The 144,179-nt window shown below is 42.4% G+C and overlaps 1 protein-coding gene and 1 long non-coding RNA gene across 2 annotated transcripts; one reads left to right on the top strand and one right to left on the bottom strand.

The window, feature by feature from the left end:
- Positions 1-29,889: 29,889 nt before the first annotated feature.
- TTBK2 (tau tubulin kinase 2) lies at positions 29,890-136,938 on the bottom strand. Its single transcript, XM_066608346.1, has 16 exons — positions 136,769-136,938; positions 117,692-117,838; positions 93,388-93,535; positions 67,140-67,213; positions 63,012-63,152; positions 61,749-61,853; positions 52,344-52,409; positions 51,623-51,715; positions 50,591-50,716; positions 44,002-44,159; positions 38,764-38,980; positions 37,988-38,199; positions 37,317-37,893; positions 34,314-34,562; positions 30,745-31,943; positions 29,890-30,432 (listed from the first exon to the last, which is right to left on the bottom strand). The coding sequence occupies exons 2-16, from the start codon at positions 117,758-117,760 to the stop codon at positions 29,949-29,951; spliced, it is 3,918 nt and encodes a 1,305-aa protein (XP_066464443.1). The 5' UTR covers positions 117,761-117,838; positions 136,769-136,938; the 3' UTR covers positions 29,890-29,948.
- Positions 60,288-62,893, top strand: LOC136632992 (uncharacterized). The gene is made up of 3 exons (XR_010793213.1): positions 60,288-61,131; positions 61,743-61,865; positions 62,698-62,893. It is a non-coding gene; the product is annotated as an uncharacterized lncRNA (long non-coding RNA).
- Positions 136,939-144,179: the final 7,241 nt, after the last annotated feature.

Here is a 144,179-nt window from a genome sequence, read left to right as displayed (position 1 = left end):
ATAAGAGGAATAGACTTTTGACAACATTATCCAGAGTTTCTCGTCCCTTGATAAATCAACGATCTGAATGAATTATAGAGGGGAGACATGGAGCGAGCTGGTTTGCTAAGACTTTTCAATGCATCTTTATATCCACATTTATTAGCGATATAGACTTATAGTAAGTGGACAATGTGGAGTCCTTACCTGGCTTCAGCAAAACACTAATTACGTTTCTAATGATTGCCACATAAAATTGGGAGTCGGAAGATACCTGTGAAAAACCATTGGAGAGAAAGGGAACAGGTTGCTCCTAGAGTGGTTTGTAAAAGGCTGGGCCTAGACTATTCTGAGCTGCTCAAGACTTAATAACTGTCCCTATTTTAGCCATTGAAAAATCAGCCTTGAGCACCTCTCTCGGAAAGGTTGTCTCTGCTACATAGCTAGAACCGAGAACACAGAGGGAGGCATATCCGTGAACTGTCCCTTTATATTATAGAGTTGCAAATAGCAAGAACGAAAGACCTCAAGGATCGAGGATGGATTATGTTTGTCTGAGCCTGCTGAATTTTTAATTTGGGGGTTGTAGGTTTGTGCGACCCATGGGTGTAAAAAGCAGAAGAGGGGTCTGACAACCTTGTTAGAGTATTCATAATAAAAACATTTGCACTGATCCCTAAATTGTTATTTTTGGTCCAAAACAAATTTGAGCTCAGACCTGGCAATGGTCAGATCAGCAAGCAGTGAAGGAAAGGAAGTCCGTTTACGTGAGAGTTGTAGCATACGAATCTACTTCAGGATTTTCGATAGCCCGAACACCTGCTCACGTTTTAGTCGCGTCCCGTATCTAAGATGCTTTTTAGCATACATTTCAGCTCTTCCCATTGTACAGGCAAGGGGTTGGAATCAGAGGCATGAATCGCCAAAAAAAAAGGTAAGCGTGGTTCTTATGCACACTACATCCTTTAGGAGGTTGTCATTTAGTCTCAATGTCCATGGCCGGTTGACACGGTCTAGTAGAGACACAGCGAGAAAAAGGAGGGCATAATTCGACCATAAGATGTTGCCAATAGATACTGTGGGATGCCAGAATAAAATATGGTGACCAAGTAGGAAATATGGCTGTAGGAGTTATGTGGATGAGAGTAAAAAGGTATAAACCCTATACTGTGGATGAAGAATCTGCCAAACATCCACCAATTGGAGGGAGTATAGTAAGGTTTTCAATGCGCAAAGTTAGTGCGTAGGGACTGAGTCCCGTCTAGTCGAGGTGTCCATTTGTATATTTAATGGAAAGTTACAAATCACTGCTCACTATCACTACCTGCTCTGCAAATTTGGCCAACTGGCCAAGGAGGGAATGGCAAGCCGTAATCTGGTGCTGGTTCGGGAGATACCAATTCGTAATGGTACAAGTAAAGGAGGGTATTGTCAGCTTTAAGAAGAGAGATAGACCATGAGAATCTTTTTTAGCATCTATAAGAGAATGCGCTAATCTATGAATTGCAATAAATACTCTTCCGGATCTCTAAATAGGATTGGCACTGCGAAACCAACCAGAGTAATATCACCCTCTAACGTTCAGGAAATGTCCAACTTTAAAATAAGTCTCCTCGTTACGACAACAGATGGAATCAAACCATTGGAGGCACTACTGGGGGAGGGAAATCAGGTAGCCGGTGCGTGGTTTCAACACCTTCAGCTAAACCACTTCATACGAGCTCAGGGCCAGTTCTCGGAGGTGACCCGCCCGCCCACCCCCTTTGAAGAGATGTGCTCTACATCACCTGATCGAAGAGGGGAGATCTCCACGGTTTATGGCATTTTGGTGGCCGGGGATGCGCCAGACGGTGGGTTGGGCTACAGGGGGAAGTGGGAAAGGAAGCTGAGCCAGCATCTAGAAGACAGTGACTGGGCCAAGTCTTATATCATGACCCACAAGATGTCTGTTTCAGGCAGGCACCACGAACTAAACTACAAAATCTTGTCCAGATGGTACCGTACCCCGGCACGCCTGGCCAAGATGTAACCCAATGTCAGCAGCAACTGCTGGAGATGCCTCAATGACTTCGGGTCAATGATCCACATTTGGTGGTCCTGCCCTCTGGTGTCCCCTCTGTGGAGGGAGGTCAATGCCCTATACAATGCCCTCACTATGGCAGAGATCTCATTTTCTCCAGAGATGGCCCTCCTCTCCATCATCCCAGGACCAGTCACCTCGATCAAAAAAGGGGCCCTCAAATTCTTCCTTTTAGCTACGAGGCAGGTGATACCGCAACTGTGGAACACAATGGAGACCCCTTCACACTTAAGGTGGGTAAAAGCTATGGACGATATTAAATACACGGAGGAACTAAGGGCGAGGGACGAAGCTAAATTTTCCAAATATTACGCCACCTGGGCAACATGGATAAGCTTCCGTTCCTCGGACAAATTTAATCAATGGTTAACTAGTGGAGTGGCGCCGACCTGAATACATCAATCAGGGAACTTCACCCCCGATGACAGCCTTGAGTGGGCCACAGGTGCCGTGCAGACCTGACCACCCCATACCCTTCCCCTCCAGAGCCTTCAGCGGCTCCTCCCCCCCCATGAACCCCCCCCCCCTCTTTCTACCCTAAGACTCTCCTCGCCCCTCCCCCTTCTTTTTCTTTCTTTCTCAGTGAAAGACTGAGAATTAACAAGCAAATAGCATGTTATTGATAAAATTTAGTAAGAGTTACGCAAGATTGTTTATACAGTTAAAATAAGTTAATTCAAGAAAAGTGAAATGTAAACTGAAGAATTACGACAGATTCTGTACGCAAATACTGTTTATTTGATGTTTGGTTTTGAAAGGTGAAACCTCAATAAAACATATATTAAACATAAAATAAGTCTCCTGAAGGATCAAGTACCTAAACCCCGCAGGTGCATGTGGTAAAGGAGCGGAGATCTCTTCAGGGTTAAATTAAAGCCATGTATGTTGAGAACCAAATTTCAGAGGCAATATCTATAGCCAAGGAGGTAGAAGGGAGAAAAAGAAAAATGAGGAGGAGAAAGAGGGAGAACATAGGGAGAAAGAGGTAAGAGCAAAAACTAGAGAAAGCAAGCCAACTCCTGACGGGGAGGTGGAAGAAGCAACAAACAAGGAAAAACTACTATCTAAATAAGCCAGTAGCGGGCTTTCAATTGGAGAAGTCTTCCTCCGCTTCAAGATATGGCCTAATGCCTAGAGAAGTTGTAATAAGGCATTAACTGTAAATATAAGGTAACGTAAATTGGCAACAGAGTACAGAGTGTAAAGATGTGGAGCTAGTCATGACCCTGCAAAAAAGCATAAGCCATGTCTCATATCTTTCCACTGGGGACACTGGTGGCCAAAATGGGGTGCCATTTGGTAGTAAGGGAATCTGCCCCTATGTATCTTGGGTGTAAAGTAAATCGTAGTGAAGGAACTAGCACGGTTTACTATATATAAGAGGCACCAGCAAAAGCATATGACTGCAGGCATCCTAGAGGTAAAAGGAAAAAACAGGGCAATGAAATGTACAGGTCCAATGAACAGGTCACACTCTGTTAATAAATTGAAAAACACAGGCTCTGGGGACTTCTCCCAAAGAAAAAAAAGCTAGATGTCTCAGGTGATGGTGAACTAATCATCATTGTGCCAGGTTCACGCCCGATGCTCTCTCTCAGTTCTCGTTGTGGGCGAGGAGGCAGCCCTACTGAGAGAGTGGACCAGTCTGGAATTTCCACAGCGAGATGGTCAAGTCCAGAACCAAGAATGGGAATGTCCCCAGGACACCTCAGAAACTAGGTTTATGCCTCATCATAACAGATCTGCAGGCAGAAGGGGAAGCCCCAGGAATATGATTATGCTGGTGTAGGGCATCTCAGAGGGGTTGTAAAGCTTTTTGCTTCTTGAGAGTGAGACAGGAGAGAACCGACAGAGGAATCTCTTTAGCCTGATATTGCACGCGTCCCATTTGCCAAGCTTTCCTCATGATCCATTCTCTCAATTGGTATCTGTGCAATCTACCTATAATGTCTCAGGGATAATCAGGGTCTGTGGGCTTTGGGCCAAGAGACCTACGTGCATAATCGGGTTTCAGGGCAGAATCTAAAGGAATACCAAGCACCACGTTAAATATAAGTTGAAGAGTATCTTTGAGGCAGTGCTGCTCTACGATCTCTTGGATAACCTGCACTTTGATATTAACCCTTTCCAATCCACTGTCTGATGTCTACCATATTCTGATTGAAGCCTGTGCAGCTCCAATGTCGGAAGATGTCCAGCAGGGTATTACTATATATTGCTGGCCACTTTGTTGTCAGGGCCTCTCCAGCATGTCACACACGGCAGTACTGGCTCTAGCCCGCAGATGGCGCCATAGTATAATGGCAGAAAGATAAAACCACCTAGGAAACCCTGAATCCAAAATTGGATTGCAAAGGGTTAAGTCACTACCCCACATAATCCAGCAAATTTGTAAGATATTGCAATTCGGACCACGAAAAACTCTAATCTATAGAAGACCTCGAATCCGGAAATATATGCCTCCATATCCTCCCTGGGAGGTATCACTGGAACATGATAGCGGAGAGCTCTGAGCTCCTCTAATGATCCTGCCTGATGGAGAAAATAAGCAGGGAGAGGAGCCTCCAGATTAAGGCCTCATGTCCACTCGAAAAATACAATCCACGCAGAATCCACCATGGATTTTCATGGCGGATTCCGCACGGATTTGCTTTAAATGGTATTTTTTTTGCATGCAGATATCCGCACACATTGCTATCAATATGATAGCAATGTTGCCGATCCGCGGTAAAATGGAGCATGCTGCGTTTTTTCTCCTGCGCGTGAAAAACGCAATTCTTTTAAAATGGCATCTGCAGGTACAAAAATCTATTTAATGGACCGCGGATGGCCAATGATTCCCTATGGGCGAAATCCGCAATTCCATTTAGCTAGTGGACATGAGACCTAAAGGATTGAGCTATGGCTGGTATATGTGCAGGGGGGAAGCCCTCTGCACATGTGGGGGATCCTTAAAGGGGTTGTCCCGCGAAAGCAAGTGGGGTTCAGCACTTCTGTATGGCCATATTAATGCACTTTGTAATATACATCGTGCATTAATTATGAGCCATACAGAAGTTATTCACTTACCTGTTCCGTTGCTAGCGTCCCCGTCGCCATGGTGCCGTCTAATTTCAGCGTCTAATCGCCCGTTTAGACGCGCTTGCACAGTCCGGTCTTCTCCCTGGTGAATGGGGCCGCTCGTGCCGGAGAGCTGGTCCTCGTAGCTCCGCCCCGTCACGTGTGCCGATTCCAGCTAATCAGGAGGCTGGAATCGGCAATGGACCGCTCAGAGCCCATGGTGCACCATGGGAGAAGACCCGCGGTGCATCGTGGGTGAAGATCCCGGCGGCCATCTTAGTAAGGTTAGGAAGAAGTCGCCGCAGCGCGGGGATTCGGGTAAGTACTAAACGTTTGTTTTTTTTAACACATGCATTGGGTTTGTCTCGCGCCGAACGGGGGGCCTATTGAAAAAAAAAAACCCGTTTCGGCGCGGGACAACCCCTTTAAGATGGCAGAGACGACATGGAGGAGCTGCATGGGGAAGGACAACAAGGCAGGCAGAGAACAATATCTACATGCATTCCAGGAGACAAGTCCCTGATACTGGCGGTATCTGGAGTAAGGAGGCTGCTGAGGATCACCAGAGGCAGCTGAAGATAGGGAATCGACCAATTCATCCATGTATAATTTTGGCATAAAATTATACATGGATGAATTGGTCTGGGGTTTTTGTGTCAGAAAAGGATTCATAAATCTCCCCTTTTGTGTTAATTTTCAGGCCTCATCAGCATTTCATCAGTATTTGCCTCCATATATTGTATTTTCTACTAGGCAAATACTGATCCATATTTGCCCAATAGAATATAGTACCAATATGAAGGAAAATATGGAAAAATTAGATTTTATTTTAGACGGTTTTGTTAAAGGAGGCCCATAGATTTTTGTTTGCCCTATATAAGGTCCGCAAACCACGGACCAAATATGAAGATAAAATACGCTATTCTGAAAGCAGCCTAGGTGAACACTAGCTGTGAATACGAGTTGCGCTTGACCTGCTTAGACGCGACTTGCATTGGACAGCATAGAGACATCAGTCCATGTGCTGTTCAACTTACGCTGAGGCAGCACATTGATGTGCATTAGCATGTCCTATTTCCCATCCATAAAACGGTCAGGAAAAGGAAGTCCTGAGTTTTTCACATGGACCATTGAAATCTTTAGCATACAAAGCACATCTTGTGTGACTTTGTCCTGAGGGTATGTTCACATGATGGAATTGATTTTTTCTGCGGGAATTCCACCTTTAAAACCACAGCAGAAATCCAGGGCTAAGCCAAGAATGTCTGCTGAGGATTTTGCCTTGTGAATGGATAAAATCAGTTTTCTGAATTTGTAATGCAATTCCTCAAAGCCAAGTAAAATCCTTGTTGGATTCCAATGTGTTAACATACCCTTCGACTATTTGCAAATAGCCACATGGGAGTTGTGCTGTCGTCCATGTACTGCCCGATTATCATGGAACTGCATCCCCTACTATCGTTCATGAAAACAGAATAGGACAATATTAAGGCAATATTTCCACACTGTCCAACAGTAAGGGACTATAATGTCCGTGTGCAGTCTGTGAAACACACAGACTAAAAATACATCCATCTGAATGGGCCCAAGAGGTGGTGGAGGGTAGTGCCATTACAGCACGATCAACAGGATCCCCATCATTATAATGTGGATGGGGGCTTTTCATTCATGTCAAAATTCTGCTGAAAGAAGTTTCCCCACTGTAATAAATGTGTGTAATCAGATGAGCAGATTGTTGATGCTTTTGGGGAAGGCAAGAGAGATCTGTTAAAGAGCTTAAATATGCCATTTCTTTTTTGAGACAGTATCTTATTTCTATTTTGGGTATTAAAAGTTATATATGCCAACAAGTGGTACACTCATTGATATTCAGGATATACATAATTGTTGTACGTGTGCCCCACGCCCTGAGGTTTGAAACCACAAGATAACAGAATATTTCAGCCCCGAACTAGGACGGCTCGTATAGTGAAGCACACCTTCCTTTTGTTTTGGGAATAGGGCACACCACCGATGGCATTCTTTAAATTTGTTTTGAAGTATTGTTAAATGTACTGACCCCTTAGAGGGACTTCTTTTGGAAAAAATTAAAGTCCTTAATTAAAGATTAAAAAAAACAAAACAACAAACATTGCTTTTCCTGCATCATCGCCTAGCTTTCCGTAATGTGATTGCAGAAGGCCGTGGATCCAACGGCTTCCATGGAAGCCGTCCACACAGAATCCGCAAAAAAATGGAGAATGCTGCGATTTTTCCTACACTCGTGAAACCGAAATTGTTTTTCACAAGTGTGCAGGAAGAATAGATTTCCCATAGCATGCTATGGGCGCTATGTGCCGCGGTTCTGTGTTGCGGATGCCCGCGGCAAATATCAGTCTGTGGGCAGGAGCCCTAAATGGAGCAGCAACACTGAATGTTTGAATGTAAAAGTGAGTTATTCAGTTCCACATGCTTTGTTTAGGCTGGGTTCATATCTGCACCAGAGGCTCCATGTACAGTATTAAATGCCAGACGAAAGTCTTGCATGCACAACCTTTTTGTCTGGTAAAATGCCGTACGGTATGGCAGGAACTGAACAGACTCCATCATAGTCAAAGAGGTCTGTCCGATTCAGTCGTAAAATGGAAACACAACCAAGGGATTGTATTTTCCTGCACTCATGACGGAGCAGCAAACTGGAACTCTCAATGCATATGTGAACATAGGATAAGATGCTCCTCTGGAACAAAATAAATGATTGCATTCAAAAATTGTATGCTGCTGGTCCGTTTAGAGTCTTTGCAAGTACACCCCGCCCCTGACAGCGGGAGCAGGAATGGGCACACAGTATTGAATATCCTTCCAGCAAATTGTGTTATTTATTTATGGCTTCAAGTGGATCTGCACATGACATGTTTAAGAGACATGTCAAAAGTTTTGATCAGTGGGGGTCTGGGTGCTAAGACCTCCCCACTGATCTTTAAAATCAAGGAACTACACAAGGGTGGAAAGAGTATAAAATAAGTAAGTCTCTTTGCCAACGATATTTTCCTTACTCCAACTAGACCTCTCACTTCTCTCCCAAACATAACGGCTACATTGGCCAATTTTGAGGCAGTGTCTGGTCTCTCAGCAAATATAGACAAAACAGAAGCCATGTTTATTAATACCCCTCCAAATATGCAAAAATTAATCAAACCTAATTTTGGTTTTCATTGTCCACCACACTATATCGCCTATCTAAGTATTAAAATCACCCCCCCCCCCCCCCGTGCAAAGTTCCCTTTACAAATTGAATTAAACGCCCCCGTTTAGTACCCTCAAACTAAAAATGAAAAAAATGGAACCAGCGCACCCTCTCCTGGGTATGGCCCATAAACTCAATTAAAATGAACATCCTACCATGACTCCTCTACTTAGGTGCCTGCCAATTAACATCCCCCCACCAGATATGAAAGCTATGCAACAGGCCATCTCACAATTTATTTGGAACAAGAGACCTCGGATTAAACAGAAAATAATATACTTTCACAGAAGAATAGGGGGGCTATCCATACCTAATCAACAAAAATATTACTATGCAGCACAGATAGCCCACATCCGCCCCATGAATGCAGGCGGAGCTGGCGGCCTCCCTAGTGTCCCCTGTGGACCTGAGCGCTATCTTTTGGGCCAAAAAAAATTCAAACACATTTAACATACAACTCCTCTAACCTCTCACCTTCCACATCCTTATAGTTTGGAAATTAAATAGACTCAAACACTCCTTAATCTCAGACCATCCACCCCTACTCCCCATTATTCCAAAGCACGGTTTCCCTCCCAGCCCGTTAACAGACAGTTTTGCTTGGCAGCGAAGTAGAGGACTGATCTCACTACAACATTTTATCACACTAAATAGACCCATGACTTTTCAACAAATCTTACTCCGTTCCAGGCCACTTGTGTCTGGAAACACGCCACATATATAGCTTTTTGCAGACGATGTTTCTTCAACTCCACTCTCGAATACCCTATACGCTGTTTGAGAGGCTGTGCGTCTGGTCACCCCTTCAGCCTGGGACGATCTTTCTCCTATATAATAATATGAGTCAGCCCTCACATGAAGACAAGCTTCCATTCATGAGACGCAGGGAGGAGGATCTGAACATATTGTTCTCAACAGCAAGATGGCACCACTGCTGTGCATTCATTGCCAAGGGCAGCCATCAGGTGACCCTGGCTGAAACCTCCTACACCTCCTACACAGGTTACACTACGTCCCCACAATGATGCACAAATTCTCCCCTACTACCTCTCCTAATTGCTTTAGAGGTTGCGGGGCTCTGGGTTCGATTTTGCATACCTGGTGGACATGCCCAGCGGTGAGTCTGGTTCCAAGAGTTTTGGGCAAGACCTTTTCCCTCCCCTGCTCGGTTTGGCTGCTGGCAAACAAACTGACCAGGTATAATAATCAACACAAAATCTCCCAGTTTATATGTATGGCGGCAAGGATCTACGTAGAATCCCCATGGTTGAAACCACCCCTTATTCTGAACCCCATCATAGCTAGAATCTACAAAATGATATCTGAAAAACTGTCTGCTATGAGGGGATGATTCTATGGAGGACTTCCTTAAGACTTGGAAACCATGATCTGACTATCTAAATATCCCAAATATGTTGCAACTACTGTCCTCGTAGAAGTAAATCTCCTGAGACACACCAGATAATGATACCAATAACATCCAATAACAAATGATAATATCTTTCTTACAGATACAATAATGAGTGGAAACCTTTATGATAGGTTTCATATTTATTTAATTATTTGTTTAACATTTAAAGTCTTAAGATTGTTTTACTAAAGTCACTACTGCAAGGGGTATTCTTCAGCTCTTTATTATGTAAAGTTATATAAAACTCATAAAAACTTTTAAAACTAAAATCAAGGGACTGCAGTGCTCACCTAAGCGCTGTGCCCCTTTCAGCTGTCATTGTTGCTTGTAGGCTCCTGTTGACATTTGAAAAAAAAAAAAAATAGATGTCTATAGAAGCAATTTAGACACATCTTTGTTAGAGATGAGCGAGCACCAAAATGCTCGGGTGCTCGTTACTCGAGTCGAACTTCCTGCGATGCTCGAGGGTTCGTTTCGAGTAACGAACCCCATTGAAGTCAATGGGCGACTCGAGCATTTTTGTATACCACCGATGCTCGCTAAGGTTTTCATTTGTGAAAATCTGGGAAATTCAAGAAAGTGATGGGAACGACACAGAAACGGATAGGGCAGGCGAGGGGCTACATGTTGGGCTGCATCTCAAGTTCCCAGGTCCCACTATTAAGCCACAATAGTGGCAAGAGTGGGCCCCCCCCCCCCCAACAATTTTTACTTCTGAAAAACCCTCATTAGCAAGGCATACCTTAGCTAAGCACCACACTACCTCCAACAAAGCACAATCACTGCCTGCATGACACTCCACTGCCACTTCTCCTGGGTTACATGCTGCCCAACCCCCCCCGCACGACCCAGTGTCCACAGCGCACACCAAAGTGTCCCTGAGCAGCCTTCAGCTGCCCTCATGCCACATGCTGGCCTCATAGCCACACCACCCTCATGTCCATTTATAAGTGCATCTGCCATGAGGAGGAACCGGAGGCACACACTGCAGAGGGTTGGCACGGCCAGGCAGCGACCCTCTTTAAAAGGGGCGGGGCGATAGCCCACAATGCTGTACAGATGCAATGAGAACTCCAATCCTGTGCCACCTCCTTCAGGAGCTGCAAACGTGGGCATAGCAATGGGGAATCCATGTGCCGCATAGTATTCATTCTGTCAAGGTGTCGCATAGCTCAATCCACACTGCAAGGGAAAAGCCGTCAGCGCTCTGCCCCATACCCAAGTCAGTCAGTGCCTTTGTGCCAGACAGGTCAAACACCGCAATGGGAACTAAGTTTGCACCAACAGCATAGGTGGGTCCTAGGAAACCCAAGACATGAACAAAAAATTGATCTGAGCGGCCAAACATGGCAGACTTGCACCGCGCCCACGGCATAGGTCTCGGCCCACAGATTCAGCAATCCTAGGCTGGAAGCGGACTTTCACTGCACCCAGGACATAGGCCTCTGCACAAATCCTCAGCAATCGCGTGCCTACAGCAGACTCCAATGCTAGCGTAGCTGTGCACGTCTCATTAGCGGTGTATTGCTCCTGTAGTTTGTCCCAATGCAGTGCCCCGGATAGTAGAGCTAACGTCAGATTAAATACAGGTGGGCTTCGGCCCACACTGCATGCCCCAGTCAGACTGGGGTTCTTTATAAGTAGACACAGGCAGGTACAACTCCGTGTGGACCGATGGCATGGGTGGGTCCCAGGAAGCCACCGGCGTTGCATAAATAAATCCCATTGCATTGCCCAGCACAGCTGAGGTAACATCAGATTAAATGCAGGTGGGCTTCGGCCCACACTGCATGCCCCAGTCTGACCGGGGTTTTTAATACATAGACACTGGCAGGTACAAATCCGTAATGTGAAGTCCCTGTGGACCCACAGCATGGGTGGCTCCCTGGAACCCACCGGCGGTACATAAATGTATCCCATTGCAGTGCCCTGCTCAGCAGAGCCAACGTCAGATACAATACAGGTGGGCTTCGGCCCACAGTGCATGCCCCAGTCAGGCTGGTAATATGTACCTTAACAGTAACCGCGTTGGTGGGAATGTGGTCGCGACTGCGGACCTAGTAGCGCGGTTTTATTTAGTTGGTTTTCGCAATGTGGCCAGGATTAAGTGGGCCGTGGCGGGGGGGATGGTGGGGGGGCTCTCTTGTTGTGTCGGTAAAGGTGAAATTCTTGGACTGCCACCAGACGGACCAACGCAAAGGTATTTGCCAAGAATGTTTTCATTGTTGGAGGAGGAGGGGGATGTTTTTGAGGCACTAAGTGTCCTCTCCACGTGTCCGTGGTTATATGCACCTTAACAGTAACCGCGTTGGTGGGAAATGGCCTTGCCGCCATCATGTCTTTGGGAAGCCTCCGTTTCCACACCCCAGTGACATAGCATTAGCAGCGGTATAGGCAGAGCCCAGAATTAGTAACATTTCAGCGGTAGCATTAGGTACAGGCCCCAGTAACATATCACTAGCAGCAGTATAGGGGGAGCACAGTATTAGTTCCATTTCAGTAGAAGTTGCAGTCTAGACAGGCCCCAGTAACATATCACTAGCAGCAGTATAGGGGGAGCATGGCCTACCCCTACCCCTCAGCAAGGTGTATTACGAGTAGAGCAGAAACAGAATGCTGTAATTAAATTTGCCGCTTATTGGCCTGTGGTTGGAGGCTGACTTCGCTTACGGAGCGCACAGCAGAGCCAGGAAACAATTATGCGGCCAAGCATGCATTCTCCATATATGGGAAGTCCGGATTTCCGGAAAATTATGTACATAGTGGAACATCTTGATATCTTGCTTCTGGGAAAACGGCCAAGTACACGCGTCCTTCATGTCTGGTTCGGTATCATCTCTGAATTTCTAGAACATCTCTCTCAGCCTTGCAAAGCCTTGGAATATCTGATGTAAGGCGACATATAAGTTTTTTCTCATTTGGAATTGAATAAAACTTGCATATAGGTATAAAAGTATAAAGAACATATGGCAATATATATATATACCCTCACACATGGAGTCCCTCTACAGTTCCATTCCTCATTCTAAAGGATGTGATGGTATAGCTTTCTTCTTCCAACAGTGTGGTAACCAAGTCAGACGACATAGTTCTTTTGTCATCAACCTGGTCTATTTGTACTTGAACAACTTTTTTTTTTTTTAATGGCAAATTCTACCACCAGCTCAAGGGAAGCCCATGTGCCCCTACTTATGCCAATCTCTTCCTGGGCTGGTGGGAAGAAAAATTTGTATTCTGTAAAGCATCTAAGGTTTGGGTGGAAAATATACTGCTATGGCTTTGTTACATTTAGAATGCCCTTAAACTGTGGACGGGCTCTGGCAATCTCTTCCTGGATTTTGTGTCACATCTTAATCAGAATACACTAAACCTTCATTTTACTACTGAGATCCAAGATAAGGTTCTTACCTTTTTGGATCTATCAATAATTAAAAATGATTAATGTCCAACTTCACTACTGTGTTGAGAAAACCAACCTTCACTAATAACTTTCTGAGATGGAACAGCTTCCATCCGACTCCTCTCAAGAGGGGGATCCCTAAGGGACATTTTATAAGATCGAGAATAAATTCTACCGAAGAGACGGACTTTGAGTCTAAGGCATCTGCCCTCAGGGACCATTTTAGACAGGGGATATCCTGATAATATCCTGGAGGCAGCTTACAATTTTGTCAAACCTCATAGGAGACATACGGTTTTGGTCCCTAGAGCTTATCCACAGGGTAATATCATACCATCAGGGTTATAGCGATGTATGATGTTTCCTCTAGGGATATTTTCAAGATTCTAGAACAGCATTGGGATCTCCTTAGGTAGGATAATGATCTGATGTTCTGTCCACATGACCCGCCACTAGCTACAGAAGAGGGAGAAATTTACAAGATAGCTATTTGGGCATGGAGTCATCCTGCTCTAGCTGGCTGGGGTCCAATAAACCAGTTGGTACCTTTTCTTGCCATAATTGCAAGGCTTGCCAATATATTAATAGAGTTTCTAATTTTGTTAGTGCGACGATCAAAAAGTCATAGGAGATTAGATTTTATCAACTGCAGAACAGTTAATTACCGTATGTAGGTAAAACTACACAAGAATTCCGTAGGCGTATCCTGGCCCACATGTGGACTATATTAAGGGGTGAACTAATGCCGGTTGCAACTCACATTAAACGTTTTTACAACAATGACCCCTTAAAGGTCCACTTATACAACCGATTCTCAGCATGATGTAATGAGCAATGATCAACAAGCATGTTGATCAGCGCTTAATTCCTTTTTTTGGTCAGTGACAGCATCGTATTTCAGCTGTCTTTGTATCTGTCATATGGACGTGCATCTACACATGACCGTGGGTCTCCTGACCCAAACTTCGAGCATCATATATTCCTATGATGCTCAGAATTTGGTTTGGGAGACTTGCGCTCAGGTCAGGACACACGCCTGTATTACAGCACGCCGCAAACAGGCGGCTGCCATTACCCGGCAGGGCATTACCCAACTACTAGCAATAGTACACTATCTGCACTGCTGTCACAGCAAACTCTAAAAGGGAACTGTAAGCCTATAGGTATGAAATGTGCTTGCTGACTATGGAGACTGTGCAGCCAATCAGTACTGTACTGTATGCAGCCTCATGTAAATCTACACATACAGTTATATATACTGTGCGTGCGTGTAAAATATATACCACCACATATTGATTGGCTATATGATCTCTAGCAAATCTGCATACTTGTATTTGTTAATGCTCAACCAAACTTAAGATGGATTTGGGTAACATGACAAAGGGTGGGCACTATTGGACTTTTTAAACTTTGTCTACCTAGTTTATAATTGGAAAAGGCTTATTCACATGTGCGTTTGGGATTTTTATTTCAACTCACATAAAAGTAATTGATTTAAATGGTTTTCTTTGGGTTATTGCAATTTTACTTAAACTTGTGAAATCAGTCGAAAAGAGGAATAGCCTTTTGATTCAACTCTAGTTGACCAGTCTGAGCTTAGTTTCGGAGCAAAAGAAACATCTTCAGAGTTAAAGATATAACTATATACTACAAATCTGACTTACCACAAGTTCCAGGATGCATTGGGATCCTCCTATTGATGACAGTCCATTCCATCTTCTCCTGAATCCTATAATATCCGTCAGATAGAATATTGATATAAGTGATGGAGTCAGCTATACTATTACACATGAGACTCAAGTTTTCCTATTTGGAAAGTAGCAAGCTTGGAGAATACCTGATATCCTAGATTAGCTAAAAAAAGTTTTAGTGTCTCCGAGATCAACTATAAAACAGCTGACAGCACATTGTAAGGGGGTTGGAATTGGGCATAGTCATATCCGTGTCAGTGCTTCTACTATCAGTTAGGGCTCCTTCACACTGGCGAGAGTGAGAGAAAACGCATGATTATGAAACCAATGATTTTCAAAGACTTCATTCTCATTTACAAAGTTTTCATTTCTGCGATGCTGCGATAAACAAAAAATTGCAGCATTTTCTTTCTTTTTGCAATATCGCCCATTGTTTCCAATCGTCGGCCCCATTGAAAACACTGGGACTGTGACAGCCGTGGCAGGGATGAAGGTAACCCCTGCAGTGATTGGAGGCTGTTTCCCCTCGCATCAAGGGGTTTTCAGAATTTCGAGGGCGATATCGCCCTAGCCAGTCTGCAGGAGCTCTGACATGGAAAAAACTGTTATACCAGGAAACCACTACAGCTGTCAATCAGAGGTGTGACAGAGCAGAACACATCAGAGTAAGGTCCTGCCCTCATGGCACTTACTAAAGCAGCACTCAGCGATTAAAACTGCATATTTTCTGTGTAATTTATAGCAGAACCACTGACACAGATATGATGCTGCCCCACTCCACAGGGCTGCTGGCAGTATTGTATCAGCAAAACTGCTAACCTGCTTTAAAAATGGATTCTTCTTACATTATGATTTTGCATGTATCTTGCACTGTACCATAGTATATATACAGGATGAGAGGAAAGGCAGAGTAGATCACTGTGTAAGACCCCACTGAGGGTGAATGCAATTTGTCTGAATTATCAATTAAATGCTATGTCTATGCTGCTAAAGCTAGTGCTACTCACCGACTTTGGTCACATGACCAAAATCACAGGATAGCTTTGCTACACAGGAAGTAACAATTGTGAATAAAAGTCATGTCAGTACACACAATGTGATGTGGCCATGACATGTCGCAAAAAATACAAATCTGCTGGATTTTTGGTCACAGACGGCAAATAACTTTTACCAGCATAGAGATCAATTGAAGTTGCATGCGGCTGCAGCTTAGCGATATTTGTGAGTGTCTGTGTTGCAAATCCTTAATCTTATGTTACTCCTAGTTGGATCACAACTTAGAGGAGTAATACCAGAACTACAAGTTATCCCTTATCCACAGGATAGCAGATAATCAAAGTTATCGGTGGGGGTATCCATACTGAGACCCCCACCAAGCCCGAGGGGGTCCCATGTCCCCATCTTCTCATCAATGGAGGGATGCTTCTCGCATCCCAGGTGAAGCACATTGAATGGAGCACTGGTTGAGCATGCATGGTCAGCTCGCCATTCATTTCAAAAGGGACTGACAGTCAGTCACTTCATTCATTCTCCTCCTCACTGCGGGATCACAGTAAGCCCACAGCAAGAAAGACACTGGGCTACTGTTCTCAGGATCAGTGGTGGTCTCAGCATTGAGAGTAACACCAATCAGTGAGTTATGCCCCAACCTGTGGGGCAGGGATACGTTTTAATTCTGGTCCAACCTCTTTAAAAATAGTCAAGCAGCTTAAAAATAGCATTTCCATTTACAACAGGTTATCCCCTATCTTGTGGATCATTAGTTGATCAGTGGGAGTCCGACTGCTTGGATCCCACTGATCAGTCATTCCCTGAATGAAGGAAATGCAGGTCAGGCAGTGCAGGAAGCATAGGTGGGGCAGCTGCACTGTGCTCCATTAGTTTTAATAACCACACCAAAGATCCTACGTCAAGCATTTAAACTAAGATTTATATCCATTTTGTACTAATAAAAGTTATACTTTATAATTTATATCCTTTGTGGATCATAGCTTAAAAACGGAACAAGTCACAGACAAGTGACACACGCGTTTTGGTCACACCGCTTGTATGACCAAAGTCACTATCTAGCCTTAGCCTACTGCTGTCTGAAGCCCCTGCCTTGGGTGCCAACTGTTTCTCCCACTGCTGCACACAGAAACAACATTTTCAAGACTACCACAAAAGTAGCCATGGAACTTAAAATGCCTTTTTTTCTTTTTTGTATTTGTGAACTAAAAATCTTTATTAATTTTACTCTGCTCTTGTTTGTGTGAAGGGTGACCAAATGTGGTAATCTCAGGTCATTTCCCTGCTGAATGTCGCCGTTGATGAATCTTGTAAAATGTGAATTTACAACTTCCTTCTGCTCATTTTAACCCCTTGAGTGGCACGCCCGGAAATTTTCTGGGACGAGCTCCACTGCTCATAGTGACATAGCCCGGAAGATTTCCGGGCTATGTATCACTATGGGAGCTGCAGAGCACAATGCCACAAGCTGTGACATTGTGCTCTGCCTGCACAGACCCACAGAGAACAAAGCAAGGGCTTTGAAAAACCAGCAGAAGATATTGCCGACATGTCGGCAATGTCCTGCTTTGTTTACAAGTTGCCATAGAGACCATCGGCTTGTCAGAAGCAAGCCGATGGTCTCTGTGGCAGGGAGAGCTGATTGTTAGCTGTCAGAGGACAGCTAGGTACCTGCTATTACAGCAGAGATCAGAGAAAACCTCCGATCTCTGCTGTGTTAACCCTTTACATGCTGCAGTCTATGTGACTGCAGCATGTAAAGGGTTGTCACTGCAGCATGTAAAGGGCTGTCACCATCGGACCCCCGGAATGTGATCAGGGGTCCTGATGGGTCCCTGTGGAAGTCCCCTAAAGGGACCAAAAAAAAAAAAAATAAAAAAAAAATAAAAAAAAAAAAAAAGGAAAAAAATTATTAAAAAAATTAAAAAAACACTTGTCTCCCTTTACTTTGTAAAAAATCAAAAATACAATCACACATGTGGTATCCGTGTGCGTCGTAATGACCCAGAGAAGGAAGTTAATACATTATTTAACCCCTTAATGACATGGCCCCTTTTTTTCGTTTTTCCCCATTTCTTATTTTCCTCCCCCCTGTTTAAAAAATCACAACTTGTCCCGCAAAAAACAAGCCCTCATATGGCCATGTCAATGGAAAAATGAAAAAGTTATGGCTCTTGAGACGCAACTGCAAAACTAGTTGAAATTCAATGATTAGACCATTTAAAAAAAACCTGCCCTGGTGGGCACGACAGGGTGGTAGGAAACCCGCCACTCAAGGGGTTAAAGCGGTTGTCCAATGTTAGAAAACCAGGTCTGCTTTCTTCCAAACAGCGCCACTCTTGTCCGTGGAAAATCCACTTAAAATACATTTGTGTACAAATAAAACACTGTTTGTTGAATAATTTTTTATTTCATCTTTACACGTTCAGGGAAAAAAAACAAAAACATAAAAAAATAAAAGCATGTACCTGAATCCATGGCACAGATTTACCCAAGTGCCGGTTTACAAACGTAAAGCAAACTAGTCTAAGTTGGGATAAAAGTAGGACAAGCATGAATTTTGTAATGCTTTTCTATATATGGCCAATAGTGGCATTTCTGCCCAATGCTTTCCTCTTAATTGTAATACACGGTTCTACACAACACATTACAATGACGGCAGCCAGATCAAAGGCCTGAGGCTACTCTGCTTTTGGCCCCAAAATAACACAGATGACTTATGATACCACCATCCAAACTGTGCAGAACACATCGAATTAGCCAGAAAATGGACAAAAATATACTTTGTGCAATGTTCCTCCAGCTTCAGCACAGGCTGAAATTGATCTGTTGGCGACACGGCTGATCAATCAGATTTTATTCAGTTGTACCACCGTGTGAAGGCTGAAATTAATTTGGTTAGATGACAGAATTAATGTGAAGCTCCTCCTTTAGTGCAAAGTTTGAGTTTTAGCATTGATTTAAAAAAAAAAAAAAAAAAGTTCAAATCACACTCAAAATGAATTGTGAAAACCCAAACTAAACTCGATTTTCGAAAAATGCAAAAATAGCAATTCTATTATTGGAATTAATTCATCTTGATTCGATTATTTCAGTTGCAGGAAATTTAATTGGCTAAATTTACTTGCCTACTTTGTTTACTGCAGACTGAAACTGTATTAAAACTGCCTGTGTCTGCCGATGGGTCCGTAGGGCATCTTCTGCAGTTTATAATCAGATTACTCCAGCTTGTAGGAGGAATAACATGAGTGAAATGTGAGAATGACTATTTCTGCAAATCTCTAACAAATCCTTTCAGTGACTACAAAATTGGAATTTCGTTTTCAACGGGAGAGTCTCACCCTATAAGAATGCTTTAAATTATCCTAATACAACAAATAAAGTTGTATTATCAAACCCCCAGTGCTACTGCGCTGATAGGTCCCTTGTCTACCGCCAGTTTACACTGCAGCAGTAATGACTTGTTATCTGAACACTTGACCGGCCTCAGTGTTGACATTCTGACCTCACTGATGGGTGCTCGAGTCCAATCTTGAGATGTCATAAGACTACAGCAGCAGTATAATCAAAGACAGACAGGGGACCGTCACTGTGCGGCACAGCTGGGACTTGAAAGATAAGAACACCTTTATTATTTGAACCCATATTCGGGTGATTCAATATTATACTATGGAGATGGTAACATGGCATACCTCATTTATATGTAAACAACGTTAAAAGTTTAACTAAATTGCTGCAAAAAAAAGCTAAATTTACAAACTAACAATAAATACAATATAGCAGCAAGTACAAAATGGTATATGTCACAGTTGCAATCAAGATTGCAATATATTGTACAACAAAAGAAAACCGCAAAACATCATAATAGAAAACAAAGTGCATATTCAACTTTTCCATTAATGGATGACCCATCCCCAATTACGGAAAAGAGCTAAGTATTTGAAATCATTTTTGGATACAAATAAGACTGAATAAATAAAAGGAAGAATACACTTTATGTAGTATGTATGTGTAGGCAGGACAATTATGGATTATTTACATGGTCGTATTTGAAGTCCTTTTTCTTAGACACAAGACTGGATATGAAATTAAAGGTTTTTTCCACTTCTACTGTAATCTCCTCCCATTTATATAAAAAAAAAAAAAAAAAAGAGGGAGGAGATAGGGACTTTAGATACCACCTTGTAAACCAGCACTAAGGCTTAGGGCTACATAGCAACTACTGATCACAACACAGTCATTGTAGCGATGGGTCAATCATGTTAGCATGACAACCAGATAACCTCAATGTATCTCTATAACCTTTGCAAGTAATCCACCATCTTTTGCCCCATAGAGAAATATTGAGGTTGCACATCAACCTTTACTACAGTCCTCTAAGCAACTAAAAGTTACTAAGTAGCCCTAGTCTTAAACTAGCAGAAAATAACAAATTGCTTAAAATACAGATGGTAACTTAGAGAGGTATTCTGGTTCGTGGGGGAAATTACAAGTTTTTACCCATAGATCAGTGGGAGTCCAACAGGTGGGTCTTCCACCGATCCCAAAAGCGTAGGACCTATTCCCCTCCTATTTCGGAATGTAGGATCATTTCGTCCCATTTCCTTCTGAAGTGAATGGGCCATTGGTCGCACATGTGGCTACATTAAATTTCAAAGGGACTGACTTAAACAGCCGAGTGCCATTTCTATCTGCCCCATTGAAATGAATAGACCCGAGAGAGTGTGGCACCTCTCCATTCATTTCAATGGGACTGACGAAAATAGCACTCAACTGTCTACACAATTGAAATGAACGGCGCAACGGTGATCAGACCCCCTCTGATCAGTTTTAAAAACGTGTAATTTTTTCAATTAAACCAGAATACCCCATTATAGTTGAGACAACATTATCCTTTAAACTGAGAACAACCTTTTTATGTACATATTTATATTATATATATACTATATAATGAGGAAATTAGGAGAATGCCTAATTTGTTAGAGCTGGTAGAATTGCATCTGACATTTTTTAAATAAAATGTTTCACAAACAAAAAGAAAAAAAATTACTGTACTTCCCCACAAACACAAAATCAGGCAGAGTACCGAAATATTACACACATTAAAAAAAAAATCTAAAAATCAGGCAGAACTTCACATTTAATTACATTCAAGAGTAACAGCTATGGAACTATAGATAATCAGCAAACACTGAGTGTTCTGAAATCACAGCCATTGTTTTTTCCCAAGGATGTTAATTACTGATCGTAAAAAAACACAACAAAAAAAAAAAAACACATTATAGCAAAATCATTTTGCTTCTATATAGTGTTATTAGACAACTTTTCTGATATTGAATAACTACTGGGTTGTTCATCTGATCTGCAGAAAATATATATACTATAACAGATAAGACATACAGAGCTTCAAATTTCATTGTAAAAATGTTTTGACCAGGTTAAAATTATTTTTCCCCCATCGCACTTCCTCCTTAGAGTATATTATTTTAAAGCAGATGTCCAGTTGTGGTCTAAGAGTGACAAACTTTATATACAAGTCATCAAGTAAATGCCGTATATGTTGTTTATTAGCTACTTTTTAGGCCTGTGGAGATAGGGCAGAGATATAGGTTTAGCTACATTTTCTAATGGAAGTCTGAGGTAGTCGGAAATAAAGGTCTGATTTTAATCACAAGATCAAACTGCTGCTGCTATTGTCCCCTGTGCTTTACACTTCTTAAATTGCCTAGTGAATATACACGCAGTTATGTTTGCTCCTAATAGAGAGTAAAGGAAGCTGAGCAGTTTTGTGACAAGTCAGTTGGCACCCAGAATGGCAAAGATGCCAAGCTTTAACCCTTAAAGGTGTTGTCAAGGACTTTGCGTTTTTTCTATTGAGGACCTGCCCGTAGGAAAGGTCATCGCTAGATAATCAGAAGGGGTCCACCACTCTGGATCCCCCCTGATCAGCTGATTCCCAGCACTGCTGTCACTATGGGCAGTACAGGAAGCAGAACACACTGACCATAAGTGCAGCAGCCCAGGTTGGTATTGCAAGCACAGCTAATCGGCAGTGATCCTGAGCAGCCAACCCCCACCGATCATCTATTGCTCACCTGTACTGCGGACAGTTCATCAATAGGGAAAAAAATCCAAAAAAATCCTGGAAACCTCTTTAATCCCTTATATAAAATAATGTTCATGTGCATCTTATAAAAGAAAGAAAATGAAAGTTAATTCATATGTACCCTAAAATGGTTCTATTAAAAAATATATATATGACTCATTCCATAAAAGAAAAAAAAAGCCCATATATGCCTACATCAATGCAAAATAAAAGTTATGGCTCTTAGAACGGGGAGATAAAATTACGGGGGGATTTTTTTTGCTAAAAACAACATAGCAGATGGAGCAAAAAATTACAACGGTTATCTAAATTTAGACCTGCTCATGCTAGTTCTAAAAAAAAAGGGAACATAGCTTATCAAGATTGCCCGACCTATTTAAGTATACATTTATTCCAGAAATATGGCATAAAATATACTAGAGATCTACTCCAGTTCATAGGTTGCTCAGATTTCTTCCCAAATGCACACCAGTTAATTAGGATCATCTTATTCCTTTGGGGCTCATGCCAAGACCGGAATTTCGAACACTAGTCTTAATAAATGCCTCCCCATCATTTGTGTTTTCTATGAAATTTGACGTTTCTGTGCAAAACTAGTAAACATAGAAACTACACATATCTGGTATTGCTGTAATCTTATACGTGCACCTCAAAATGGTACCATATAAACCATAAAACAACAACAACATAAGCTCGGAATGCTATATCGCTGCGAAAATAAAACAAAAAGTTATAGGCCCCTGAATGCAGGAAATGCCTTCCAGAATGTCCAAATAGGCCTGGTCCTTAACAGGTTAAACAGGGACTGTTCACCACGAGCCATAAATCAAGGAGAGAGATTAAAAGGTAAAAAAAAGGAGCTCACAAAAGAAATGTGAACATATGGGTTTATTAGCAACTACATAAGTCACGTACACCAAAAAGAGCATTTAAAATGTTCCACCTGTAGGTACATTTTAATCCAAAAGAGCAAGGGGTACAGACTGGATAATAAGCTGCAAACAGACCCCCATATAACCATACCCTATAGCATGAAAACAGCCACTATGCAAGTCAAGGTATGAAAACAGATGAACAAAGACCAGAAACCATCACATGGTTATCCTGCACTGAGCAGGGGGTCGTACCCAATGACCCTGGAGGTCCCTTCCAACTCTACCATTCTAGGAATTCTATGAGTAGAGGTCTGATGTAGACATAGGCAGATAAGCTCAGAGATCTAGGAAAGTCATATAGAAGGCATATAACCAGGTATAGGTCATGTAATTGTCAAAGGGGGGGACCGTGTAAGACTTCCCCACATGTATCACTGCAAAAGTGAAGTGTTCTCAGGGGTCACTTGGGAAAATTGCACTTTTGCGACGATATGCGTGTCTATATCAGGGCTCTATTCCATGAGATTGTCCCTGGTTCTTTGGGAAATTTGGTCAAATGTTTTTAAACACCGATTATTACATACTGTCTGTTTTCATGCTTCAGGGAAATAGATCTATACAGTTATACATGACAGACAAGAAATATATTTTTTAAAAATGTACATTTTCACATTGTCTTTTGTGAGCTTCTTTGTTTTTCTCCGCACTTTGGGGGAAATTCCCAAACAAGCTTATTCCAGAATTCTGGCTTTAAAGAGTCACAAATATTTATGCAAGACTTAATAGCGCAATAATAAAGAGCAGCTCTCACCCTGGTATGCCTAGCCTGTTCATGGCTTGTCCTTCGTTTGAGTGTCCATCATGTACTGCTATATTTCCCGTGCCCTAGTCCCAAAAATACTGCATTTATGTCTGGACTGAGGGCTGATTCACACAAGCGTAATAGGCAGTGAATAGAGACCATTTCTTTCAATGGGTTTACTCACAGCTGTGTATTTTTCATGCGACGTCTAGTTGCGTGAGAAAAAAAAAAAAAGCAGCATGCCGATACAAGTTCTTCGTATTCATGGACCGCAATATGCATACGCCTGTGTGAATGCACTCTTATAAAGGGATCTGTGATTCCTATCTAACCCTCTAACCTGCTTTGAAGCTGGCTGGTGGAGACATGAGCAGCATGGACTGGACATTGACATTAATATAAGATGATCTCTAAATTGGGTGCTATGGAGAAAAATATAAAATTTAAGCTGGGAAAACCATTAATTGAAGCGCTTGTGTTTCTACATGTAACATACCTTAAGAACACTGTTATGATATACATTGAATGGCCACTTTAGTAAAGACACCGGCTCTTTCACAATTGGAGCTTCCCTGTATGGATATAGGACACATGACCGTGAAGGTTAGCATAAAATCAAGTTTAATGACGGGATCAGTTTTGGTGCGAATCCATATTGTAATTGGGAAATAGAGCAATCTGAGTTGCTCCAAAACAAGGCATGGTCTTCAGTGCTACACTAGTTGGGTCCACGATTTCAAAAACTGCCAACCATGTGAGGTTTTCTCAAGCAATGGTGCTTAGGGTATAAAGAGAATGGTGCGATTGAGGAAAAACATACAGGAAGGGGAAACCTGTAGATGTAAGTGACTCGATGAAAGGGTTCAGAGGAGAATGTCAATAATTAACTAACATGTCTGAACGCACAACTCGTTGTACTTTAAATAGAGATGGGCACAGATGAGGAGTTCGAATGTCAGTGCTATCCAAGAGAAAAAGAAGAGCAAGACTCCAGTGGGCAAAAGAGCACAAAAGTTGGATGATTGAGCAGTCGAAAAACATCACCTGGTCAGATGAACCCAGATTTCTATGGTACCATGCTGATGGGAAGATCAGAATTTGGCGCAAAGAGCATGAACCACTGAACCCTTCCTGTTAGCTGTTTAGATCATGCCTAATTTGTAGTAACTGCAATAAGCTCCTCTGTCCGCATGGGCCAATATTTCTGCAATACAATTTTAAAGGGGTTTTTCGCATTACTAAAAACTGCTCCACAGTCACACTTTCCTTTCTAGTTGTTCTAGTTGCTGCTGACCAGGACATGTGACTGTTGCAGCCAATCACTGCCCACAGCAGTGACCATCCATAGCCTGCAACTGGCTGCAGCAGTCACATGTCCTGGTCAGCAGCAAACACAGAGGGGCTGTAGAGCAATTAAATAAAGGGGAAGACCCTAGTAGAATCTATGCCAGATAAATTGCTGCGGTTCTGAGGGGCCAAAGGAGGTCCAACGCACTACTAGACGGGTGTCTCGAATAAAGGCCATTCAGTGTATAGTATTCAAGAAACAATTAAATAAGTTATAAATACAATTAAATAAAAATATATAATAATATTAAAAAAGGAAAAACATATAAAACAAAACCAATTCATGAATCTATAGCCAACTCTTTGTAATTGCAGAGGAGTTGCTGGAAAAGTTTTAGAGGCAATATTACATAGAAAACTTTGCCATGCTGGGAAAGTATTTGCTCACACATTGAGGCAAAAGGCTGAAACTTTTTTCAGGCACACAAAAGTAAAAAGGAGTTGCTATGGTCTCCAGTCTACAAATGTAGAATGAATATGCGATATGTCTTTACCGTACCGTATATATATTTTTTACATATATATTTATAAATATGTATATAGAATATAATTTAGTATTAGAACATGCAGTTATAATGACAGAACCTACTGTACAATATAATACAAAGATACGGGATGAGGGATAAGGTTGCAGCTTGTTCAGGATAGGACAGCTATAAAACCCTGCACTTATAATGTCACCTACATTAACACCCTCCACCCCAACCCCACCCCTGCAGTGCTATAGACAACAGAAATGTTCCTCCAGCACAGCAGAGGTTAATAGAACAACAGACACAAGTAGAAGGAGTTCTTTAAGAAAAATAAAATTTCCCTTGTATATCCTAAATAAGCCATTTGTGTAGCAAAAAGCCACAAGGTATTGTGATGCAAGGAGCAGACAATGGTTTATATCGTATTTCTAGGTAAAAGCATCATGCAAGTAGCTGCATACACAAAAATTGCCTGTGGGTATATAGGCGTATTCAAAACATACATTCAATGTATGTGCCCCTGCAGAACATCAATGAATGATGCCTTCGCCTCTCGTCATGGTCCCGAGCCGGCTCAGGTTTTTGGGCAACCACTTCACAGTTTCTCACACCACCGACATGCATAGCCAATACTAAGCTTGTTTTTAATCAGAGGTTACCTAAACTATCAGTAGCTCCAAAGAGTTATAACCACCAATACATAAGCCTAGAACGTGCGAAGAATCCATAGGCTGTAAGACTGTCGGAGTTTTGTCACAACACAAAAATAAAATTTTAAAAAATACTATAGCCGTGATGACCTGCTTCAAAGTAAACGTCATCGACAGATTATAGCTACCTCCACCAAGTGTAGATGATGGAGCTTCAAGCAAAGGCCTGGATAACAAAAATAAAAAGTGGAAATAACACATATTGTGTGCTAGTTATCCATTTTAGGTTTTCATCCTATAGGTTTCTCTATCTTTATGGGCGAGTTTTATAAGCTTTTCAATGACCATCTGATAATCTAGCACTTTTTAGGTCCCATCGATACCAGAGTAAAAGATTTCGGCTGTACAAACCACAAGGTCAATCTCACATTAATGCTGTTTCAGTACTCACTAAAATGGGTTTTCTATACAGTACCAGGAAACTACTTTAAGGCTGCCTGCACACGGGCGGAAATCCCGCCGCGGGATTTCCCGCTGGATTTCCGCCACTGAAAGTTTGCATAGGAGTGCATTACAATACGCACTCCTATGCAGACGGCCGCGGTTTGGCCGCGCGAAATCTCGCGTGGCAAACAAACCACGACATGTCCTATTTTTGTGCGGGGCACGCACTCACCCGGCCGCCGGCTCCGGTCTGCGCATGCGCCGGCTGCGCCGCAGCCGGCACATGAAAGAGCTGGGGCCACCAGGCGCGGGAGAGTACACGCTCGTCCCTGCAGGCTCTCGGGTCGGGTCCCGCGGCGAGAATTCTCGCTGCCGGATCCGACCCGCTCGTGTGCAGGCGGCCTAATTCATATTCAATGACTTAGTAGTAGCAACCTGCTAAAAAACAAACAAACAAACTAGGGTGGTGTTATAAGAACAGAAAACTAATATGGATTTTATGTTTAGTTTAAGGCCGCCTGCAGACGAGCGGGTCGGATCCGGCAGCGAGAATTCTCGCCGCGGGACCCGACCCTAGAGCCTGCAGGGACGAGCGCGTACTCTCCCGCGCCTGGCGGCCCCAGCTCTTTCATGTGCCGGCTGCGGCACAGCCGGCGCATGCGCAGACCGGAGCCGGCGGCCGGGTGAGTGCGTGCCCCGCACAAAAATAGGACATGTCGCGGTTTGTTTGCCGCGCGAGATTTCGCGCAGCCAAACCGCGGCCGTCTGCATAGGAGTGCGTATTGTAATGCACTCCTATGCAAACTTTCAGTGGCGGAAATCTCGCGGGAAATCCCGCCGCGGTATTTCCGCCCGTGTGCAGGCGGCCTAAAGCCATTAAAATTATACTGGTTTGCATTGGTCAGTTGACTTAATTAAATGGATTGTCTAGTTGTAAACTATGAATGGCCTATCCTAAAGATAGGTCATAAATAGTAGATCAGCAGGGGGTCCTTCGCCAAAGATCCCTGAGATCAGTTATTCACCAGACAGATGTGCTTGTGTACTGCACTGATTACTGTAGAAATTGGACAGCTCTGTTCGTACTGCAGTGGCCAAACTTGGTATTCCAGGCCAAGTTCCCACTCATTTCAATTTTGCCTGTAATACCAAGCCAGACCACTGCAGTGAGAATGGAGCCGCTTTCTGTGGAAATCAGCTCTGTACATGAGTACAAGGACATTATGAACAGCTGACTGGCAGGGATACTGGGCAACAGACCCCAAGCTGATCTACTATTGATGCCCTGTCCCGAGGATAGGCCACCAATAGTTTACAAGTGGACAATCCCTTTAAAAGGTATCCAAATAACAATCAAACATAATCTCTCCAACTGCTTTTACACATATGGTGTGAAAACCTATATACACCCACTCTACTCTGGCAAATAAAAGAAGGTCTCAATTACTACTTTTTCCTCTCGATGACCTCCAAGCAAATGGCAAGAGGGTTGTGCAAAAACAACTAACCTAAGAATTTCCAACATCTGGATTTACGTTAACACTGGCAGTAAGTGTACCATAAAACATACCAACCAACCACTTATTTGTATTCTTCTCCTACAAACCTTTTGCCTTATGCATCTGTAATACCCCAAAGTAGAAAAATGATCCATTCACTCTAGCATCATAGATGAGAGAATCCATGACGCTTTGATAGATCAGATTTCCAACTGACCCTAGAGGACAATGACAGAACCAGCTAATTTCAAGGTCAGTCAGTGTTACAGTATTTTTGATGATAAGTATAGTGCTACAGACTGCTCTTTTCCAGACATCAAAGTATTGAAAAGTTTGACGGAAACACTGACAAAACCCTAAGGCCTCATGTCCACGGGCAAAATAAGAATTAAAATCCGGAGCGTTTTTCTTGCACGCGGTTCTGCGCCCCATAGGCATGCATTAGATACCCGCAGGTAGTTAAATACCTGAGGTTGTCAGGCGCGGGTCCCGCATGCAGGAAAAAATCCGGACATGCTCCGTTTTCGTGCGGGTCTCCTGCGGGGATGGCTCCCGCAGGCTTCTATTGAAGCCTATGGAAGCCGTTCGGATCTGCGGGAGACCCGCGCCTGAATTAAACTCACCTGCTCCGGACGGTACAGGTCTTCCCTTCTACGCGGCCGGATCTTCTTTTTTCGGCCCGGCGGATGTGCCCGACGCATGCGCGCGGCACGCAGCCGACGTGCCGAGCACATCCGCCGGGCGGAAGAAAGAAGATCCGGCCGCGACGGGGAGAAGATCTGGCCGCGACGAAGGGAAGATCCGGAGCGTCCGGAGAGGTGAGTAATTCTTATTTTCAGCCCTCATGTCCGCCGTGGACATGAGGCCTTACAGAGCCCAGTGTACGGCTAGTGAAAAATATAAATAGGAAAATATGGGAAATGTAAAGCAATGGGACTCAACTAAGAATAGTGAATTGTTTTAACAACCTACAATTGAGGATTTTAACTTAAAAAGACTGTCACCATATTTTTGCACCCCTCTCTGAGGGCAGCACAGCATAACAACACGAATGCTGATGACAGTGATGTGTCTGCTATGTGGATCTGTGCAGTCATTTTGGAGAAATTTGCCTTTTATCAGTGGCAGTACACACATAGAGGACTTCTTGAAGTAGTCCTGGATATTCATGAGCTGCAGACTAGCTACACTCCCTCCCCCTCAAGCCAGTGATTGACAGCTCTCTGCTCATTACTGTACATAGGTGGGGTGGATGTGGCTAACCTGCATCTCATGAATATGCAGGACTAGTTCTGTGTCTGGCTGCTACTAATAAAATGGAATTTCCTCCAAAACTACAGCACAAATACAGTAGACATTACTCTGTAATCAGTGTGACAGCCACTACACCTTATGATGCTCTCAGTGAGGGCTGCAAAAACATGGTGATAGAGTCTCTTCAACAAGTGTCTTACAATAAAAGGTTCTCCAATTCAGTTTATGCAGCATATTCACTATCCTTCATATCTGGTTTAATAAGTTAGACATTTTACAGCTTGCGCATACAAAATCCGATGTTAGTTGCCAAGTTTCAGAAGGTAAAAATCCCGTTCCAAACTCTTCATGATGCCATTAACCGTTGTCTCAATTGAAGACCAACAACAGACCCATCAGCAACAAATTGAGTAATAACTCTACTAACCTCTACAACTCACATTCTCATTTGATTGTTTCAAAACTGGAATGCCTAAATTAGGTATTCCTCCCATTACAAAGATACAAATAAAGGGTTTCAAGTCTTTTTTTGGAACATAAAAACACTGATTTGGATTTTCTTTTGAAATATACAGTGACATACACAACATGCATTACAAGAGGATGGGTAAATCATTGCTGCAGCGCCGGCAAAGCCTGGTTACTATCTGCTCAGTTTACTGGATACCTTGACCTCTCGGACGGAGGATTTTCCACGGCTGGTTTTACTCCCTGTAGAGTGGTGAGTGCCACCTGGTCCCTTGGATAAGTTCTTACTTTGTTTGCTGCAGCAATGATCCTGTTGACAGGACCTTCTTGAAGAAGAAGAACCAGAAAGAGTGGGTGGGGATTTGCTCCGGCCTACGTACGGAGAAGAGCTTTTAGGGTCATGATGATGAGGCCTTCCTGCTCTTGACGAAGAAGAGCTATTCGTACGCGGTAGAGATGAGCTGCGAGGGGAAGCACTTGGGCTTCGTCGGGGAACTACAGGGCTTTTGGGAGGAGTTTTGGGGCTGTGGGGAGAACCTGGGCTTTTGGATTGGGAAGAGCTGCGTGGCTTTTGAGAACCATTCTTTATAATCCGAGCAAGACGGGAGAGCAGGTCTGAATCAGAGTTACCGCTCCCCAAAACCTTGTACCTACGTATGCTGCAGGAAAAAGAAAAAGGAAAAAATAAGTACAGTTCTGTATTAATAGTCCATATCCCAATATCAAGAAAAGAAATTAGTCAATTAATTTACCACAAGTCTTTATTGTCATAGGGGCATAAACCCTCTGCAATTATTGAAAGCACACACACATTTTATATTATATATATATATATATATATATATATATATATATATATATATATATATATATATATATATATATGTGAGTGAGTGTGTGTGTTTTCAATAATTGCAGAGAGCTTATGCCTCTGTGACACTCATGTATATATATAGTACAGTTTATCTTACCGTGCCTCCACTCCAGGTCGCGTAGGTGGTTTTCCAGGTGGTGGTCTTGGAAGGAAAGGTGTTGAAGGAGCACTGCTAATCTGATCATTACTTGTCCAGGACACGGGGCGAGGGATCTTACTTCTCCTAGAATGTGGGCTGTTAGAGGTTACAGTTCCATCATCAGACTGCCGGACATTAGAATCAGAGACTGTCCTGGGAATGAAGAAGACTTCTTCCTCAGATAAACGTACAGCTGGTGGTGAGGTCTTTTCCTCCACAGACTTGTCAGAGGCACTTGAGAAGTCGCCGAAAAATGACTTAATTTGTCGTTTTTCCATTAAAAGCCTAGCAAGATCTGTCTGATGAGCTTTTTTCAGAAGAAGCTTCTCCTTTGCAGATATTGGAGAGGATGATTCTGATGCAGAATCAACCTCCTGGGCCAATACAGGAATCCTGCTATGTCTAGTTGGAAGAGATGACTTTGTGTGATCCTTTTTAGACTGTTGAGAGCTATCACTTAGGTCAACCTGCTGTCCATTTTTAAGATTATTTTGATCCTTATCGCTAACTTGGTTAAGTATTGTAGACAAGCTGGACTCAGGATACCCATTAGCACATACTGCATTTTTATCACTGTGGTAACCATTTTGCTGAACTTTTTCAAAAGAAGTCGCTGTAGGCACTGCCCCATCAACGTTTAGTGGATTCGAAACTGCTTCCAACTTTATTTCTTGAAGATCTGAGCATTCATTTGGCACAGAGCAAAAAGTCCTGGTCTTTGTGGATTCATAAAAATCAGTCATTACACCCTCAGGGATTTTACACTGCCCAGTGGAAAGCCTAGAAGGATGACAACTCTTGTTTTGTTCAGACTTGCCTTCAATTGGAGAACCTGAATGAGAGTGTATTGGAGTCTCTAGACTTTTCTTCTCATTTGGCATTAGGTCAAAACCATTAACCAATTCTCTATTGCCCGATTCAACTGCTTTGCTATTTGCTTTGTTCTGACTAAGTTTATCTAAATCTAATGCCAGGTTTCCCTTGTTAGCAGCAGTAGCAATGGCATCTTCTGCCTTATCATATTCTGTTGAATTCTCATGTGGTGATAACATTTCTAAGACATTGGAGTCCCGATCTCGTTTCTCTAAGGCTGGTCCACACGGGAAGCTTTCAGAAGCAGATTGTGTTGATGTAACTGAAGGTCGAGGAATTGTCATCTAAACATACACAAGTGGTAAAATAAATGATAAAATCAATTAGACTACTAAGAATGCACTTTTCTAGTGGAGCAATTTACCAATCTGTATGCACGTATTGGACTTCAAAATAAAGTTAGTTTGCCTATAAGATGTATAAAAGATTTCTAATTAAAGTAAACCAGACGATGTAACATGCAACAAAATAAAAAAACAACAACTGAAAGGAACAATAGAAGCCCAATTTATTAGTTTTTGTTTTTTTATTATCCACTCTTTAAAGGGGTTGTACCCCAATTGCAAGCTATTCCCTATCCACAAGATAGAGGATAACATGCTGATTGGTGGAGATGTCATCGCTAAGGTGCCCTATAATCTCAAGAACAGGGTTCCCGAGTCCCCCATCCTCCTCACTGTGGGGGTACTGAACCTCCTGCAGTGTGGAGACAACTGAATGAAGAGCTGCTCAGACAAGCACACTAGCGTTCCATTCACTTTCAATGGGACTGCAGAGATAGCCCCGCAGCGACAGACAGTGCAGGAGACGGGAGTCCCATTCTGGAGATCAGCAAGACTCCCACCATCAGCAAGTTATCCCCTACCCTGTGGATAGAAGATAACTTGCTATTGTGATACAGTCCCTTTAATTCATCTCCTTTCAGATTTAATTTTTTATTTCTTTTTACCTTTTGAATTTGTAATTACACCACCACCTCGAAAAATAACTTTTCCCCAAATCTAATGTGCCAATAAGCTAGAGCTTTAGGTCACTTCAAGTCTTCGTTTACCATGAGTGGTAGACAAAAAGTTCCGACCACATCAGAGTTTCTGCAATTGTTGTGCAATTTTTTTTCCCAATAAGAAAACACTACGGTCATGCTAGGAAAAGTCACAATGAAGCCCTAGCTTAAAGTGGTTTTCCAGTGAAATACTATTGATGACCTATCATCAGGTTAGGTCATCAATAGTTGATTGGCAGTGGTCCGTCGCTTGGGACCCCAGCAGACCAACTGAGCAGGCGCATGCTATCAGTGAAGCAAATACACAGAGGTCAGAGCCTACATGTAGCAGCCGATGCTTGTAACTGCAGGCATGGCTCTCTTTCAAATCAATGGGAGCCGTACCTACAGTTACAAGCACCGGCCACTACACACAGGTCGATGCGGACGCTTCAGCTGCAACCTGTGTTATTGCGGCGCTGACAACATGCGCCTGCTCAGCTGATTGGTTGGGGTCCCGAGCAACAGAACCCGACCGATCAACTATTGATGACCTATCCTAATGATAAATCATCAAAAGTATTTCACTGGAAAATCCCTTTAAGTGTTTTGTTAATGTGACCTAATACTGAGTTCTACAACATAAAATACAACTGTTTTGCACAGTTACCAAGAACCTGTATGGACTGCTTAGTTCTTTGCCCTGTATTTAACCATTTAGGATCCTGGCACAAATGCAGGTTTTGATCGGGTTTATTTTCATGCAATCCTTGAAGCCAAAACGAACAGCGGATTCTAAAGAGAAGTTGTATCAAACCTTTATATTTTCTCTCATTTTCTGTTCCACATCTGATTTTGGCTTCAAAAACTGAATTAAAAAACCTGAACAAAAGTCTGCAGGGCTGACTGTACCCTTAAGTTTTAGAAAACAAGTCCGCTGACAAACAGCAGACAGTAGGCAGATGGATACTTTCTAATGCTATGTTGAATTAGGCTCTTCCGTAACCAGAACCACACACACAAAAAGAAATTTGAGTTGATTGTTTTTTTTGGTTTTATTTTCTCATTTGCTCAATTAGGATTAAATGTTCTGAAAAAACAAAACTGTCAGATTGAAGTGCTCAATTAGTAAATCACTGAATTTATACTTTGCAGTAGATATAATCTCCATAATGGAGTCTTAAAGATAGTCTCTATTCGCCCATATGATCATCATAGAAATGGGACTCTCTGTTGAACTTCATCTTTCCATATACAGTACAGTGGCCACCCACTTGAATAGGAGGCATGTAATTCTATATTTCTCCTGCAGCAAGTGCTACAGGCAACAGTATGGCAAGCTTGAGCTGGATTGGCAGTCTTTAGCCGATTGTGAGGGCAATTATCTTTAAAGAAGGGGCTGTTTTTATGATGCAACTCATTTAAGTCCTTAAGGTCTACTGAATATCTCACAGAAATCTATGTAACTACTTTTATGAAGTTAAATGTATTTTTGTTCCAGAAATCCAGAAAAATCTGGAATAAAAATTCTCTTTGCCATTTGGCCTTTTCTGTATTTATTTATTATTATTTTTTTTACAAAATAAACAAATGCTACATTTAATAATGAGGGTACAAAAACGGACATGAATAGACACGCAACAGTGACTTTTGGACATATCCATTCATTCACCTGGGACTTTGATATTCGAATTACACTGGGGTACTTGGTGCCACCATGGGGAATCGCAGGTAGCTTCCTGCGGCTGGCTGAACGAGAGGAAGAAGAGCAACTCTCAGCTGACTGACTCTTGTGCAGGCCAATCTCTTTCTTGTATGGAGGCTCTGAACGGCTCGACTGGGGTGTATTAGGGCTTGTGAAGCGCATGGGATTGCTAGCAGGTCTTGAGGTAGAGGATAAGAGGATGTGAGAAGCACCAGGCTGTGAATATGATGTGAGGGGGAAAACAAAATGAAATAAATAAAAATAAACAAATAATGCAAAGGCCATCATAGCAAAAATGGAGGATGTGTAGCGAGCAAAGAAAAAAAGTACAATGGAGTCCAGTAAATGAATCCCACTTACATCAGCTTTGGTGCAGGCTGAAGGAAAAATAGGGTTTCTATCTAACTTCCATCATTCTCCATGCAGGTTAAAGCAAATAGTAAAAGGGTTAGGCTAGGACTACACTTTGCGCAGCCGAAGATTGCAGTAACCTGATGCTACTTTGCAACATAATAAAAATGTATTTGTTAGCGTTACAACTTGCAAGTTACGGTGACCCAACAATATTAACCTTAATGATGCGGCCCCTTTTTCTTTTTCCATTTTCGTTTTTCCTCCCCCTTCAAAAAAACTCGTAACTCCTTTATTTATCCATCGACGTCGTTGTATGAGGTCTTGTTTTTTGCGGGATGAGTTGTATTTTTCAATGGTGCTATTTAAAGTACCATATAATGTACTGAAAAACTTAAAAAAAAATTCTAAGTGGAGTAAAATGAAAAAAAACCCTGACATTTCGCCAACGTTAAGTGCGTCTTGTTTCTACGGCGCACAAACGGCAACAAAAGCGACATGATAACTTTATTCTATGGGTCAGTACGATTACTACGATACCAAACTTGTATAGGTTATTTCTTACTGTACTATTTTTTTTTCAAAGACATTTAATTTTTTTCAATTATTTTCTGCGGTCATTATGTGCACACAATAAATTTTTTCTTTTTCAGTCGACGTAGTTGAGCAAGGGCTCATTTTTTGCGGGACGTCCTGTAGTTTCTGACAGTATCAATTTGGAGTACATACGACTTTTTGATAGCTTTTTATTGCGCTTTTTCTGGGAGACAGGGTAACTAAAAAAGTGCATTTCTGGCGTTCTTTATTTTTTTTTTCAGACGACGATCACCGTGCGGGAAAAACAATGCGCTACTTTTATAGATCGGACTTTTACGGACGCGGCGATACTAAATACATATTTTTATTTTAGAATTTAGATTTTTTTTAATAATAGATATGGCAAAAGGGGGGGTGATTTAAAATTTTATAACTTTTTTTTTTTTTTACTACAATTAAAAAAACTTTATTGTTTTTTTTTAACTTTACTTTGAAGTCCCCCTGGGGGACTTTAACTTGCAATGCTTTGATCGCTCCTACAGTATGACGTAATGCTACAGCATTACGTCATACTGCAATTTAACAGGCAGTCTATCAAGCCACTCCACGGGGATGGCTTGATAGGCAGTCTGGTAAGGCAGCCCTGGGCCCTTTCATTAGGCCCCCGGCTGCCATGACACCTGCGCGGCTTCCCCGATCTCAGAATTGACAGCGGCATTTAAAGGGTTAATAGCCGTTCGGCCGATCGCGGCTATTGCCCGCGGGTGTCAGCTGTTATAAACAGCTGACGCCCGTACTTTATTAAGAGAGGTTGCCACGCAACCTCTCTTCATACATACCCCGCCACTCCATGACGTACCGATACGTCATGGAGCGGGAAGGGGTTAACCCTTTCCAACCCAATTTTGGATTCGATTCAGGGTTTCCTAAAAGGCTTTCTCTTTTTGCTGTTATACGACAGTGCCATCTGCTGGCTAAAGCCAGTGTGTGTACACCAGAGAGGCTCCCACAGCGGAGTTGCTGGCAATGGACAGTAAGAAACCCTGTCAGACGTCTTCTGACATTGGAGCTGTACAAGCTTCAATCAAAATGTAGGAAAATGTCAGACAGTGGATTGGGAAGGGTTAAGAAATCCAAACCTTCTGGATTTGCTGCAGTTGTCAGGTTGTGTACGTTGGTGTTCTGGCATAAAGTAGCAGCAAAGCTATATAAATGGTTGCAGAGTTAAGCGTAGTGTGGTCCTAAAGTGGCCCTCCGATTTTGGGACAAAAGTCTGTCTCTGGACAGAAGGAACAGGAGGCTTTATTACCTGCACCTCTCCAGTCTGCCGATTTCTGGTCCTGTTTTTAGCCGTTTAAGAAGACAGCAGAAGCTCTCTAACTAATGCACACTTCTGCACTGCTCTGATTGCCGTGGCTGATCACATGAGCAGCTCCGGCCAATCAGAGAGTAGGTATAGTGCACTCATAGTCTAACACTACTAATGCAGTTTGTGCATTAAGTAGTCTGAAGATAGCATCGTCCATCTTCAATGGCCAAAAATAGGACCCAGAACTGACAGATTGGACGGACAGTGGAGAGAACAACTGCAGATAATATACTCTCCTTTTCCTCCAGACCCCAGAGAGAATATTGTCCCAAAACCTCAGGGTTGCATTAAACAACAATAGATGGTAGTGTACCACCAAACACTGTAAAAATGGCATGAGTGGCAACTCATTACCACATATTGGTTGCTTGTTGCTAAAGGTTCAGATGTAAAGGTTAAATACCCATCTTGCCGTTACAGCTATATTGTAAGACTCTCAACATGAAACAAGCAGAGGTGCCATGCCTGTACGTAAGTGGTCATCCCATGCTTTATTAAAAAAGTAGCTGAAAAGACACCCAATATAAGTAAAGCCAGCAAGGTTAGGTAAAGCACAATAAGAAAAGCATTTCCAAATGCTAGTCATATTTCTGCCTGAATTAATAATCTGCGTTTTACATTTTGCAAGGCTGACTGCCTATGAGATTAGTTCTTAAATCATCACTTATGCATAGCACAAATGCCCAATTAAATAAGAAGAAAGCCTTACTTACCGGTGTGATAGCGCCTTCAGCTTGCGCTTCCATGGGACTTGTCGGTGTTGCTGGAAGCAGCTGGCCAGCAGCTCCTGCCATTGGATCCAGTTTATCAATACAAGGGCCTGAAGAAACCATGATATCAAGTTCAATCCCAACATCAGTTTTCTTGTTATCTGTCCATGAGCCCAGTTTTGGAGGTCCATCTTGAGGAGATTCTTCCAAGACATGCAGTACCTCTGGTTCCTCTTCTGACGGACTTCCTGTAACCTTCTGACCTTTACTCCCATTTGACGCAAAATCCTTCAAATCGCGTTCTTTATCTACAATGACCCATTCTTTAGAATCAACCTCCTGCCTGCAGGAGCTCAGATTTACCGCTACAAACCCATTGCTAACTACACCATCCAGATGCTCTGGGGAACTGGCCGACCCTGGCTTAGAACCCTCTGGCACATACTCATCATCATAATGCCAGACATGGTCAGTATTGACAGGAGCCACAATGGTCTTCCTTGGTTGAGAAGGAGATGGTGAAGACCCATCAGCAGCTGGTGCATCTTTCACATTTGGTTCTTTTTGGTGCTTTTCAACACTTGAAGAACAGAAAACATGTAATAAAATGAGGTCTTACTTAACGAAGCAGAAAAAAGAAAAAAAACATCCCTATACACAATTAAGTTGCTTACCAGTTCTCCAAAAACTTGTCAGCATCGGGTTTTGATTCCAGTGTCAATCTCCTCTCTAGCTCAAAGCTGTGTATCGTGCGTAATTTGCGCAGAAGAGGAACATCACGGTCTTGCTGTGTTATTTCTGAACGAACCCTTACAGGAGAGCCCAGGCTTGGAGCATTATTTATGCCATTTGCATGACCATTACTATGCTCTTCTTCTGTAGCAGCCTGAGAACAAAACAGCATATGCCCATATATCATGAAAAATAACTGCATAAAACTAAACATTCTTAACATTCAAGCAGTCCTATTAATTAGCAACAACAGCATATAAGCAAATGGCAGGCAAAAGGGACCCCTCCTGTTACTGATTGGTAGACTAAATGCCTTTAAATCTGCCATGTAACTCAGCCTATTAGACCCAGCCTCCAGCAGGGTCTATCAGGCTCATGTCATAGACACTGTACAATGCATTACATAAGTAATGCAATGCACTATCCTAGCAATTGAACTATCAAATCTTCAAGTCCCCTTGAAGGACTAAAAAAAATAAATAAAGTGTAAAAAAAAAAAAAGTTCAAATAGAGTGTATTTAAGAAAAAAAACACCAAATTTTTCACACAAATACCCTTTTTAAAGAAGGTTCAACCCAAACCATCAAAATATTTACTTGTTTATCTCATAAGGTGAACAGCATAAAATAATTATAATGATGATATTGATAAAACTATACAATTACAAAAAATTTACTTTTGTATGTTATATGCAGTAAGCCTTTAATCTCTTCAGTACCTTGCAGATGCCCATTTTAATTTTATTTCTGTTGGCATCCATCTCTTCCCAAACATCTTTCTCCTGGGGCCGCTGATGGCTAGGTGATCCTGGGATCCTCTCTGGAGAAACCATAATGGGGATACCATTCTCGCCATCGCTGAGCTGCTCATCAGGAAACACTTCATCTGTGTTCTCACGCAGTAGATCACCATGGACAGGAGTGGCATTTGCAATTCTAAAAGATATAAATCCGATTTAATTGTTGATCAGCGCTCATTACCCTTCTACTGATATGTGGCAAACACTGAGTATGCACGCTGTATGGGGCCAAACAATCATTAAGAGATTTGTTCATCCCTTTAAGCCCTATGTATATGCAACGATTATCACTCAAAGTTCGCTCAAAAGCCATCGTTTGAGCGATAATCATTGTGTGTAAATGATCCCATCTTTCACTCTTTGGCTGAACAATGATTTTTAGGAGAGTATAAAATCCATTGTTCAGCTGGAGAGCTGATAGCAGGGACTGCATGCTGTGTTTCTCAACAGGAGTGCTGATTACATTGTATTCAGCCTGCAGCCCCACGGCAGAACAAAGGGGCTGTATGCAGATAACAAACCACCTGCTGTTCTCTGCATACAGCTCCGGAGGCTCATTTACATGCAAATGAAGATAATAGTGCCTATTAGCAACTTAGGGAAAATGAAGTTTGAGTGATCATTTTGCATATCTTTTGAATTAATTTTGAGTGATCATCTTTGAGTGTAAATGCGCCTTTACAATTTTAAGTTTACATGAGGGGATGTGCTTTCAATAAATCATTTATATGCGCACATAAAAGACGTAATCAACGACATACAAATTTGCTTGTTAAACAATACTAATATTCAAAAAAGATTAACATGGCCCAGAAATATTGCAGCAAACAGATCCCCAAGTCCACCAATTAAACCATGTCACAAGAGACTGCAATACACCAAAAATCTTTTTTCTTCACACAAAAAATTGCAAATAATATGCAGAGCCAAAACGGAAAAAAAAATCATGAAAAATCTACATTGTTTGAAAGATATGAATACTTTTTTGGATCGAATTGAAGGGCTAGCTTTAGCAGATGTTCCATTTGTTGTTACTTTGGATATTTCCAGCTTGTACACTAATATTCCAGGCAACGAGGCAATACAAATAATCTATGAGGCACTTTGTAAAGATGCTAGTTTAAATAACTATATGATCAGGTTTGTTGTGTTGTTGGAGTTCATTTTGTATAAGAATTTTTTTTGGGTGGGTCTACATATTATTTTCAATTACAAGGATTTTCAATAGGGTCCTCTGTGGCTCCCGATGTAGCTTGTATTTTTATATAGATTTTTGAGGAAATGTCTGTGATTAATTTGTTCTTTAAAGAACACATTACTATCTGGTTGCATTATGTGGAGGAGGAGTTCAGTTCATATTGTGGAAGAGTGGAGAAGGGGAGTTTGTGAAATTTGTACAGCATCTTATTTGATATCATGAGTTGATTAAGTTGCACCCAGATTACACTATCTGAATGTGGAGTTGTTTAGAGAGAAAAAATGGAAATAAAATAGTTATAACAATGTGTTCAAAGGAGGCTGATAAGAATAACCATTGCATTTTGAAAGTTTTCTCATGCGCCCCAAGTGCATAATTTATTTGCAGCAGATGGATTTGTGATGGAAGATGAATGATGCATATTTTAAAAGGATGGATAAGATAATGAAGGAATTTGTAGATAGTGGTTATCCTGAAGAAACAGTGTTATAAAGTGGATTTAAAGGTTGGTCATTTGCCAATTAAACTTAAGGCCCATTTACACGCAAATATAATCATTCAAATGACTGAAAGATTTAGAAACCTATTTGAATAATGTGTTAATGGCCATTAACACTATCATCTTCATTTGCATGCAAAAGGGCCTTCAGGATCTGTTTGCAGATCCCAGCTTGTAATTAAACAAACGCCCGGCTGTGTACACAGCTGCATTGTTCTTATTGTGGTTGACAGCAGATTACAATGCTATTTGCCGCCTCCTGTGGATATAACAACATGCGGTCTATTGAGAAATACTATCTCTCAGTGTCTAAACGATGGATTTTAAGTTCACCTAAAAATCATTGTTCAAACGAAAACTGCACGATGCCTGCGTTTACATGTAACAATACCGCAAATTTTTGGTCGTTTGCACAAATTTTCAGTGATAGTCATTATGTATAAATGGGCCTATACCGTTGAGAAATATTAGGGGTTACTCAAATCAGTTTCAAAATACTTTTTGGTTTTTTTTGGTTCTTTTTTTAAGGAAAGGCTAAAATTTGTCTATAAAAAAGGTTACTCTTTGGTAACTTTTTTTAATATATGCAGATATGGATCCAACTAAAACATATCAACAGTTGTTTTTAAAAACACAAAGAAATAGCACATTACCATCTTTATCCTGCGAAAATTGTAATGCTATAATAAAAAGGAGGAATGGTTCATCCTCCACTAAATGGAAATACAATTATGGTGAAAGGTTTTTTCACATGTAATATCTGCAATGTAGTGTATAAGTCACTATGTCCGTGCGATAGAATCCATGTAGAACAGACCAGTCGATCAGTGGAACAAAGAATAAATAAACATCGTTCTGCAATAAGAATGAATACACAAAAGGTTAAAAAAATAAAGTCTGCAGAAAAACTAGCGGAGAAACAATTGAAACACAAGGTTTATGATGGATGATCTAGATGAAATCAATGAAGGTAATGATGTGGAGAGAAAGTGCTGTCTATAAAAAAATTAAAAAAAAAGTGTACTGAATTTATAGTTTAGAATCTGCAGTCCTACCACACATATCACTTCCTAGTTTATTACTGGAATTCCACAATTATGCCCAACTCTCCAATTTCAAAATTAATTACCAAAAATCGGCAGCACTTAATATCTCTCTTTTCACAATCATTGGTGACAGAGCTCAAAGACTCCTTTTCCTTTTGTTGGGCTACTACCCACATAAAATATTTAGGCATTCACTTGACCACAGATGTGAAGGATTTATATATGGCCAATTTCCAGAACCTAATAAAACGAAATTAGACTGGACTTGAACAATTGGACAAAAGGCCTATTCTTGTGGCTGGGCAGATGTTCGATTTTCAAAATGAACGTCCTCCCACATATCCTCTATGTCTTTCAGGCACTACCAATCTCTATTCCCAGGCTCTTCTTCAAACACTTACTCTTTAGTGAACAAATTCATCTGGGCAGATAAATCTCCAAGCATTGCCAGGTCTACTCTTTACAGACCTAAACTGGAGGGAGGTCTGTGACTGCCAAACCTGACGGCATACCATCAAGCATCACATCTAGCATGAGTCATAGATTGGCATAGACAGGAGGATCTAAAACATTGGATATCTCTTGAAGAAAGTGTTACACCTTTGACCGCATTACCATGGCTTCTAGATGAAATTCCCATAAGTATTAAAAATCACATCACAGTAGGCTCCACATTGAAAGTGATATTGAAGACCTTTCCAAGATTGGAGGTATCTTCGGCACAATCCCCCCCCCCTTCCCTGTACTAGGTAATCCGGGCTTTTCCCCAGGTATGGAGAAACGGATATTTCAACATAGGCGAGATAACAACAATGACAAAGCACACTCCATTTTCTCCAAAATGGATGATGGATGTCCATGGAAACGTTATCACATATCTCCAACCCAGTACTGCTGTCTCCATGGCAGATCATTCAACTCTGTCACTTTTTCATTTCACTACCCTCCCCACGACTGTTCTCTCGTATTAAAAACACCCTTTGAACAACTGTGCAACGTACAAGGCCCAGTTAGAGACACCCTCTCATGTACTTACATTCTACTAAATTCCTAGTCTGAATCACCAGATACCATCTACATAAAAAATGGGAGATCTCTCTCTCAATGTCGTTTATGGAGGAACAAAAAGAAAAAAAAAATGTACACCTTCACGCATAAATCCTCAATATCCAGTAGATTTCAAGAGTCAGGGTTCAAGATTCTCTCTTGTTGGTACAGGGTGCCCTGCCGCCTCCACAGCATGATGCCTTCTGTATCTCCACTTTGCTGCAGATGCGGGAGAGGAGGATGTACGCTGATGCATATCTTTTGGGAGTGTCCTTTATTGGCCGGCTTCTGGTCGGATGCCGGGCACATTACATCCAAATTTACCATTGCCTAAATCTCCATCATTGTTTTTGCTGCACTTAAGTGACATTCCAATATCCACCTATAAGTGCCCTGTAGTACGTAATCTGGTGAATGCAGCTCGGGCATGTATCCCGAAGCTTTGGCGTGAGTCAGGGCCACCTCGGCTCTCTTTATGGTTTAATATGATACAGGAAATCAGAGAGATGGAAGACCTTACGGTGTCTCTTAAAGGAACACAAGACTAATTTCTGAAAACATTGTTTTATTGGAACGAATTCCAAAACTCCCCTGAATATTGATCTTTTCATTGTGCCTGACACACATATATAACTGCTAGTCCTCTTGGCTACCTTCTTAATTTCTCTGTCCATTTACACCCCTAAGCTTTTACCTTTTCTTACCAACTTTACCTTAATTCTCCTTTTTTTTCAGTATGTCATATGTTTTTAACAGGTTGTAATGTTATGTGACCATGAAAATATGTAAATTGGTGGTGGGTACACACTGAGCATGCTCGAGGAAAGGGGACCTCCCGCAAAACGTCAGGGCCGTTTGCCATGGGGTCACACCGCACTCTGCTCCTGGAGCCTTGGCCAGTATATGAAAGTGAACCTATGAATATTATTCACACTGGGTGATTTTACTGGCTGCGAAGAAAAATATTTTTCCAAAGTGTCTGGAATATACGTTGGTGTATTGCACTCTTTGATAAAGTTTGTTTATTTGTCAGCTAACAGCTGGGTATGTTTACACGGACCAATGATAGGGAACAAATGATCCTATGAACATTAGTTTGGCCGATCACTGGCTCGTGCAAAAACAGCTTTAGCTGAAAATTATTTAGCTTTTGTGGAATTTAGACGCTATTAAAAAGATAGTACTGTGATTCACGGGTGGACATTAGTGTGATGTTTCACAAAAAGTGGTTATTTAACTGGATAAAAATCCGCAGAAAATATAGGCTATGATGATTATGCATTTTTTTCTACTATATTTGGATATAACATCTTAAAACACAATTCTATTAACTGTGTAGTTATACGGTAAATGATTCGCTGACGTACCCAATAGCAGCTGGTGTCAGGCGAGTATGGAGCTGAGGAGTAGTTGATGTGGTTGTGGTAGTTAATGAACCGTCCATGCCACTCTTCTCCCAGTCAAATGGATCACTCTCCACAACACCGTAGCTCTTCATACTGTTGTCAAACACGGATATAAGAAGCTGCAAGGGAAATGGGAAAAAAAAAGAAAAAAAACATACAAAAATGAATAATGTCACAGCTTATACCAATGACTTACATCCATCCATCCCTGCTGTCACTTTGCTAGGTTAGAAAATAAAAGCAATGACATGAGGATGGGATTGCAACTCCCTCACATTTCCTTTGAAGTAGCTTTAACCCCTTAGTGACAAAGCCTGTTTGCGCCTTAGTGACGGAGCCAAATTTTGGAAATCTGACATGCGTCGTTCAACGTGGCATAACTCCGTAAAGGCTTTACATATCCCAGTGATTCTGACATTGTTTTTTTGCCACATGTTGTACTTCATTTAGATTGTAAAAAGAGACCGATATAATTTGTGTATATTTATTAAAAGTACCAATATTGGAAAAATTTTGAAAAAATTGTCATTTTTTCACATTTTCAACCGTAATATCTCAAATATGTCCAAACATACTGTACAAATATTTGATAAGATATGTATTTCCATCTGTTTACTTTATTCTGAATGCACACTTGAAAAACTTTTGTGTTTTTTTTAACCATTTAGAGGACGTACAAATTTAACATTACTTTTCAGCATTTTGAGGAGCACTTTGTTTTCCTGCACCAAGCCAAGTTTGCAGAGGCTCATAAGTGTCAGAATAATAGATACACCCACAAATGACCCCATTTTAAAAACTACACCCCTTAGTGTATTCACTGAGGGGTGTCATGAGTATTTTGACCCCACCAGTTCTTTTCAGGAATTAGTTCAATTTAGGGGACAAAAAATAAAATTTCATATTTTTGCAAATATGTCATTTTAAAGACATATTTTTTTCCTATAGAGCCCATGAAAATGAGGATTTACGCACCAAAATGGATACCCCCGTTTCTCCCGTGTTCAGAAACATACCCATTGTGGCCCTAATCTTATGTCTGGATGCATAACGGGAGTCAAAATGAAAGGAGTAGTCGGTGTCTTTCAGAACATAAATTTTGCTTGAAGGCGTTTTAGGCCCCATAGCACTTTTGTAGAGCTCTTGAGTGGCCAAAGCCAAAGAGAACCCCCACAAGTGACCCCATTTTGAAAACTAGACCCCTTAACGAATTTATCTAGGGGTGTACTGACCATTTTGACCCCACAGTTTTTGAATGAATTCAAGCCAAGCAAAAGGAAAAAATTGTGATTTTCATTTTTTTGTCAATTCTGTCATTTTAAAAACAGCTTTTTTTGTACAGCACACGCATGAATGAAGCCTTTCATCCCAAAATGGATACCCCTGTTTCTCCCGTGTTCAGAGACATACCCATTGTGGCCCTAATCTTATGTCTGGATGCACAATGGGGCCCAAAACGAAAGGAGTAGTCGGTGGCTTTAAGAACATAGATTTTCCTTGAAGGAGTTTTAGGCCCATAGCACTTTTGTAGAGCTCTTGAGCGGCCAAAATCAAAGAGAACCCTCACAAATGACCCCATTTTGAAAACTAGACCCCTTAATGAATTTATCTAGGGGTGTACTGCCCATTTTGAGCCCACAGTTTTTGAATGAATTGAAGCAAAGCAAAAGGAAAAAATTGTGATTTTCGTTTTTTTGGCAATTCTGTCGTTTTAAAAACTGCTTTTTTGGTACAGCACACACATGAATGAAGACTTGCACCCCAAAGTGGATACCCCTGTTTGTCCCGTGTTCAGAGACATACCCATTGTGGCCCTAATCTTTTGTCTGGATGCACAACGGGGCCCAAAATGAAAGGAGTAGTCGGTGGCTTTCAGAACAGAAATTTAGCATGAAGGTGATTTAGACCCCATTGCACACTTGTAGAGCCCTTGAGCGGCCAAAACGACAGAGAACCCCCACAAATGATCCCATTTTGAAAACTAGACCCCCTAACGAATTTATCTAGGGGTGTACTGTGTATTTTTACCCTACAATTTTTGAATAAATCTAAGCAAAGCAGTAGGAAAAAAATTACAATTTTCATTTTTTTGGCAGTTGTATCAATTTAAAAACTGTTTTTTTTGTACAGCACACATAGGGATGAAGACTTTCACCCCAAAATGGATACCCCTGTTTGTCCCGTGTTCAGAACCATACCCCTTGTGGCCCTAATCTACTTAAAGGACGCATGGCTAGGCCTATAATGGAAGGAGCACCCGTTGGATTTTAGGGTACAACGGAATAAATTCCAGGCCCTATTGCCCACTTATAGAGTCATTGAGCGTCCAAAACTATAAAGACCCCCACAAATATCCCCATTTTAAAAACTAGACCCCTTAACGAATTCATCTAGGGGTGTACTGCGTATTTTGACCACACAGTATTTGAATAAATTTCAGCAAAGCAGAAGAAAAAAATTACAATTTTCATTTTTTTGGCAATTTTGTCAATTTAAAAACTTTTTTTTTTGTACAGTTTACATAGGAATGAAGACGTTCACCCCCAAATGGATACCCCCATTTGTTCCGTGTTCAAAAACATACCCATTGTGGCCCTAATCTACTTACAGGAAACATGGCAAGGCCTGTAATGGAGGGAACACCGGTTGGATTGCAGGGCCCAACTGAATAAATTCCAGGCCCCATTGCTCATTTGTACGGAATAAAAATTGACTCCCTAAAATCCCCCCCCCCCCCCCTCCACGCCCTTTTCGGCGTTCCCCAAATCTTAGATAAAAGTAATAATGTGAACTGTGTAGTATTTCCAAAGACGGGTAATTATGGAGGCTGGTTGGGATGGGCCCATGGGGCAATAAAACCGGGTATCCCCCCTCCTCTCATGCTTTTTGGGAGTCATTTTTTGACCTCAGTGGCGGGGATGGGGTGTAAAAAGTGGCGCTCGGTGAGTCTCCGTAAGCTTGACGAGGTGCGGCGGTCTCACACAGAAGGCGCTCAACAAGCTGCTCCTGGAACTGCATGAAGGCGAGCGTTCCCGGGGCTTCTTGTAAATTGCGTATTACAGGTAGCGGTCTGAATAACGCCGGGCTCACGCAGCCGTAGGTGGATCCCGGCTGTGAGCCCGGCTGTGACCCTGCGTACGGCCGCGTAATGTACTGCGCATAACTGCGTACTTACACGGGCGGTCATGCGCAGTACACTTTTTTTTTGTTGTTTGTATTTCCCGCACCGTCGCTTAGCGATGATGCGGGTACCCGCAGCCCGTATACAATGTAGTTGCGTATGGACTGCGGGTATATCCGCGACCATGGAGCACAATGGGCTCTATGTTGCGGATATCCCCGGTAAAATAGAACCTGCTGCGTTCTCTTTTCTGCGAGTGGATTACACAATTCCAACCCGCTAATGTGAGCGGAATTGTGTAATCCAATGCGATTGATCTGCGTATTACCGCGGATCAGACGCATGCGGAATCCGTAATTCCTATCCGGTCATGTGAGACCGGCCTAAGGTAGATCGCTACCATTTTTTCACGTGACCGGGGACCGCTCAACGAGGCCACCCGTCACTGCTCCAGGCTCTCGGTGACCGTTGGTCGCTGGGAGCAAGGAGATATTAAGTTTCCTGGGCTCCCCGACTCCTGCGCATGTGTCCGGTGTTTTGCCAGCGGTCGCATGCGCAGAATACGGGAAAGTTCACGGAAGAAGATTGCGTCGGGGTGCAAATACGGAGGCCTCCGGTAAAAAATTTTATCTCCTCTCACCGATCACATCAGTGAGGGGAGATGAACCTTCACCTTTTTTTAACTTTTACGTGATCGCCATTATTCTTTGGATAACGGCGAACACGTGACCAGGAACCGCTCACCGCGGCCCTCCGTGAAATCTCCAGGCTCTCGGCTAAGTTTTGTAGCCAGGAGCAGGGAGATTTTAAAAAACCACAGCTTTTGCGCATGCGCCTGCCACATTGGTGACGGGCGCGTGCGCAGAAGCTGGGGTGAGGTCCGCGGATAAATCCGCAGGCCTTATGTACGTCATTTCATCCTCCCTCACGGATATGATCCGTGGGGGGAGATGAAACACAAGCTTTTTTTAACTTTTTAAAACTTTTTTTTTACTTTTTGCCCTTTTTTTTTTTTTACCTTTTACCCCTTTTTTTTTTTTTTTTTTTTTTTTACTTTTTGCACTTTTTTTTTTACTTTACATGATCACTGTCATCCATTGGATGACAGTGATCATGTCCCTGGTGACATCCCTCTGCTCTTGGCTACACATGGCAGCCAGGAGCAGAGCAATTTTGAATTTCCCGGGGCTCGAGCCCCTCTGTGCACGCGCCCGATGTCAATCATCGGGCGCGCATGCGCAGACGGGGATTTCGGGTCCCGGGACATCGGGACATCGCAGAGGACCGGGGGTGAGTATCTTCACCTCCCCTCATGGATCCGATCCATGAGGGGAGGTGAAACTTTACTTTTGTTTTACTTTTTAAACTTTTTCGCGATCACCGCTATCGCAATGGATAGCGGTGATCGCGGGCCCGGGGACCGCTCGCAGTGGTCCCCGGTAACACCTCCTGGTTCCCGGCTACCTTCAGGAGCCGGGAGCCAGGAGATTTTAAATTTGCCGGGGACACCCGGGCTTCTGCGCGTGCGCGTGACGTCATCGTCAGGCGCGCATGCGCAGAAGGCCGCCGGCGGGTCCGGGAGGACCAGATCTCCGGGGGACACCGCCGACAAGCCGTGTGAGTATTTTCAGCTGCCGTGATGGATCCGATCCATCATAGCAGCTGAATTACTACTTTTTTTACACTGTTTTATTTACTTTTTTGCGATCGGCGCTATTCATTTTATAGCGCCGATCGCAATGCCGGGGGGGACTGCCCGCATCCTGGGATGACAGCTCCATGCTGTCGGCTACCTGCGGGCACCAACAGCATGGAGCTGTCACGTCCTCAGGCCAGTGGGCATCAATCCAAAGAGGATGCATAAAACTACGTCCTCTAGGATTTAGGCCCACTTTCTGAGGACGTAGTTTCCCGATGGGGCCGTCGTTAAGGGGTTAAAAACCTTGCCTGACTTTGTAGAGCAGTAAGTACCGTATGTATCGCTTGCCGTGTTTGTCCCTAACATTATCTGTTCTCCCTTGCAAGCGCTTCACCCTCTCTCCTTTAGGCTTCTAGATACAGGAATCAAAAGTATACAGTGAATGATGTTCTGTCTGTCTAGGTCCTTTGATCTGTGACATAAGAAGGGACTCGGTAATGTTCTGGCACTGTATGCAGATTGTCCCTGACAACAGCAGCCTTGTGCTTTCAACATTTGGCATCCTGCCATTGTCTGTTTTAGGACACACAATTTTATAAAGAGATTGCCCCTTTGAACAATCCTTTAAAGGAACACCTGTCACTGGATTTCTACTGCCTGAACCATGGCAAGCATGAACGTGGGACAGGTATGCACAGTGCACTCATGTACACTACCCGTCAAAAGTTTTAGAAAACCTCAATTTCTCCTGTTTGATATTTTACACAGTTTATTATATCAAATATACTTTGAAATGAAAGCATAGAATCAATAAGTTAAGATGAAAGCAGTCCGTTCGAAGCCCACAAAAATGAAGCATGCTGAGATTTTTCCTCGCAATTTTCGCTCGTGTGTAGAAAACAGTGGATCTCCATAGGAAGTAACAGGCAGTATTTTCTGCGGATTCGTGTTGCGGGCACCCACCGCGAATTTCCGCCCATGTGCAGGAGGCCTAAAGCCACTTCTCTTCTTGTTTGGGACTACCCTCACTCACTCTTAATATAGTCTTTCTGGTTTGTAAGATTTTCATAACACAATTTGAATAATGTTGTATGATTAAAGGACAGAGTTGAGAATACTTTGTTTTTCTGCCTTTATTAAGACATGCTTCTAGCCATTTTGCTGTACAAGATGCACCCTACTTCTTCCCCATATGAAAACTAGTGAAGTGCAAGGCTGGATTTAATGTGATATTACACTGCTTATGTGCCATAAGGAAGGGATGATGTTTGAGAAAAATTACCAATACAGATATTAATAAATGGTGTTCATACAGAATCACATATGCATATGTACACATCAGTACAAAAGGCATTAAAAAGCAACCCGTCAGCTTGAAAATGATGTCCAAACTGTAGGCAGCATGTCACATAGCTGAAGGAGCTGAGCAGACTGATATATAGGTTTGTGGAAAACTTGTATTTTATTCATATCCGTACACATTGTCGTTTATTCATTTAAAACTCCACTCTTTCTGAGCTCTGAGGTCCAATGGGTGGTCCTATCAGTAATTGACAGCTTTCTGTGTATTACAATGCATACAAAAGTAGCTGTCAATCACTGGCAGGACCTTCCACTGGACCTCAGAGCTCATAATGAGCAGAGACATAAATTAATAAATGACGCACTATACAGAAACTAAAGGTCAATCTGCTCAGCTCTCCGTGCTCTATAAGATTCTGCCTGTAGATGTGACTGCATTTCCAACGTGGCAGGTGACCTTTAATGCCATTTTTCTTAGCAGTGCATACCGGGTAATCTGGTTTTGTAAAGTAGTCCAAGCCACTGATGTGTTCAAGAAAAACATGAAATTCTGGGGGAAGATGCTTCAACATAAGACGATGTTCATAGCGTTCCTTAATGGAACCAACTTGCTCCTATAAAGAAAGACCTGGTTAGAGTACTAAAGAAAATAAAGCTTTTTATTTAATTTTTTTTAAACACAAAAAAAAAAACAGGTTAAATGCTGACCTTTAGGCATTTCTGAACCCTCAACAAACACAGTGTTACTGTTGGACAGTTTTGATAAATGAGCCCCACCTTCTCTGGAAATGCAAGAACTGCACTCCATCCGATGCAGCCCGGTAACAAACAATATATCCATGGCAGGAAAGAGGACATGAGTCATCGATAAACACTAGACTCCTGAAAAGGAGTGAAGTTCTACACAAATTACTATCCGAAATAAGGGTTGTGGTTCAAGTGAAATAACCTATACCCTTGTAAATGAATGGATAGAAGTTTTTGTCCTTTTACAACTCTTGCTTGAGCCAAATAGTAACAATATAATTACAGGGCTTTTTTTGAGAGCGAAAACTCAACTTTAATTCCATCTAAAGTGCCACAAATTTCTCTATCTTTTGCAGTGACTCGGATACACTATACATGCAACATCTGTAATGTAGCGATGCCACTAACGTCTACCATGTCAGTGCAGTGGCTTATGATTGGTTGACCACCTGGGGAAGATGGAGAAGGAAGACTGTACTATGGCATCAAGAAAATCAAAAGGTGAGTATATGGAGAATTTTATTATCTTTCAATTTTGGGTAGAGTTGACAGGTTTTTCTTCCACTCTGGAAAACCAATTTAACACCAAGCTGAAGAGGAAGCTAAATCATACCGTATAACGGTTCTGTTCTATGTTGGGGCAGTTTTGCAAGTAAAAACAAGTTTACATAAAAAGTGTTTTTATGTTAGTTTTGGGGTATTTCTGTATGCAGGAGGTATATAAAAATTGTCCAGGTTATAGAGTGGATGGATGACTCAAGTAGTAAACATACCTTGTCTTTTATCTTTCGCCATGGAAGCTGGCCAACAACAAACTCAACCAACATGTAAAAGAGAGACCACAGGTCATCATGACGGCCCATCTCCTGCAAAAAAAGACACCCATGAAAGAACCGAATGGAAACCCCAAGTAAGAAAAAAAAAACCATAATATTATTATTATACATCAAAACATTATGACAAGACGATAACAAGTATGTGTAATCAGCAGCACGGAGATTCTAGTTACATATACCAAATGTACTAATGCTAGAACTCGAGAGCTGTGGTGATGACAATACATAACAGAAATATCACTGCCAGGCGGGTGCACCAAAGTGCCAATTTACAAGAGACTTGAGACACTTTCTTCATGAAAAATTTCTAATGCATTTCTATTCCTGCCCTCTCTAAAGCTCAGAGAAAAACTATCATTTGAACTTACTCTTACCTGTTCCATTTCAAGGTTTAACCTGAAGTTCCAGGGCCCCAAGGGAAAGTCTGTAACAGGGCCAGACTAATGTGCAAGTCTCAAAGGCCAGAACATGTCTAGCATGCTATAGAGGTTACTGCCAACCATGTTTAAATGGGGATTTAAAAAAAAGGATGGTCTACATAAAAAATTGGAGGGCAGGAGTAGTGAACGGATCTTCTCTTTTATTATATGACTTCTGCAGGAAAGATATGCTGTTCTAGTACATACTGTAGTTTGGTTCCAAGTTCACTTTTACTTACCCTGTTCCTATGCGCATTGACAGATGCATAACGTACTGTTCCACGAAATCCAGCAACAGCTCTAGGCTGGGAAAGAAATTTTATAATCAGATTAAAATCAAGTGCAATAGTATTACTAGATTGCTAGATTTTAATGCACCATGAAAGCGAGGATTTAAGAGCCCCCACATTGTATACAGGGTTGAGTATATTAAATCAAGAATGGATTTTTATGCTGGTATTTTCCATCAGCATTAGATTTAATATTACAAAATAGTGCTACACACCACCCCAATAAGACAACTGGTAAGTGTAGTTTGGTCAATGCACACAGTTTGTACAATTAAATAGAAAAAAACAACTAATTAGTATATAACTGCAGCAAAGTGGTAAGAGATGGACCTCATAACAAGCGTATTAACAGTTTTCAATGACAATAACCAAAATATTATACAGGCAATACAAGCTGTAATTTAGAATCACTAATGAAGTGTATTTACCGAGATACAGAACTTTTATGTACAATGTGTCAATATAAAACCTCTGAAATGGTTCTTAAAAAGATGTGTACATATGATTGAAGCATTCACAGTAAACACCAGATCCTTAGTACATTCATAAATATACACAACTACATACACATTTATAAACATCCTTTCACAGTATAGACATAAGTAAAATAATCAATTCTTTATTTAAATTTCTTTAAGAGCAGGGCACAAAAAGGCAATCGTATGAGCTTGACTCCTATAGGGTGGAGGAGCAAGCGTCTATTCTAAAACAAACACACTAGTACTCAGACATAAACAACATATATAGAGTTCTGTCAGATAGTCTAGAACGTATATAATAAATGTGCTGATATCTCCTGTATTCTTCTTTGAAAAATTACGATCAGCCCTGATCAAATTTGTATGGGGACGACAGAGACTGCGACTGGGAATCAGAGTTTTATCATACCCTAAAACGAATGGTGGGGTAGGTTTGCCGAATTTCAGACTATCGTACAGCTGCAGTCCTAACGCACCTTTTAGATTGGCAATACCATGCTACTAATAAGCAATGGGTACTCCTGGAACAAGTAGACTGCCCGATTCCCATAAGACTCCTCCCATGGATAAGACCCAGCGATAAAGCCACTGCTGTCTCCTCAAACTATCTGCTAAAAGGGACGATTAGACTTTGGGATTTAAAATTACGTTAAAAAATCCTATCTAGAGAGGATAGTCCCCTAACTCCGCTTTTTGGCAACCCGGCATTTCCGCCAGGTAATACCCAAGATAGTTTCCTGGGATGGGAAAGACAGGAAGACCCCCGGGTTCACTACATTCTTAGTGGTCCTTCTGTTACGTCCTTTTAGGAGCTCAGGAATAGATTTGTTCACCTCAATCTCTCCTGGTTAGAGTATTATCAACTGCAATCTTTTCTTTCTGCACGTGGAGATGGCTGCTCTTTTGGTACAGCACTAACACCTTTTGAGAAATTGTTTTCATTGCAGTCCCCTCCGGCGCGCAGTGTCCCTGATCTATGGCTTGCTGACCCAGGAGACTTACAACACTGGTCCTAGCTTTAAACAAGCATGGGAACAGGATTTGGGAGTCACGATTCCCCAGGGCGACTGGCAGAAGGCGTTTATATTTACACACAAACTGTCTATAGCCTGCGTGGCTCAAAAAAAAAAGCTATAAGATGCCATCAAGGTGGTACAGATATCCTACGCTATATTTCCCTTCAGTCTTGAAGCTTTGTTGGCGCTGTGGAACCGATAGAGGTACTATGATCCACGTCTGGTGGAGTTGTAGCATGATAATACCTTTCTGGGACAAAGTATTTTCCACATACAACATAAGAGAATAGATAACACCCCACAGGTTGCCCTCCTTTCTATACTCCCAGGCTCAATTAAATCCCAAAAGAGAGGTTTGCTACGATTTTGCCTGGCGGCTGCTAGGGTGGTCATACCGCACCATTGGCGGACTACTCATGTTCCTTCTATGTATGAATGGCAGCAAGAGATGTCACACCTGTGTCATATGGAAGAGTTGTGTGTGGAGAATGCAAGGGAAACTGATACAGTCCTGTCAGTATGGCAGCTATGGATAGAATTTGAGTCCTCTACAGAGTTCCAAGACTTGCTCTCTTAGGTATGATGAATGCAGGACCCATCTGTGTGCCATCAGAATGGCAGGGTTAACAATACTAAACCTACTTGCTTTCCCCTCTCCCCTGCCATCTCTCTATTGTTTTATGTCTTCATTTCCCCCCTTCCCCCCACACACACACCTTTTTTTTCTCTTCTCTTTCTTCTTTCATTATATTGGTAAGGATAGGAGTTAATTTTATGGTCGGGCCAAGTACTACCTGAGGATATCCGAGGATATTAGATATCATAAAAGTTTTTTTTCACAAGGTCTTGCGTGACCTTGTTGATATGTTTATTTTATCTGAAAAATCTCTCAATAAAACTGACTGAACAATAAATACAGGTGCTTGGTTTATTTAATCTCTGATAGATGAATTTTAATTTATACTGATTTTGGTCGATGGCTCAACGCGTTTCCCTACTTAGTTGGTAGTTCATCAGGAACCTTTTGACCTGCACCCTAGGAGGGATTTAATAGATATATACCCTCCTATAAAAAAGAGAACCAAGCTATATTGATATAAAGTCTGAGTATTAAAATGATAATAGGAAGCCAGTTGGTATCAGGATGAGACAGAAGAGACAGAGGGATGTTGTAGGGTTCTAATTGTTCTGTGTCTCAATACACAAGGCATAAAGCCAATGCTTCGTATCTATAGAGTAGAGACCAAATGGTTGAACAGTGATGATAGTTCAAGACTCACCCAGGTACACCAAAGGTTCTATCCTCCATTGTCATGCGTTCCTGTTGTGGCCAAAGTAAGGCTAAATATCTCATTTCAACAAGGTTTACTTGCTTCTGCCTCTAGTCTGAAGGATTTTAAAAAAGGAGATCTTAACCAAATCTTGCCTAATAGTTCTAACACGAATGCTAGAGGTTATGGCTGATGGTGCGCTCTCAGACTAATTGAAGGTCAGATAACTAGTCTAGAGCTCTAGCCTAGTAGTTGTTGCTCAGACCTTACCATTAGTCTTTGCTCAGAGTAGTAGTTTATCCCAGGCTAGTCTAGAATAGCACCCCTTGCTTACTGGCTACCTAATGAATAGACAAAATAATAAAGGGGTGCTATATATGTTCTAGACTATCTGACGAAACTCTATATATGTTGTTTATGTCGGAGTACTAGTATCTGTGTGCTTGTTTTAGAATTTACGCTTGCTCCTGCCCCCTATAGGAGTCAAGCTCATACAATTGCCTTTTTGTGCCCCGCTTTAAAAGAAATTTAAATAAAGAATTGATCATTCATTTTACTTACATCTATACTGTGGAGGGCTTTTGAATTTTGGATAGACTATGCTGCCTCAGTAAAATTTCACATTCATAAACATAAGTACATTGACCCAGCCCTGGCGATCCAAATCACACGGTTTCCATTGCTGACTTCCATCCACTTCACACAAGCAGGTAAAGAACTCTAATAATAAAACTTCTAACATACACAGGAGAGTTATGGAGACCATCATTGCACAGGTTAGAAGCACTCAATAATTAAGCCTGAGATTGAAACTACAGCTGCCTGGCACATTAATTCATAATTAAAAAATAATGAGAAAAGTAGTAATAAGAAACAGAAATCAACACTACTTTACATACCGTTATATTTAGCAAACGTCTAAATGAGAACACACTAAAATGATGTGTACCAATATAAAAGGAGAAGGATTTACAGTGAATACCGTAGTTGTTTCATGGTTGGATTGATGGATGTCTCCCCTGGCAGTACATCACCACATAACTACACTATACACACCTAGAGGTATAGGGACCAAGGCTGTGGAGTCAGAGTCCCAATTTGGTGGAGTTGATAGAAATCTACTGACTCCGGCATATACCGTATATACTTGAGTATTAGCCGACCCGAGTATAAGCAGAGTCAATAAGTTTTACCGCAAAAAACTGGTAAAACTTATTGACTCGAGTATAAGCCTAGCTATACTCGAGTATATACTAGGTAAAAAAAACAACACAATACTCACCTCTCAGCCGGTGTCTGTGTCCCCAGCGCGATGCTCTCCCCGGCAGTGTGGCAAGCTGCTTCAGACTTCTCCCTGCTGTCATGTCCCTGGCTTGGTTTTAAATTCCCCTGCCATCAGCGCTGTGTAACTAAGCGCTGTAATTGGATCGAGTGCAAGCCAATCACAGCCAGGATCATTTATCGGGGAAAACTGACCCCTTGTAAGGAGGCTCTAGTATCCAATCACAGTGCTTAGTTACACGGAACTGACGGCGGGGGAATTCAAAACCAAGCCAGGGAGATGACAGTGGGAAAAAGTCTGAAGCAGTTTGCCGCACCACAGGGAAGAGCATTGCGTCAGGGATACAGACGCCGGCTGAGAGGTGAGTATTGCATATTTTTTTTTGTGTCTTTTTTTTGTTTTTAACCTCACTCATGTATAAGCCGAGGGGGGCTTTTTCGACACATTTTTTTGTGCTGAAAAACTAGGCTTATACTCGAATATATATGGTATATTGAAATTTAACAATGGTTTAATGAATATTCTGCAGAATTTGTTGCATATTTCCTTTTATGGGAATTTAGAAAGAGTTTTGAAAAGTCCTATAAATATACATTCTATTTATCCAAGCCCCTATTTATCAAAAACATTGATAACTAGGATGTGGAATCTAGGATGTTGCGTGATTATTTCATCATAATGGTGATGAAAAGCCTGATGTTACCATGTTGAAAAGAATACAAATTACTGTTTAAAGTGATGAGTCATCTATGAAGGAGTCGGAGTCTGGGAAAATTGAGAAGTCGGAGGTTTCGCTTACCGAATCCACAGCCCTGACATAGACTCTCAAAAAAGTGTTTAAATCCACTATCTATGACCCGGCCTCATCACCTTACCCACACATATAACATGAGAAGTTTGAACCATATAATAAGTAAAACAATCTCAGATAATCTGATCAAACAAAATTATGTCCGTTAGGTTTGGGACAAACCATGATTGTGAAAGCTTGGTGGAGGGCTGCACATAACTGACTGCTAGGCTTAACCCTTTCCAATCCACTGTCTGACATCTGAAGACATTGTGATTTAAGGCTGTACAGCTCCAATGTTGGAAGACGTCCGTCGGGGTTCTCTTACTGTATATTGCCAAACTCTCTGCTGTCAGAGCCTATTGAACGTGTCATCTCATGTAGTACTGGCCTTAGCCAGCATATAGCGCTGTTGTATAACAGCAAGCAAAAAAAAAAAAAAAGAGTAAGCCCCCTAGGAAAACCAGGATACCAATTGGATTGGAAAGGGTTAAATAAAACAGCGTACAGTATATTCTAGTATGGTTAGATGTCTTGACACATGACAAAAGATGCATCTACAATACAGGCTCTGAGCACACTTAGAAGATTACATTTTGCCATCTAAATTTGTGTATCGCAGCATTATCTGTGCTGACGCCCCCCCCCCCCCCCCCCTCCCGACTTGCGTACATCTCTTATTGCCTCCAACTGCTGAGCCCAACGGCCCAGAGACATGCTGATGCAGACAGCAAGCAGAGCAGGCTGCCGTGTTTTGTGAGCAGCCAAGACTAATGTTCATCACACACAGAACAGCAGACTGAGTCTGACATTACATCTGTATCAGACGGGACATGTGGAGAATCTGAAGGAACAAGAGCGTAGGGGTGCTGGAGATCAATGGAAACTAATGTGGCAGCACAGAAAATGTTGTGTTGTCAGACTACCTAAACAATGAGCAGGATTTTAAAAGTCAAGTAGCAGCTTAAACTGTAACAAAAAAAGTGATTTTATGGCAGATATAAAAAAAAGAAAAAACGAAAAAAAAACCCACATCTATTACAGACCTACTTTTGTCATGTAGGTCTTTATATAGAAACATTTTTAAAAGGAAAACTAAAATTAAATAAAAAAAAACAAAGCAGCAATTTCTCCCTTTGCAAGAAAAAGCATCGCTGACGCTCAGATATCTCATTAAGAGAGTTGCGATATTGCCACGACTTTCCCGGGGCAAAAGTCATGATCACCAGTGTGAAGGAGCCCTAACAGTGGGGGCAAGCAGATCCCCGTTTACGTCATTCATTTCTAGATTTTGTATTTTTTATTAAATTAAACCTTTGGGAGGAATTTATAAAGATCAGTGTTTAATACGTGCTGCATTTTCAGAACATTTCTATACAGCTGGGATATTACCTTACATATTCAAAATCTTTGAATGATATTTACATTAAATAAGAATATAAAATGATAATATTAAGATCATGTGTTATTGTTTTTTCATTAAAAACTGGAGAGAAAAAAGGGGCCCTTTTTGTCATCCCAGAAAACCCCTTTAAGCCCTGTATTGTAAGGGAGTCCCTTTAAGAACAGAAGTTCAACGCTCCATTTCCAAAATGGATTAAGAAAGAAATTAAGCTATAAATTGAAATTTAATTAGTCATTTTCGACTTCGTTTAACAAATCAGTGTTGTATAGAGCCTAAAGAAAGAATCGGAAAGCCCCCACCATCCTCTGTTTCTCCGCAGACTCCTATTCAGATCATTAGTGACTCCACGGCTGAGGCCAGGTGCCTGAATGCAAATCCAGTTAGGAGACTGCCAGCATGTGATGCAAATCTGTTCTGCAACAAATCAAATTCTCCACTCTCATCTAGAACAAAGCTAACGTGATTATGAAGCCACTATTGCCTGTGGAGAAACAAGTTTCAGCCCTGCAATGTTTCAGAGCAATGTAATAAATGTTTGTTAGTGCTGGAGAGAGACGGGCATGTTCTTTGGCTGGCGCAGCACACCTGCTATTTTTGGCATAGGAGTTGTGTAACATTCATTATTAATGAAGTGTCACACAGGATGGGCAAACGAGAAATAAAAAGAAGACATATAGCCATGAGTGACTTAGAGTTTCCATGCTTAAGAATGAACTTTCACATCTTTGGCCATAAATATAACCTCTAGTTCTCGCTGTACATTATGCTTTTATTCCCATGTTTGACCCCGACCCCCCAATCTTTTTGCAGCTCTGTCCATGAGTCCTTACACAACCACTACTTTGTGGCTTCCTCTATCAGATTGCACACTGAGATGTAATCTGTTTAAGATCACACAATTGTATTGTGGTTTGTGTGTATAGAGGGGTGAGCGGTGCCTTACATTCCTCCCTTATACAATATTGCAGCCCGAGTGTCGCGCGTTAACCCCACCTCCTGCCCGACACCTGACGGGAAAACAGACAGTAAGCTATGTCATAAGAAAGTGCTGAGGAGTTGGGGCAGCTGCTATCAAAAGGCTGAGAATATAGCAGCACCAGGACTAAAATATAGTGCTGCAGAGAAGCAGAGACTTGGTTTAGACTACAGCATGGCTGCCAGCCAGCAAGTGCAAAGATACTGGGATTTTGATGCTCAGGTGCAACCATCTGCAGACACCTATACTATGGAGTTGTTGTAGAGAGGACCAAGCAGTTTTAAAGCCAAGCATACTTTGGGACTGGAGGTCACACCACTCTGATACTTATCACATTGGCTATATTAACACAAGTTGTCTCAAAAGGTGTCTATCACGTTATTTACCTAAAATAATGGTTTTAATGTTAAAAAAGCTATGTAAAAGTGTTGACCACTAGGATCTCCCTTACTTCTAATTTGCTGTCCACTGCCTGTTGTCATATAATGATATCTCTAGTAACAGAAACTACCAGGCAGAACACAGGAGGGTGGTGACTTGTGCTGCCCATAGAAGTCTACAGAGCAGTAGAGAGGAGAGAATGACTTGCACAAATGAGCTACCAGAAAAAAGTGAAAATGAACGACAAAACTTTCAGAGTCAAGTACCGGTTAAAATGCAGGATACAAGTCATATGATACCGTGTTTCCCCGAAAATAAGACATTAAGAAATTTGCAGAAATCGCTAATATAAGGCACACCCTGATAATAAGGCATACTAAAGTGTGCAGGCAAGTCAAGAGGCCTGTCCCCTGCTGCCATCTCCGTTGTCTCCTACCTCCTCCTGTGCTGTACGAGTGTGCTGTTGTAAGCTCCCCTTGCTGGCTGGAAAACCTCATACTGTCGTTCTGTTGCTGCTGCACACGTCTGCTGTGATGAGCTCCCCCTGGTGGCCGGAAGCTGCAATACCATCCCTGCTTACAAGTGGTACAGGAACTTCTGTCTGCAGGTACGTTACTTTTTTTTATGGCTCTGTGTGTGAGTCAGGCAACCATATGTGTGATTCTTAAGGCTGGGTTCTCACAGAGTGTATTTCCAGCCTTAGGGGGTGAGCATTACAGTCTCCAGACAGTGTGTGGGAGCCAGGTACTTTACAGCTCTTATTTTTTGTGTGTCATTTTGATTCAATAGGGGGTGTCTGCTTTTTTGCTGAAGAGTCTAAAGTACAAGAAATAAACAATGTTGCTACCGTATATTTTTACCCCTAGACATGAGCGCAAAAAGAAAGAGCTATTCCGTTGAGTACAAGAAAGGAATCGTGGAAGATTCTTGGGGCAAAAACCTTCCTGCTTTGGCCCGAAGATTTTACAAGAAATGGAGTGTCAAGAAATTCAGCAGGAGATTCCGGGTTCAGATGTTTATGATGATGTGCCAGAAAATGATGACATGACTGTCATTGAGTAATTTTTGCTTTGTTTTCACAGTTTGTCTAGCTATATTGGTTTGTGGTGACAACTACGGTACTGTGCAGTATATACGGTAATAAATGTTCATTTTTTTTGTTAAACAATAAATGTGAATTCTTCTTCATTGAAAAATAAGACACCCCCTGAAAATAAGACGTAGCGCATATTTGGGAGCAAAAATTAATATAAGACGCGTCTTATTTTCGGGGAAACAGGATAGTTAGAAGTAGTGTTGCTCCTCTTATACATACATGGCAGTTTATTCTGCAAAGTCATGTGAAAGTGTAAATATGTTTAGTAAGTGGCCCACGGCTTTAACACAGCGCCTAATCTATGGTGGCAAAAGATGATACAGCAAAAAAAAAACAAAAAAAAACAACTAAAAAGTAGATTAGAAAAACGTTACTGCATTTATTTTACTCATTTATTCTTAATCCTCCCCACTTCTCCACTGACATTGCATGAACTCTAGGCTCGCCCTCTGCCTTTTACATATTTAGTCTGTGGGGGCATCTAAGCACTTATATGAAGATGATCAGTCAGAGTGGCAGAAATACTTTAATAAATAATGATTAAACAGAGCAAGAATATGATAGATTTATATGAAATGGGGTCTCTAGGCTTTTATACAGAACAGTAAATAGATTGCATCAAGTCTCAGGTTAAGCTTTATATATCCTCCAGACTTACCGGCCGAACATCTCCACAGGAGTTTGTAAACTGCCTTGCAAGTCCAAAATCCAGCATGTAACATTTCCGACAAGTACTAGGAAATCGGCCCATTGCAAAATTGGACTACGAAGAAAGGTGAGGAGGAAACATTGAATGATGAACTAAATACAGAAAACCGTATGTGCAGTATTCCAATAAACATACAACATATTAAAGTTTTTTTTAATCTTCTGTTGATCAAGAGTAATTCAACTTCCTGAGCCACTTTGAATTCGTTAGCCAAATTGCTCAGTATCACTAAACTGCCCTGTAGGCTCATCGGTACTGAAGGGGTGGCAGCACTGATTTAGCCTCAGGATCTGTAAGAGTCCCAGAGGTCAAACTGCCACTAGTCATAAAGTGATAGCATAGCCTAGCAAAATGCCATGACTGTATGGAAAAGGGAATACCCCTTTAAAGCAGCTGAAATGACGTAGCACCACATTTACCCTTTCCAAACCAGTATTGGTCCTTGTTCATATTTCTAGAGGTGCATCATCGGAGCTATCTTCTGCATATGTATATTAAAGTATGCAGAAGAGAGGTCCGACATCCAACCTGTCCTCTGCTTATGTATATTACAGTATTGCTAATAAAATTACCATAGCAGTTCAATTTTGTGTGTTTCTGTTGAGTAATTCCAAGTAATCCAAAACGCGCTTTCCCACCCAAAATTAATAAGAGCTGGGAAATATGCAGGTGGCAGGGAAATTGGATTGGAAAGGGTTAATGCCTCTAGAAGCATCGCGTTCTAGTCTGATCGAACGGTTATACTTTATTAGCCAATTGCATGGTATTAATCTGCACTTTTTTATGCTTTACAATGTACAGTGTTTGTATGAAATTTGCCAACTATTAGTTGCTTAATATTCAAAACTGTATAAATTTGGTCACTGCAGATTAATTTTTGCTCTGCTTGTCTTTATAGGTTTCTATAAGCAACACCACATTGTGCAGATTACCTCCTCAATTTCCCATCGCAGTTACTTACATAACTGTGGAAGAAGTGAAGCATTAACCAGCGCTGCCCTGCAATTATCCAAAGCAATGCTGACAACAGCTCAACCTCCCGCAAAGTCAATGATCACTGTGGTAGCAAGTACATGTCTGTAAAGTACTGTTTACCTAATTGTAGAAACGCTAATATATGGAGTGTGCTCTTTATAGCTAATCTCTGCAAACAAACTAGTATGTACATCTGCAGACCTTCAGAAAAATATATCATTATTAGTCAGTACTCACTGGTTTGATGTCTCTATGTAAGAAGCCCACAGAATGAATGCTCTCAATAGCTTCCAAGATCTGTCGCCCAAGTCGTAGCATGGTACTGACAGAAAAGGTACCTCTGGATTGGCTACGTCGAAGATCTGCCAAATTTCGACCCTAAAGAGAGGAGAGACCATCTATTAACATAGTCCTGTAATACATTATCTTTCCTCGGGAAGTACAGGGGTGTTAATACCAAACTATGCTATAATAGTTCTGCTCTTTGCTAGTAGTTGTCCGCTCTGGCTGATAGAGGTGACCCCCATTATAACGTCTACATTCTGTAAAAGTGCAGATGGTCTTCATGAGACGACAGATAGTTTACATAAAAATCCATAATGTGCTCATTGAAAATGCCTGCATAGGGGAATGCAGTTGAACGCTGTATATATCAAGAATCCATGTTTCAAGCCATGCATATTCATATATTATAACATTAATGGCTGGCACAATTGAAAATAAAACTGGACACATCAGTTTTGTAATCTGTACAAAGGTGAATTACGAAAATGAATGGCACCACAATCTACTGCTGGATTCTGGATTAGCCCATTTACGGCCAGCCCATATGCCTTTTTACGGTGGTCGTTAATGGGCTTTATTCTGATGTAATCGCCCTTTTACGGCGCTGCATCAGAAGCCTGGCATAGGTCTCTTACTCCAGGGAGTGCGGGTGCTCAGCTGTCGGAAGACAGCCTGGCATCTGCTTAAACTGGGGGACTGGAGAAACTACCAACCCCCGCTATTTAATCCTGTACATGTCATGGTTAATGCCACCATGGTTGGAAAGGACTGACAGAGGGAAGGGAAGGGGGACTACTCCCGCTGTCACCCATCGGACCTCTGCAATGTGATCACACGGTCCCGATGGGTTGCTATGGCTGAGCTTCATGGGCTATATAATGCACTGCTATACTGAAGTGTAAAAGTGTATTATAACAATGATAAAAGAAGGCAATATTCAAGTCCCCTAGTTGAAAAAAAATAAAAAAAGTTATAAAAAAATAAAATAAAAAATGTTAAAACGCCACCTTTCCCCCTTTACTGTGTAAAAAAAAAATCTTGTATTGCCTTGCCATTTTCGTAATGATCCAGAGATAAAAAGTTAGTATATTTAACCTGCACGTCACACACACTATGAAAAAAAATCCAAAAAAAGAGGACGAATATCAGCTAATTTTGCCTATCTCGCCTTACAAAAAGCAGAATAGAAAGCGATCAAAACATTGTATGGATCAACAAACGGTACCATTACAAAAGTAGGATTCATTCCACAAAAACAAAAATCCCTATCACAGCATTGTTGACAAAAAAAAGAAAAAGAAAGGTAAACGGTTAGGAATCTTTGAATGAAAATGCAGAAGAAAAAAAATTAGAAATAAAAAAGAAAAATTGTGAAAAAGTTGCAAAAAAACCTACATAAATTTGGCGTTAAATGTAATCGTAGGCAACAATATAATAAAAATTAAAATAAAAAACCATGCCAGAATTGCAGATTTTGTTAATCTTGCCTCTAGATAAAAAAATTTAATAAAAAGCAATCAAAATGTTAAAATTTGATAAATGAAGAATCAGTTCATCCCGCAAAAATCACAGCCATAGCAAAAAAATGCTATGGCTCTTGGAATGCAGAAAGAAAAACTGCTTTTAGTATACAAAAATAGCAAACATAAAAAAAACAACAATTTTTACTTTGTATTGCCGGAATTGTGACCTACAGAATAATTTTATCACATCATTTATTTTGCATGCTAAATGCCGTAAAAGTGAAATCCAAAAAACATAATGGTGAAATTTTTTTGTTTCCCCAATTCCCCTAAAACATATTCAGGAAATTGACCAAACAGCAGAATAATAATGCATGTTATAACATTAAAAACAAAAAAATCAAACATCATTAATCCCCCAGTAAATCCACCGCCATTCCAGCGCAGACCTGCTGTTTGCTTTTACTGTTCTGCAGCGGTCTTGGAAATGCATGACCGTCATCACTACAGGGAAATACTCATGGACCAGCAGGGATAGCATGAGCAACAGGGGATATAAAATGTGTATTTCCTAAACTCCCGGACAACCCCTCCTTTTAATGCAGCACGCCATTAGGATTTTGCTAAGCCCTTTTCTCTTCAATGGTAAATTGATTGCTGTTTTTCAAAGTGAAGAATGACTGCAAAAAGTGATAAAATACATGTACCCCAAAACGTCATTAAAACATACAACCTGTAAAAAACAAGCTATATGGCCAAGTGGACAGAAAAATAAAACGATACAGCTCTAGGAATGAGACAAGGAAAAAAACTGAAAAATTAGTTATTCATTTAGCCACAAACTGGCTGTGTCACAAAGGGGTTAATAGATGATTATCGCTAATTTGTAAGCTGCCGTGTATAATATAGAAGCATATGGTGCAAACCTTGAAAAAGGGAGAAAACTGTTGTAAATGGCATCTCCACCCATTGGTAGATTATTACCTGCCTGGGACCTCACTGACTTAAAACAGCTTGGGCCCCAACATTTACAGTATTACTGGCTGCATGGGTAAAGAAAAATTAACAGAACCAGCGTGGGCACAGGTTTACACTTCTCAAACCAAGAACTGGTTGGATTGCTTATACACAGGACAATAGTTTATGTTGCTCTTCTACCAGAACTCTAAGGGCTCATTTCCATGAGCGTATGCGTAAATCGGCATGGGGGGGTTTCTCATGCAGCTTTACACATACACAGCCCTTTTGCTCTGGCGGCAGACACCGCCTATGGGCTGAGTATGCACTGCGCATGATTGGGAATCTGACGTCACGAACATGCACAGTGCGATTTTTTTTTTCTTTTCAAATTCCCTGCTCTGTTCAGAGTGAGAATGTGTATCGAAACGCTGCCCTTTTGCAATGCCTATATAAGTACAGCATTTTGATAGGGAGCTCAAAGAAGGGCTCCATATCATACGCAGCAAAATAGCGCATGCTGCAATTTATTTCTCTGTGTAAATGCTGTGTCCACACACTGGTGTGCATGGAAGGATGAAAGTCCATTGACTTTCATTGCCTCTATTCACTGCGTAACATGTAGTTAAAAAAAGTCCTTGAGGGGACCGTCTCAGAGGAACAATATAGTAGGCCTAAAAGACAATTCGGGGAAAACACAAAACCATCCACAAAAAATTAATCAACTATTCTTTGACTTCTACTCAAAACTTAACTTCCACACGCAGATAGACAAGGGTCCAGAAGTCGACAATTTTATAAAAAACGTCCTTGGACATTAGCCCTTAGTAAAACACAGAATTTACAATATTTTCAGGTTGCGCATAATTTGGTTACTTCCAAACTTTGGGTTGAAAGAAAACAATGTCTCCCAGGGATGCTCACTACACCTGCACCTATACCTTTCGGGAGGATATAGTAACACTCCCATCCTGAAGATGAGGGCTTCCATCTGATGCACTGGATTTCAATGCATCAAATCACACAGCCGTATTCCTGGCCGGGCGCTTTAAAGCCGTGCAGGAAAGATAGTCCTGGAACAATCTTCCTGGCCGGACTATGGCCGCTGCCATACACTGCTATGGGAGCCAATGGTAGCGGCTGGAGAAGGGAGGTGGGAGGGAGTTTAGCAGCGTGACTGCTAAACTCCCTCCCCCTTCTCTCCTCCCCTCCAGCTCTTTACAATGTAAGGGGGTGGGGCGGAGCTAAGCTCCACCCTTCCTGCCCCCTCTCATTGCTGGCTGCAGACAAGGGACGGGAGCTTAGCTCCGCCTTACCCCCTCTTATTGCAAACAGGGGAGGAGAAAGGAAGTGAGCCGGCAAGGGGGAGGGAAACTGTCTCCCGCTGCCCGATGGCATTTACGCTCAGCCCGTGCATCAGATGGTAGTGTATATCAGCCGACCGTGAAAACACCAGCTGATATACGCTCGTGTGAATAAGCCCTAAGGATGCACTTGTGCAGCATGTATCAAAAAAATAATTGCAAGGCAGGGAAGAGAAATCTATACAACCTCCTCATAACCTACTCATAATGTTCCATAGTGATGCCTGTGGCAATGAAATTGTTACTAACTGGAGCAACACTGCATAAAAAAGTTAAAACTTTGACTTGAAACTTACCTGTAATTGCATGACCACATAATTAAATCGATCATTCCTCCCACATCCTATGAAGCGGCATACATGATCTTTACCTAACAAAGAACAGAGTAAATTGAAGCACGTGAATATAATGTAACCATCCAGCACACTGGCAAAGAGCATGCTTCATGTGATCCCTAGAAAACCCATAACACATGATATGAATAAAAAGGGTTTGCTTAAAGGGTCGCTCCAGTGAAGTTTTTCTCCCCACTATGTAACTTGCCCCCGCCCCCCCCCCCCCCCCCCCCAGTATATACAAATCATCTAGTATTAATTTGTTTATTCATTCCATTCTATCTGAAACTGCTGGCCTACATCTCCTTAGGTGGTCATGTGATCTCAATTTTGACTTGCTTAGATTTACTTGGGTTTACGCGTTCTCAAACTAGTCAGTTTTATAGTGAGCCTAAGGCCTCCCTCACACAGGGCGTTTGCAGAAACGCAGCGTTTTTCAACGCTGTGTTACTGCAGATTCTGCCCCGTTTCAGCAGCGCTGGCATACCTTATGCCAGCGTTTTGGCTGCGTTTTCAGCTCGGCTAGCCGCTGCAGTCCGGGTCGCGGCCGCTGGTCTCTGCCGCTGATCCGGGCTACCTTGGCACTTCCAAGACAACCAATCACAAATCCGCAGCAAAATCCGCAAGCCCAAATTAACCTTTGAAGCAGTTTTGCCGCAGAAGCAGTTCTTCTGCATCAAAACCGCAATGGAAAAACCGCAGCAAAACCGCAACAAATCCGCCCTGTGTGACCCTAGCCTAAGGCCTTCTTCACACGGGCGACAAAGTAGCACGATTTTGTAGCATTGCTACGATGCTACAAATCGCATGTATGAGAAGCCCGTGGTTTCCTATGGGTTCCTTCACACATGAGATGTTTTGTAGCATGCTACAAAATGACACGAAAACCTTGCAGGTCCGGCGATATGCCCGTGACACGCAAGGTTTTGTAGCCCATGTTTCTCTATGGAGCCTTCCTCTCTGTTGCATCGCATCATACGAAAACGCGGTTTGCAGGCGATGCAACGTTGACAGTAGCAAATGCTACAAAGTCGCGTGATTTTGTAGCGTCACATGCGACTTTTTAGCTCTACAAAATCACGGTATTGCTGCGAGAAAATCGCAGCGATATCGTACGGTGCAGCGATGCGATATGGCTGTGATTTTCTCGCAGCGATGTGGTGTCGCCCATGTGAAGGAGGCCTAATATACAGAGGAGACCTCCAGAAATGTGTCAAACAATCAGGTGAGGGGTGCAGACATGGAAAATTAGGTTTTTGCCGGAGGCGCCCTTCAATTTTTCTCTAGAATCTGTACTACTATTGTTCATGGGTTGATTCTTGTTTTGCAGCTAAACCCCATTAATTTGATGATGCCAAGCTGTGGCCCATGAACAAAAATAGCATTCATTAAGAGGCAAAAAAAGACCCTTAATTTAACACTATACCACTTCCATTAAGATTAACTCCAAATGATGGCCATATTGGAAGAGACCAAACTAGCACGGATAAAGTGTTTATTTCCATTTTTCTGTTACTATCAGTTAAGGGGGTTCTATACTTTTTCCATGTTATGCACATACATAAGAACTACATGAATACCACACATTATGGCTTGTTCACACTTACGTGAACAACCTCTGTTGCTCAGCTCTATTTTTGGAGCAGAAGAACTGCAAAAGTGAAATACCAAACCCAAACGGCGCTGAAAGAAAAACCAATTACTATAATGGGTTCCGTTTGCTGCCATTATGCACTCCAGCATGTTCATGGATGAAGTAGCACTGCATGCAGAGCCATTTCATCAAGGGTTTTCATGATGGAAGCTGCGAACAGAACTGCTGATGTGAATACAGCCTTACTATGCTGTCAAATGACATGGTATAACTCTTTAATATACATATTGGGGCAATGACTAAATTGGGGGTGGGGGTGGGGGGTGAATAATTTTACACCTGACAATATTATGATGGTAAGGTATATAAATACAAAATATATGTAAGAAGAAGCAACCTTCCTCCCATAAATAGAATGGACTCTCTCCTCTTTGAATCACGTTTGATAAATTATGATTACACTGGTCACTGAGCTTTCAACAAACTTCACATAAATCACCATTACGTGCGACTATGAGGAACTTTGTATTATATCTTATCAGAGAAACATGCTTCTTTCCTGACTTAGGAGGCTCCTTCTTCTCCAAAACGCTCTCCTAAACTGTGTTCCCCACCTGAAATCCTATGGTAGACAAAACAGATTTCTGTGGGCAGCATGTAATCTGATCTCTTAGTCCATAGAGAAGGGAGACAAGTAAGAGAGAAAAAGAGCGACTCACACAGAGATTCTGCTGCAGCTAATAGTAGGTGTTTTACTGTCACCCAGTACTGGAATCACATGTACACTGCTCAGTATCTCTCTAAAACAACTTCCAAAGCACCACTGCTACTACTTCTTATATGAGAAATAGTGACAGTGTATAGAGGACATCATAGCAACTAGTTTCCATCCACCAACTAGCTATGGGGAAACTAGAATTAAGTCTCTCTCACGCAAGTGTGTTTTGCTGTGCGCTACAGGAATAACTCGCAAATGGTGGAACGCAGCAAGTAGGCAATGACATGTACTTGCTCCATGCCGACAATCCCCATACACTATCAAGGCGTTTATGCACGTGTAATACACGCCAGAATAGTACATGCCATGACCCTTTTTACGAACGCATTTCATGCGCTATGCGTGAGAGGCATAATGGAAATTGAAAGCAAGATCAGTGCTGCGTAATATGCGGTAGCATATGCTCTTGTAGGAAAGCTCCAAGAGATACAGACAAGGCAGCTTATTCTGAAAAGCCACCTGAAAGTGCTAAATATAGAAGCATTGTGCATAACCATATCTTAGAATGGCTTGTAACAATATAAATAAGTGGCAACATGTAGAATTCTATTTACTTTAACTATTGCAACAATTAAACTCTCTCCCCTCTGCAAAGTAGAGCTATATAGGATCTGGCACACAGCACCAGGAGAAGATAAATTCTTTTCAAGTCTGCCTACCATCATTTAAAGTCTTTATTGCTTTTCCCGTACTCAGGATGCATCACTGCAGTTCTCTTCATCAACAGACACAAAATGAGGACCACTTAATTGCAGACATAAAAGGTTTCTGTCAGCAGCCCTGGAAGCTATAAAAAGCGAGCAGATGACACTGCATTTCAAGTATTTGTTTTTCTCTACACAACAATACTAGTAAATAACTAGGATTATAATCGTGAGTTATCGCAACATTCTGGGGCCCTGTCTGCAGCATTCATTGAGCAATTACCAATTAGTAAGTGGCGTATTCATTCTGCAGATAGCGCTAGTTTATACAGAACCACAAGGTCTTACAATAACGAGCGAGGTGTTGACAGTATACGGTGTAGCTGTCGGTGGCTTTCGGAAACGTACTGTGCGTGACAGGATCGCGCAATCGATAAGTTTGGACCCGACTCTAGTGATGAGTCAGATCATTTACATAGAAATATGTAGTGGAGATTTTAAACATTTTCAATGATATATTTAGAGAAGTATCATTTTTTTGAGACCCAGTAAATGTTAAACTAGAAAGGATATCCTAGTTCTAGTGATGAGTCCTCTTTAAAGGGGTAATAGAAGGTGCCCTTTCATTCCAAAAATCTGATTATGATACTTAAAAAAATGAATCATCCTTGCATTTTTACAGTGGAAAGATTGAAAATGTTGTAACTCATCCCATCACATTTATCCTCCCAATGCTTACCAGCCCAGGTACAAAATCAAGTTCACACCAAAACTAAAAACATTCTACAACAATTTTAGATGTTATAATGCACAAGTGGACACAGGGGATTACAGTGGATTTTCGGTGCTAGGTAATGAGAACTTCCGTAGACATCAGTAACATAGTATGTTAGGCTGAAGGCAGATAATGCCCATCTAGTTCAGCCTGTTTCCACCTCCCCTTGCTGATCCAGAGAAAAGCAGAAAAAAATCCCAATGAGGAAGAAGCCAATTAGCACATTTGGGGGAAACATAATTCCTTCCTGACTCCATAATGGCAGTCGGAATAATCCCTGGAGCAACATTTTGATAGTTCCTACCTGACTCCAAGACCCGGATCAAGCACTCCACTGGTTATTTAATGTCTATATCCAGTAATATCATAGCGCTCTAGGAAGGAGTTTAAGAGGGGTCTAGATGCCCATCCATTTTGCCATCACCACGTCCTCAGGCAGAGAGTTCAACAATCTCACTGCTCTTACAGTAAAGAGCCCCTTTCTAGGTTAGTGATGAAACTTTCTTTCCCCTAACCGTCAAGGATGCCCTCTTGTTACCGTTGCAGTCCTGGGTATAAACAGATCATGGGAGAGATCCTTGTATTGTCCCCTCATGTATTTATACATAGTTATTTGGTCGCCCCTTAACCGTCTTTTTACCAGGGTGAATAATCCCAATTTGGATAGCCTCTCTGGGTATTCCACTCCTCCTATTCCGTTCATTAATTAAGTTGCCCTTCTTTGGACCCCTTTAAGAACTGCAACCTGAGCCCTGGTGACCAGAACTGTACGCAGTATTCCATGTGAGGCCTGACAAGTGCCTTATATAGTGGGAGAATAATCTTCTCGTCTCTCGCCTTTATACCTCTTTTAATTCTCCCCAAGACTTTTATTTGCTTTTGAAGCTGATTGCAATTGATTGCTCCAGTTAAGTCTACAGTCCACTAGTACCCCCAGGTCTTTTTCCATATCACTTTTCTCTAGCAGTACCCCATTTACTGTATATTGGCGACATCCGTTTCTCCTGCCCATGTGCATAACCTTACATTTATCAACATTGAACTTCATTTGCCTTTTTTCTGCCCAAGCCCCCATCTTATCTGGGTCCATTTGTAGTCGTACATTGTCCTCCGTTGTATTAATTACCTTGCACGATTTTTTTTCATCTGCAAATATTGATATTTTACTGTGCAGCCCCTCTATCAGGCCGTTCATAAATATATGTCAGTAGAGACACAAACCAAAAGTTAGGACAGCAGGAGCGAAGCCCTAGAAGCATTGCCTCACATATAGTGTGATAAGAGGTTTAGTTAAATTGGAAAATTAATTCAAAGTGGCTATATCCACAGCCACATGAGTCTATGACACAACACCCCATTTCCACTGGCCGCTACCACATAACATCGCATGCATCTATATAAAATCCTCCCCCACTTTTTGCTGACGAAATGACTTTCAAGCATTCACCTCTGAAAATGAAATTATTAAATGTATCAAAGAGATCTGAAATGTAATTTCACATTAATTAACTGGTGACGAAAATAGAGCGCTTAAATATTTCAGTATATGACTCTCACAGAGCTGCATCAGGTGGGATAATTTTTTTTTTTTTTTTTTAAGTCTTGTATCGTTATATAGTCAAATACAAGTCCTGCAAGAATCCCAGTTGCATGCGCCTGTGCTTTATGGTGCCTATAAATAATGCCTTGATGGCTACATGCTCAAAGAACGGACAACATGCCCCAAGGTACAATAATGTCATTAAAGTCCAAAATACAGTTCCTTGCAGAAGTATTCCCCCCTCCTTGGTGGTGGTTTCCTGTTTCATTGCATTAAAACATGGAATAAAAATGAATTTTAAACTTACATTATATAACAGACCTAACAAAATAGTCCAAATTGTTACAGTGAAATGAAGAAAAAAAAAGATAAATGCAAAGTTGTGATTGCATATGTATTCACCCATTGCTATGAAACTCATAGATAAGCTCCAGGCCAACCAATTAACTTCAGAAATCACAGAACTAGTTGAATACGGTCCCCCTGTGTGCAAAGTGTCACATGAGGTCAGTATAAATACATCTGTTATGCAATGCCTCTGCGTCTGCGTGATGGAGACTAAGGAGCCCACCAAACCAGTAAGACAAAATGTGTGATCAAGTATAGATCAGGGTTGTGTTACATAAAAATATCCCAAACTCTGAAAACCCCACAGAGAACCACAACATCCATTATAACATGAAGGAATATGGCACAACTATGACCGCCCAAACCAGACAATGATCGGATACAAAAACATCAACGATAACTCTGATGCACTGAATGGAAGTATCTGTCCACAGGACCACAGAGCTTTATGTAGGGTGGCCGGAAGAAAATCATTAAAGGGGTTGTCTCGCGGCAAGCATCAAAATTTAACATTACCCCATTCTCCCTGTCACCCCCCTGGCATAAAATAGCAAATTAAAGCGGTTTTTAAACCGCTTGCTACTCACCGATCCGACGAAATAAGGAGTTTAAAAAAATCTTCTCCCAAAGATGGCCGCCGGTCCTTTCCCAGGGATGCACTGCGGTTTTCTCCCATGGTGCACCGCGGGTCTTCTCCCATGGTGCACCATGGGCTCTGTGCGTTCCATTGCCGATTCCAGCCTCCTGATTGGCTGGAATCGGCACACGTGACGGGGCGGAGCTACGATGACGACGCGGTGAGCAGCTCTCCGGCACGAGCGGCCCCATTCACCAGGCAGAAGACCGCACAGCGCAAGCGTGTCTAAAAAAGCAAGAAGCCAGCGAAATTAGATGGAGCCATGGAGACGGGGACGCTAGCAACGGAGCAGGTAAGTGAATAACTTCTGTATGGCTCATATTTAATGCACGATGTATATTACAAAGTGCATTAATATGGCCATACAGAAGTGTATAACCCCACTTGCTTTCGCGAGACAACCCCTTTAATTAATAACCATCAAACAAAAACACACAAGACAACGCATTTGGAGTTCACCAAAGAGCATGTGGTAGACTCCCTGGACATGTGGACAGTATGGCCATCATAGGAAATACTTCTCACCAATCCAATAAAACCATTCCCACAGTGAGGCACGCTGGTGGTAGCATCATGCTGTGGGGAGGCTTTTCATTTGCAGGAAATGGAAATCTGGTCAGTATAGACAAAAAAAAAAAAAAAGACATCACAAGAGTCAGGCCGCCTGCACACGGCAGAACCGGATTCCGCATGTGGGAGCCAGCTCTGTCACTGGCCGGCGACCCCACGTACTAGTCTTCTTTCTTCCTAATCTGTACTGTGGATGGTCCGCACGACTCGCCGTTGGACACGTGTAGTACTGTTTTTTTTTCCCCCCGTAATGTCAATGTCGGACAGCTTTCATTGATTTTATTGGAAACTGTCCACATGGAATCCGTGCAAAAACAGGGGCATGCTGCGATTTTTTTTCCACGAGCAAACAAAAAAACCTGAGTCACCGTCCGCTCATGTGAGCAGACATGCGGATGTTCTAATGGCTTGAATTGGTGCAGAATGCCACAAATAGTCCATCACAGATTCTGCAATTCAATCCCAGTTGTGTGCAGGCGGTCTTAGCAGGGCCACAGATGCAAGGTTATGCAGCCGCCCCGAGGACATGACAGGTCCTCCTTAAAGCTCTGTTTTTTGTCTCAATTATTGTTCGCGTCAAAATGAAAATATTTTGCACCTTCAAAGTGGTAGGCATGAGGCAAAATCAAACAATCTAAAATACCTCAAATCCAATTTATTTTAGGTTGTAGTGCTTCAAAACAGGAAAAACAGCAAGAGGGTCAATACTTGCACAAGGCACTGTGAAGTCTACATTGGCCATGGTTATTGTTAACAAACTAGCTCTTCCCTAAATTACAGTACAATTATTTTCATGCCAGGTCTAAAGGTTGCAACCTGTAAATCATATTGGGGCACATTTTGATATCAGCTGTAAAGCAGGAGTAAGGGTACATGTATATGTAACGCATTTGTTGCATTTATGCCACTGCAGTACTGTACTTCGGTGCCATTTTTACATATGGCATTCCAACATTGTTCTAGATCAGTTCTGATTAGGGTTGGGTGATAAATTAATCGGATTAATTCACCATGAGGCATGAATTGGACCTTCATCAGAATCTGGAAATCAATAAAATTTCCTCACTCTGTGGGCAGGACCACTATAGGACCAAAGGGAAGTTGGAGAAGCAAACTATATGCAGGACGCTGGGGAATGGACCAGTGCACTACCGGTAGACGCTGATGAATTGGGAAACAGTTCAAATACAAAGCATAGTTTTGAATAGACAAGTTTCAGCCAATCAGTGCAAAACTTGTGCAATCTACAAGGCTGGTGCCGATTGGCTGAGGCTCGACCAATTAGCGCTATGCTATATTAAACACACTGGTTCCTAGGAGTCAATACATATTAGCATTTACCATACTGCTACATAGCTGCTGGCTGTCATTGATAAATGCCATGCAACATGTTCCAGGGAAGGTTCCTCACATGCTTTCTAGGAAAGGTCTCCAGTTGCAGAGATTTAGGCTGTTAACACTCGGAAATGGCTGGGCTAGAGCAGGTACCCTCAGCTGCTGAAGGCGGCTCAGCTTCCTGGTATTTTTGGGATCTCCTTGTGTCTGTACATGGTGGTATGAATCACACTGTATCATAGTAACAATCAGAGCCCTGCAGATTCAAAGTGTTTTTGAAGAGGGGGGGGGGGGGGGGGATTTATGCAATTTTTGTAAGTAACCTTTCCCCCTTGGTGTTCGGTAGTGTTCTCACTGCTGAAGTTTAATTTTTTTGTGTCAACCATTGTTTCAGTCTCTACTTTCCAAACTTTTTTACTGAAAGCAGCATCCAAGGAAGCTCTAAACACCTTAGGACGTCACTTGCAGTGGGGAATGCACTTGAGCTCTATTCAGTTGAATGGGTCATGGCTCCAAAACTACCGTAGTCACAGCCAATGGTGCAAGAGTGGCGCTCTTTCTAGGGAAGGGAAGAAAAAAAATTATAAAAACATGAAAACCCCTTTAAGATAAATCCCTCACAAACCATAAGGCCCTGGTTGAAATGTAGTGGTTCTCGAATGCTGAGTTTTACACTTCAGAGACGCATTGGCAAACAAGTAGAAGCCTAATCTATATTCTTGTAGAAAACAATTTAAATCCATTTAAAGGATTAGGTAATTAGCCTCCGATTTTACTGCTTGAAAAACCTCACAGGGGACACAATTTAAATGCCTTATTATTAAAAGCATTCTTGTGAGTTAGACACGTGATTGTAGTTTTCTAAGCTTTTCTTTAAGTAGTATGTTTCAATGAAACTTAAAGAACAAGTTTCAAAGTGAAGCCAGTAGATCTATACACTGAAATCAATGTAATCTTCTACAACCCTTCCCTTCTCCTATCTGTAGAGATCGTAAATGCCGATACCTTTTACAGCCAGGGCGTACAGCTATGTCCTTACTTTAATGGCAAATCACGCTACCCAGCCCTTGGTTGACACTGTAACAGCCTGATTCAGGAGGTGCCAGGGAGATGAAATTATCAACTCATCACAAAAAAGTGCTGAACACTATGCTCAAAGTGTTTAGTACCAAGACCCATAAGCTGTTGCTATTGAAAGCAGTAACGTCATAGGCTTCCAACTATAAAAAGAGGAGCATGCTGGGAGGACATGATTTATGACAGACGTATGTTACATAGGTGTCTCACACCTTTGTAATAATGCATCCTTATGCAAAATAGGATACTCCAAATCCACACAATTAACTGACATTGGCTCTCCGGCGCCTCGCTATCTTCTTCCTAACATCTAAAATACAACGAATTGGTCGTGGGTGCTTTGCATCCTTTTACAAATCCCATATGGGGACCTTAGTCTCAGACATTATAGCAACTGTCCATGTTGGGTAAAGTACACATTTTTTGTATCACTGTACAGTCAAGAGGATTATACAGTTTTTTAAGCTAAAGCAATTAGATTATGAAAAGAAAAAAAAAAAACACTTAATGTTTTTATTTTTACTAGTTTTCTCCTTAAAACTTAAATAAAAAAAATACTGATTTTATTTTGGGGCCATAATAATGCCCAAACTGTGCAACCAAAAAAAACAAAAAGACGACAACAAGAATATGTCATTCCAAAAAGTTTTCAGGCATATGAAAACCTTGGTCCCAAAAAGGTTAGAAGAGGTATAAGGAGGACGACAGACGCTCCTTAAAAGGGGTTTTCCCACCAAGTTGGGAACTGGGCAATGTACCCCACAAAGAGGTGCCCCCTCCTACCTACCCTCTGTTCCTTTTCCCGCTTTCTTTATTATACTGTTTTCGCATTTGCATTATTAACGATGTAAGATTGAAAACCAAATACAAACCTTTGTTTAAAAAAAAAATAAATAAATAAAGGGGTTTTCCTAGATGGATATCTGAGCCTACTAAAATCCTGCTGGCCATCCTTAAAACTAACATTAAACACATACTCAACTGTCCCTGGGTCTCACAGCTCCAGAGCTGCATGTCCGCTGTTCTTATTGTTGCCAATTACTTCCTGCAGCCAGTCTGTGACCGAGATGTCACAGATTGCTACAGCCAGTCACAGGCTTCACTGGTCCACATCCTTCCACTGACTTCATCCAATGACAGGGGCTCTTTAACACTTTCCAATCCACTGTCTGACATCTGAAGACATTATGATTTAAGGCTGTACAGCTCCGATGTTGGAAGACATCCGTTGGGGTTCTCTTACTGTATATTGCCAGCCTCTCTGCTGTCGGAGCCTATCCAACGTGTCACCTCATGCAGTACTAGCTTTAGCCAGCATATAGTGCTGTTGTATAACGACAGAAAAAGAGTAAGCCCCCTAGGAAAACTAGGATACAAATTGGATTGGAAAGGGTTAAGACATTATCCAGCATTTCATAAGACCTCACGGGTGCCGTATGTATTGTGTCTATCAAACATTATACTTCACCCTATAGACGTTACTTGACTACTTATCTATATAGTATCTTTCTCAGCCTATGACTCAAAGCTTGGATGGCTACTTTTTCCTGAACTTTAACAAGATCCAGTGACAACTGCTACACAATAGATTCAAAAAGGTATCGAAGTCTATTTTAGGCTTCGTTCAAACTTGTGTCCAAGGTTTCGCCAGACAGTCAAGTATTGTAAACAGTAGGAATAGCGCAGTGCCAGGATTGGTTTAAAAACAGATCCAGCATGATTGCACTTGGCTCCATTATGAAACGGAAGCCTTCACACTAGAAAATGTCACAAGGTACAGCCTATTTGGTAATTATCCTAATTCACAAAAAAAAAAGTGCACTTTCCTAACATCTCTTGGGTACGTTGCTTTTTTCGGATCTGTAAGCTCTTGCAGCTCCGATTAGCTGGTAGATCAGAGAACCCGGATTAAGTCATAGCAGCCAGTTAAGTACAATAAATTCAAAGATCATTGAGACTAGATCAATAGGAGCTACACAACAGCTAGAGGATTACAGGTTTGATTTTCTAGCTTATCCTAATTGACACAGAGCGGTAGGGACATTACTCTTATAAAGGATGGGGCACACTGTGTATTCAATGAAAAGGTTGCTTTTTTAAAAAGACCCTCTATCATTACCTTTAAGCATCATAAACTATGTCATGGGGCTTAAAAGGTGGGGGAACGAAGAGGTGGTTTTTATACTCCTGTACCTGCGTTGTATCCCTGTGAAGTTGGCACACACAGAAATTGGCCCTTTTTAGGCAGCTGGGTGCCCGTGCTCTGCAATTGAGATGAATGGGGGAACACACACAGAGCTGTCTGAAGAGTCACATTTTGTGTATGAACTGCAAGAAAAATATAAAAAGCGCTACCATAGCACATAAGACTGATATAATGTCAAGAATAAAGTAGGGAGGAAGTGCTATCAACCAAGCACTAAGCGTAGAGGTGGAAGAGACAGCTGCGGCCCTTACACCGTAGGATCACTGGAAGCCAGGCCTGGACCATAAAGTGGAGAAAAAGTGCACAAAGGTGAAGATTGGCACTGCCATGTAGAAAAGCAGGTGAAGATATGGAGCTTTGATCGTTCAACAGATAGGATAGGAAATTTTGCGAAGTAGCTCCTTTGTTAGGCCGCTTACAGAAATACAAAAGGTAAAAGGGCATTTAAATCATTATGCATAGTGAGAATACTCGGGCGTCTGACGCCACGTGATCTCTACCAATCACTGTTCATCAGAGCTCTCAAACAGCAAGGACAGAATACTGCATTAGTAGCCATAATAAATTTTTCTAAAAAAAAATAAAACCACAATAAAAATATTCACCTTGCAGTAACTACCATCTGCATTGGGCATTCTGTTTTCCTGCTCCACTTGGGGAGCAGGAAACGGGAATGCCCTGACCAAATGGATCAGTCTTAGGATGGAACCAGACAGCGCCAAATGGAGCCCACTGACTAAAATGGGGTCCGTTTTGTTCTGCTCAGCTGTCCCGCATTTTACCAGACAAAAAAGCTGCAATGCAGTGCTTTGTTTTCTAGTATTTTGTGCCGTACCTGCGATGGAACCTCAGAATAGAGGCCTTAGATATAATAAACATGAATAAAATAAGAATATGTGGCCTCTAAAATACATAAACGTTATTATAAAAACAAATAGATTAATATAATATGCTGCAATCAAAGTGTAAAATATACAAAAGTATGTATATAGAGGAAGGGTCCAAAAAACATAATAAAAAGCATGAAATAGAAAATGAATAGTTGGAAAACACCTCACTGGAAATGGAAATGTGGACCAGGAGTTGATATTAAAGATGAAAAAAAAAAAGGGGGGGGGGGTGTCTACCCCATTTCCCTGAAAATAAGACCTAACTTAAAAATAAGCCCCATTCAGATTTTCAGGGAGACTTGAAATATAAGCCCTACCTCAAAAATAAGCCCTAGCTGTATAGAGGCTGGATATATGAATTGGCCAAACAATACCGCGGCTCAGCCAATTCATAAATCCTGCCTCCACAACGAGATGACTGTTATTGGTTCTTTGACTGATACTCTGCCAATCAATCAATGCAGTGCTCGATGAACAAATCGCATCCATCGAATTGGTTCATCGAGCGCTGCTCAGCCAATCAATGCAGTGCTCAATGAACCAACGCGATGGTTGTGATTGGTTCATTGAGCGCTGCAGCCAATGAGAGCCATCACTTTCTGGAGGTGGGAATTGGAGGCAGCCAAGGACTGCAAGAAGCAGAGAGCGGCGGGAGGGACCTGGACTGAGCCTGCTAGGTAAGTTTAATAAGACATGCCCTGAAAATAAAACACTGCGCCTCTTTTAGGGCAAAAATTAATATAAGACAGGGTCTTGTTTTCGGGGAAACATGGTATTAAAGATATATACGATGAATCAAGTTGGAAAGAAATTCAAGTGGTTTCAAATATTTAATTTAATCCATTGGGGAATAATGAATTTACTTGTAAATCTAGAACCTCTCTCTCTGCCTACAGTTTTTGGAATCTGTTGGGTGCAAAAGGGGATCGAGTCACGTGTGCAAATTTTGGGTCAAAATTATTGACTATAGAAAAAAGTATCCGGAGACACTATGTAGTGCAAAGCTGTTAATATTCCATCGAGGTTTATTATTTCTATTGCATAGAGGTTGGAAAGTAGTGCCGAAATGCTGTAGCTTGCATGGACGTTGAATTACATATATAACATGTTGAACTGCAATTTAAAAAGGATTCGGATAGGGTGTTCATCCTGGGTTGCCAGAGATGAAACACCCCTCATACTATGGGAGATCATGTTACACCATAAACACCGTGGTCTACCGCAACTAAAGCGAGAAAGATGCTTGGTGTTTTTTTTCTCCCTCTTGGGCAATTTTCTTGGGGGCTAAGAGGTTGCATAGGATCAAGGATCTTCTATAGGTTATCGTTGGGACAACGGAAATTCTATCCTTTAACCCCCTTTAGTGGCACGCCCAGAAAATCTCCACTAATAATAAACCTGCCACTGAAGGGTTTAATAGGGGGCCCCTGGAGAATATGCCAATGTTTTCTCGAAATGTTATGGATGAATTTATAGCCTGGATTACAAGTTGTGATGAAGTTTTAATCAAAATGTTAAGTTATTTTGAGGCTTCTCGGAAAAGCAATCTGCTTGAGTCAGATAACTAACTCCAGCCATTGCACTGTTAAGACTTTTGGGATATCTTTTATGCTTGAACCGCTTCCGAAGTATTGAAACTTGTTTTTAAAATGTCTTATCGTCCTAACAGTTTTTTCGTATACATTTTAGCAGTCCGAAAGAAATGTTATTCAGCCACGGCTGAATAGCTGTTAACATCCACTACTTTGAAGTGTGTCCTAGTTTGGATTTATTTGTTACGATCAAAGTAAATACAAAAATCCCAAAATAAAATTTGTTCAGAGGAGTAATGATGCGTAAATGCGAGACAGACGGGGTTAGAGTTTAGCTATTCAATGAAACTGTCGATTTTAGATGTATGCCCCTTCCATAAGAACAACAAAATAGTTGATAAAAGAACGGTAGAATGAAATGTTTTGAGAGAGGTTGGGTAGAGTTCAGCATTTTTTACTTCAAGATATTCCAGAAATAAGTTGGCAGATGAAATGGTCAATGTGTTCCCATTGTACATCCTTTAATTTATTTAAACAAAGCCCCATAACTCAAAGACATTGCTGTTCAGAAAGAAGGTTCTACAGTGAAGGAGAAGCGGTTTCTAGAGTGTTGATAGTTGTGCATCAAGCGACATAAAATGGCTTATGGTGGCTGACTCCAGGTTGTGGGGAATCTTAGAATAGAGAGCAGTCACATCTATGGTGATAGAGCTTATATTAAAATAATCCAAATTGAGCCAATTTAGCTCACAAATTAATTGTGTTGAATCTTTCAAGCAGGACAACTCATTTTTAAGGTGCAAATCATTAATCCCCAATATGATGGGATGACCAGGTGGTTTTGTGATGCTTTCATGAACCTTCGGGATATCGTAAAAAAAATGGCAGCAAAAATTCATCCACCGTAAGGAGCCATCTCTCCTTTTAATTAAGTAAATGGACTCTTCCTCTATATATACACTTGTATGTTTTACACTTTAAGTGCAGCATATTATACTGACCCATTTTTTTTTTTTTGAAAAAAGTATGTAATTTTAGAGGCCACTTAGGCCAGGCCACATCAGCGGGTTGGAATCAGTTTGCGGATGGTCGCATATGCATAGAGTTTTCTGAGCGGATGTACATGGAAGAACGATTGCAAGCAGGAAGTGACATCAGAAAGTCGCTCAACCCCCTGGAAACACCCTTCTATCGCTCAGGTGACACTTCCTTGTGCTGTCGTGGTGAGAGATGAGACAGCAGGCTGGATGGGGGTGTTGCTCCCCAGTCTCTGTCCTGCAGTGTCTGCCTACAAATTCCTGCCTTCTTTATACCATTTGTTATGTGGACTCCTAGCAACGTGCGTACGAATCCACATGTATGCGCAATGTAATTGCATATGCACTGCAGATCGAATGCAGCCATGGAGCTCATACGTGAGCAATCTGTGCTAAAATAGAGTATGCTGCGATTTTTCTTCCGTTTGCATAATCCGCAATTCCTACCCGCAAATATGAGCGAACCGGCGAAAGTCAATGCATTTCAATGCCCATGTATTAGAGAGTATTAAACATGTGGCCAGTGATTGTGGAATAGGCAATTCAAATCAGTTTGTGCGAGACCGGCCTTATTCTTATTTTATTTGTGCTTTATCTAATCTTAAGGGCTTAAATTTACAGATATTTTCCCATTTTAACTTCTGCAATGTGAATATCTTTATTGTGGCTTTATTATTTTAAAGCAAATTATGGGTACTAATGCAATATTGTGCCCTTTTTGTACGAGAGCTCTGGCGAACGGTGATGGGTAGAGATCACATTGATGACAGACTCCAGAGTTTTCCTGCTCTGCACAATGATTTAAGTGCCCTTTACTTTTCTACTTCTCTAAGTGCCCTGACAAAGTTGCTAGTTCAACTCTAAAGCACGTAGCTCCAAGTTTAATAAAGACTATCAAAAGTTCCTGATCTTCCCCTCCTTTTGCAGATCCTCACTTTTATTTACCTTTTCTCCCCTTTCTGTGCGTGTGCCAACTTTATGGGGACACAGCACAGGGATAGGGCCATCAGTGAGTATAAAAAGCAGCTCCCAGGATTCCATGTTCCCTAATCTTTGAGCACCATGTAGTTTATGGTGGTCAAAGGTGATGACAGAGCCCCTTTAAATAACGAATAGCTGTATAATTAAAAATTACACAACTCTCAAAACATACCATACTTTGTGTTTTACTTCCACACTGTTTTCAAGATCTGTGCTTGCAGTCAGTAAATCAATACTGTACAGAAGCTAAATTCCTATGCTGTTCTTGTAAAGCAGACACCGGTACACAGCATGTTATAAGAGCGCTCAAAGGCATTATTCGGGACTAATTTTAGGATGCACTATCAGTATTAGATCAGTGGGGGGCAGCACACAAACCAATTAGCAGCTTGATGGAGCTGCAGTGACCTGAAGAACACTGCTGTGTGCCCTGCACTGTTTAGGGTAGCACATCAGCATACACTTGGTAGCCACTGTGGTTGGCATTATAATTCACCAAAGTGTCATCCCATTTAAGTAAAAAAGTAATGAGCTGTGCCTGGTAAACAATGAAGGCGATGCTGGGTTCTAGATGTCGACCAAAATGGGTCGCCAATGTGCCCAAGGCACTGCAAACGGCAACAAGATTTTTCCATCTTGGTGCCATTTGTGAATAGTTCAGCTGCTGCGTCTTGCCACAATGACTAAAGAAAAAAAAAAAAAAAAAAGGATTCTTCTGGATCTAACAGACGCTAGGCACATATGTTAGGGGACTGGCCGCAATTGTTCCTGCTGCCCATCAGGTGCTTAAAGGGGTTGTCTCGCGAAAGCAAGTGGGGTTATACACTTCTGTATGGCCATATTAATGCACTTTGTAATATACATCGTGCATTAAATATGAGCCATACAGAAGTTATTCACTTACCTGCTCCGTTGCTAGCGTCCCCGTCTCCATGGCTCCACCTAATTTCGCTGGCTTCTTGCTTTTTTAGACGCGCTTGTGCTGTGCGGTCTTCTGCCTGGTGAATGGGGCCGCTCGTGCCGGAGAGCTGCTCACCGCGTCATCATTGTAGCTCCGCCCCCGTCACGTGTGCCGATTCCAGCCAATCAGGAGGCTGGAATCGGCAATGGAACGCAAGGAAGGAGAAGAAAATCCACAGTGCACCATGGGAGAAGACCCGCGGTGCACCGTGGGAGAAGACCAGCGGCGCCATCTTTAAAAGAATAGAAGAAGCTGCAGAACGCTGATGCAAGTAAGTGCAATGTGCTTTTTAAAAACTAACCTATGCTTTCTTTTTAACAGGGCAGAATGCGGGGGTAAGTGAAATTTTTTTTTTCGCTTTCGCCGCGAGACAACCCCTTTAAGGGTCTTCTTCCATGCTGACCAAGCCTTTCTTCTGCCTTGCTTAAGTTGGCTGTCTGCCTACATAAGCAACATGAACCATGCTGCTAGTGGCTTATGTTGAAGAGATTGTCAGGGGGAATTAGTTGACTAATGGCGAAATACTCGGCCACAGTTGGCATGATTTGAAGGGGGGTACTTGGCCAGACACCTGCATGATCTCACTTATTTTTGTCATTCGGTTTCTCATGGCACCTTTTCCTGGGTAGATTTAGGTTTTTAGTCTCCAGAATGTCTTCCATTTGCCCCTGGACGTCTTGGATCACTTGCCAATTCAGTTAGTTGTTTATTTTGGAAAGGGAGGACATTGGACATTGTTCCCCCACATGGAGACTTAGTCCCCTTTGGTTAGATCAACCAGAGGTTTGCAAGTATGCTAGGCAGAAGGGAGAGTTCTGCTGCTAGGTTAATATCAATTCGTCAACTGACTCTACAGTCTGGGGGGCTTTTAAGGCCTTAAGTAGAGAATCCTTTATTTTGACCATCTCTACTTATATAAAGTTCCTACAGCATGCTAGCCTTGATTTGGAGCACTGCCTTGTTGAGGCGGAGGCCTGCTATGTTATGGATCCTACCGTGGGCTCAACATTCTATCCTTGATAGTTTGTGGAAAGCGTACAAATTGCTGTTGATTGACTAAACAAAGAAAAAAAACCTCTTGAATTCCCAACATCATCTTTTTGAACAGGGCAATAAAAAATGGTCTTTTATTAGCTTATTTTGCTAGTGAGGATACCACTATACCCCCAATTGTTGCAGACCAGGACACAGAGGCTGTAGTTACTATCCCTGAGTTTATTAATCTAAGTATATGCTACCTTTTACACAACCTTATAAAACATATCCAGACTTAATTGGCCTGAGGAGAGCTTGGACGCTTATTTAAATGTCATTCCTTTGCCGACATTGTTCCAAAGTAGTGTGGCTTCTTTAGATGGGAGTTTGGGACAAGAAGAAATTGTAGAGGCTATTCAATCTTTCTAAAACAGGAAGTCCCCAGGTACAGATGGACTCCCTATTGAGTTGTATAAGAGAAATGTGCAGTTTATATAGTCCAAAAACTTCTTATGCTATACAATTATATTCTCCCGGTGGGAATATGTGGGAGGCTGTAATAGTTTTGATCCCAAAACCTGGGAAAGATCCAGGTGACTGCAGCTCTTACCACCCTCTCTCAATAACAACATCAAAATCCTGGCTAAAGTATTGGCAATCCGCATTAATAGAGCTCTTAAATCAGATTATTCATGCTGATCAGTCAGGATTTATGCCAGGCAAGAGTACGGATATGAATATTAGGTGACTTTTTACTAATCTAACACTTGAACACTAACTCGAGAAAACGTACTCTTGTATTTGTTGACTAAGCTAAAGCCTGTGATTCGGTGGAGTGGAGATATTTATGGGCGGTGATGACCCGGTTTGGAATGATTTTTGTTTTGCAGGTTCTGGAGCTCGTGTCAGGACAAATACTAATAAATCTGCACAATGCTCTCTCACTAGGAGCATGTGCCAGGGCAGCTCTCCTATCTCCAGCCTTGTTCGCCATTGCAACTGAACCACTTGTGATCCAGATCTGTATGTCTCCGACCGAAAATGGGTTTAAGTTGCAGACCTACGAAGAGCGTATATTATTATATAATGACAATACTCTTCTGCTCTTACAAGATCCAAAGTATACTCTTTATTTTTGATACATTTAGAATATATTCTGGAATGAAAGTTAATTGGGATAAGACCCACCTGTCAGTAGTTGTTCTGTCTGTGGCCTCTCTGGTCCTATTTGCTCCTTTGTGTTGGGCAGGAGACTTAGCAACTCGCTGAGCTTCCATCCCATAAATACTACGGTAGTAGGCAGTGTTATTATTATTTTTTTTTAAGATGAACTTTCTATATGCACTCCATAATTCTTCCATCCTGGTCTATAAGCGCTTCTTTACAGTTCTCCGCAAAATAATCCTTCGCATATTGCGGAGAGGCTCTAGTCCAAGAATTAAATTAGAAATTTTCTGCTGGTCCTTGGAAGGAGGAGGGTTGGCCATTCCCCACTTCTACTGTTATTACCTGGCTAGCGAGTTAGTATATATGGGTTGGTGGATGTCTTCCTCAGATTATAAACCAGTGGTGGGCCTGGAGAATACAGCAGTGAGCCCTGACCACAATCAAAGGCTTGTTGTAGAGGGGACCTGTTTTTCGCGTGGCTATTTTGCCCATACCCATAAGGGTTACCTTAAAGATCTGAAATTTTGCCCTTCATTTAATATCTGATGAGATGACTAAATGGTCCCTCCGTACACTCCTGTGGCCCAATCCATGTCTTCCGCACTTGCAGCACTTTCCAGACTCCACGTCCTGACGATGTTATGCTGATATTGTGGAAGGAGATGACTTTTCACAACTACAAATTACACTTTAACCTACCTAGTAGCTTTTTTCTTTTTTTTTTAAGAGATCTTCAACTTCATCATGCCATTAGGGCCCAGTTTAGCATGACTCACCCTGACTGTCTTGGATGGGCTGGCTCAGATGACCAATCTTTTGAGACCACTATCTTTGATAGGCATTTGACGCAAAGCTTTGCCCTGGTGAGGGAGAGACCCCTTTGGAAATGAGAGCTTTACATACCAGACATGCACTCGGATGCTCAGAGAGGTTAGCTGGCTGGCTCAGGTCCCCCTTTAATAAGAGCTAAAGATAGACCAATACAAATTTAATTTCTACATAGGATCTGTTCTACTCCTTCTCAACTGCATACTATGGGTTTGTTCCCTAGTGCGGATTGTCTGAGATGCTTAAGGGGAGTGCCATATTCTATGGGATTACTGGAGTGAGGTCACCACGCTCATTGAGTCCCACCTGGAAGCGCCAAGCATCTTGCATCCTAAGGTGTGCCTCTATGGCCTTGTAGTAGACATTCCAGATAATGTAGCAGCGAGTACTCTATACGAATTGTTGTTCTATTATTTAAAAAAAAGGGATACTGCTTCATTGGAAGCATCCTAATAAAGCTAACTGAAATGCCTAGATACATGAAATCAACAAGGTTTTAAGGATGTACAACCTAACATGCATGGCTCAAGGTTGTCCTGACAAATTTGATAAGGTGTGGCGCTGTTGGGTTGAATGCCCTAATACTGTACTAAGTGCATCTGACTAACTTATCCTGTTTGGAAATGTTGAAGAACTTATCACAGGGGTATCAATTGCTCACTCTTGATTAGTAGTCGCACTATGGCTGGCGTTTGTTTGGTGGTTGTCAGTTATGGTTCCTTGGTTGGGAACCACTTTTTCTTTTTATATAAGAGATGAGCGAGCACCAAAATGCTCGGGTGCTCGTTACTCGAGCCAAGCTTTTTGTAATGCTCGAGAGCTTGTTTCAAAGTAATGAACCCCATTGAAGTCAATGGGAGACTCGAGCATCTTTCAAGGTGACCCATGTTCTGCATTGTTTTCAATGGAGCAGCGGCTGCTGCTGGCGGCTCAATTGAAAACAATGATCTGTCGGCACCCATGAATTGTTTTTCAGTGAAGGGCTTTACATATAAGCCCTTCCCTGAAAAACAATAATTTTATTGTAAAAAAATAAATAAATAAACTTACCTGCCCGCCGCTGCCGTGTCCCCCGCGGGGATTATGTTTCTGATGCATGTGGCAGATGTTTCCTTCATCCCCGCTAGTAAAAAGAATTCCCTGCTGCTGCACCTGCCACATCTGTGACAGATGCAGCAGAGGAAGTCTTCAATTCCCTACTGCAGCTGTCACACATGACAGCTGCGGTAGAGGATCCTGCTGCCGACACCCCGTTATTGGTTTTCAGGGAAGGGCTTTAAACATAAGCCCTTCCCTGAAAAACAATAATTTTAGTGTAAAAAAAAAACCCACTTACCTGCCCGCCGCTGCCATGTCCCCGGAGGGATGAAGAACCCATCTGTTGCATGTGGCAAAAAAAAATTCCCTGCTGCACCTGCCACATCTGTGACAGATGCAGCAAAGGAATTCTTTATCCCTGCAGGGAATAAATAATTCCCTACCACAGCTGTCACAGATGACAGCTGCGGTAGAGGATCGTGCTTTAAATATAAGCCCTTCTCTGAAAAAGGAGAAATGGTGAATAAAAAAAAAATAAAAAAGAAGAAGAATACTCACCTTTCTTCAGCCGCGTCTAGACGGCTCTTCTCCCTGCATTGCTCTTAGTATTCAGCAGGCGAGGATTTAAAATCCCCGCCTGCTGAATAGGCTGCCTCTGATTGGCTGAGCACTGTGACCAATCAGAGGCAGCTCTCAGCTATTGAATGACAGCTGAGAGCTGCCTTTGATTGGTCCCTGCGCTCAGCCAATCAGAGGCAGCACTCACTCATTCATGAATGGGTGAGTGCTGCCTCTGAATGACTGAGCACTGTGACCAATAGCCGTTCTTTGAAATTACATATTTCAGTTTTTTCTTTGTACTGTATAATTTGCCCAAAAGTTCCTTTAAAAAAAATCCAAAATAACAACTTCCACCAGAATCTGGTTAGACGTGTGACAAGCTGCCCAATCTTGCTTGAAGTAACCATTCTACAGCATCTCATTATCCAGTAAATTTACAAATTTTGTGAATATCACCAGGTTATGATCAATGTTCATGGTGTTATTTATGATAGGAGCCATGATGCTGCGGTGGGATAATGCGAACCACACACTGACTTTTACGAGATGCAGTGGTTTTTTTTTCATGAATTTCATTCCGGTCAGTTGTAGCGCAAATCCATGCGTTTTGAATATTCAAGAGGCCACACAGATGGAACCACACATGCTATAACAGTTTCTAATGTGTTGGCCTAAATTTTGCTAGAACTGCTACGCATACTCCACACACTTCACCATATTAGTTGGCTGCAATTCCTGAACAACTGTGATGCGGTAGGATTTCAACTTCACTTGTTTGCTTAGCAACATGTTGCCAAGGACTTACCAGTTTCTTCTGATAAACGGCAAAGACTTTTGCAGGGAATGGAGCAAACATACCCTCATATCTCGACTGTGGCTGCTGACATCTTTGGTCATCTTGCCTGATGAGCAACCAACAAAAGTTCCTGTCGTTTCCAGTTTGTTTGCTAGTCAAATTATTTTCTTGTTGGATAGAGCGTTAACTCGAAACTTTGCCCAAAATTGCCACAGACATTCAACTAACAAACTGGTCAACTGGTACATGCGTATGAGAAAAACACTTCTGCAGAATGACCCGTACTCTCAGCACTAAGAGAACCTGGCAGATGACACTGGGCATTTATCTAAATGGTCTACTAGTACGACAGCCCTTGTTGCCCTCAGCAACCAATGAGAGTTCAGATTTCATTTCTGAAACCTGTTTAAAAAAAAAAAAAAAAGGTCGAGCTCTCATTGGTTGCTATGGACAACAAGGATAGTCATACTGGTAGAGTCAAAAATACAGATTGTATCAGCAGCACCAAAACCCTCCCGAATCCGGTCAGGCGACCATGTGCAAAGCCAGTTAAGGAGCCTCAAACCTTCAACTCCATGAAAGTCCAGAAGAAATAAAATATTGAACTGGCAGCATATAAGGATGCAATAAAATGGTGATTTACTCTCCTATCACAAGGTAGTAGCGACGTTTCGGGCTTGCAGCCTTCCTCAAGCTCACTCTACATGCAATTTCTCTGTGTCTGAATTGACTAATAGCATATCAACATTTTACAAAATGCCTGGAGACCAGCAACTCCATGTTTCTGGTTCCGATTGCGCTTCGCCACGGTCCTGCGCATGCGTGGATAACCGATGTGGAACTAGCCTTGCGAGACTGCAGTTGTAGTCTCACTCATGCGCAGTGGGGATGCGGTGACGCATGTGTACTATTCCTACAGGGATGCCGCTGTCATGGAGCCGGAGAGTGTGTGGTGGAGCGATTGGAGCACCGAAATACGTATATCTTGGTGTCCGCACGCAGGTAATAATTGATTACATCTGTGGTGGGGGTGTGCCACTTTGTGAGTGGTGTATGGATTTAGGGCTACACTATATATTGTTCAACCATATGCATGTAGAGAGTGAGCTTGAGGAAGACTGCAAGGCCGAAACGTTGCTACTATCTTGTGATGGAAGAATACATCACCATTTTATTGCATCCTTATATGCTGCCGGCTCAATATTTTATTTCTTCTAACGATACTAGTAGACAGATTTGATAAATGAGCCCCACCTTCTGTGGAAATGTGAACTGCACACCAGCTGGTGTAGCTCCCTGACAACGTACAACCATTATGGGTGTATTATGTAAGTGAAACACCCTATATAATGCCAGCTTTCTACAGATCTTGAGCACTATATCTGTCCAGTAATCTAAATATATACCCCTGAATCTCTAAGACCCCAGGAGTGCCTTCTGAGGGAACTTTACAAGTGGCAACAGTAGTTGTCATCTATGTTCTACAGAAACCACTATAACAAAAGACGGACTGAGTAATGTTGTAAAAGCTTAAGGTGGCCCTCTAGTTTTAGGACAAAATTCTGTTCTGAGATTGGAAGGGTTGTGGGTATATTACCTACAGTTGTTCTTTGCCATTTGTTCGAGCTGCCAATTACGGTCCCAGTTTGTATCGGTCCAAGAAGGCTACTGCAATTTTCTATCTAGCTAAATGTCCACTGTGCTCTGCTCTGATTGGCCAGTGCTGATCACATTAGCACCACTGGCCAATCAGAAAGTAGGTGAGAGTGAAATTGGTAGTCTAACACTACCAATGCGCTATGGGATTAGATAGTCTGAAGATTGCAATGACCATCTTGGACAGGCGAAAATGAAACCTGAATCCAGCAGAGCAGATGGCTAGCAAAGAAGAACAAGTGCAGATAATATAACCCTTACCGCCTCCGATCCCAGGAAAAATTTTGGCCTCAAACCAAAGGGTCGCTCCTGCTACTGGGTGACTGGTGAATTATTTTGGCCATTTCACTTTAACATAGCAGACTGAAATATTTACAGAGCATTGACTTTATATGTAAATCCCTTCTTTATGACTATTCCTATAGGTTAGGTAATCATACATAGGTCCGCACAGAATCTGAATAATAAAAAGGCTTCCCTTTCTGCTGTTTGGAATCCTTCTAGTTGGTTATCATCTACATCTCTATCACTTCTTTCTCTCTAGACCCTAAGGGTAAAATGGAATATAACCTGCGTCATTCCAGCTTGTACACAGCCGCTGAGCAATGATTTTTGCTTCCCTCATACATCTAAGCTCTCCTCATCAGCACAGATCCTATGGCTAAGAGGGGGCAATGAGACATAGCTAGCTTCCCCTGACAATTGACAGAGAGCGAAGAGATACATTCTAAAGAAAATCACAGGACACATACACTAGTCTGCATACAAAACAGCTCATGTCCTTTAGACTCATTTGTAAACTATAGCTTCACCTTGGAACTAAACCAAAATGTCTAGAAAACGGTTTGCACCAATTTCCTAATATGCTACAAATGCTCCGTTAAAGCAACAGAGCAAACTTCAACGTTTCTGCACAAGGTTTCCCCCTCCCATGAGCATCAATGCAACAGAAAAGCAACATAAATGTTCTTTCCGCCAATATACTGGATTTGTGCATATAGGCTTACCCAAAAGAAGAGCAGTTTCTTTAGACCAAAATAAACAGAACCCGTTACATCCTACAAGCCCGATAAGCCAAAGTTATGAACTTAGGCCTCCTTCCCACGAGCGTGACGGGCTCCGCAGCGTAATATTACGCTGTGAAGCCCGTCACGGCGCCCCCCAGAGCCCCTATACTTACCTGCGGGAGATAGCGTGAAATCGCTTCCCCGCCCACCGCCGCGCGTCACCGGCGGTGTCACGTGACGCGGCCGGCCGTGTCACGTGACGCGGCCGTGCGCGTCATATGGCGTCATATGACGCGCGGCGGTGGGCGGGAAAGCGTTTTTTCACGCTATCTCCCGCTGGTGACAGCGGGAGATAGCGTGAACGGACGGCTTCCATTGACTGCAATGGAAGCCGTCAGTGCGTACAGCCCGTCCTCACCCGCAGAAAATAGAGCATGCTGCGGGTGAGGACGGGAGAAATCGCGGTGCGTAATTCCGCGGTGGAATTACGCATCGTGAGCATTGTGCTATTAGGTTCAATAGAACCTAATAGCTGCGGGCAACGCAGCGGATTTTCGCCGCGAATTACGCGGCGGAAATCCGTTCGTGGGAAGGAGGCCTTATAGGAGAAGGGCCGTTGAGTCTGCGGGTGCGCTTGTCAGGCTTGTCTATTACCCCATTCCTTCACTATTCACCTACAAAGCCAGCATTCTGTGCATGGAGAAGACTGATTCTCTTCACTGTACGCATGCACATTGCCCATAATAAGGGGACTATGTGCGAGACACAATAAAGAAGAGTAATCTGCTTAAAGAGTCAAGCAAGTGGATGGGCGAACAGTGGGGGAGAGGGGAAGGAAACTATGAAAAGAATATCTATCTATATCTATCACACACACCCCAGACTCAACCGCCCTACTCCTAACTTTCGTTTATGGAGACGTAGGACATGACATGTTCCCTTTAAAAGGGTTTGGCGCTTTAAGTAATCCCTTTTTGTTCTTGGAAAAGTTCCCCAAAAATAATTGATCACACAGGGGCTCCTAGCAAAAAGCTGTGGTGAAATCCAGTAGCATGTGTTCAACTTCCTACAGGAAGGATTACATGATACTCCTAGAAATCAATAGGCCATTTGACTAATGCATGGACATGCTGCACCATTTAGAGACAGAGGCCCTTTTAGCCACACTTTACTCTGGATAATTGCATTTATATTTATTGACTACTGAGCTAATTTAAAACTATAAAAAGCTCCACCTCGAATCCAACTTGACAAATGGAGACCACAGTTATATTACCTTGAAGTTTCTTGAGGACTGCCACCTCCATTTTCAGTACTTGTTTTGGCTGCTGGGCAGACTCCACCTTGAGAGCAACATTCTCCCTTGTCAGCAGATCCAGAGCATCGTAGATTTCTCCAAAGCCGCCACCACCAATTTTTCTTAGCTGTCAATCAGGAAAAAACAAAATCATGGTCAATTAAAGTAGTGAAAGACATGCATTTACCTGATATGACATGAAACATTCTGGAAAGACAGAAAGAGAAGATATAGGAGGAGAAAAATAACATTTTGTTTGGGATTTTATAACAGATCTACGCTGGAGACTCCAAAAGTAATCTCCGAAGCAGATGTAAACCTTACTTTAGTCTTACTGGATAAATGGTCAAAGCAATGGAAAAATGGCAGTTCTACATTTCTAAATGTAAAAACTGCACCTGGGGAGAATGAATCCTTGGGCTTTCACATTGGCTGCCCAGTGTTTTCCAGAGCTTCAAAACAGAAAGATTTAGGACTCATGTCCTCGGGCAAATTAACATTTGCAATCCGCAGCGTTTTTCCTGCACGCGGATTCGACCCCATAGGGATGCATTAGACACCCGCAGGTAGTTAAATACCTGCGGATGTCATTTTCCGCTGCAGGAGCGGGTCCCGCATGCAGGAAAAAAAAAAAAATGGACATGCTCCATTTAGGTGCGGGTCTCCCGCGGTGACGGCTCCTGCAGGCTTCTATTGAAGCTTATGGAAGTCGTCCGAATCCACGGGAAACCTGCACCTGAATTAAACTCACCTGCTCTGGACGGTACGGGTCTTCCCTTCTTCGTCGGCTGATCTTCCTTCTTCGCTGCCAGCTCTTCTTTCTTCGGCCGGGCGGATGTGCCCGGGGCATGCACGCGGCACGCAGCCGGCGTCCCGAGCACATCCGCCGGGCCGAAGAAAGAAGATCCGGCCGCGATGGAGAGAAGATCAAGCCGCAAAGAAGGGAAGATCCGGAGCGTGCGGAGAGGTGAGTAATTGTTATTTTCAGCCCTCATGTCCGCGGGGCAGGAGGGACCCGCTACGGATTCTCTGTGGACTCAAAGAGTCCACAGCGTGGTCAAGCAGAATGCAAAGCAAGTTAGGTGCTCTGCTGCATAGCTTGAGGTATTACCAGTAGAAAGAGAGAGATTGTGATCACACTGTATAGAGCTCTGGTAAGACCATATCTGGAACACTGTGTTCAGTTCTAGAGGCCTCACCTACAGAAAGGCATTGATAAAATAGAGCAAGTCCAAAGGTGGGCTACAAAAATAGTGGAAGGTCTCAAGAACAAAACTTATCAGGTCAAACTTAATTTCTATAGCCTGGAAGCAAGAAGGGGACATGATCCAATTCTTTAAATATGCTACAGAAGGAAATAAAGGTAAGGGTAGACATGATGGGAACCTTTATACCTGCATATGTTTAAGAAGGGAAGAATGGGAAGACGGACATGATAAAAAATTTTATATATAGAGGGAAGTGTTTTATTACTGTAGGAAGCTAAAGACTAGAACAAGGGGGCACAACCTGAGATCACTTGGGGGAAAATCTGAAGTAAATCAGAAATTATTTACACAAAAATACAACAAAGGTCCTTACACCAATACTGAATGCCATTTTCCACCTTTACTTCAATAGGACTAGTGGAACCAACACCACCACCACAAATGTATTCTATTTGATGTGTTGTGGTGTGCATCTGGAAGTGTGCAAGTGCAAAAAACAGCAATTCTCTAGTGCTTGTAATCACCACTTCTCATGCTTACAGCTAAAAACATCACTGCAGTAAATACAGATGAATCAACTATTTAATCAGCAAATTGGGTCAAGCGTATATTCAAACTTACTGTGTGCAGTTCTGGGCTAAAGTCCTTTACATGCAGAACAGCGGCAGATAATGTATTCTTAGTGCTTATGCCCACGGATGGTTTTCTGCCGCGTTTCCTGCGGTGGAAATCCACAGCGTTATTCTGCTGTAGAATCTAATAGCTTTCAGCCTTCCAATGCTCATGATGCGGAATTCCGCAGCGTGAAAGAAATCGCGGCATGTTATATCTTCAGCGGAAAGATGCGCGGCCAGCTTCCATTGCAGTCAATGAAAGCTGTCTGTTCCGTGATACGTCCACTGTGAGCACAGCGGAATTATCGCGGGAATACGCGTCATCGCACACCGCTGGTGCGTCATGAGCTGCACTGCGCATGCGTGCCATCTCGCTGGATGGGACTCTCGCGTCGGATCCAGGGAGGCGAGTATGGGGTCTTTGGGGGGGGTGTCTCTGTGTCGGACTCCGCTGCGATATTCCGCTTGGCCGTGGGCATGAGGCCTATAGCTTATTATTTTCTAAGAGACAAATAAAAAGAAAATAATATAAGGGTGGACTAGATGGACCATGTGGTCTTTCTCTGCTGTCCATTTCATATGGTTCTATTTGGTGGGTTTACCGTCATAATACAGTATTAATTCCCTATAGCACTTTCAGTCCAATTAAAAAAATATGCAAGCCTGACACAGAAGCGGAGGAGGGTGGCTGCTTTTCTAAAGGTCACTTTGAATACATATGAAACCTGAAACGCCTTCTACTTCAAAGTATTACATGCAAACACAGCATGACAAAGTCACCTATATTCTGCGATCAATCGTTCACAGAGTTCGCTCTTTCGCCTGTGCAGCCCATTTGTACAGGCAGATAAATTGCTTGTAATTTCGTTCAGAGCTGCGTTCGCAAATGATTCACAATGCGTGCGATTGACTAATGAATGGCTGTTCACATGCAACGATGAGCAAACAATTATTTTTATGCCTGCATAAAATGGTCGGAAAAGAAGCGAACAAATTCTCATTAGTCGTTCAATCGTTGGCCGTGTTTACACTGAATGATTAGCGGTCAAATTTGCACGATGCAACCATTTTTTGAATGACAATCTTTCTGTGTAAAAGGGCCCCAAGTCTATACCCAAGGGATAGTCCCACAAAAGAAGAGATATTAACCTATTCCATGTCTATCAGATAGATGCAATTTAATCCATGAATAAGGGCAATGACGACAAAACACTATTTAAATACCACTCTAGTAATCCGGACACTCAGCTGGTTTTCCATCTTTTATGATAAACACTCCCTCCTCTGGAGGCATTAAAGAAGCTGCCCACTTGCTTATCCCTGGGTAAGCCCATCAATAGAAGATCTGAAGAGGATCTGCTGTCTGGGACCCCACTGATCAGTGGCTAGTTGAGCCAACAAGATCATGCAGAAAGCAGATATCTCCTTTGTCACTGCAGTGGGCAGGTTTGGTATTGCAGGGCATTCACTTTAAATCATTTAGGACCTGGCACTGTAAATTTACGGCGCCTGGTCCCAGGCTTAAAGCACCGCTGTATGTAAAATTACGGGGAGGATTTAAGCCTTCTGTCTCTGCAATCAAATCAGAGACAGGACAGGTTGTCAGCTGTTAGTGAAAGCTGATAAGCCAGAGAAGGCAGGAGGGGTTTTTAACCCATTCTGTCTTCTCCTTCCTCGAGTGCACAGCGCTCAATGAACGCTGTGTACTGAAAGGTGAAAGCAAAAGTGTAACTTTAACTACGGGAGCCCAGGGGTCACGTGACTGCCGGGATTCCCTGCTACAGTAGTGCTACAGGGTCCCAGAAGACCCGGATCCCCTCGGCCAGTGACTAATGTCACCACAGGGGTTGTTTTACCCTGTAACTGGGGCTCCTATGGATGCCTCAGCTACAGTGGGAAAGAGTCAAATAAAAAAAATAAAAAAAACTAAAAACATGCAAATGTGACCCAGGAGGTCTTATATGACTTAATGAGGGACACAGATAGTAAAAAAAAAAGCATAATTACATACATCAGTAAATAAAAATTACAGAATACAACAACATATACATTAGAAAGAAAATAACCCAAAGCCGGCGCCAAGTAAAAACCATTGCCGTATGCGCCCTGTAAACCAAAACCATACATATTATATATATGTAAACGTACTAAATAAAATGAGGAACCCATTTCAATTCTTAATACGTAAATATACTAATTTAAAAAAATCACTATAAATGTTAAAAAAATAATATATATTTTTTTAGCTTTCTATCCCCAATAAAACTAAAAAAATGTGAGAAAGACGACAAAAATTGCCCTATATGTCATGGGGAAAAAACGCAGCAAAAATAATTTTGGTAGCTGAAGGAAAAAAAAAAAAAAAATAGGGCTGTAAAACTACCACATGGGTAAAATCCCTAAAAAGTGTCTCATCCTTAAGGTACAAAACAGCTTGGTCCTTGGGGGGTTAAAGAGTACCTGTACTTTCACACTGGAGCACTGGCGCTCTGTCGGCCGTTTACAGCTCCTTCCAGCAGCTGAAGATGGCCCCATATTGAGCTCATAGAGCTCTATATACAGCCATCTTCAGCTGCCGGGAGGAGCCGAAAACGACCGACAAAACATGAGTGCTCCAGCGTGAAAGTACAGGTACTCTTTAATGCGAACCTTGCCTGCAATACCAGGCCTGACCACGGTAATGGGATTAGAGCTGTCTGCTTCCAGGAGAAATCAGCTCAATGCAGAAGTACACTGGCCCAAAAAACATCTGATTGTTGGCGATCCCGGTCAGCAGATCACCACTAATCTACTACTGATGGCCTACAATGTGGATACGCCATCAATAGTTTACAACTAGACAACTCCTTAAAACTATAAAAGGGATCTAAATCATTTTGTAATTTGTAACTGTAAAAAAGGTCTTCGTATTTATCAATTACTTTACAATGATCATCCAATAGCCATTTTAGGGAACCCCTTGCCCTATAATAGAATGAAATCAGTAACTACATAGTTCAAAAAAAGCAGGAAAACAAAAAAAAGATGACATCAGTCAAGTTCAAAAGAATTAAACAAGTTGTGGACCCTTTGAACAATGATTATTCTCAATGATAATAGTGACAAGCATGGAATATTTTACCAAATATTAGATGAAATACATCCATCAAATGCTGAACAGCGTAGCAGTGCCAATTTGCATAGTAAAGCCTGAAAGCCCAGGTTCACGTTTAACATTATGCATCAAAATAAAAACCAAGTAAACAAAAAAAGATAATAATGCATTGAGAATGAATGACAAACCTTACTGGTTCATGGTCTATACAGTGCAGGTCTCAATGTATTAATTTCTGATGGATGATGTCTTCATCTAGGTACTGCACAGTATTCACATGTAGAAAAAAAAACATCTTCTGGAAGTGCAGCACAGCAGTACAATATAGGAGCTCAGCTAGGACGAAAAGGTATGGTCTGCTGAAAGAGCGTTGACTGTTTCCAGTAGCAACCAGACAAATTTTGAATGCTGTTAAAAGACTATATACTGCATATACCGCGTTTCCACAAAAATAAGACACAGACTTATATAAATTTTTGCCCCAAAGGAGGCACAGTGTCTTATTTTCAGGGGTGTCTTATACTCACCTGGCCCGCGACATCTGGGTCCCTCGTGCTGGCCTCCGGCGCTGCGGCAGGCTGCAGTGTAATCCTCAGCATTGACAGCACTCTCTTTCTGGTGACGGGGCTTTGAATACAGCTGTGATTGGATCACGAGTGCCGTTGCTCAGCCAATCAGAGCCGGCGCTTGATGAACCAATCCCAGCCATTCATTGAGGTCATTCACTGAACGAGTGCCAGCTCTAAATGAATCACGAGTGCCGTGGCACAGCCAATCATAGCACTCGCTTGCTGGAGGCGGGGTATTAAAAGCCCCGTCACCAGAAAGAGAGTGCTGTGTCAATGCTGAGGACAGGGAGCCAGCCGCAGCACCGGAGACCAGCACGAGGGACTCGAACGCTACAGGCTAGGTGAGTATTGCAGTTTTTTTTTTTCCATGCAGTTTAGCTAGGGCTCATTTTCGGGAGGGGGGGGGGGCGCTTATATTTCAACCCCCCCCACCACCGATAATTGGTGTAGGGCCTATTGTCAGGTAGGGCTTAATGTAGGGGAACCACGGTAATACGGGTTACAAAACAGGATCAGTACAAAAAATGTAAGGTATTTAAACTTTCAAGTAGACTGTACACTGTAAATAGCGTAGCCTCATCTAGACCAGATTAGGCGGAGGCAGTATGATTCTCTAGGCAATAAACCCTGGCATTAATGTGGATATTACTTTAACATATACCACTTACCTAAAATATTGTACAGACCAAGTACACCATGGCAGTGGTATTCCCTAATGGCAGTGAGCACTTTCAGCAAGATAATGCGCCAAGCCATAAATTGTTTAGGAATGGTTTGAGGAACAGTACAGAGTTCAGGGTGATGACTTGGCCTGCAAACTCCACAGATACCAATCTGAATGAGCATCTGTTGGAAATGCCAGAAAAGAAGTCCAGGTCATGGAGGCCCGTCTCTCAATTTACAGGGCTTCAAAGGGGTTTTAAACGCTAAAGACATTCTTACCCTATCCACAGTATAGGGGAAAACATATCTGATCGCTGGAGGCCCAAGGCTGGGACTCCCAGCAAATTAACAATGGCACACCTAGAATGTATAGTGTGAACGGAGTGATGTGCACATGTGTTACCACCGCTCCATTCATTTCATATGAGACAGACGGTGGCTGTTGTGTTCAGCTATCTCCGTCTGTCTCATAGAAGTGAATGGAGTGGTGGGTGAACGCAGGCACCAAAGTTCCATTAACATGGAGTATTCGGGGTGCACCAATCCAAGCTGTCAGACCTCCAGAAAATCAGACATTTATACCCTATCCTGCAGATAGGAGAAAAAGTCTTTATTGGGAAAGCCCCTTTAAAGGATTGCTGCTAATCTCTTGTTGCCAGATACCGCAGGACACAAAGGTTTTATGGAACCTTATAGAATAAGTTGTGGCTTAATCGGTTGAGCCACTTTTGGCAGTTATGAACCAGTGCATACCAAGAGCACCCTACAAGACATGTTTTAGAGATGCTAGGACCCAGTTTTCTAGCCCTTGTCAAAGTCACTCCCGCAATATACTGTGTGAGACGAAAGTATGGACACATCTGTTTAACTGGTGTAATAATGAGAAAATGGACTTCTAATTTGTCAAAGTATTAATTGGGAGGGAGGCTGCATTTTTTGGTGAAGGAGATATTTTTTTGGTGGCCATTTTGATATCTACCATATTGAATTCAGTTCAGTTTTTCTTCAAAAGGCAAGGGGATCATGTGATCCATCAATCTAGACTGGAATTGACTCAGAAACATATTTGAAGTGTCAGTTTTGCTCTTACTCTACTTGAGTTAAGGGAGGGCAAATTTTCACAAAGAGCTTTACATGATGTTTTCAACGTGTGCAGCATTCTGCCAGATGCACATTGTTAAACATTTAATCCAGTCTTTTTGAACATGCTTAAAGGGGTTGTCCCGCGATAGCAAGTGGGGTTAAGCACTTCTGTATGGCCATATTAATGCACTTTGTAATATACATCGTGCATTAAATATTGGCCATACAGAAGTTATGCGCAGAAGACCTGTGCGGCTCGAGCTCGCCGGAGCGGCCCCTTCAGCGCAAGCGTGTCTAATCCAGGGAGAAGGCGGCTTTGGTCGGCGCCATGGAGACGGGGACGCCAGCACCGGAGGGGGTAAGTGTATAACTTCTGTATGGCCAATATTTAATGCACGATATATATTACAAAGTGCATTAATATGGCCATACAGAAGTGCTTAACCCCACTTGCTATCGCGGGACAACCCCTTTAAGAACTACAAGTGAATTTCATCACAGCACTACAGGATTACTAGTTTCAACTCAACCAAATATTTTTATTATTGCATACACAAGGGACTTTAAATGGCTCCACAGCGTAGAGCACTTGGCAAAACTTTTCCCACACTAAAAACGTCTTCCCTACCATTTGAAAAACCCAAGTTCAATTCAATATGGCAGATTTCAAAATGGCCCCCGAAACATCTCCATCACCAAAATATGCAGCCTCCCTCCCAATTAATACTTTTACACACTGAAAGTCAATTTTTTAATTACACCAGTTAACCCTTTTCAATCCAATTTGTATCCTGTTTTTTCTAGGGGGCCTACTCTTTTTCTGCCGTTATACAATGACTCTATATCCTGGCTAAAGCCAGTACTGCATGAGGTGACACGTTGGATAGCCTCCGACAGCAGAGAGGCTGGCAATATACAGTAAGAGAACCCTGACAGATGTCTTCCAACAATGGAGCTGTAAAGTCTTAAATCATAATGTCTTCAGGGATCAGATAGTGGATTGGAAAGGGTTAAAAAGATGGGTCCAGACTTTTGCCTCACCTTGTATACACACGTATACACATTTCTAGAATTTCAGTACAGATGTAAGTTTAGGTCACAAAATGTTGTACTTTGTACTAAGACATTTCAATGGAGAGTGGCTACAAAGTGTGGCTAGTAGAAAGGTTGTAGCCTTTCATTAGTAAAGAGTGGTGGATGCGTCCAGAAAATTATATTCTTGCCATCACTACATAGACAAATATTAAGATTCTATTTCCATATGCAGGATTATCTGCTATTCTACAAGAGTCTTTAAGGTCATTGACCCCATCTGTCTCTGTATTCAGGAGACTTAAAAGCATCTTACTCACTGTGCTCATCATGGGAATACAGGACAAAGAGGATGAGATCCGGACACATCAAGTGCATTTTAGTGAAATGTATTGCACTCACACAGTTAAAAAGAACCTGTCAGCTCATTTATGCTGCCATATCCTCATGTGGACAGCTTGGAAGATGAGAAACTGAGGAGATTCATATATAGTTAGATTTTAAAAAATGCATGAGAAGTTTGTAATTAATATTTTAATTACTTCCTAGAATCGAGCTCTTCAGGGATTTCTGACGGCAGGAATAGCAGTTGAATACCCAATGTAAGTGTGAATTGAGTCTTAAAGATTTCAATAGAAAGAAAAAGAAGGATTTTGTTATCACTTTTTATAAGTTACTAAGTAGAGATGAGCGATCACCCAAATGCTCAAGTCCACGTTATTCGAGTCGAGCTTTTTGTAAAATTCGAGAACTCTACCCGAGTAACGAACCCCATTGACTACAATGGGAGACTCGAGCATTTTTGTATGTGGTATGCCGGGTGCCGAGCTTTTTTCCCTAGGTCTGTCAGTTTGTCTCTCTCCGTCCCCCATTCCTCCCCCCTCTCCGTCCCCCTCTCCTTCCTCTCCCACCCCTCCTCCTCCTCCTCCTCCTCCACCCCTCCCTCTCTCCCAGCAGAAAAATTTGCCAATGACGCACGCTGGGAAGGGGCCAAAAACAGGCATGTCACAGCGGGGAGGAGCCAAAAACTGGGGCGGGGTCGAACACGGCTTGATGATCATTTGAGTAACGAGCACCATCGAGTACGCTAATACTTGAACGAGCATCAAGCTCGATAGAGTATGTTCGCTCAACTCTATTACTAAGCAATTTTATTGTTGGTCTGGATCTACCGTGGTAGCAAAATTATTGTAAATCCATATGGATCCAAGTTAAAATTTTTCAAAATGTCCTCCAACTACACTTTTTATTTTTGTTAACCTGCAATTTTCTTTTTCTATTAGAAAATAAGAATCTCAAGCAGATGTGAAATTTACTTAAGAAACAGCATTAAAGGGGTTGTCCCGCGCCGAAACGGGGTTTTTTTTTTTTTAAACCCCCCCCCCGTTCGGCGCGAGACAACCCCGCTGCAGGGGTTAAAAAAACAACCCGCACAGCGCTTACCTGAATCCCGGCGGTCCGGCGTCTTCATACTCACCTGCTGAAGATGGCCGCCGGGATCCTCTGTCTCCATGGACCGCAGGGCTTCTGTGCGGTCCATTGCCGATTCCAGCCTCCTGATTGGCTGGAATCGGCACGTGACGGGGCGGAGCTACACGGAGCTACACGGAGCCCCATTCAGAAAAGAAGAAGACCCGGACTGCGCAAGCGCGGCTAATTTGGCCATCGGAGGGCGAAAATTAGTCGGCACCATGGAGACGAGGACGCCAGCAACGGAGCAGGTAAGTATAAAACTTTTTATAACTTCTGTATGGCTCATAATTAATGCACAATGTACATTACAAAGTGCATTATTATGGCCATGCAGAAGTGTATAGACCCACTTGCTGCCTCGGGACAACCCCTTTAACTCATCCAACCTGATGGATCTTTATTCAACCATTTGTAATGACACCGGCTGGACAGAAGAAGCGGACTTCACCTAAAGCAATACCCTTTTTCTAGGTTCCAATGGTGTCTCCCAATACTCAGATACCAAAAGTAAGGCCAAATTATTGGACAACTACTGTCAACCAAAGCAGTGTGTAGTGTCTGACTACCAGTCTAAGAATCTTGGATCAACAGAAAGGGGCCCCAGGAAGCCATTCATTGCGCGGGATTAAAAGGAGGGCATCAGGTAATGTAACCCTTCCTATGGTCTCGGCACAAAATTTTGACGGGGCACCAGAGGTGTGCCAGACGATAGATTATATAAATACATCTCAAGAATAACATTAATCTCCAAATGTTAAAATGTAACACGTTAACTCTACTAAGCATCAACTGTTCTCAGGTAATTAGCCCACAATAGGCGAATAAGTATACAATATTATAAAATTGCTGACTTAAAGCTAAATGTCATTTCAAGATATGAAATCTTTGCTGGATTCCTAAAAGATGCTGAATATTCTAGCTTCCATAATAGCAATTATTTTCTTTTAAGATGAAAATCCCTGAAGAACAACAAAGAAGTCTGGGAACATTGATTTATGCTATAATGATATCCTAAAGTGCATTACGTACAGGTAATCCAAGGACAAGTGTTTTAGCAGAAAGGCAAGGATTTCTGCATTAAACTAGTCTACATGGCACAACAGAAATTATATAATACACGATTAATCTAGTGTATGTATAGTTTACTTTATGTACACCCCCAATACAGTGGTCAAAATGAAAGTGAACAACATACTCCTATCATAAAGGACACTATAGGATACATATACTGTATAATACTATATAACAGTCAGTATACATATGGTAGAAGAGGAGTCCCCATAGAAAAAAGGGCACCGAATTAAGGTGCTGGATTTTGGCACCTATGAAGAAGGGTCTAGTGTTTGTTTTTCCCTGTAGTACAGAGAATTGTTACATTTGTGGCAGCAGGAGGATACATTTTGCCTAAAATAAATAAATAAAACTAGTACTCTGCTCTCCGCGCTGCTGCAATGCTCCCCTGGTCTTCTATTTACTTTGGCTGCAACAGTCATGTGGGTTGTTAACCCATGTGACCGCCACAGCGCCTAGACTGCTCAACACGGACGTAATCAGCAACATCCTGTAAACCTGCCGAGACCCTTTGATGAGTTTACAGTAGATCGCCAGGCCAGAAAACCTGGATGTCACTTGTAAGATTCCATGGTGTTGGAGCTCTGGTACCATGATGAGTATATTACTTTTATATACTTTTGGGCATGGGAGCCCAAAACTATATAAAAATGTAAGCAAAAAAACCCAAAACATTTTAAGACATTTGCCAATCCACTTGTTTTTGAACAATTCAGTTCCTCTGGAAAAGGGAGTCCTGCATTGATTCAAGTCACCCAGGAGAAAACGGAGTGGGACCAAATATTGCTGCCCCCCCTCTTTCCATAGGCTCCACAGTGGCTGTATGGTCTGCCTCTACTGTAATTGCGGGCGTACTTACTAGAATGCAGATGTGTCCCTTTAGCACTGCACCACAAGTAACGCTATGTTTACATCGGTGTTCAGTTTTCTGTTCCACTGAGAGAGCAGAAAATGCCCTGTAAAATTCCCATTAATGTCAGTGTTTTTCTTCTTTTCAGTTCTGTTTGGTTTCCGTCTTTTTGATGGGAATAAAAGACTCACTTGCAAGACGTTTTTCCCATCCAAATTAATGGAAACCACACTGAATTGAGCTCTGAGTTCTTCATTAACATGGTTGTTAATGGGGAACAGACCGGAACTATTTTATTTGTATCTAGTTTAACGAACTCATTTAATGCAACTGCGCCTGTGTCGTTGTAAAATGGAGCTACATTTAAAAAAAACCAAAAAAAAAACCAAACCCGTCCATTTAAAACTAATCATAATAGAACTGCTGCAAATGGAAACTTATTTTTTCATACACAAAACAATTAGCTTCAGCTTGCCTAAGTTAGGTCTCGTCCACATGAGAAAGACAAAAGAGCACAGCATGATGCACTATTCCGTCCTGTAAAATGCAATATGGCACAAATTTTACATGGATTGCGATAGCACAGCGCAGAAAGTTATTGTAACCCATAAAGAGCTATTGTTCTCTTATATTAACACAAAAAAATAAAAAACATTGTAAAGTAACTTAAAGTGTAAATACAGCATCCTAATAACACGGCACACTAAGTAAACCAAATGCACCCCATAGTAGTCAGTGGAGTCTGTTTGGCGCCATATGGGTCCATCGTAAGACAGATCCGTTCGGCCAGGGCTTGCTGGTTTCCCGCTTCTCAAACAGACAAGGAAAAATGGAAATTATTTGAAAAGATGAGAAAAAAAAAAAAATCTATTATTAATGGTTAAGAGAACAATTAGGTGAACATAGTCCAAGTAAGGATCATGCCAAAGAAATATTTGCAGATTTCCAATTGGACTTTGGATTTCTTTAAGCACACAATGCAGGGTCTAAAAAGCGACAATTGATATATTCATTCTATGAAGCTAATAGGGTCAACAGGAATTGCTATGTTTGTGCAGGTAGCTTAGGTGACAGAAAACTAGCTTGAGTACGTCCAAACCTTTTCAACTGAAAACAGTCAAGGAATAATTTGTCTAAGACATTTGTATGTGATTGCAAATCAAATACGGGAATCTTTACTTTTCGAATTCACAGACGTGCCAAGACCTCTATTTGCAGATTCAAAATAGCCCTCTGCCTAAAGAATTGTTGTAAACAGCTGAACAAGCATCATTTGTCTTTTTAAATTCCCATAAAGTTGATGCAAAAAGCATGCACTTTGCACCAGAATGGGGTCAGGGGACATCTTTTCTCCCTACAGGTGGGAGAGACCTTGACTATATCTTATTAAATAGCAAAAAAAAATAAAAATTACATACATACATACATACACACACACACATACATATATATATAATGCATGTTGCAGATGTTCATCCCCATAATAGAAGACCTGAGGGCTAAAATATTGAAATAGTCTATACTGGAATAAAAAAACAAAATGCACCAATGACAACATTCAAAACATTGTTTTGCAAAATGTTGTACATAATTTCAGACTTGGAGACTAGAATTTGCCTTGGAAAACAAGGCGGCAGCTGTTGTCTACAATTACTACCAACATGCATTAGAATCAGCCATGTTTGCTGTTCAGGAGAGAAGCGTCTTCTAGGCTTCTAGTATTAGCATGAATCAATTGGAGAAGGAAGCACTGTTTGGGCTCTGGCACCCATTAGTTAGCTCTCATGACAACTGATTGCTGCCAAGAACCATTCATTTTAATAGAGCCATCTGCACATATACATTTTTCATACATTTCCCCAGCTAAATGAGCTGCATGCCTCAAGGGTATTCCATAGTATGCACAAGACTTGAGACGGCTGATTTATGTTGGCCTCTATAATGTGCAGATGTCAACTTTAGCCATCATTTACTGTATCCATAGGGCACAGAGAACTATTAGAAATGACCAGTCTAGGCAAATGTGATCGGATTTGGCGTTATGTAAATAGCCCTAAAATAAAACAATAAATGTAAAGCTCATATAACTATAATAAAATCTGGTTCCTACTCCATTGAAGAAAACATCACAATGGGGTAGACTGGCATACTGGGTGATATACATGAAACGGTGGGTACAATATATGTCCAAAGCTTTTTAACGACATGTTCAACATATATCATATACAGATCTGGCCTATATTATGGTTTCCGAACCGCTGTGCCTTTCTGCTCACAAGTGTCACGACAAACACTGTCAATGGGATCCGTTCAGTTCCATCATATGGCGGATCTGTTTGGCTACCGGGTGCAGTTTTCCTGCTCCCATAATGGGAGACAGAATGTGATTTTGTGCATATTTCCGTGTGCACAAGCAAGCGCACAAAAATACACGTCGGAACAGGCTAAATATACACAAGCTTGAGCACATTTCGGGCACGCAAACACATGGTGTATTTGCGCGGCTGAAATGCGGTTATGCCCATGTGAACAAGCTCTGAAGGTGCTTTTAGATGGAACGATTATCGTTCAAAAATTCGTTCAAACGAGCAAAAGTTTTAAAAAAAATTGTTCAACTTAAACACGAGCCGAATGACTGAATGACAAACTAGAATTTTTTGCTTTTCCTTAGTCATTCATTTAATGCATAAAATGCATCTTTGGCTCATTCACATATCGTTTGGTTTAACCAGCGCTTGTTCAGTTGTTCACGTACACTTATACAGCGAGCGAGAAAGACTGAACGATTCTTGTTTAAGTGAGCCAACCATGCATCTGCCTGTCTAAACAAGCTACACGAGCGAACGAGCTAGCGGTGAAGTCACTCACTCGTTCAAACAAGAATTGGCTCGTCTAAAAGGACCCTTAGGGCTCTTTCCCATGAGGGGGCATACGGCGATGGCTTTTTTACATTTTCACGCCTGTTCCATATATATACCTGAATGGGCGTTTTTCCGTAATCGCGGCCAGCATTTCCGTCCATTCACACGACCGCAAGCGTTGTTTTTGGCAGGGAAAAAATACGCCGCACCCCGGGAAACCCTCGCTCTGCCAAAACCCTTGGGATACCTTCTAATGCCTATATAGAGGCACCTGTAAGCTTTTCGCAGCATTGGACGCTGCAAAAATGCCTCTCCCTCTCTTCTCTTTCCCTGCTCCAATAGGAGTCTATAGGACCCGCCGGCGTATATTGGCTAAAACATACTTCCAGAACTAGGTTTTGGCTGAGTGTATATGCACCGGCCGTGTATATGTTCTGTTTTTCACACCGCCGATGTATTTACGCGCCATATATTTGCCGTGTGAAGAGCTCCATTGGAAACTAATGCTTCACATGGGTACCTTAAATGTGCGCCCGGGCGCGAAAACGTGGCGTTTATGCGCTTGTGGGAATAAAGCCTTAAGCTGTAAAATTTTACTTGAAGAAAAAAAAAATCTCTACACTTGGAGGATCGAACCGTGCATGCTACTGTAGGCAAAACACACACAATTAAGATTTCCCTGCAAGGCAGGTAAAACACTCTGCTGTGGACCATTTGCATGTTAACCATTTCTCATTTTGCATAGAGGACCCAGCATTGAATTTCAACATCATCATTTTGTTTTAAAAGTGTTTTCATTGTCATTGGGATATTAGAAAAGGAACAGAAAATAGGGAATTCAGAAGGAGAGGGGGACAAAAGAAGAAAAGAGGCAACATTCCAGATAACGTCATGTTAGGGCCCAGCGCCATATTGAAAACATAGTAGCAGTGTGCAGCTAGTCTAGGTTACCCGTTGACACCTAATGAGCAAAAGCAAGAGAGTCTCTGGTAACAATAAGGGTAAATTTGTAATAAAGTGCAAAATCAGGAAGGCCTGCCCCTCCAACGTTCTTGTGTCTAGTCAATATCTTATGCCTTAAGGCCCTTTTACACGCAAAGATAATCTTTCAAATGAATTAAAGATTTAGCGATCTATTTGTATAAGGTGTTAATGGCCATTAATACTTTATCATCTTCATTTGCAAGGACTTCTTAGGGGTTCTTTGCAGAGCCTAGAGTGTGTTTAAACAGACGCCCAGCTGTGCAAACAGCTGCTGGCAGATTACATTGTTCTCCTCGCAACTAGTATAAACATGCCGCGAGGAGATCATGATGCAGTCTTTTAAAAGATGAGCAAAATACATTCAAATGGAATGTACTTGCTCAGTCTTTCAGCGGCTGAACGATGGATTTTAAGTTAACCAAAATCCATCATTCAAATGAAAAGGGCACGATGCCCGTGTTTACTTATAACGATTTTTGCTCATTTTCGTCATGGGCCTTAAATCTAGGGGAGGAATCTCCCCAAACAAAACTGCCTGTAATAGATTGTAAGGAGGAGAAAATAAAGTTTTAGAGAGAGATTGGTAGTGTCTGAAGGAGATACAACAGTCGAGCAAGATCTCCATTTTTAGAGTATATATTTTGCAGAACTGTAGGCAAATAGCCTCTTGTTGAGGCATGGTAATATTGAAGATTTAAGATTTTTTTAACTTAGTTTTTTGAAGTTACTTAGGTCCCAAAAAAAGAGAAAATTCTGATGGAATATATGGAAGATCTATACGTGGAGCAGTAATCAGACTGTCAATTTTTGCTGACCATCTTCTCATCCATTTGTTCTTGAGGGAGATTGGTCATGAATGTCTATGATCCGAATATCCATGAGTTGTATTTTTTAAAAATTTTTATAGGGAAATTCAGCTCTCCTACAATGTCAGTGACACTTGTATTCTCAATTAAATACTTTGGGATAATTTTCCTTACAGCTCCACATTGAGCTTTCCCTGGTATTTCTCCTGAAAATGTATGAAATTGATAACTGGGTGTCACGATTCCCCCTTATCAAAGAGGCATGTTACAACAAACTATCACTGTGAACCAGGAAATGGCAATTTCTTGTTGTCCATTTATTCATATATTTCCAGGGGGAACAATAGAAGAATGGCACAATGCAGAATTTTAAGAAAAGGTGCACCAAAATTGCCATTTACTAAAACAGACATGTCAGAAAAGTTCACAGGTCTTTGAAAAAGGAATGAAAAATGACAATTAATTGTCTAAGGGTATGTTAACGTGCAGTGGAAATACTGCAGCCACACCGGCAGCATTTCTGCATCAGAAACAGTAAAAATCTACACTGGTTCAGATTTGGACTCAAAAATCATACGTGGATATGCAGCGGACTTCAGCCAGCCGCTCCTCTCACCTCAAATGCAGAAGTGGGCGCATCACTTGACTGCGGTTGTAGGGCTTAGTGGCGGTTGTGGGGTGGGGGCTGCCGATTGCGAGGAAAGCAGATCCGCAACCAATTTAGAGAATGGCGTTTGAAATGCCGCGCTAAACTTTGTTGAATGCCTTCACCGATTTCAATGGGGCTTCTCAGACTAGCCCAATTTCTAACACCACGTTTTTCGAGTTCTGCCTGTTCTGTTTTCGGACGTTTTTATACACAGTGCGTCGCCCACTGAAATCAATGTGGAGCATTTCCAACTGTCAAAAATGCAGTAGAACGCTGTGTAGAGCGTTAAAACACATTTTTAAACGCAGCATTCTATGCCACCGGGAGGGAAAGTGGTGACGTCATCGGCTTGCATTGCTGGCATTGTTAGTGCAATAACAATGCAGGCAAACGCCCACACTGAACACTGTACAAAGCAGCTCTGCTCTAGTACAAATGCAGCGTTGTCACCATCGCCTGTGTGAGAGTGGCCTAAAGGCCATTTTTAACTGAAATCCATTAGGCAATTCCTTAAATAGAAAGTCTGTCATATAATGTGGTTTCAGGGTATTGATTGCAATGCAGCAATAGTCATTTCCTAATATTGTAAGGTTGTCATAGTAGTATTTTCCTTTACTAACTAGTTTTTCAATAATCTGTCAGGACATCTCAATAGAGATGTTATAGAACTTTATACATCTTAAAATTCATCACATTGACCCCTGTCCCCAATGTGGCTCACAATAAAATATCTAGGCTCACCAGCTCCCGGCGTCCCGTCTCTGCTATGCGCGGGCTGCCGGCCAGCCGGCGCATGCGCAGAGTTGAGCCGGCCCGACAGTACTGACATTTCTGTGCGGGCCTGCAAACGGCCGGGTGGGATCCCGCTGCGAGGAGTCTCGCAGCTGGATGCGGTCCCGTGCCCCTGCAGAGGCCTGCGGCTTACTGACTCCCAGCTTCTTCCGTCTCTGCTACCCATGGTGCACCAACATGAAACCTGTCTTCATGCAACGTAATGCTCCTACTATAGAAGTCAATTGCGTCATCTCAACTGACAAGAGGAAGAGTGATTGGATCGCAAGTCATCTTACCAAAAAGAACAAGATTACTTACTGGTAATCAGATTTCCACGAGCCTATGACTGCTGCCTCCCATCCAGATGGGAAACGGGAACCTCCCACATAACTTTAAAGGCAGGAACACCCTTCACCACCTCAGTTCTTGAGCAAGATCAATTGATTAATTGAGTCATATTCCTATTTATTCATATTTATACCTAGAAACTAACTTTATTTAATGCAATTAATTTAATTCAAATACTGCAGGTGGGGGTGGGGTGTGGATTTGGTGGTGCTGTCGTGGGCTCATGGAAAACTGACCACCAGTAAGTAATCCTGTTTTCCTTACACCCATGACAAAACCAGTGAGAGATTAAACTAGATGAATAACTATGGAGGGTTGATAGCCTTAAATAATATTCTCCCGACAGCTAATAACGCATTGGATTGGAAGATCCACCAATAAAGTATCAGCGAACTCTAACTTAACTTTGAAGTGCTGGCATTCTCTTCTGATGTTGAAAACTGCCACCAACCAAATAGACGTTCCAGATTACACAATAAATCACTGCTTTTTAAACCCAATAATACAACTTGTCCCCATTGGACTGGTATTTCTATTACAGCCAACTTGACTATGGAAGACACTTTGATATTCTTTTTAGGAAGTATGATGCCCAGAAAGGAACACACTATTTACACACTATTACAGCAATATATTGCACTTTGGAGTTCTCGATTTTAAAGTTAGGAGCTTATAAAAATAAATGTTCAAAATATAAAAGCATCCTATAACTACTCTACATAAGCATGCAACTTCAATAAAAAAGATTCTTATATAAATGTTCCCATCAGAAATACTGAAATCTCCATCTCTTTGTCATCATCTTACGCAATCAGAACAGTCTTACCTCAGATTTCCAAAGGTATTCTTTACCATAAAAAACTTACAGAATATGTGTATTGAGGATAAAAAGGCTTCATTTATTGGTCTTTCCATTGAAGATCACCTGTCAAGATCAGAAATCACCGACCAGCAGCCCAACTCAGAGGATAAGAAAGGTCATATGCAGGACTTAGAGACTAGAAGTCAAAGGCAAATCATAGAGCCATAGGCAAGCTTAGCAGCCACAAGCCTACAGGCTAACATGCATAGGTGAGGCCCAGAGGCCACAAGCCCTAGACCAAGCGCAGTCGCTATTAGTATCTAGGTCAGACACAGAAGCCCTAATTGAAATGCATAAAGGCTATAGGTAAAGCATAAAGACTACAGACCATAAGTAAACCACAAAAATTATAAAGGCCAAAACCACCAAGGCCGCTAGGCTGAAGGGACCAAAAAACGACTATGGGCAAAGCCGCAAAGCCATGAAAGCTACGTGTAAAGAATATTCAGCTATAGGGCAAAAGCCACACAGGCTATCAGCAAAACCATAAAGCTTATAAGGTTATAGCTAGCGCTGTAAGGTTATAGGCAAAGCTATAAAAGACTATTCTGCAATAAGGAAAGATTGTCATAAAAAAGCCCTGAAGGCTGTAGGCAGTGCCCTAAAAGTTATTAGGCTATAGGCAAAAAAAGCCATAAAAGGACCATTATACCATAGGCAGAGCCATATAGGAAAAAGACAGAGGCCTCAAGCAAAGACCATAAGGTCCTTGGTCTGATTTTTGAGCACATTATATAGCCATCCCCTTCAATGTTACAAAATTGTAGGGTTAATGCAAATTCAGAATTCAATCCCTTATACAGGGTAATTCTGTTTAAGCGGACTTTTCTCTTAGCCTAAACAACCTCATTAGCGCTCACTGGCTTCTCGTCCTATGTGACAGCTCCCTGCACAGCACTTCCCATAGGAAAGTGCCGAGCAAGAAGCTGATAAGAAGCCAGAAAGCAGCCAGCAGAACTTTCAGTTTGCAAGCACTACACGAGCGCTAACGACCTTAGCGGTGACATCAGCGCTTGTACGGTCGCTGAAATGACTACTGGCCCATGTAAACGGGCCTTTAACCAGTGGCTCCCCATGGAGACTTACACTGGACAGATGACCTCTCATGTCATCAAGCTTGGGAGCGAGGCCCTGCAATCCGCCATCTTTAGAGATCTGGAGGAATCCTTGAAAAGGGCAGAGGTAATCCAAACAGCAGCTACCCCAGCATTCTCTAACCTGTCCTATAGACAGGATACAGGAACTGTGGTGGTGAAGGGTGTTCCTGTCTTTAAAGAGATCTGGAAGGTTTTCATTTCCTGTTCGAAAGGGAGACGATCTCGCTTGTGCTGTAATAGGAAACTGTGAATTATACGGTCCAATAAAAGGAAATACCTGTTTACATTGACCACAAGCCCTGTTTAAACCAAATTTCTAGTACTATAGAGCTGCTTGCATCGCCCAGCTGACTTTAGTTGATGCCTCATCTGGCTTTCCCCATTGGGTCCAATTAAAATTGGATCTCGTTGCAAAGTATTCTCTCGCTACCCTAATGTGGACTAAGACTTCTATCCAAAATTTGATTTCTTTCTCTTACTTACTTAAATCTTTGGAGAGCCGCGCAATTCAAATATAACCTCCAGACAAAGATATCACTGGCAACATTGATACTAGCCAATTCATTATTCTCACTAGAATTATGCCCCAACGACAAAAACAAGAAGGCAGCAAAAAAGAACTAAAAACCCAACAGGAAAAAATAAATAAAATTATGTAACAATGAGATAAAAACAGCAAAGATGGTGACAGAAAGACACTTATTGCCAAAGAGAGTAAAACTAACACTAAATGGTTCTTTAACCATATCAATAGTAAAAACATTAATGCTCAAAGTGTCGGCCCTTTACTAAATAATGTAGGAGACATTGTAGAGGGTGATGAGGAGAAAGCAAATCTATAAAATAGTTTTTCTCCAGTCTATTCACAGAGGAAAATGAAATGTCAGATGTGATGCAGAGTGATAGAGTAAACTCTCCACTAAATGTCACCAGTTCAAACCAAAAAGAAGTGCAGAGCCATCTTAAAAAGATTAAAATAGACAAATTGTCAGGGCCCGATGGCATACAGCCCTGGGTTTAAAGAGAACTAAGTAATGTGATACACAGGCCCTTGTTTGACTCTATAGTGACGAGCTCTGTTCCACTGGATTGGTGCATAGCCAATGTGGTGCCGATATTCATGGAAGGGTGAAAAAGCAAACCTGGAAATTACAGGCTGGTAAATATTACTTCTACTTGGGTAAAATATTTGAAGGGATTCTAAGAGATGCCATTCTGAAGTACTTCAAGGAAAATAGCTGTATAACTCCGAATCCGCATGGGTTTATAAGGTGTGGCTCCTGTCAGACCAATCTGATCAGCTTCTATGAGGAGGTAAGTTCTAGACCAGACCGGAGAGAGTCACTGGATCTTGTGTATCTGGACTTTTCCAAAGCGTTTGATACTGTGCCACATAAAAGGTTGGTATATAAAATGAGAATGCTTGGTCTGGGTGAAAATGTGTGTAAGTGGTTAAGTAACTGGCTCAGTGATAGAAAGCAGAGGATGGTTATAAATGGTACATACTCTGATTGGGTCACCATTACTAGTGGGGTACTACAAGGGTCGGTTTGGGGTCCTATTCTTTTTAATATATTTATTAATGACCTGGTAGAAGGATATTGTTATGTCTGTCTCCTGGGATCTGTGGTAGTACAGATGATCTGCAGCTTTCCTGTGTGGGGGTGTGCGCTGGCTGGGCGTGTGTCTCTAGTTAGCCAATCACTCTAGGTCAGTACACATAAAGCAGTCTTCCCAGGTGTGTGTGTGGTCAGCTTTCTCTGTTTTCATTCTGTCTCTGAGTGTGGTGTGAGCAGGTTCTATGTGTGGTGGCTGCAAAAACAATTTGTGTGTTGTGTTTGTTTGTTTGTTTGTGTTGCTCGACTACTGGTTAGTGTAGGGACTAGCGGTATAGCCAGGAGCCATGAAGTTGCCCGCTAGCTTCCATATTTTGATCAGAATGTCAACTAATACCTGGCATTTATAGCATTAAAATCTGCTACCAGTGTTTGCTGCTGTATGGTGTGATCATGGCTTTGTGTGTCTTCTTACTCTGTCCAGTTGTCCCTGTCGGTGGTGGCATGTGTATGTGTCCTATCCAGGTTATGTGGGTTCCTAGAATCAGCAAGGGCCCAGATCCGAAGACCGCTGGGCCACCCTTTGCTGAGCCGATGTCCCCGCTCAGGTAGGTCTGTGTCACTTACCCTAGTAAAAGATAGGGAGAGGTGCTCATCTGTGGTAGTTCACCTGGTGTTCCCTATCCTTCTGTGTTATGTTCGCGTGGGTCCGGTGCCCACACGAACTTAACAGATTGCACAGTAAAATATCAATATTTGCAGATGACACAAAACTATGTAAAGAAATTACCACAAGAGAGGGTGCAAGGCAGTTGCAAGAGGATCTGGATGAGTTGAGGGTCTGGGCAGAAAAGTGGCAAATGAGGTGTAACACTGATAAATGTAAGGTTATGCACATGGGCAGGGAAATATATGTCACCATTACACAGTAAATGGGAAACCACTGGGAAACACTGACAGGGAAAATGACTTTAGGATATTAGTTAACTGTAAACTTAACTGGAGCAACCGGTGCCAGGCAGCTGCTGCCAAAGCAAATAGGATAATGGGGTGCATCAAAAAAGTCTAGGGGCACGTGATGAGAACATTGTTCTTCCTCTTTACAAGTCACTGGCTAGACCACACATGGACACATGGAATATTGTGTACAGCTTTGGGCACCAGTACTTAAAAAGGTCACATCAGAGCTTCAGCGGGTACAAAGACGGGCAACTAAATGAATTAACAGAATGGGTGGACTACAATACCCAGAGAGGTTATCAAAATTGGGATTATTTAGTTTAGAAAAAGAGACGGCTGAGGGGGGATCCGATATCTATATATGAATATATATTATCAGGAGACAATACAGAGATGACTCCCATATCCAGGACTATGACTGTAACAAGGGGGTGCCCTCTACATCTAGAGGAAAAAAGGTTTTTACACCAATATAGATGGGGGCTCTTTACTGTAAGAGCAGTAAGACTAAGGAACTCTCTGCCTAAGGACGTGGTGATGGCAAATTCAATAAGCGTTCAGGGGCCTGGATGTCTTTCTTGAGCGATACTATATATGTTATAATCATTCAAGATTGAAGTTATAATAACTTCAAGAGCTGTTGGTTCAGGGATTATTTCGATTGTCAGATTAGAGTCAGAAAGGAATTTTGTCCCCCTAAATGTGGAAAATTAGCTTCTACCTCATCAAGGGTTTTTTGCCTCCCTCTGGATCAACATTAAGGGTTAACCCCTTTAGTGGCAGGTTTATTATTACCATGTCAGAGCAGCAAGCCCCGGAGATTTTCCTGAGGTAATTCAAAGTGGCAAACGTGTACAGTGGCACAATAACCGTGCATCCTGGCCAGCTTTTTAGCACTAGAGCTGTCCACGAAAAATCTTCTGGGGTTTAACTGCATGGTCAGTGCAGCAAGCCCCAGAGATTTTCCAGGTGCACCACTAAAGGGGTTAATAGGCTCAACTGGATGGAAATATGTCTTTTTTTAGCCTTACATACTATGTTATATGAGAAACTTTCAATACGTAAAGATAAAAGTTGAATGCTTTGAAGACGCATAGAAGACGTGTCTGTCCTCCACTCACGCCCCTGATGCAAGGTATTATATGTCTCAATCATATCAATTCTATTAAAGATGTTACTATCCCCTGGATAATGGGTATTTTCTTTGCATTTATCAACAAATATGCCAGCTGTGTGCACTACTATGATATTTTGTTCTGCAACTTTAGTCTTCCTTCAATAATGGTTGGAGATGTCTGATACTGTTACACCATTATACACATGTGCACACCTTGTCGATTTTTTGTTTCAATAAACTTTATACCTTTGAAACAAAGCCATATTTCTCCAATAACTTGAACTTTAGGTAGTCACTAAAAATTTCCCCTGGCTTACCGAATAAAAGAAAGAAATACACAATTAATTACTTTGTGCCATCTATATCTGGTCAGTGGGCATAGGTATAGGTAAAACACTCTTTTCTTGCACAGAGGGTACCACAAAAGTAAAAGAGAAGCCCTCTCAACATCAACTTCCTAGACCCTTGTGTATGTGCCTTTGGAGAAGAAGTGGGTGATTAGGGTTAAAAATTACAGTGAATCACATTAGGAAAGAAAAAAAAATATGAGTATGAGGAGAATGAATGAATATGTGACATGACTAAGAAATGCAAGAAGGGCAATTTACTTACCACTTTCCATCTTTCTTTAACCAGAACTCCCACGTTGAGGATATCCGGCTGCTCCCCTCCCCCACTCATTGCACTTGGTGCTGGAGCTGCTAAGCAGAACTCGTGTCACCGGAAATCATCTGGCTCCCAAGCCCGACTTCCATTTACCTAGTGGTTACAAAAAGAAGGGTCAATGTCTTTTGCTAGTGATGCATCATCTACAGCAAACTTGGGATCAATAAAATATACAAATTCTTTGTATTCTAAGTTGAACAAGCCGCGGTGTATGAAAATCCTTGTTTTCGTCATTTAAGACAATTTAATGGCACTTCATCCTCAACTTGACAGGTGTTCAAACAGAATATGGTAAAATGCTAATATAGAATGAGATGGTGTACTGTATCAGACTTCCAAATAAGCTAATTACAAAGTAGTTATGTTTTAAAGCTGTTCCACCATAACCGACGACTGAAGAACACATCGGGCCATTGGATGTTTGGCAAGTTGCTCTCTAGCTGGTAAGAGCACCAAATAAAATTGTGCCCTACTGACATCAAGGAAGCCAAACTACTATTGGAACTTGGTCCAACTGTAAGAAGCATAAATCACTTGTATTTGAAGGGTTCATGTCTCACTAAAAACATCTCCTTTCATGAGTGCATATGGATGTCATACATAAGGGGTCTCCTGCTCAGATCCCCCCATTCTATAAGCCATTGCAGAGAGCAAGTGGCTACTGCTCTGGCAGTTACTGCCCATGCAATAATAACAGATTGGTTGGACTTTATAGAAGCTAGACATATAACGATCAAATGAGTTGGGTAAAAAAAAAAGTTTCGAAGATGAGACGGCTCGTTAAGGCTAGGGTAAGAACTAGAGAACTCTGTCGAAGGGAAAAAGTCTATTAAACATTTATCACCATCCACGTTATCATTTTCTCAGTCAATGCTGTATAGTTTTATTGCTGTCCAGACTCAGAGGAATATCTGGTAATATTTCTGGTACATAGCGGTTTCTACAGCTTCGGGAAGAACATGACTATACTTCATAGTAAACACCAGATTAGACCAGATACAGCAATGCGCTGTGGTCATGACACTGCAAAACTTTGGACCTGGTGCTTTTCAAAAGCATTTCTCTTCTCAGACATATTAGTGATTTTCCTGTATAAGTGCTTCACTTCTACGGCAGGGAATGAAGAATCAATCACTTCTAATGTCCTTTCTTTTCCTAACGAGTCCCTGTATCTTACAAATTAGGTTCCAAAGTTATCCCATGCTGTACTTATAAGAATCATCTGGCTAAGAAAGTCACACCGATTCATGAGCTGCGAGCTGACCACACCACCTTTCTCTTGATACACAGAAAACAATATCTATCAAGGATGCAACGAACTGTCTATCAAGAGAGGTCTGGTTAGCTCGGCAGCCCCAGGGCAATCACCCCGACTTTTCTCTGCTAATTTGCATACATTGTGAGATACCTTTGGAACCTAATTGCAAAAGTATATGGGTTCAATAGGAAAAGAGAGGGCATTGGAGTTGATTTTTTCATCGCCTGCCACTAAAGTTAGTTTTAGGAGCGAAATGGCAGTGACCAGTTCCCTTTAAATACACAAAAATCAACTCCTGAGGTGATCTAAAGTGTGTAAAGTGATTTGTGCCTAGACTTCCAATAAGAGCCAGAAGAGTTCACTCATAGGACTGGTCTTCTGGTGAACATATTGTTTGCCCTAGCAAGTATAAAGAAGTGAGTGGTCCAGAACAAGGACACTCCTCCACAAGATTAAAGAAAACCTGGCACATTGTACATGGATGGTATAGAGCAGGAGGAGCTGAGTAGATTGCTTTGATTCCCCGAAAATAAGACACTGTCTTATAATGATTTTTGACCCAAAAGAGGCACAGGTTCTTATTTTCAGGGGGTGCCTAATACTCGCCTAGCAGTCGCCGTCTGGGTCCCCCCCACTGGCCCACGGCGCTCCGGCAGGCTTCCGTGTAGTCCGCAACTCCGATGGAGCATCTCTTGTTGGTGACGGGGCTTGCATACCCTGCCTCCAGCAAGCGATTGCCCTCATTGATTCATTGAGCACCGCCTCAGCCAATCACAGCCATTCAATGAATAGCTGTGATTGGTTCATGAGCGCCGCCTCAGCCAATCAGAGCAATCGCTTGCTGGAGGCAGGGTTTTCAAGCCTCGTCACCAGCAAGAGATGCTCTGTCGGCATTCAGGACTGCAAGCCTGCTAGGTGAGTATTGAGTATTGGAAGCCTGCAGGAGGGACCGGCATGGCGCCTGCTAGTTGAGTATTGCTTTTTTTCCCCCATGTAGTGTAGCTGGGACTTATTTTTGGGCTAGTGCTCATATTTCAAGACCCCCTTCCGAAAAACTCGGGTAGGGCTTATTTTCAGGGAAACACGGTAGGAGAAGACTCAGTATAACTTGTACAAACTGCAGTCTACTGATGGTGCTTTTAAACACAGTTGAAAAAAACCCAACACATTTGTCTGGTTTTGCAGACTAAGCAATACATAGTCAAGTCCATATTAGCTGTTAAAATAGTTCAAACGGTCTACACATGTTCAGTGACATGGGCAATGGACAAAAGAGCTGAGAACATTCTTTCAACTAAAGAGGTTTCTTTGAAAGAAAAAATCTTGCATCTGACTATCTGACAAAAAGATTCAAGTGCAGTCGACTGATTTCCAGACAGTGATGGTTTGTCTTTGCTCAGCTAAATGTTAAATTTAATGTGACGCACAATAGTTTTAGTTGAAATAGTCCATTTCCATCAACTTTGGACTAATGTGAATGGGCACCCTAAAAGGTACCAGTAAAAACGGGACGATTATAGCCCAAATTACCGCTAGAAACAGAGAAATTGGGTGATAATAGGCTCGAGCACAAGGGTCTGCCAACAGAACATTGAACGACAAATTACTCACTTGTCGGAGTCATTTGGTTTTTAGCACAATTAAAAACCAAGTGACTGGGACTTTTTAAACAGGAGTCGCTCAATCTTTGAGCGACTTCCGTTTACTGTGATGGGAGGCGTACATGTCCGAACGATCCTTGGGCAGGCCGCTTCGTCTCCATTCACTTCAATAACTATTGCTCCTTTGTAAAAGCACAGGGCCGATAGTTGCTGGTACTGCTGATGGGCGTTAATGCGTCGACAGTCGTACAATGTAAAAGGTAGGTATCTCAACAGGAGAAAGATTCGTGAGGCTGGGCCGACAGCTTAGTTTTAGTCCTTATCTTTTCTCTCCTGCAGGTTCTCATCAGCAATTATGACCACAACAAATAAACTTTAGGTACTTTTAGTCCAGCGTTTCCCAAACGCCAGTCCTCAGGGAACCCAACAAGTCATGTTTTCTGGATTTCCTTAGTAGCTGATGTAATTATCATCGGTGCCTCAGACATTGCCACAGGCATTCTTACTATAGGATATCCTGAAAACATGACCTGCTGGGATCCCTGAGGACTGGAGTTTGGGAAACATTGGTTTAGAGAGAACGATTAGGATTCAAAAAAATTCTTCAAATTAACTAAACGATAAGGCTGCCTTGTCCACGGACGTTTTTGCATTGTGTTCCCCGCAGCGCTAATCTGGCCGTGGGAAACGCAGTGCAGCGTTGCTATGGACGGCAAATCGCAGCATGCTGCGAATTGCCGTGATTCTCAGCTGGCTTCAGCTCAGATCCTTCAGCTGGCTTCTGCGTGGGATATGCCCGTGGACAGCCTTATAAATAGAGTTATTTGTGTAGCGTCAACTTATTCCGCAGCGCTTTCAGGTAATTTATCACCCCGCACCATTTTGGTACTCATTTTACCAACCTCAGTAGGATGGAACACTGGAGCTGGCTACCTGAACCACGTGGGGATTGAACTCCCAACCTTCAGGTCATGAGCAAGAGCTTAGAATTGTAATTCTGCTGCACCACACTAGGCTCTAGTCATTCAGTCTAAATGAAAGCCAATAACTGGACGACAAATGAGTTTCGTCAGGACTAAAAATTATTGTTGGTTCGTTCATTTGTCTTTCCGTTTAAACAGCGCTTGTTCAGGGTTTCACATAGGAATGTGAAAAACAGAATGAGACGCAAATGACTCTCAACTACGAATTTGGCTGTCTAAACAGGATGCACGAGTAGGAACGGGTTGGTGAGGCCGTCAGCAGCTCGAGCAAACAAGAACCGTGCAGTTCTCGCTTCGTGTAAAAGGACCATTTGTTGGGGACATAAATTTTCTGGTAAGCGCGTACAGGTCAGGAGAGAGCAGGCAGAAACTAAATGGGCATTCCAGATTCACTGACAGATCTCCTATTGAGACTCATGGTCCTTTTGCAGGGGCTGATTATCAGACCCAAACATGTTCCTCCGAATGTCTATTCACCCAACAATTGGGCAGTGTAAAGGGAGTAATGCTTGACTAAATGTCCGTTCGCTGGCTGATCGACTTGTTTATGCTTAAGCCTAAAAATGTATGGTAATTAGTAGTACATCTCCCCCTATGAGCTGAGAGATGTACAGCCAGCCAACAGGGACAAATAACTGTATTAGCAATCCTTTGCCCCCATTAATCAAATCTTGGCCTATGTAAAAAGAAAAATGAAAGAAGTGCAAATCGGTACTTGTTACATCGGGCTGAGAACTCATCCTGTACCATTAGGGGGCCCTCACACTTGCGATATCGCTGTTTTTTTACGCGACTGTCAATGGGATTTCTTAGGCCGGCTGCACACGAGCGTGACGGGCTCCGCCGCGGAATATTCCGCGGCGAAGCCCGTCACGGCGCCCCCCAGAGACCCCATACTTACCAGCGGATCCGGCGTTTTCGCTCCCGCATGACGCTTTCCCGCCCACCGCCGCCGCGTCACATGACGCGGCGGCGGTAGGCGGGAAAGCGTTTTCATGCTATCTTCCGCCGTGTTACAGCGGGAGATAGCGTGACCGGACGGCTTCCATTGACTGCAATGGAAGCAGTCAGCGCGTACACCCGCGGCAAATAGAGCATGCCGCGGGTGAGGACGGGAGATTTCACGGTGCAGAATTCCGCAGTGGAATTCCGCACTGTGTGCCCTGAGCTATTAGGTTCAATAGAACCTAATAGCTGCGGGCAACGCAGCGGATTTTCGCCGTGAATTACGCGGCGGAAATCCGTTCGTGGGAAGGAGGCCTTAATGTTAAAGACGCATTGCGCAAAAATTGCAAAGCACAAACTTGCAATTTTTGTGTGATGGGTTTTAAACATTAGAAAGTCCCATAAAAAATTTTTTTTTAAAAAGCTGCGATACTGCAATCACAAGTGTGAAGGCCCCCCTCAGACTGCAGTATCTAAATACAGTGATATGTAGAAGCTGCAGAAGCCTGTGCAAAATTGTTCATCAAACCCTACTGCAAAATACATGCATCTAGGGTAAACAATGTGCTTCCTGAAAAGGTCCTTTAAGACTAGAAAAGAGCAGGAATATAACTGTATAAAATACAAGTTGGGGAAAGAGGAGCAATAAGAGAACACCTTATTTTTTGTTGCGTCTCACCGAACAGAATACACAGATCCCACACTGACATCAGTTACTAATTTACAGAAAGCCTCCACATTGCTATACAATATACATTATGAAATCAAATATGTTAACAAGGTAAAAAAAAATTGTCTCCTATTACCCCAAGTGGTGTCTCCTATTTCCTGCATGGGATAATAAGAAACACGGTAGCCCTTTCCAATACATCATCATACGCAGAGACAAAAGACAAGGCACCACTGACAGGACAATTGCACAAAGTTTGGTTTTCATGTTTTTATTAGAAGCAAAGCTACAAAAACGTGAACAGAATACAGAAAGTTACAAATCAAGTTTTGGGACGACCATTTTTCTGGGAACTCGGGAGATGGAATATCAGTCTGAATAACATACAAATGAACTTGGAAGATCTAAAACAATCATCAAATAGAAGCCACGTAGGCCTCCTGCACACGGGCAGATTTCCATTGCGATATCCATAGAGGGAGTCAGTCCAAATCCAGCCCGTAACATGCTATGAGAATACGCAATGTCACGGAAATAGACTGCGATTTTCTGCTCGTGGGGGAGAAATCGCAGCATGTTGTGACTTTGTGCAGGCTAAGCACGGACGGCTTCCATTGTAGTCAATGGAAGCAGTCCATACCGTGGCCATTCTGCAATCCTTATTGCAGAATGGTCGCGGGCACCGCGTCATCCCCATAGCGACGGTGTGGCGTCCACTGTACTATGCATGTGCGGAAGCACTCTGGTTGGCACATCTGCAGCAGAGGAGAAGACGGTGGAGAGGTACGCCGAGGTCACCGCCCAGGCACCGGGTCGAATTCCGCTGCGTGAATGCCACTTGCGGGGTCTGACCCGTCCGTGTGCAGGAGGCCTCATTTGGAATGTGTTCCCTTGACACTCTTCTGCCACTTGGTAAAAAGGGATAGGATATGAATCTGTATGTCAATGTCAATGACAGAAAGAAACAATAACAGACCTAATAAAGAAAAAAATCCCTTCACTGCGCTTCAAATGGAGGTACCTTGAATGAAGTTCCAACAATGGCTGTATTCCATACAGGATAGATTTTATTGGCTAAAACCAATATTATAAAACAGACCACTGATGTGGTCAGACTAACAAAATAAAAATAAAATCGATACAAATATATGTAACGCGTTTCAGAGGTTACAAGTTAAATGGGGGTGGGGTGTTAGTGGAAGAGGCACTAACAAGCTGAGTAGCATATAATGTAGCATTCCATGGCCGCATAGTGAAGAAGCATTGGTACCAGAATAGCCAGGTTCTTTCAAAAAGTTCCTCACAGTCTGTGAGGATAGCAGCCAGCTTCTCAGTGACCATAACCCAGAAAAATCTGATTCTAACAAGGTCAATACTGACTGATGTTTTCCTCCAGGGGCGAGCAATAGCTATACGGGCAGACAGGAAACACAGCGAGAACCATCTAAATATATGCTTGGATAGATCGGGTATCTTCCTGCCAAGGACTGCCTCCCAAAGTGACTTACCCAAGGTTAAATTTGTGATGGCAAATATTAAAACTATTAACATGAATCCAGAAATGACAAAGTCAGGGGCAATTCCACCATATATGCAAAAAGTTAGCCTCAACCCTACATCCCCGAAAACAAATCCGCCAGGGAACATAGCAGGTATTAGTGTATCTTGACGCCACCGGAAGCTAGGGGTTTGACAGGAGGAACGCCCCTGTCATACCCCTAGCTCCTGATTGGCTTAAGACAGGAAGGTCCTAGCTGCACAGTGTGTTGATTAGTGCCTGGGCTGCAGCTTTAGCCTGAGGGTAACTTGTCTTCGTAGGCGTACATTATTAGATGTTAATGTTGCCGTTTTTAGGCCAGCATTAACATCTAATAATGTAAGGCTCCGAAGAAAAATAACCCTCGGGCTGAGGCTGCAGCTCAGGCACTAATCAATACACACACAGGCGCCGCAGTGATTCCAGCTGTCAGGTCTGTGCCACGCGAGATTGCCGCCTCTGTGCTCCCCGACGCCCATTCCCCTGCTCACCGCTCCCTATTCTTTCCACAGCAGCAGCAAGCCGCGCATGTGCTTTACCGCCGGGACAGACGCCCGCCGTCTGTCCATTGTGTCCTGGCATCCGCCTGTCACCTCCGTACGGACCGCCTCCTCAGGGCTGCATAATGTCAGCTCCCCCGCTCTATGGTCCAAATTGTGGCTGCAGGATGCGCATGCGCTTCGCCGCCGATGATCCGGGCAGCTGGCCGGCTGGTCTGAGCTGCGTCCCGTTATCCATCCTAACATCTTTCGTGCTGGCCCCCGGCTCGGGGCTCCATTATGTCGGCTCCACCCACCCCCGCTCTGCGCTCCGCTTCTGCCAATCCTTTACTGTCCTTCCAGGACCTGCAGGGCAAGCAGCTGTGCAGCCAATCACATTCAGGGGGCGTCACCCACCTGTCAATCTTGACTCCACCAGCAGTGCTTGGTGGTGTCAAGATGCACTAATACCAACATACCAGACAATGTTTGAGGAGTCAAGTTCCAGCGCATTAAAAGTTTGTAGCCAGCTTCCATAATTGACATGTTAATTGAAAGCTTAGTGGTTGAGATGGTTATTTAATGCCAATGCAAGCCCAGTAGCTCCCCTCCCGGGTCCACCTTCCATTTATGCATGTAAGAAAGTTTACCTAAAAGGCAAAATAAAATTAGAGTCCAGTTTGGTGATGATCCCAGACTCTCATGAAACTACTACAGATGCGTTTGTATATAGACATGTCAGCTAAAGCGGGTCTATTTTCTGTTTAAAATAAACGTAGTGTTTTATTTGTTGTAAATTAAATATTTCTGAATCTGGGATTGCGAGTACCGATCGGAAATATTTCAACCGTCAGCCTGTCAACCACGTCGGCAAACTCGTTAAGGCCCTTAGCAATCCACTACCCAAATGTAGTAGTATCCAGACTCAGAGGATTGCCAAACAAATTAGACATGGGAAGATACTTGAAGATCAAACCATACATCTCCTATGTGGTGCTGTTTCAAGCAGATAGTCCCTTTGACTATGCTGAGGAACACTTGCCGAATGATCATGGCCTGTTATGTATGCGGGCAAGCTTAAACATGACAACTTTTAAAAAAAAAAAAAAACTTTTTAAAACACTCCCACAGCTGCAGAGGGGGTTATGAAACATGATCGGTCGCTAAGAACAGCTGCAACGTTGTGTCTACGAGTTTAAAAACGAACAAGAATTGAACAATAAAATCCTAAAACATGAAGGAAGGGTCATATGGCATCCATTATTCTGTTTATTGCATTTATATGCTATAAGCAAACAGGCTGCCGAAGAACTACTTTTGCTGTTGACACAGAAAACCTCTTCAATGCCTCCAGCAAGAGTAAAGCCGTCCACCATACACCTTAGCAAGTAGGTTAATGGATGAACAGACACAGTATGGTGAACAGACACAGCCATATACATTTTAGTTCACATTAGCCATACATATTTATAGATGCTGGGTGACGGAGAAGCGATCTTTCTGGGGACATTCTTCCATAGAAAGATCTATCACAGACACAAGTACTTTGTAAAATCTTTTGTCCGACTATTGGCTGAAAAGTTCAAACGTTGCAACTTCTTGTCAAGCAGTGACTGCATGTCATCAGTTCTTGTCAAAGGCAGCGCCCGCTGTTGTAACTGGGAAACACTGAGGTTGTAGAAGATGCCGCTGCTCCAACCCCTGTGAAGTGGCCGGCGCTGGTAATTGCGGCACAGCTCTCACAGAAATCAATGAGAGCTTTGCATGTAATTGTAGGCACAGCTCCCATTGATTTCAATTCCAGCTGCGCCTGCAATTACCAACCACGACCACTACACAAGGGTCAGAGCAGTGGCTTCCGCTCCGCCCCTGGTATATTCTGACTGTGAAAGCAGGCGCTACCTGGAAAACCCCATTAAATTTTAACGGACTATGAAAAGTTTCAGTTGAAGTGTCATCAACTTTAATCTAAATATTTCTAGAAGCCTTAAGTCAAGGATGGCACAGACCTCAATTACTTCTCTATAACAAGAATGGTCAGTTTACTAATGTTAAGTTGCATAACTTTACCATTAAAGTCCAGGTCATACATATAAGATAAACATCAGCCAAAAGGGCCAATTTTGTTAATTTTGGCTTACTACTGCTTTAAAATGTTACATGGTCGACAAACTGTTGACCGATTCTGTTTTTGTAAGATATTTTCTGAATTTTCACCCATTGTTTACCGAAACTAAATTCAGAGGTCACAATCACAGGTCACTGCCAACTCTGCACAAGTGCATGGCAGGTGAGATCGTTCGTACAAACAATCTGACATCCAATCAGCCGCATTCTGGCCAATCATAATCTTATGTGTATAACTAGGTTAAAGGCGGTAGTCCTGTTGTTAACAACTGATAGCCCATCTTCAGGACAAATCTCCAATGGTAGATCTGCTGGGGTCCGTCACCTGAGAGCTCCACTGATGAGCTGCTCACCAGACTGGTACAGACAGCTCCGTTCTAATTGCAGTGGCCAGGCTTGGTATTGCAGGCAAAGTTTCCATGTAAATGAATTGCCAGACCACTACAGAAAGCACATAGCTGTCTGCTTCCTGCAGAAATCAGCTCAGTCCTCCACAGCGCTGGCCTAGTAAAAAGCTGATAAGTGGGGGTCCTAGGCAATGGATCCCCACGTATCTACTATTGGTGATCTGTTTTGAATATAAGCCATCAATTGTCTACAACTGCTTTAACTAAAAGGTATGGCTGGATCCATCAGCTGCTTTGGCACAATAGAAATGTCCATATCTAGAAGGGTAAGGCTATATGTGTTGCATCTGCGGAAAATCCACGGTGGCAAAAAAAAGAAAAAAAAAGTACCAAAATGTTTTTTTTATTGTAGATGTTTGTGCAGAAATGCTGTGAACTTGCCACAGATTTCATCCTTTTCAAGATATGCTTAAAAGGAGTTATGTTAGTTGAACCCTTTTCTCAGATAGAAACTACTCCTATGTCTAACCAGCGATTTCTGGGGTAAATGTAGTATCATGCGTACATTTACCCACCAATATATGCCAATGTGGGATATTCGTATAGAACGCACTGCGCTCCCCAACACAAAGCCTGCCCATTCAGGAGTATGACATACAATACCAAACAATGCCAAGTACCAACTTCTCTAAAGGGACATGAGTCCTTAATTCTTTAACCTTCAGTGAAATGGCTTCTACGTTTCGGTATTGAATCTACGTAGCGGAAATCATAACTGACAAAGTAATCCGAGTCTATTCCGCAAAGCGAAGCTTCTCCGAAGATCAGCAATGCTGGTGACATCACCTCGCTGAACGGCTGCTGACATCGGCTGTGCTGACTTTCAAGGTCACTTGTTTCTTTGCCAATGTGATATTTCAGAGCTTTGCCTATATATACACACAACAGAAAACATAGAACATATTCGTGTGCTAGAGAACAAACCGATCATCTGCTAAGTAACAAGTACTTTACAGAGAATTATAGCATACATGGAAGAAATCAGCATCCGTGCTTGTTACACATACAAGTTTAAGAACTGCAATGAAGAATTTCTTCTCCATACTATATCATGGCTCCTGCTAGGATTCAATTAGAAAAAAATTGCCGAATTCCGACGGCTTGTGGAGATCTCCTTTATTCACTCTTCTGCAATGAATGGGTATCCCCATGGACACCAACACCTTAGAGACTGTCAGTTTTTAGAGATTATTAAGGAGAGGAACGAAAGCTGCACTAAGAAGAAAGCCGTCACAGCACACTACCACCGCAGCTCACATTTCACTGGTCAGGCACTGCTGCTCTCCTTGTCCAACACGCCGGGCTCGGTCCATTCTATACTGTGCTTCTTCTGCCCGCTGTCTCCCTGCTGCCCGTTGGGTGCGCACGCTCATGACACATCTTAAAAGGACCAGTATGTGCTCTCTAATTCCATTCTCCACCAATACCAACTTAGATCCAACTATATTAGGCATCCTCACCCTATGGAGGATGCCCAAGTAACTAGTCTACATCAGCCCCTGTCTCTCTTTGCTCTGTCTTTGACTCTTGACAATTCTGACTTCTCTGCTCCGATTCTCGGACTTCGCAATTGCTCACTGCCTGTCCTGACCTGTTGGCACTTCGTTATTGCACCAATGCCGCCAGCTCTGCCCATTGTGTCACAGCTCACACCATAAGGTACTGCACCTCAGCATCAGCAGCAAAACTAGCTGGACAATAATGGCTTAGGGACCCCACCACAAAGATCATATCCCGCGTGGAGGACTCAAGGATGAAAACCAGGGTACCCTATGTCCTGCCTTCCCAGATAGCCCAAGGTCAAACTGGTGCGTGGCAAGGCGAATCCACACGTGCCTGCCTTGCAAAAGCAAGTATAACCCATAAATGGAGCATTTGTACTTGTTCTACCATCCTTCCAAGGTCAGTAAAATGAGTACCCAAGTTGCTAGGGGGTGGGGGGGGGGGGTGGGAGGGGGGTTAAGAGATGACTGGGGAAGTTGTCACCCAAGGAGTCGGTCGTGACTCTGTGCTTGCACCAGGGGACTTGATGTTTGTAACCTACATTCGTTGGTCTCTCTCCGACTGTATGGAACTACGCAGAATGAAGGCCAATATAAAGCAAGTCTGAAGGAATCCCTAATGATTTTTTTTTACATGTATTTGCTTGACATGGGACTAATATTGTTCTGGTAATTGCCTAGCAACAAGCGCTGCAGTAGGTGGAAAATAATTATTGTAATCAATTGTAATATTCATAGAATGATTATTTATTACAGTATCATTATCTGAAGTACATTTGTATACAATACGCAATTATGGTAATGCTATTCCGAAGGGGAATATAGAAGTAAAGAGTATGGGAGCATCAGTAACGACCTCACACCCACCTGTAACAAAGAGCAGCAAGTTCTATCTGCAAATCAGAAACTTGAAATGTAGTCAACCCCCCCCCCCCCAACCCCCAATGCTTTCAATCCTCCAGAAGTAATGCCGTTTAGCCGCTACGGCAGATTTGAATAGAAATCTCTTAGGAAAAAAAGAGGAAGGCACCAAGTGTGCCGAATATAATTTGCACATTGCAGAAATACCGCAGATTTTCTGCTATGGAATTGGTTGCAGAAATTCTGCAGCATTTAACAGTACCGGCAATGTGGGTGAGATTTCAAGAAAGCCTATCCAAACATTAAGGAGAAAATCTGTAGCGTAAATTTACCTGTGGATTTTTAGGACGGATTTCCCATCTGTAAATAAGGGACTGAAATCTGCATCAAATTCTGCATGCAACACGTATGGATTTTGAGAAAGATCCGCACCAAACTGCGCAGAGGAAATTGTGCTGTGTGAATGCAGTCATCAACTGGAGGGTTACATGGCTAGTGTGGTAGTACAATCTTTGCTGGCACAATCTTGATGTTAGTCAAGGTGATGGATGTCAGCATGATTTTGTTTACCGCTCCCCTCCTGTGGCACCATGAGTGAAGCTGTAGGCACTGCTCACACTTGCATTTGCTTCCATGTATAATGGAAATCACAATGCATTGTTGGATCTGTTACGCAGATACAACCAATGCCCAACAGACGTCACTGACTTATAATAGAGTCCTTCGGGTTCTACCCTAGTTTCCATTATTTGTCAGGATCCAATGATGATGCTCCTTGTACCTTTGCAGATGATAGATTGGTAGAGTTGGAAAAGACCTCCAGGGTCATCGGGTCCACCCCCCTGCTCAGTGCAGGATTCACTAAATCATCCCAGCCTCTGTTTGTACTTCCACTGAAGGAGAACTCACCACCTTCCGTGGTAACTTGTTCTACTCATTGATCACCCTCACTGTCAGAAAGCTTTTTCTAATACCTAATCTGTGTCTCCTCCTTTTCAGTTTCATCCCATTGCTTCTAGGCTTTCCTTGTGCAGATGAGAATAGGGCTGATCCCTATTCTCATTGTTAAGAAGATGGGTCAATGCATCTTCTTTGAGAGAACTTGACAAACGTTTGCAGGATGAATGGAGGGAAATACCAGCTGAAATATATCGGATGTTAGTAGAAAGAATGCCATGGAAAGCATTTGATGTCAGGAGGCTGGAATCGGCACTTGTGGCGGGGGCGGAGCTACGCGATGATGCGTAGAAGGGGGCGGAGCCAGAATGCCGGCTCGTGCCGGACCGAACAGATGGGAGAAGACCCTTCTGCGCAAGCGCGTCTAATCAGGAGATTAGACGCTGAAATTAGACGGAGCCATGGAGACGGGGACGCCAGCGCTGGGAAGGTAAGTGAATAACTTCTGTATGGCTCATATTTAATGCACGATGTATATTAAAAAGTGCATTAATATGGCCATACAGAAGTACTTAACCCCACTTGCTTTCGCGAGACAACCCCTTTAAGGTAAGTCTGTCACCCAACTTTAGTGATACAATCAATCAGATTACACCGTTCCATAGTCGCTGTTATGATGAATCCATAGATCCCTTTACCAGTTTCCAGTGTGTTACTATTCCAGAGAGACCCCTCAATAATGTCACGCACCATATACAAGTTAATCCCGGACCGTCCGATAGGCGGTCCACCTCTGTATGTGGTCCCGACTCGCCCCTTTCTGTCCTTTCTGACGTCCCCAACTCCACCCTCTGCTTCTTGGGTGCCCTGACGTCACTACGCATGCGCCTGATCGCTCAGAGTGACGCGCACACAATGCAGTGTAACTCATGTCGTCTCCAGCAGGTGGAGCTGGAGACTAAGGACAGAAAGGGGCAGTTTTTCAGGTAATGGGAAGGGAGTGAACCCGGACCGAGACAGAGGTGGACCGCCCAACAGATGGTCTGGGGTAAATTTGCATGTGGCACGCAACACTATAGAGGAGGAATCTCTCAGGAACCGTAACACACTGGAAACTGATAAAGAGATCTATGGATTCATCATTAGCGCACGACACTGCGTAATCTGCTCGGATCACTAAAATTAGGTGATAGCCTTCCTTTAAAGCTCAGACAGAACGTTCTCTCAGACATACCATTATTTACAACTCAATTAGCCAGCCTGAACACAGAAATGAAACACACTCCATCTTCTATCATCAGGCTCCGCATCACTGGAAATCATAGCAGAAAAGCTGCTCCATGCTGTTACTATACTACAGATTTACTATGTGGGTGGATGTGTTACATAATACAGAGGCTTGTGAAAATCACAACATGCAGCAGAGTCTGCAGAACTCTGACTCACATCTCCGGAGGACCCTTCACACGGGACGGTATTAGTCCGCGCGGACATTTCTGCATCACAATGTTCTACCTATGGGGCTTGAATTCCGCACCTGTTAAAATCCGTACGTCTTTACTCCAAACCAGCAAGATTAAATTCCACAGTGGAAAAGCTTTCTACTGTGTAATTAAGGACGGCTTGCGGAATTGTTGTTGCGTATTTCATACAGGAAATGCAATTCTGCAATTAAAGGCTGTGTAAAAATGCAAGAAATTCCGCTAGATGCGGAGCATAACGCATTTTGAAGTTAAAAACGCAGCACAATCCACACTAATTGACAAAATCCGCATCTGCGCTGCATCCTGTGAAAATAACGTCCCCTGTGACAGATCCCCGAGATCTCCAACCTGCCAGCATCCATTACTGTATTGTGGAACTAGCAGGCGCCAGCTGCATCTACACTTCTTAGGACTATTTTTTCCATACAGACCTCAAAAATAAGCTAAAGATGTTGTCCCGCGCCGAAACGGGGTTTTTTTTTTTCAATAGGCCCCCCGTTCGGCGCGAGACAAACCCAATGCATGTGTTAAAAAAAACAACAAACGTTTAGTACTTACCCGAATCCCCGCACTGCGGCGACTTCTTCCTTACCTTAGCAAGATGGCCGCCGGGATCTTCACCCACGATGCACCGCGGGTCTTCTCCCATTGTGCACCGTGGGCTCTGTGCGGTCCATTGCCGATTCCAGCCTCCTGATTGGCTGGAATCGGCACACGTGACGGGGCGGAGCTACGAGGACCAGCTCTGCGGCACGAGCGGCCCCATTCACCAGGGAGAAGACCGGACTGCGCAATCGCGTCTAATCGGGCGATTAGACGCTGAAATTAGACGGCACCATGGAGACGAGGACGCTAGCAACGGAGCAGGTAAGTGAATAACTTCTGTATGGCTCATAATTAATGCACGATGTACATTACAAAGTGCATTAATATGGCCATACAGAAGTGTATAACCCCACTTGCTTTCGCGGGACAACCCCTTTAAGGGGCACACACAACTTTCTATTTTCGGCTAAAGAAACATAAGGAAAGATAAAACAAATAAAAGTAATGATTTTTAATTATTTATACATCGGAAGGTTAGAAAAAAGGAGTCAAAAACTGAACCTGGAAACTACAGGCCCGGCAAGTCTTACTTCTATTGTGGGTAAAATGTTTGAAGGGTTTCTAAGAGATGCTATCCTGCAGTACCTCAAGGGAAATAGCTGTAGAACTCCATATCCACATGGGTTTATAACTCCTGTCAAACCAACCTGATCAGCTTCTACGAGGAGGTAAGTTCTAGACTGGACCGGGGAGTCATTGGATCTTGTGTATCTGGACTTGACCAAAGCGTTTGATACTGTGCCGGATAACAGGTTGATATATAACATGGTCTGGGAGAGAATGTGTATAAGTGGGTAAGTAACAGGTCCCTGATAAAAAGGACAGGGTGGTTACTAAGAGTGCACACTCTGATTGGGTTACCGTTACTAGTGGGGTACCACAGGGGGTGGTACTAGGTCCTATTCTTTTTATTATATTTATTAATGACCTGGTAGAATGATTGTGCAGTAAAATATCAATATTTGCACATGATACAAGACTATGTAAAGTAATTACCACAAGAGAGGATTCAAGGCAGTTGCAAGAGGATCTGGATATGTTTGGGGCTTGGGCAATAAAGTGGCTAATGAGGTTTAAAGCCGACTGCACACGAATGGATTGGCATTGCGGAATCCACAGGCGGCGTCCACACTAAATGCTGTTCATATCATGCGATGGAAAAAAAAAAAAAAAAAGAAAAATCGCTGCTTCCTGCACACTTGCATAATCGAATTGCGATTTCCACGAGTGGAGGAAGAAAAATGGCAGCATGCCCTATATTCCTGCGGATTTTGCACAGACAGCTTCCATTGAAGTCAATGTAAGATGTCCAACCTGTGGCCCTTCTGCAATTGACATTGCTGAAAGGTAGCAGATTCCGCGTCATCGCCTAGCGACGGCGCCTGTAAAAAAAACCCCAAAGCAAAAAAAATCTGTACTGCGCATGTCTTCACAGCAGCTCACTGCAGCCAAGCGCTGTTCAGATAAAGAGAGCTTACCGCGAATCGCGGTAAATTGCGATGTTGCGCGATCGCGATTTTAACATTACAAGTCCCATAGACCCCTGCAGAAAAAAAATGCTGCGAATTTCGCAGGGAAAAAAAAACGCCAGTGGGTGGGCGCCTTTAGGGGAAAGTTTTTCCCCTAAAACTAGGAAAATTGGCTTTTACCTCATTTTTTTTCTGCTGGATCAACATTGGGGGAGGTAATAGGCTGTACTAGATGGGCATATGTCTTTATCAGTCTAACGTACTACATTACTGTGTAAGGTTGTCGTAAACTGTAGACAGTAAAGGGTAAGATAGTTCATAAAACTAATCGAGTTGAAAATGACTTTTTCTTATTCAGATTCTATTTTTACAGCATCAGATGACAAAGAAAAAAAAAGAACAAAACTGAAAAAACACGCAACTATTGGATATACATAACATCTTCTCCCACTGTCCAGGGGGTTGAACTGACAAAGAAAAAGGCTATTTTTAATATAGAAAGTGCAGAATCACCAAAGATTAAGTAGTAAAAGTGGCTCGTCATCTCTCATACACACCCTTTTAGCTGATCAATAGTTCCCCAACACGCCGCTTGTGCCTCTAACTGCCAATGGCGGAACCTTCCAGGACCAAATCCATGAGTGTTCTAGCTAATTTTTTTTTTTTTACTTTTCTTCAAGCATGCAGCAAAGGGTGAATTATTATATTCTGCAATGAGGAAGAGATAGCTGTCCGAGGTGTTGGGAAAGTCTGCCGCACCGGAGACCAGGCAGGGCGTCACACACCGGCCTGCATGATCTGCATCCACTTATGGCCACATTTTTGTTTAATTTTAGCTTTGTGCATATTTATATATGAAATCTAATATGTATATTTTTATATCCTTTTTGTCCCCACATATTACACACACACGGGTGTATTTGTTTCCAATTCTAAAGAATAGTATAGGAAATAAAGATACATGTATCGGTTTATACAGCAATAAACTGCAACAGTCATCTGCCGATGCGAAACATTGTCACAGATTGCTAATGTCACAATTCTATTGCTTGAAACAGAGAACTTTAACTACAAGCATGTATGTGCTGTATGATATATGATAGGCCCAAAGCAAGACCCCAACTACAAGTATTACCGCTCTACAAGCCCCACCACTTGATCTAATAGTTTTGCCTCCATTATAACAGACTAAATAGCAATAGTTGAAGGAATACATTCCATTCTAAGCATCAGAAAATAAAAGAAAAGCAATGTAGCAATCAGTGCTGGTGTCTATAGAAGATTCCCAGTGACTGACACAATAGCAGGACGGCTGCTGGATGCACGGAGACAGCAAACGGGACCAAATCCATCAATTAGGAGAATAGAAGCTTTTCATTGAAAAATTGCTTTACCGTAGGGATTCTCTTCTCAGTGGGGGTTCTTCAGTAATGTCATGTTCATGTAATGACAGAGGAGGAGGGGTATAGCTGCCAGTACAATAAAGAAATCGCAGATTGGAGGGCCCCTCCCTACTATGTGTGTGTGTATACATACTGGCAACATTTGCGTCGCTCTTCCACAAAGCTGCATTGACACTTGCACATTTTGGTCCTAAAAGAAAAGCCCGGCGGCTCGATATAATCCATTTTTAAGGACCCTATGGGATATTTTCTAAGAAGGGAAATATAAATATGTGGGAAAAAATAAAATAAAACATGCGCGTCTTTTTCGGCGATCACCGGTTGTGGGCGATAAATTATATACATCACTAGAATGGTTATGGGAATTATAAGGAGGTCTGATCATCCAAACAAACTGATGAATACAATATGTCCAATTACAGCGATTGTCACTACAGTGATTGTCATTAGGAGCTGACACTTTTTTTTTGTCTGATCACAATTAGGAAAAAGCAACTGTAAAATTGGTAATTAGAAATGTTCCCTAATAGTGTGTGTGGCAAGGAATACACAATCATACATTACAATGAGTGATTAATATTAGTGCATTAATTAGCAAAAAGAGATATGTAATAATGCATGCATGACTAATATATATATATATTGGAGACACAATGGAGTATGAATGAATCGCAGAGAATATGTTATGCAGACCACTGTGGTGCACACGATTGATGACTACACATAGGAGATCCTTATGTCTGCAGGGTCACATATACACGACACAATCCCATGGGGAAAAACACCCCCCTTACCTCAATGGTACAGTCGGGAGCCCAGGGGTGACATTCCGTGTACCCTTTCACTCATCTAGGAAATAGGGGGGTTCACTACGTCCGCTATAAAAAAGCTCGAGGTCACCTCTATCCAGTAGTAACGGTATCATGAGGCACACCCATAGTGGTGTTACACAAACCGTTCCCCGCCAGTCCCGAGCCTCTCCGCCGCCACAATCCCCCCCGGTCACCGGCTGCTCCCCCCACTCTCCATCACTGCAGCACCATCTACGTCACAAGCTACACTACCAACACAAGCAAGACAAAACCTATCTTGCTAGTCGCTACCACGCCTCCTTCTGACAATACTCCCACCCCTCGAAACTCGTTTACGAGCTCTGATTGGTTAAATGGGAAAATGACAGCGGAGTGAAAGAGAAGCAGTTCTGTCAATCACTTGAGGCGGGGCTGTAGAAATGACACACCCACACTAAGCCCTACCCCGGCACTCCTAGCGAATGCCTAAATTTCATGGCGACTGCGGTTACCTGGGAGAAGCGTCACAATTCAACTGCGCATGTGCACTAGTGTTTGGTGGGAAATGTAGTTTAAAGTGATTTGGGTGCGAAGCGATGAAACCGTGCTGTGATCCACTCTCATTACTCGCCATGCTGGGCCTCATTTAACTAAACTGCCTAACATAACATAAAGACTGCTGCTGTTGGCTTAACGCCTTAGTGAGTGGTATATTTTATGCAATAAGGACCAAGTGATTTTCATCATCACGTTGCAAGAGCCATAACGCATTGACATAGCAGTGTGAGGATATTCTGTCCATTCAAAACAGCTTATGAGGAGAAAAAAAATATTCTTTTTTTTTTCTACTGGATTTTTCTTTCTTTAAATCAAACTTTATTGAACTTTTTAAAAGTTATTTTTCAGTCTCTAAAGGGGATTGAAAAGGTAATTATCACTACAATAGTACACTGCATTCTAGTAGTGCATTCTACTAAACCTATAGCAACAGCCTATTAGATTCTGTGGGAGGCGAGCCTAATGGGCTGAGCTAGATGGTAGACATTTAGGCTTTCGATAGGCTTCCGACTGTCATGGGAACCACTAATACATTGCAATCACACTTAGGGGTGCTGATGGGTGACGGAAAAACCACCCTCACCTGTCTACTGTTACATGCTGCAGTTGCTATTCATTGTGGCATGCAAGGGGTTAAACTGTCAGGATTTGAGGTTTCTCCTCACCTGGCTGTAAGACAGTGATTCCCAACCGTGGTGCCGTGAGAGGCTGCTCTCCGGCTGGGTACTGGTGTATTAGGTCGCCACCGGAAGTTAGGGTGGCAACATAATATAGCAGTTTTGACAAATGTTAACGCCCCCACTTCTGATTGGCTGGGGGCGTGTTTAATCCAGAGAGTCAGCGGTATCACAGATCCGGCCCGGGGACACATGACAGTAGAGTTAGCGGGCAGGAAGCCTGCCTGTCTGTCTGATAGAGCCAAGGACGCATGACAGTAGAGCCGGCAGGCGGGATGCTTGACTGCCCGACCGAGCCGGCGGCCGGGACGCAGTGAGTGCGGGACTGCAAGGAGTCGGTAAGTATATGGGTTGGGGGGTTAATGTTATTACTGGAGGAGGGTGGGTAAATATTACAGCCAGGGGCCGCAATAGGGGGCCGCTATTACAGCGGGGGGCTGCCATTACAGCCGGGGCCGCAATAGGGGGCCGCCATTACATCCGCGGGCCACAATAGGAAACCGCTATTACAGCCGGAGGCTGCAAAAATGGGGGCCGCTATTACAGCCGGGGGCCGCAATAGGTGGCCGCTATTACAGCCGGGGGCCGCAATAGGGAGCCGCTATTACATCCGCGGGCCGCAATAATGGGGGCCGCTGTTACAGCCGGAGGCCGCAATAATGGGGGCCGCTATTACAGCCGGGGGCCGCTATTACAGCCGGGGACCGCAATAATGCGGGCCGCTATTACAGCTGGGGCTTCAATAATTACTACCGAGGCCGCTGTGGGGGTCGCCCTTACTACTAAGGCCACCAACATGGAGGGGGGGCACTATTACTACACGGGGCGGATTAGTTGTGAAATTTATAGTAGCTGTAGCAGCAAAGTGTTTGAGATTTGGAAAATCATCCACACGGTGTGGAAACAATCTGCACAAAACCCGTGTGGATATTGACATGAGGTGCGGGAATTACTTCCACAGCATGTTAATTTTAAATATATTGTATATCAAAAATCATATGTCGTAATAAGCCACACCCTAGCCACACCCCCTTTGGTAAAATTTTTCCCCAGGGGTGCTCCAAGGCTGAAAAGGTTGGGAAACACTGCTGTAAGAGCAGAAGCCTAACTGTCAGCAGTCAGCTAAGCCACCGCTATTAAAATATGTATAAGCAGATATAAAGCCTATAAGTGACCACTGTAAAAAAAGGTGTACTGTTGGTCACTAAGGAGTTAACAATCAAAAACAGGGCAACTTTCATTTTTTCAGAGATGTTTAAGAATTAAAGGGGTTGTCCAGTGGTAAACTATTGATGGCCTATCCTCAAGATAGTTAAAGGGGTTGTCCCGCGAAAGCAAGTGGGGTTAAGTACTTCTGTATGGCCATATTAACGCACTTTGTAATATACATCGTGCATTAAATATGAGCCATACAGAAGTTATTCACTTACCTTCCCTGCGCTGGCGTCCCCGTCTCCATGGCTCCGTCTAATTTCAGCGTCTAATCTCCTGATTAGACGCGCTTGCGCAGAAGGGTCTTCTCCCATCTCTTCGCTCCGGCACGAGCCGGCATTCTGGCTCCGCCCCCTTCTACGCGTCATCGTGTAGCTCCGCCCCCATCACACGTGCCGATTCCAGCCAATCAGCCAATGGCTCATATTTAATGCACGATGTATATTACAAAGTGCATTAATATGGCCATACAGAAGTACTTAACCCCACTTGCTTTCGCGAGACAACCCCTTTAATCAATAGCAGATCCCTAAGGGTCCGTCGCCCGGTATTCCCTCCAATCAGCTATTCTTTGGACCGCTGTGCTCACACACTCAGCTGATTTGTGAAGGAAGTGCTCAGCCCCATTCCCACTGCAATCGAAGAGAGCGCCGTGCCTGCAGTTACAAGCATCGGCCACTACACAGAGGTCGGCGCGGAGGCCTCAGCTCCGACCTCTGTGTTGTTGCAGAGCTGACAGCATGCGCCCACTAAGATGATCGGTCGGGGTCCTTAGCGAAGGACCACAGCCGATTAACTGTTGATGACCTATCGTGATGATAGGTCATCAATAGTATTTCACTGGAAAACCCCTTTAATTAACACCTAACTAACTGATAGTGCTAGGTTAACAGTTGGGAAAACAGTAGTGGATATATTGCTAGATATTGTTAACCCGTGTGGATTACATGTGACTGTATTAATCTACGCAGACAAATATTCCTGTATGAAAATCGCTATTTAGGGACAAGGGGAGAGAGGGGTGGGAGGGGAATTAGGAGACTACTTAAAGCCCCCCCGGTGTGAGTAGGGGTTGAGGGGGACGAATTAGAAGTAGGAGAGTATCGGGGAAGTAGCGATAAGAGAAAGGAAAGGAAGAGTGAAGCAGAAAAGAAAAAGAGGGAGAAGAAGAGAGAAACATAGAGAAGACGTCTCAAACCGACTTAGCAACACAAATCCCATTCTTCTATTAATTGGGTAAAAGCCCATTCACAAACCACTGGCCATATCCGGCAGATGTGCGGAACGTCATCCAGATCTCCCATGTTGTGTAAAACGCCATCCATTTATCATCTTTGGCCCCAAGTTCCTGTATGTCGCTAATTTTGTCCAGGGCTGTTGCCCAACTTATCGGAGTCTGGGAGGTCCGAGACTTCTAAAGCTGTTGGATAACCGTCCTCATGGCCAGGAGAAAGAATCTGAGGATGTCTCTCTTACTGGCCTTAATCGAACCCGGTAAGATTGATAAAAGGGCAATCTCCAGGGTGAGTACCAGTGAACCCCGTCTCAGGGTGTTATACAGGGCTGATATTTCCAACCATAATCCCACAGTATGTGGACAGGACCACCAAATATGTGTGAACATGCCCGCCCCCTCTAAACTTCTCCAGCATCTGTCAGAAGATCCCGGGTACATTCTAGCCAAGAGTTTATAGTTCAGCTCATGATGTTTACCTGATACTGACATTTTGTGTGTTAAGTTTAACCCCTTAATGACGCAGCCCTTTCCCCCCCCCCCCCCCCATTTTTGTTTCCCCCCCCCTTAAAAAAAATCATAACTCCTTTATTTATCTATCGACATCACTGTATAAAGGCTTGTTTTTGCGGGACGAATTGTAGTTTTTAATGATGCCATTTAAAGTACTGAAAAACTTTTAAAAAATTATAAGTGGAGTAAAAGGAAAAAAAACAAACAAACACATTCCGCCATCTTTCAGTGGGTCTTGTTTCTACGGCGCACAAACTGCAACAAAAACGACATGATAACTTTATTCTATGAGCCAGTATGATTGCTACGATACCAAACTGTACTACAGGGTAACTGAAAAAGTGCATTTCTGGCGTTCTTTATTGTTTTTTCGGACGACGTTCACCGTGTGGCAAAAATAATGCGCTACTTTAGTAGATCAGACTTTTACGGATGTATTTTTATTTTATGATTTAGATTTATTGATAATAGATATTGCAAAAGGGGGGTGATTTAAACTAACTTTTATTCCTTTTTTTTTTACAATTAAAAAAACTTTATTGTTTTTTTTTTCTTTTTACTTTACTTTAAAGTCCCCCTGGGGGACTACAACCAGCGATGCTTTGATCACTCCTGCAGTATGACGTAATGCTATAGCATTACGTGATACTGCTATTTGACACGCAGTCTATCAAGCCACCCCACGGGGATGGCTTAATAGGCAGTCTGCTAAGGCAGCCATGGGGCCTATCAAAAGGTCCCCGGCTGCCATGACACCTGCACGGCTCCCCCGATCTCACCGCAAAGAATTGACAGCAGCATTTAAAGGGTTAATAGCCGTTCGGCCAATCGCGGCTATTGCCCGCGGGTGTCAGCTGTAGTAAACAGCTGACGCCCGCGCTGTATGCAGAGAGGTCGCCCCGTGACCTCTCTGCATACATACCCCGATGCTGACGCTCCAGGACGTAAATGTACGTCCAGGAGTAGGAAAGGGTTAAAGCTTTGGTCCAGCCATCGTCTGACAGAGGCAGATTTAGTTCCTTTTCCCAATGATTCCTGAACCTCGGCACTGTCCCACACCTCCCCAGTGACTAAAATACCATAGACTGCGGAGATCTCACCTCTCGACCCCCGGGGTGGAAGAACATAGCTTCTCGAAGGATGTGGATGGGACGGTCATTTCTGAGAGTGACCCCTGAACTTGAATAAAATAGCATAACTGTAAATATTGGAACCATGCACACGCTATAGATCCACTGTCGCCCAGCGGCTTAATTCCATCTTCCTGTACTAGGTCTCGGATTCTAGGCATGTGTGTCTCCAGTCTGTCAAGGAGTGGCAAACCCATGCCTCCCAGTGGGAAATCCAGATTCCCCACCAGTGGAGTCCATGGTCTAGGGTGCTTATCATGCCGCTCCTCTGTGCGAAGTCATCCCGTATCTTCAGGAGAGAGTTCAGGAAAGTCGAGACCGCCGCACCTCATCAAGCTTACGGAGACTCACAGTGCTCCACTTTTTACACCCCATACCCGCCACTGAGGTCAAGAAATGCCCCCCAAAAGCATGAGAGGAGGGGGGAAACCCGGTTTTATTGCCCCATGTACCCATCCCAACCAGCCTTCGTAATTACCCCTGTCTTTGGAAATACTACACAGTTCACATTATTACTTTTATCTAAGATTTGGGGAACGCCGAAAAGGGCGCAGAGGGGGGGGGGGGGGGAATTTTTTTTAAGGTGTCAATTTTTATTCCGTACAAATGAGCAATGGAGCCTAGGATTTATTCAGTTGTGCCCTGCAATCCAACGAGTGTTCCCTGCATTACAGGTCTTGCCATGTGTCCTTTAAGTAGATTAGGGCCACAAGGTGTATGTTTTTGAACAGGGGACAAATGGGGGTATCCATTTTGGGGTGAAGGTCTTCATTCCTATGTACCCTGTACAAAAAAAACTGTTTTTAAATTGCCAAAATTGCCAAAAAAATGAAAATCGTAATTTTTTCCTTCTGCTTTGCTTAGATTTATTCAAATACTGTGATGTCAAAATACACAGTACACCCCTAGATGAATTCATTACGGGGTCTAGTTTTTAAATGTGGTCATTTGTGGGGGTTCTTTATCGTTTTGGACGCTCAATGGCTCTACAAGTGGGCAATGAGGCCTGGAATTTATTCCATTGTACCCTGAAATCCAACGGGTGCTCCTTCCATTATAGGCCTAGCCATGTGTCCTTTAAGTAGATTAGGGCCACAAGGGGTATGGTTCTGAACACGGGACAAACAGGGGTATCCATTTTGGGGTGAAAGTCTTCATTCCTATGTGTGCTGTACAAAAAAAACCAGTTTTTAAATTGATACAACTGCCAAAAAAATGCAAATTGTAATTTTTTTCCTACTGCTTTGCTTAGATTTATTCAAAAATTGTAGGGTAAAAATACACAGTACATCCCTAGATGAATTCGTTAAGGGGTCTAGTTTTCAAAATGGGGTCATTTGTGGGGGTTCTCTATCGTTTTGGCCGCTCAAGGGCTCTACAAGTGGGCAATGGGGCCTAAATCACCTTCATGCTAAATTTCTGTTCTGAAAGCCACCGACTACTCCTTTCATTTTGGGCCCCGTTGTGCATCCAAACAAAAGATTAGGGCCACAATGGGTATGTCTCTGAACACGAGACAAACAGGGGTATCCATTTCGGGGTGCAAGTCTTCATTCATGTGTGTGCTGTACAAAAAAAGCAGTTTTAAAAAAGACAGAATTGCCACAAAAAAAACAACACATTTTTTTTCCTTTTGCTTTGCTTGAATTAATTCAAAAACTGTGGGGTCAAAATGGGCAGTACACCCCTATATAAATTCGTTAAGGGGTCTAGTTTTCAAAATGAGGTCACTTGTGGGGTTCTCTTTGGTTTTGGCCGCTCAAAAGCTCTACAAAAGTGCTATGGGGCCTAAAACGCCTTCAAGCAAAATTTATGTTCTGAAAGACACCGACTACTCCTTTCATTTTGGGACCCGTTGTGTATCCTGACATAAGATTAGGACCACAATGGGTATGTTTCTGAACACGGGAGAATCGGGGGAATACATTTTAGGGTGTAAATCCTCATTTTCATGGGCACTATAGGAAAAAAATATGTCTTTAAAATGACATATTTGCAAAAATATGAAATTTTATTTTTTCTCCTGTAAATTGAATTAATTCCTGAAAAATGTGGTGGCGTCAAAATACTCATGACACCCCTCAGTGAAT

The sequence above is a fragment of the Eleutherodactylus coqui genome, chromosome 6 (genome assembly GCF_035609145.1).
Source record: "Eleutherodactylus coqui strain aEleCoq1 chromosome 6, aEleCoq1.hap1, whole genome shotgun sequence".
In the NCBI taxonomy this organism is placed as follows: Eukaryota; Metazoa; Chordata; class Amphibia; order Anura; family Eleutherodactylidae; genus Eleutherodactylus; species Eleutherodactylus coqui.
The sequence above is the reverse complement of the archived record's forward strand: the minus strand, read 5'-3'. Positions and strand labels throughout refer to the sequence as shown.

Excerpts from the sequence above, each read along its gene's own strand:
- TTBK2 (XM_066608346.1), bottom strand. The coding sequence starts at position 117,760 with ATGAGTGGGGGAGGGGAGCAGCCGGATATCCTCAACGTGGGAGTTCTG. Across the intron at positions 93,536-117,691 it reads TTAAAGAAAGATGGAAAGTG|CTAAGAAAAATTGGTGGTGG; the intron begins GTAAGTAAATTG and ends CCTGATTGACAG. Across the intron at positions 63,153-67,139 it reads ATGTGGTCATGCAATTACAG|GGTCGAAATTTGGCAGATCT; the intron begins GTAAGTTTCAAG and ends TCCTCTCTTTAG.